This window comes from Sceloporus occidentalis, unplaced genomic scaffold, assembly GCF_023333645.1.
Source record: "Sceloporus occidentalis isolate IW3139 unplaced genomic scaffold, rSceOcc1.0.p SCAF_19, whole genome shotgun sequence".
Classification (NCBI taxonomy): domain Eukaryota; kingdom Metazoa; phylum Chordata; class Lepidosauria; order Squamata; family Phrynosomatidae; genus Sceloporus; species Sceloporus occidentalis.
Genome location: NW_028316999.1, coordinates 13,467,501 through 13,607,500, shown reverse-complemented (window position 1 = coordinate 13,607,500; position 140,000 = coordinate 13,467,501). Strand labels below are relative to the sequence as shown.

The window sequence follows — 140,000 nt, the reverse complement described above, 5'->3', positions numbered from 1 at the left end:
ACCTGTTGCATAAGGTCAGCTAGATGCAAGACATGGTTTGACAGCAATACACAATAAAAAATAAACACTGGCATCAATACCTTGAAGAAATCAGTTTTTTCGGCCATGTATTTCAAGTTTCCTTCGGTAAGTGGAGGCCTGATGACGACAGACACTCTCCCTTGGTTTGGGCTTAAAGGCTGAGACGACTCCAAACTGCTAGAGTTTTCCCCAGCGACCAAAGCAACAGACTGAGTCAGGCCCACTAAGTCCATAACCAGAGATATAGCCACGTTCTGAATGCTGAAGTCTGCTGCCGCACCGCAGGCATTCATGAGAGTCTGAAGCCACACGGGTGGCTGCACCTGTTCACAATCTGGGGAGAGAGGATGCGAAACAATACAACACATATTTAATATTTTAATGACGTTCATCTTTGCCAAAAATAACACAAGCACGCTGCACTATTTCAAATAAAACCAATTCATATTAAAGCACATAAAAGTGCATAATTGTAGCACCTTTTAACACAACCTGTTTTTTTTATATATGTTTCTCATTGGAAAAACATAAGCATTCAGCTTTAAAAGGACAGAATTATGTCTGTGCGTTAGGAGTTAAGGTGGTAAAAAGAGTTGCGCAATATAATACAGAACGAGTATCCAGAAATGAAGCAAAAAGTATGTTTTTTGGTGAATTTCTCTTAATCATAGTTCATACTCTACCTGTATCAGCCTTGTTGTTGTGAATTTCTGATGGTTGGCCGCCCTCAGCAATGTAAACAGGGAAGCTGGAACATTCAAGGAATAGCTGACATGCAGCAATAAAGGCAGGCCGGTAGTCTTTTGGTACAGAGAGCTTACGGTCTTTCTTCTCCTTAGGGTTATTTGCTGAAGATGTTTCCCACTTGTTGTTGTCTGTTTGACACCCGCCAAGGTCTTCTGGGTGTTCATCTGAAAAGGTCTGGGACATAGAGATTCTGGGAACAATATACAGAGTGATAAGTCTTGTCAAGAACTGCTGGAAATACTCCAGGCAGCACTGCATTGTTGTTTTTTGTGTTCCTTTAATGCTCCGAGTAGCTGCTCCTTGAGAGTTTATGGAGGAAGGCTGAATAATAGTTTCTTCGGACCCCACAGTAGATGCCGTCTCGGTTTCGGATGAAGTGCTACCCAAGGGCAGACCAGCTGCAACCTGAGCCTCGTCTATGTCGTCCGATCGGTCTGCCTGATACTGCACAAACTCTGTGAACCCACTCTCTGAAGATCGGCTGCTGGGTGGATTCTCTCCATCTTCAAAAACATCACCAGGTGTTTCGAGAGTAACTGGGGAAAGCTAATGACAAGATTGGGAAAACAATGTTAAAATATTGTGAATATTTTAACAGCAAAAAAATAAATAAATAAATATATAAATAAATACAAAAAGCCTTTCTTTTTGGAAAACTGGTCCAGCAGTTTGAACACTCACTTTGTACCAATTCCAATGGAATATATACATATGTATTTCATATCAACTATTTTGATATATACACATACACAAAGCCAGACATCTGACGTGGAAACAAGGCCAAGCAACTCAACTATTCATAAAAAAACCAGGAACTGTGGTGTAGAAAATGGCAGCAGGTGCTCTGGACTGATGAGTCAACATTTGAAATATGTGGCTGTAGAAGAAGGCAGTTTGTTTGTCGAAGGGCTGGGTAGAGGTACAATAATGTACAACAAAAGCATGGTGGAGGTTCCTTGCAAGTTTGGGGCTGAATTTCTGCAAATTCACGACAACTCCAAACATGCAGCCAAAGTCTTAATGACCCTTAATGACCAGTGATGTGCCTAGGCAGGTCACGCAAAAACAGTCAGTTAACGACCAATGACGTGCCTGGCATGTCATTAAACAAGCTTACAAAACGATCTAAGACTACTTTCTTTGCTTAAATGGTATTGCTGTACTGCGTAGATGCCAAGGCATTCAGCAACACCGAGATCAGCAGCAGGGGCCCCAAGTGGCCCCCAGGCATCAATGTCCGCCATACACGGTATGGCGATGGATGGCAGATTTAAAAGAGCTGAGGAGGCTATCATCGAGTTTGTCTAGGATTACATAAGGAGAGAGAGAACAATCCCGAGGCTGCCTAAACCCACAGAAGAACTGCGGTTAGGTCTCCAACATATTTGGCTGAGTACCTTAAAAAACTGTGTGCAAGTGTACCTAGAAGATGCTGTTTTGAAGGCAAAGAGTGGTCAGGCAGGCTAAGTAATATATATATATATATCACACACACACACACACACACACCTACATAGACAGACAGACTGACCGACAGAGGCTGTTGAATTTGTACATATGTAACATTACCTTCCTCTCATCCTTTTCTTTACCAAAGCTATTCTGAGAACATGGAAACTGGACAGTATTGTCAGAGGCAGCAGACAGAAGTGGAGGCTGAACCTTGCTTAGGATCTTTGAACAAAGCCTCAGAGAATCAGCCAGTTCCTTCAGGTCCAAAGACTGAAGATGGCTTGTTAATGCCGAGATCATCCGGAGAAGCAACTGAGGCAGATGCTCTGTCTGTATTTCAATATACGTCTCCTGCGAAAACAAGATAAGCAATATCAATAATCCTATCAAAATGACTATTACATTTTTCATGCAGCTTATGTACCTCAATGAACCTCAAGAGAAAATAAGGACAATATATTGTACAGAACCATAGACATTCCCAATATTGTTTAATATTAAACAGCTTAAATAGATTTTTAATATCTTAATGCCATCACCAACTATCTTTAGCTTTTTATGTTAATACAGTAACACAAATTATATTTAAATATATTGCCTTGTGCCGGAGGAATAATTTCTTGCGATACTGATCCTTCTTTTCCTGTTCCGATAGCCAAAGAAATATATGTCCCAAAACATTGTTGGAAATGGAGAATTATCATTAGGGGTTTGAGATTGCTTAAGGGTATTTGTTTTGGATGTTATCTTGCTCTGTGTAAGTGACCAAAATACAGAATTTCTCTAGCAAGTAGAGCTATAGCATCACTATTTTTCTTCTTCCAGAGAAGTATTTAAACTGGGAGCACTTTTTTATAGAATATGCTATACATTTTGCCATATAGAATGCCATGATAGATGTGCCTTGGAGGGGGCAATGTAAGTGTGGATATGCCAAAACTCTCTTCCCTTTTTTAATACAGTCTTGGGTTTATGAAAGGCTACCTTATTGCTGTCACCAGAAGCACCCTATGGGTTGTGACACCATGCGTTACATAACAGGTGTGAGATGAATATGTGTTTGAATAAAATTTAAACAAGCCATAATACAGTACCTGACAAATCACTCTCATACTTCTAGTAGGCTTTGGAAAAGGAGAGAAGAATACAGGAGACAGAGTGATGAACAGAGAAAAAGGATAGAACAATTATTGATTTAAAAACACACCAAAAAAAGACGCATGATAAAATGAGGCCTCAGTGCTGCAAATATACGCTTTAATACTGAAATATACAGAGCATGCACACACAAAGCGGTAAAAGGGGTTCATCTTGAAATAACACATTTAAACTCCCTATAATAGGTTCATTTGTTATGCATGTAGTCTATTAAAACAGTTATACTTCCTATTATACGTAAAGTATTTATGACCTCATTTGCTGTCATTTCCTGGCCTCACACTAAACAGACACATGTAATCCTAGGCATCCATACTGACGTTACAAATTACAGAAATAAACATTGGCCTTGGGTATATACATAAATGTGTGTGTGTAATGCATCTGTAATACACTTAAATAGTTAAATGGACCCTTACCAGAGACACAATGTCCAATAAGAAATCCACTAACAAGCAGAAATTGATAAGGGGTAACTCTGGCGCCTTACTGCCATCACATGCGGGAGAACGGAGCTTGGCATTTAGTGTCCTCCTAAGGGGTTGAGGAAAAAAAAACAACCACGTGACAAACCTAACTTGCAAAATAACATATATTACCAAATACACATTTTTGCATCCATTTTACTTTACTTCTGAAACACAATGTACAAAAAAAATAAGACTTGACCAGAGCTGTCTTATTACCACATTAAGCAAAGTCATGTTTCTGCTGACTGGACCATTCCATTGATGTCCACGTTTGAAAGGGCATCAGAGCCACATTTCATGCATAAGTCCTAATGGGACATCGTTACAAGGGCAATAACCATAGCAACCAATGAGTGATCAGCTACAACATATACTCTTTAAGTACTTAAGTCTATCTATATATAACTCCATGTGTCAGTAATGTATGTACAAGGCTGTATAATGTGTGTTCGGACATATCGTTGGCATAGTGTTTGCTCACATGTCTTTCGGGATCTTGGACCACTGACCACCCTCTCTAGAAAGCATAAGAAGTCGTGCTCCGTTATTAATTCAAATCTCTCCAGGAACGTCTGACTGAGTCAGCTCATGCCGACACAGGCTTCCCCACATTGCTGAATTCACCGAAGCAGAGTGAATTATTTTAATATGTTTTAAAATAATACATCACATTTTATTGCATGAACATGCGTCAAGTGTAGCACTACACTCTGCATCACCACAAATTTTTGCTGTAGATTTACACGTTGGCACGAAGGAAAGAATGCCCGTTAATTAAAAAAAAAAATAAAAAAAAAAAAAATATATATATATATATATATACACACACACACACACACACACACACACACACATATACGGTATATAAAATTATACAATCAGTACAACAAGGTTACTGGCCTCAATGACCAAGCAATCAAATACTTCAGCATTTTGCTGGCATCTTTGGCTAACAAGAAATTCCCTCTCTTATTTAGACCCAAACTATGCATATTGTTTGGCTTTTTTTTATTTTTATTTATTTTTTAAAGAAAAGCAGGATCATATAAAATCGAGGACAATGAGAGGCAATGGGAAAAAGGTTTCCCCGTTACAAATTGTACACATCTTCTTTTATCTATCGTTGGGCACAATATTATATTATATTTTATGTATATGTATGTATGTATATTATATATATATATATATATATATATATATATATATATATAGGTGCACCTCACATTTTCAGATTTGGTGTGTTTAATATGGCTTAGCCCCTTTGTAAGCATCCTTCAACCCTTAAAAGGATCCTGAACAGTTTCAGAAGTACTTGGCAGGTCCAAAATGTTATCAATACCTCTCTCCCTCAAGCAGACGATAACGATATTACAAACAAATGTACCGATGTCAATTTGCTCCTGCCTACTCAAAGAGTACAGTTCACGTATTACTGCTGTGAGCGCAATATGTCTTTTGATCTTGAAATTTAAAAGCCAATAATAATAATAAAAAAACAAGCTGATTTTACCTACCTACAGCATTCTTCAAACCAGCGGGCAATGTAGTCCCACATATAGTAGGGCTCAAATGAATTAAACAAGAGGTTGGCTGTTTTAATGAGCTCTGCTGTCCTTTTGTTTTCTCTCAGTTTACTATAAAAACCCAAAAATATAAAAGTTAGCATTATTAGCGTTTACTTAAAGCACACACCTACATAAAACACAACAAAGGGAAAGGCAGTGACAGACAACTAGCAGATTTTCCTAAACTATCATTCTCACAACACTCTCCTACTTGAAAGGTTGTGCGTCATGCCTTTTATTTATTTTTTTTATTCAAAAAATACTATAATTTGGTAATTAAAGGGACAGCATATATAAAGTCACATATGTTACCTATGGACTCATATGCACACAGCTCTCTATAAAATAGTTTTACTCCACATAACATATTTTAAAGGATGGCAGGGGCTCACCTGCTCAGCTGCGCAGGATCCTTGCTGAACGGGGTTTGCGTCTGAAGATCAAGTTCTGCTTTGCACTGAGTATATAATGTTCTGAACACTTCAATCAATACATCTTCCAAAATGGCAGGGCCTACATCCAAACACAGGGACACACTGATAAACACGAAATATATAACTCTTCATCGTACTGAAAAGGTATCCAGACCATAGAAAAGGGTTTCCCGCATTCTCTGTTCGAGCAACAATGGCAAGTCATAATGAAACGGTCGGTAAGCATCTTACAGCTCACCGGCAATATGTGAGCTATGGCTCCCCAAGCCTAAGTCTTGAACTGACTAAGCACTGTGGGAACAGTAATTAGCTTGTGTTACAGCATATTTAGGAACACTTCCTGTACATGCTCTGTAGCACTCTTATAGAGACAGTTGCAGCATGCATCTAGCATTTAAGCTATTAGCTGCTGCTACTCCCATTGATTTCAATGGCAGCTGAGGTTCAATTGACTTTAATGAGAGTGCTAAAGAGCATAAGCAGGAATCAACTAAACCCATTAACAACTAGCAATATTTATGTTTTTCCTATCCTATAGGACAGAGTCTTCTGTCCTATTTTATGTTTAGTGTAGCTACATAAACTATATAGCTTTTTTTAGCACAAGCAAGACGTTGACTGAAGCCATATTGATACATATAACGCTTCCCCTAAGTAGTGTAATTGTTTGCTGTTTTTTTTTTAACATTTAACTTTTTATACCGTGTGTCTAAACACCTTGCCAGGTCATTACTGCCAGATTTGGACATACAAATACTTTCAGCACAATGGCTGAGAGCCAGCGATGTTTGCTTTTTCTTACAAAGGGAAAATAGTGGAAGTCACTCCCTGCGATCCTGGATGCAACTGGCATGGCAGCATTGGGTTTAAACCGAGACATTAACAAGTCACTGATCTTATAAATTTTGGTACTCCATTGGTAGCAAAAGGAACACACGTGGAAGGCCCAATTGAGGATTCTTGGTGTCTAATATGCCACTTGGTGGTGAGGAGGGAGCAGGTCACAGTCCATGACCGCCGCATCACAGTGCGTCTGTTACTGAGCAAAACTAATAAAACACACATACCTAGTTCAGGCTTGTCTAGCAGACTTATAAGAATACGAAATGGCTTCAAATCTTGTATCAGGGCACCGTCTCTGTTAGGTTCCTTCCCTTGTAAAATTCCGACCATAGCCTGCAGCAGGAAAAGCGTATATTGAATAATCTCCGTTAAACAGCCTACAGACACTTTCTGGGATCTCTTTCCAAGATGTCTCAAAAGACCTAAAGCCATAATACATACCTGCACTAAAAGCTCTTTAGAGAATGTATTAAAGTAATAAGTGGCGTGTTCGTCAGGATTGCTTTGTCTTGTGCTCCTTGGTCCTACAACAGCCCCATTGTTATCAAAGCCTTAGGGAAACAAATTACATATGAGAGTTATAAAAATACAAGTGCACCTTCTTGTTTAGTCATTTTTGGTAATGATTGCAAGAACAAAAACAAGGATAACTCACCACATGTATAGTTCCCATAATGACAGCAAGAAAGAAATCATTTCACAGTTTAACAAACTACTTGTAATTGTTTTATGGGTAGAGAATGCACGGTGAGTATATACTACACACATCTTTTTTTAAGTACATTTAATACAGATATCACAAATAAACATACACATTCCCCAGCAACAAATATATATAATTGTGTGGAAAAAAAAGTACACTCTCTTTGAATTCCATGGTTTTACATATTTTACATATTAGGTCCGAATATGTTTTTAGACATAAGGAACAGATGACTGTTGTGATGTCCTAATAATTAGGACATCACAACAGTCATCTGTTCCTTATGTCTAAAAACTAGATAAAATACAACCTCAGATGAGCAACATATGACATATTACACCATGTCATGGTTTATTTAACAAAAATAAAGCCAAAATGAAGAAGCCATGTGTGGAAAAACTAAGTATACCTTATAATTCAATAGCTTGCTGCTAAAGGTTTTTCTACAATAACTTGAAGTAATAATTTTCTGTATTACTTTATCAGTCTCTCTCATTGTTGTGGGGGAATTTTGGCCCATTCTTCTTTACAATGTTGTTTGAGATTTGTGGGCATCTGTTCATGCACAGCTCTTTTAATGTCCCACCACAGCACTTCAATCAGGTGGTGGTCTGGACTTTGACTGGACCATTGCAACACATTGATTCTTTTATTTTTCAGCCATTCTGCTGTAGATTTTCTGGTGTGCTTCAGATCACTGTCCTGTTGCATTACACAATTTCGGTCAAGCTTTAGCTGTCAGACAGATGGCCTCACATTTGACTCCCAGGTCATGTGGCTGCAAAACAAGCCCAAATCATCACTCCTAAACCACCCTGCTTGACAGTTGGTATGTTGTGTTTGGTTTTCGACAAAGATTGCACTGTGCATTACAGCGAAACATCTCCACTTCGGGCTTGTCTGTCCAAAGGATATTGTTCCAGAAGTCCTGTGGTTTTTTCAGATGCAACTTTGCAAACCTAAGTCATACTGCCATGTTTTTTACAGAAAGAAGGGGCTTTCTCCTGGCAACCCTTCCAAAAAAACCATACTCGTTCAGTCTTTTTCTAGTTGTACTAACATTTAAAATGCTAACTAAGGCCTACAGAGACGGAGATTTTTTGCAATTTCTCCGAGCATTGCATAGTGTGACCTTGGCATTAATTTGCTTGGTGTCTGATAACCCTTCCCAAACTGGGCAGCAACAATTGCTTTTCTAAGATCATTGCTGATGTCTTTACTCCTTGGCATTGTGTTGACACACACCTGAGTGCTCTAGATGAGCAAACTGCTAAAACACAGGCTTTTATAGAGGTGGTCACACTTTCTGATGATCAATTAATGAAGGGAATTGTATGAGCAGCATCTTAATTCCTATAGAAGCAGTAAGGGTTTACTTTGTTTTTCACAGACTGCTTCTCCATTGAGGCTTTATTTTTTTTTAAATAAATCATGAGACAGTGTAATATGTCATGTATTGTTGTTCATCTGAGGTTGTATTTACCTAATTTGTAGACCTGCTAAGGATGTTTATTATGTCCTGATATGTAAAACCATAGAATTTAAAGAGGGTGTACTTTTTTTTACACAACTGTAACTTGTCCCATCAATGGGAGGAGGAGTCAGCACAATATCGAAGATAAAGGATGTTTTAAAGTAAGTTTAGAATTTTGAGTCAAGTTTGTCAATCTAACTATTCAACGTATCATAATAATGACCTGTCAGATCTTGGCTGGAGATACATCTCTCCATTTTTACACTTGGACTTCTACCATTTCCCAAGATATGAGTTTGGGAGATATCAAATTCCTCATGATAATTAGTATGGCTGCTAATATCTTGAATTTCATATCAGGACATTTTTAGGTGAAGGAGAGTTATCTCTGGGCACAGAGGAAGCACAAGGTTACATAAATCATTAATACATTTAAAACACTCTTTCCAAAAAGTATTTGTTAAGTCGTATTGTTCCATTGTGCCTACCACATCTCCAACAGAAGTTGGGTTCTCCTGGGAACATTTTGGATAAGCCTGGCTTGGTGATCTGTTCCATTCTTGTCTAGGAATTCTAATAGACACATATTGTTCCCATTTTGTAATCACTGGAAGCTCTATACCGTGCTTATTACATTTTTTATCATTTATTTACGGTTCAGAGGAGGGCTGGTAACAATCAGCTCTGGGGCAGGTTGACAAGTTTATATGTGCCTTGGGGAGAATGGGCAATGTGACCACCCAAGTCCATATGCTTATCTATGTATATCAGACAAAGGACTTGGGGTCAACATATGTTAGCACCAACGAGAAAACAGTATTTAGCTGTGCTCACTACATGCAACACTATTCATTTTTCTTTATTTCTAAAAATAATCCGCTAGGAAAAAGTTGGAACTTAAATGCTAGCAGTTATCACCCATCCACAGGACTAACTCAATCAGAATGTAACCCAAACTCCTATTGGACTGTAAGCCTGTATGTCTGTAAATCTTATTGCCAATTGTTACATTTTCACTCTCCCATTATTGTAATGGCACTATATAACTAAAGTGTACTATAGTGTAAATTTCTGAACAGGTAAACATCCAATGCACATGACATAGCTGTCATCATCAGCATTAAAGGGATCATCAGCTTACCTAAATCAGCTGCTTAAAAAGGCAATAAGCTTACTTGGCTTAGTAACATTATTTTAGGCTGGGTTGGTATTTGGCATGAATGCATGCTACTACCATATGAAAAAAAACAACTTTTTAATGTCCATTCAAGTAGTATCACATACTGTTGTGAAGGGCTATATCTTGTCAGGTTCCTCGAATCAGCAAGTAGTCTAACAATTGTAGTGTTTAACACCGAATAATGTGGTAATTGTGATCTTGTGACTGTGAGACTCTGTGCCTCCAGCAACATAACACCAAGATACCTATTCCAGGGAACCTACCGAGAAGCCAAGCATAAAGCCTACGATTCAACGACATGTCTCTGCGCAGTACCACACGGAGCGCTGCCGACAGGATGCGGACCATGTCGGGACGAGTCGCCTGTTGACGCAAATGGGATAAACATGTCAAAGGTCAGGTGTCATATTTTATCACCTCTGCCATAACTTGGTATTTACAAGGGGCTTATGCAATATGAAGAATAAAAAAAAACAGTGCAGTGAAGAGCTAAAACAATATTGTCATTGTTTAATTATACGTGCACTACAAGGCTTTCAGTACACATGAGACAACAATGCCAATATTACTTAACCGTATTAAATCTTGAATAGAAACACAGGAAAACCGGGCTATACGCAGTTTACTGGAGAATGTTAAACCTTTTAGTCATATTTTCCACCCAAGTTGCTATGGGACCCATTATGCTATGAGCATTTTGGGCACATATCATGCAGTCAATGGCTTTTACAGAGGGGGTTTATCCAGCACCCTTCTGTTGACGTGGTGTAGGTGCATGAGCAATGAGTGAAGATATCAGGTTTAGTTTTCTTTAAGAGTCAATTGCTGACAGCATTAGAGCTCCATTAGAGCTGCTATAAGTTGGATGGTGGAGACAACTATGTGGATCAAGAAATATAGAATTTGACAGCAGATCTTTGGCCCATTTTTCGTGATGTAACTACAAAAACCTTAAATCAATGGCTGGCCTTTACTTAGATTAATGACAGCCATATGCCTATCCTATACATCATTGCCCAAAAAGGCACAGTAATTTAATTATTAAGTGATTAGCTTTAAAATTACTACTATCACTCTAACTGTGATTGTGTTTATTCACAGTGGTCTTCCCAACATTTACCAAGAAAGGAGCCTGCATGGCTTGGATTATATTTTCAGTATTATCTTTGAAATAACACGATGAAGTGTATTACTCTGCCAGGACGCCTTAAGCTTTTATACATTTCACAGCGTATATATTCACACTTACTTTCACCAAGTTCCTCTGAGAACCAGAATATTTCTATTGCCAATTTAAATTCTGTTTTATGAACCACCATCCACATACAGATATTTCTATGCTAAATTGTATTCTGCGGAGGCAAATCTATATTCACACAATAATTCCAAGAAGGGCTGTTCATCTAAAATGTTAATATTACGCCTTTATTTTAAGTTGCTCCATTAAATCATATCTTGAAGTACAGCAAATAATATAGATATATCTCTCTCTCTCTCTCTATATATATATATATATGTTTAAAAAAGGCTTTTTACCTGACTCATGTGAAATGGGAAACAGAACAGGATAAGGTCTAGCGTGCTCCTCTGGACCAGCACGCTTGAATCCTGCACCGATGTGCTCACAGCTTCCACCTGTAATATAACAACACTGATTTGTTGGCACGTGTTAGGACACCAAAATACACCTTACTAGTCTACTTCATATATTGCTGACTTTAATAGCATTTAAGACTTAAAATATAATATGAAGGGACAGTTCACAATGTCTCTCTCAACTCTCACCGATTGTCTTGTGTGCGTAGAACATATACAACATACTATTTCCTGGCGGGCATCTGCTATTTGTTTTTTTAATTAAATATTTGTAACTTTTTATAATTGGTAGCAAAATTGTTAATTGTTAAAAATTGTTAGCTGATGCAAACAATGATGCTTATGTAAAAATATATGTTTATATGTAAAACAGAAAAACAAGTTGAAACTCGGCAGGATTTTAAAGTATAACATACAAAAAATAAACGAGAATAGAATACGTGAAAAATGAAAAGGGTATCTTTTCAGATAAGCAGGATGATCTTTTCCAAAGATGTGTTTCTGTCTAAAGCAAACACCAGCTCTGTAGTGTGTATGATCTCGGAGTTAAAAACAATATTAGCATAAGCTCTGCTCCAAGACCTCCCTCAATACCCCTTGCACAATGATTGGAAATGGCTACCTTTTAAGAAAGTGTGTTTTATTTTGTACTGGGAAATTTCTCAGGAGGTTTCTCTATGGCTTTTAGTGCTATGACTCAAGCTCGCCAAAGATGCCAAGAGTATCAGGCACGACACAGCTTTCTTGCAGTAGTACCAATAGCTGGGAACAAGCTGATTCCCGTTTCTTTATTGCATGTGTTCAGAGTGATGGGCATGTTACCATTAATTCAATGTCACTCCCAATGATATACAGCTGGTCCTCCATCGAAAGCTTCCTGTTTAGATGTGCGAGCACGTATGTGATCCCAGGTAATCTCACAGCCGGGCTGGTGAGGAGGCTTCCCCAGAGGGCACTGTAGAAGGCAGACTGGTCTACTGCTGAAGCCACCTTCTCCAAGAGAGTGTTAGTTCTGTAGTGGACATGGCAAACAGTAAGAAAAACAATCAACTGGGTTTATTAGAAGGCATATGGAATGACACAATTTCAACAAATTAATTTAAAAAGAAATAGCTAGTAAAAAGGAAAAGGCTTTTATGATTATATATTAGATATGCATATATGCAACTGATTTGGGCATAGCAGCCAATGTAAATACTATCATTTAATCATGTGTAGTACAAACACATTTTTCTGCAGGATTTCCAAAGCTTTTTGCTTTGCCAGGTTCATTTTGAACTAATCTGCATTCCATCAAATGCCCCAGCTAAAACGGTAACCCGGTCACTGTTTAAAACATAGCATGTAGAATATCTAAACAAAATGAATAATTTTACTAGGGGTATGTAATTCACAGTTGATGCCACAGATCATGCAAGGAGGTCCGATAAATGAAGGCAATCCTCACTGACCTGTCATAATATTCGGAGCCCTCCTCCAAGCCAGGGAGAATGCCGGTCAGTAGTCCTTGCAGGCCTGGTTTTAAAGTCTTACCTAGAGGTAGGTAGTATGTCTCATACAGACTAAGTAATGCTGGTTTGACAGACATTGCAGCATTGGTAAGAAGAGGAAAGAGGCCAGAGCTGCAAAAAAATACCAAACAATACCAAACGATAAAATCCTGCCCAACAATTACCTGAAGGATAGCGATGGGATACAGATCAGCAATTGACAAAAATCATATAATTTTGCAGTCCCATTTTTGTGAATTTTTATTTTTTATTGATTTTATAGGGTCAGATTATTGACCCCGACACCTCCTCAGCAAGAAATATTAAAGTATATTGTATTATAATATGTATTCTAAAAAACAAAAAATTGGTGTAATTCCTAAACCACTAACCTAATTTGGATTCAAATAGCCCCAAATTAAAGCTACACTTCAAGCTTGATTGCTAAAGTTGAAATACATTGTGGTGGCATACAGAGCCTAAACGCTGAAAATTGTGTCACTGTCCAAATACTTATGGACCGACTGTATCTCCTGCACAGCGTATAGCAGTGCAGAATTCTCCTATGCATTTGCAAAGGGGCAACCACAAAATTTAAATTGACCACAAAGCTATTATAGGCATTAAAGTGTATATGATGGTAGGCATTAAAGTGTATATGATGGCTGGATTGTCCATTTAATTATCTAGAATATCTGCTCATATACTTCACTTGCAGTTGCTTTCTGCCTCTGTATAACATTACCAAAGGGTCTCCATAGTATGTGGCCTCAATCCATTTTTCCCTAGTAGTTGGGGTCAGGATTGAGTCCATCAGGGCTGTGTCCAGAGTCTCTCCTAAATACTGTCTGTGGGACACATGAAGGCTGGGGTACCTTGTTTGATGCTAGCTGATGTAATACAAAATTCCCTTAAGTCTATATTGATAAAACATGGCATAAATATGTTGCATCAATACAGAGTTAAAGGAAGCGTATATTTTCACAAATAGATGAACAGGTTTAGGTTTACCATTAACAGAAATTTACAGATAAGAACTAAACATGCAAGTCTTTGAAAGGGGCTAAAGGTTAATTACCTGTACAGAAAGAGGTCTTTGGCCAAGCGCTTTGGTCCAATGATTTTGAAGATGATTTCGTACGTTTCCAGTGCTTTCCTGTGAACTCCCCCTGGTAATGCCGGGTGGAGGCATTGTGCCAACCTTTTACCGATCGTTAACTTCTTAGGAACAACTTGATACTTTGCATTGTTTTGTAATACCTGTGAAATATATGGACACAGTCAGAACCCAAATGGAATATTTATTGAACGCTTACTCGCAGGGTGAAATATACAAACACTGACAAACGATAATGCAGTTTCAAGAATCAGCAGCTGGAGGCCTCCATCTGATGCTGTAAGACTCCAGCCACCATAATAAAATGGCGACTTGGATACATCTCTCCTTTATACCTTGTTCAGTTTCCCCAGTGCAGATATTAGATCAGCCCATTCACTGGAATACTCAAAGTTCTTCAACGCCTTATCAACAGCTGCCACATAGTTCCTATATTTGGAGTCACTCAATAGCTCCAGTTCCTCTGTGTTCATTCTCCCACCACGTCCCGCTAGAGACCAGCTCTACGCTAACCACAGACCATCACCTACAAGAAAAAATACAGGTTATTATTATGATACAGTTCTGATACCAACCGCAAACAAAACTATGCCAAATAGCTTGGCTCGTTCACTAAGGGCACCTTTTTGAAATATGACATTGTTGAAGATTAAAGTGCATCAGTCACAACTTTCCTTATGACATCATTAGTATGTCATATCATAGTAAAATAAAAATAACAGAAGGTAGTGAAATATTAAGTAATGTTTAACATATATTACTACTTGTCGGTTGTGTTCCCCTCCCCCTCCAAAGTGTCGATAATCAACATATTTTCAGGACAGAAAACGTTTCTTTAATTAGTGCTCCCTATGATATATCAACTGATTTCCCAAAATGTATTGGTATCACAATTGTAAGATTTTAGTTCCAAATGTGAAGTACATTTTAAATGTATACCTGGATACCTGGCTGCATAGACTCTTTTGTCCAACATTAGAATGTGTAATCATGTGACCTGACATGGCGGTAACTGGTGGTTAATACATTATTGGACGCATGATCGGCATCTAACTTGACAGCGCATTTGTAAAGGACTACATAATGAAAAAATTGGGGCACGCTGTGAATGGCACCCACGTTCTCAGATTAGCTGTATATTCAAGAACAAATCTATGTGACGATGTTAGTGTGACTGCCAGGAAGTTAACAAAAAGTTATTTTTAGCACAGATATAAAAAGTCTACACACCCCTGTTAAAATGCCAGGTGCTTGTGATGTTCAAGAATGAGACAAAGATAAGTCATGTCAGAACTTTTTCCACCTTTTATGTGACCTATAACGTGAACAATTCAATTGCAAATCTAACTGAAATCTTTGCACACTTATGCAACCAGGTTATTTTTTCCCCCTCAAAGATTTCAGTTAGTTTTGGAATTAAATTGTTCACGTTATAGGGGTGTGTAGACTTTTTATATCCACTGTATATATGGGTACTTTTGACAGGGGAGCAACAGTACAAACCCAGCTTTAGGAAGTAAAATAAGATAAGAAACATTGCCCCAACCCCCCCCCCCCCCATTTTATTATCAGACGTGAATCATGCGGATGAGTAAAATCCAGAAAGGGAGCGGCTAAACTTATCAGACCAGAAAGGTTGCGTAATTACCAGAGCAGCTGGTTACTGGTTTAGTTTTTCTAGGACATCATTTTGGTGACACACTTTACGCCTCCCAAATGTTGTTCCGAACGCGGCCAAAATGAAATAAAAATTTTGTCCCAAACTATTTAGATTATATACTGTATGTGTGTGTGTATATATATATATATATATATATATATATATATATATATATATATATATATATATATATATATATTAGTTCTGATCATGTTATTAAAGATACTTAAAAATCATGCCTAAAGGTACAATTCAAATGTATAATATAAATGAATGCCCCAATGCACAGATTTTTCTAGATTACTGTATAAAGATATTTGCAAGAAAGACATCTATATGAATTTGATAGAAATAGATATACAAACACTCACGGCCATGATGTTCAATTCAAACTCATCCATATTCTATCACGTAAGTAAATATAAGGGATTTTTTTTGTTTATAATCTCTATATAAACAATAATCAACAAACACAAATCTGTGTTTGCGTAAGATAGCGAGCCTGGGTCTGATGCCTCGGATCTGTTTTAAAGATGCTATTGCACCTACTCTGCTTCAAATGAAAAGTAGCCTCAGAACCACCATTCCCACCACCGTTTCCAGCTCAGCCCCTGTCTAGCAACCATTATAACGACAAAGTGTGGCTCAATCAGGATTTATTAAATATATGATTGAACCTTTAGAGGAAAAAAGAAATTGTCAGATCTTCTATGGTTTTTTGGTTGTCAGGATAGCAGGCTCAATGGACAAACTGCACCTAACATGGTCCATCACGACTACAATCCATGGCCCATCACGACAAGCAACACGATCATGCTCAAGGGTAAGGCACGGGCACCATTATGTAGAACTTAGCAGCTAAGGAGACATTTTAAATATCAGACACCTAAAATATTTCAGATAACTATGTTTTTTTTAACCAATCAATGGCACCTTCACTGAAACTTTTTGTCAATATAAAACTGTTAAGAAGGACCAAAGTAACCTTTAAAGGTCTAAGAACATTTACTCAAAAACATTCTTAGTGTTACAAAATCAGAAAACAACCAGAGGAAACGAAAATATTGAATATATGACTAGGCGGGGTCTCTAGGGATGATGTAAAATGTTCTTGCAATGGCTTAATCATAGAACATTCCAAACATTAAATGTCTTCATACGATGTCCTTAAAGAACACTCTTGGGCTACCATAATTCCCACAACTAAATACAAATGGCATCAGGCTGTTTCAGTCAAACAGAAGGCATCATAAATTCAAAGGTCAGCCCACCCTGAGGGTGTTAGAAAAGAGGACCATGACAATTAATAAAGAAATCAAAAGTGAAATGCATATAAGGAAAGGTTTCATTGAGCCTTGGCATTTAAAATGAATGATTTCAAATTCCCATCTTTATTCATAAAAACAACTGAAGTCACCATGCTCTGCACCAACATACCGGTATGTTAAAATGTGATGTATTACTGTTCTCTCGGTCAGTGCTCAAGAGATAACCTATACAGGATTGCATCATTAAATGGGCTCTTGTACAGAAAACCTGAGAAAATGCCCCAGAACAGTACCATAGTATAAACTCTCTCTCATCCTGACCTTCTCATTCCTATTTTTTTTAATATAAATACTTATTTTTGTGTATATCCACATGCTGGCCTCGGGGCTGTGCGAGTTACCAGATTATTGAGCTGTACTCTTCAAAAAATAAACACTTCTGTCGCTTTGAAGCCTAAATGACAACTGCAACAATTTTCCATTGTCTGTAAATTGCCTTAATTCCGACACTATTTGCATATAATTCCATATGTATTTATGTAAAGGAGAGGACTGGGTACGGCGAAGGTCACGGTCAGTTAAAGAAGATCAGTCGGTAAGTGCTAAGAAATAAAATAAACCCGTGAAACTACATATTACTCAGGGGGCGACAAATTTGGTTGAGATTTAGTCAAAAAATTCTAAGACCCGTTTTTTGTTTTTTAAATTAAACTACGGTAATTAACAAACATACTAACATACTTACACACACTCACTTGGTAACATATTCACCTATACATACACAGTAAGATACTAACATGCGCACACATATACTAACACACCCAGTAACATACATACTTACACACACTCATTCACATGCACACACAGTAGCATTTTCACACACATTCAGTAGCATAACAACATATTTTACCCATACAGTAACACACTTATATACTGTTGGTTGCGGGCAGCTCTTGTGTTCCTTTGAGGCAGGAAATGACATCATATCCCTGCACTCAGACTCAGCAAGCTGGTACTGAGTGAGCAAATCCTAGGGGCCAGAAAGTGGTTTCTTGTCGCCATGGCGACCTGGCGTTTGTGGCGCCCTGTATTAAGTCTCACTCTAATGGAAGTGTCTGTATTTGACTCTCAGGGTGCAGAGAGAAGATGTACCCACCAAGAAAAAAAAAACGTTGGTGTTTATTCACTAAAGGGAGAGTTGTGGTATCAGCTCCTTGACTCCACCATACATTAAATAGAAACATCACAAAATGTGCTTCTGCTGCGTTAAATCACCCACTGAATTATGCATTATACAGGGCCACCTCAGCACTCCTTGATGGAGGAATTTACCACTATTGGTCCTACATAAGGAATAGTGAATTGAGGGAGTTGAAACCACATATATTCCACAAGCTCTCCTGATGGCTCTTCCTTTAGCAAATAGACCTAATAAATATCGACATATCGTATTACCTCTTCTGACCCAAGTTAGCAACACATAAAATAGTGTTGCTCCATCACAGATGTCATAGGTCTTGAATCATACCCAATGCTTTTGTTCGGACGTCCTACCCTCATAATTCAAAGGGCCACAGGATGTAAATCCAGATCTTACAATTAAGTCTTCTCTACAAACAAGATCCTTCGGCACTCCTCGTGAAAACTGTTCCCTTAGCATTAGCTGATCAGCCCAGGAACCGCTCACTGTCTGATCATGTGTGTTATCTAATGCAATACAACATACAGAACTATACTGGTGTTATCTTGGTTAATATACATACTTTAAATACTATAGTTATCTTTATATGAACTCCAGAACCTTAATGTGGACACTGGAGGTCCGAAGGCCTTTCAGTCACGGACTTCCATTTCAGTCTCCCAACAGAAACGAACATGAGAATAAGCATCTAGATGTTTACAAAGCCACCATCTCAATTCCCTCCAGAACTGCTCATCCTGCCTGCATACTCCATCCAGTCGCAACACTCAAATCTATACGGGAGCACAGAGAGGTTGGCTGTACTCATGTGAAGGGTTACTCAGGATCAGGGAAGAGCGAGAGTGCATACAATATCCTGCGACAGGGGCTTGTGATCAAGTGATCAATTTGGTATTTCTTCCCCAAAGTGTTTTGGGTTTTTTTTCTTGTTTTTTTCCTAGAACTTGCAAACAATCTAAATGACTACTATGTTACTGATACCTGTGGCATGTGTTTCAAAACTCGCAATATATCATCATTTTATAGTAAGCTTGTTAGGACTGGAATGAGTAATCTACAGAGACAAGCTCTAAATTAACAAAATACATACAGTGATCTATATGACAAGCAGCATAGACATACAACATACACGCGTTCTTTAATACACATAACAGATAAGCACTGGATTCCTCCACACGCCATCACACATGCTTCTGAAACCATTCTATGCATCAGGAGCTCATATGTTTGTTTTGAAGCTTGGTCCAGCACAGTGATGCATCCCAGTAGCAGTCTAATTATTACTTCCTTGCCGTAAAGCATGCAATCATTTTACAGCCATCTGAGAATTCACTTTGTGAATAATGGCCAATTAATGTATAGATTCATATTTCATCCACCTCTCTACACTGACTGCCAAATAAACACCCCATTACCACACAATACCCTGAGCTGTGGGTTATATATACATATATATATATATATATATATAGCCCATTTTATATATATAGGACACATTTTGCCGCAGCATCTTGGCTTTTGACTCCCACTACCTTCCATTCTCCCCGCAGATCTGCCGTCCCCTCTCCTACTGACCAGAATTAAATCTTAACAGGGCCTCTTCCTCCAGAGCTGGAAGGGGAACGAAGTAAGAGATGCCTATAGCAATAATGTCATTTGTATGTGACAGCGATATACCTTGATGTCAGAGACCCTAGTAATGTCGGTGCTGTTTCCTCACCTGTTCAGAGTGGTGCCTCTCGGTACCCGGCTGACAGCTCCCGGCATGCAAAGTGAAGGTACAGAGGAGGAGGGGCCGCGCCGGCGTCCGTGACGTCACTAGAGCGCGCCAGGAAGACGGAAGCTCAGAGCGTGCGGTGGAGCTCATGTTTTGTGCTGGCGGATACCGAACATCTAAGTTATCATAGAAAGAAAACGAGCGAATGCTGTGTGTGAAAATAAAGGTTCTGCCTGCGGTCTCATGAGAGACACGGCCTGTAAACCATAACGTCTACTGTGTGTGACTATTGTGTATACGGCGAGCGCTGTGTGCGCGAAATGAACCCCGGAACTGTGTACCTCCGGCTTGTGTGGCTTGCCGTGATATCGGTTTGTGTTGCAGGGTAACGTTTGCTTGAAATAAGCAGTTTTAGTGCAAAGGGTTAAAAGTGCCAACACTCTACTAGATACCAAGATTTAACATTCAACTTTGCCCCGTAATTCATATTATTTTGTGTATTTACCCACTTGCGCTTCCCAAAGGATGATTTCACAATGTCCTACTTCATTTTAAACATTTATTTCCATATGATTAGGCAGTGTGCATGGAAAGGGCTTGTGGAAATGTATGTGTTGTTTTTTTGCCAATATCTTATATTATTACACATATTCAAACTAACCTTTCAGCTAAAAAAAAAAAAGATATAATCCAGTAGCCCCAAGGAAAATGACAGTCTGCTCTTCGTGCTAAAGGAGCATTCTACGTTTCGAATGGCGCTGCGGCCTCATTGGTAAATACTTTGTGTATAGATATATGTACACAAATATATATACACACACGCAAATTCAGAAAACCTTACACACATTTTCCAAATGAACTGTAACGTACCCGTGTGTGTGCACTGTATGACCAAAAGTACGTGGTCATCTGACCATCACACCTATTTGAGCTTGTTGGATATTCCAAAACCCACGAGTGTTAATATGAAAGCTGGTCCCCTCATGGTGGCTATAACAGCCTCTGCTCTTCCACAAGATTTTGGAATGTGTCTGAGAATCTGTGAGGTCAGGCTTTGATGTTAGATGAGAAAGCCCGGCTCACAATCTCCATTCCAGTTCATCCCAAAGGTGTTCAATGGGGTTGAGGTCAGGGGGTTCAGTGTGGGCCACTGGAGTTCCCCCTCACCAAGCTTCTGGTCTTTATGGAAGCATACAGTTGTCTGAAATGCCTTTGTATGCTGCAGCAATAACATTACCTTACACTGGAACTAAACAGCCCCACACCATTATCCCTCCTCCATCAAGCTTTACAGTAGCTGCTATGCATTCTGATCAGTGGAAATCACAAAGACCTAAACGAGTTGCAGGTAGCGGACACTAACACTTACATGGTTTACACTAATGGGACCTCAATTATTGCCCTTTTTGCTAACGCCTTCAATAAAAAAAAAATCTTTTCTATTTTTAGCCTGCACAGTCTGTGACAAAAATGCACTTTAGTAGTAATTGAGTACATAAATCATCTGCTAAAAATACATTCCTAAAGTTCTCAGCTTACATAGAGGGTCTAACTGCACTGAGGAGTAGGGTTTGGGTGAGGTGGCGCTGAGTGGGGGCAGAGGAGTAGTCCGCACAGGCGCCAGAACACTTAAGGCCGGGGGGGTGTGTGTGTGTGTGTGTGTGTGTGAGAGAGAGTGAGAGAGCCTGTGAGCCTAAGCTTAGCAGCCTCTGGGAAGGGGAAGACCTCTTCTTTTCCCAAGAGGAGAGTAAGTTGCTTGTCGGAACGTTGCAGTAACCACGGTTGACAACAGATCGGTTCCTTGGGTCGCCGGCAGGTGTCGCTGCAAGAGAAGTCGCTGGTAGAAGCCTGTCTGGGATGTTGGAGCGCTGTCCGTGACTGGCGCTGCTTCCTGCCGGAGACCGAAGCACCACGCACCGGGAGCATTATTTAAAAGCTAACCGCTAGGAGCATTAACCTTACAAGCATGGGGCCCACGCTGCGTCTGGAGATCAGGAAAACCATGCAGAATGCTGTTCTGATATTGGGGTAAATGGCGCCTCCTGTAATGAATGCACTCTATTTCTTTTGGGACTTCCTAGCGTGTATAGGAATGAAGCTGGTGACACCTACACGTTGTGCCCACGGGGGCATAGGTGCCAACGATCACGAGAGGGGTGAGGGTGGGTCCCAAAAATACTATCGCATTTCAAGTTACAATAAGACAACAGAGCCATAGCGAAGGCGTGAGGGGGTTCCGGACCATGCTGGACAGCTCACCGGAAGATGGAGTTAACCAGCATGTCATGTGTTAAAATATAAAATTAACCCATTGAGTGCCGGGGGAGCGAGCCATAATGTGCTAGATGCACAGCCTTAGAATGGATATTTTACTACAATCAACTCAGTAGATCATTACTAAAAGGTTCCATGCCAGATTGCCTCCTAATCTTTCATGTGTTTCCATTGTAATGCATTACATGATGTGGGCCACCATATATATATATATTTTTTTTTTTACCCCTTACCAATTATGTTACTAGGAGGCATTGGTCCTGGTTTAATATAACTGGATGAGCTGGTGTTCACAGGAGAAACTAACTGGGAAGAGTGCTTCATAGTAAACTGTTGAAATGGTCAAACCACCAGTTTAGCGAATACACCCCTCACGTGCAAACAATATTCCCTACTTCATAGTCTGCGTGCAGGACACTCGGGGACCTCTTCCCAATGAATGGCTGGGTGTGCAAGGGATGCAGGTTGCAAAAATACAATCTGTCTCAGGGTTATTTAAAATTACTCACATTTAAACTAACTGATCATAAAGTTCTTTACCTAGATAAACATGAGATGTGTATTTGTTCTTGGCCCCTAATGAAATGTTAGTGTGTGTGTGTGTGTATATGCACACTACTGTTCAAAAGCTTGGGGTCATTACAAATGTCCTTTATATTTGAAAGAAAAGCTATTTTTGTCCATTAATGTAACATCAAGTGAATCAGAAATACAGTGTAGACATTGTTAATGTTGTAAATGGCTATTTCAGCTGGAAACTGATGATTTTCAATGGAACATCTTCATAGGCATACAGAGGCCCTTTGGCACATTGTGTTAGTTAATCCAAGTTTAAGTTTCAAAGGCTAATTTATCATTAGAAAACCACTTTGCAATTATGTTGCAAATACAAATGTCATAGTTTTTTTCTTGAAACTATTATTATTTATTGTTTTATATAGCGCCATCAAATTCCATTGTGCTGTACAATGGGTAGACAGGACATAACAAATTGACTTACAGAGACAGGTGAGGAGGGCCCTGCTCAGACGAGTTTACAATCTACAATCTTGTGTGTGTGTCATGTGAAAAAAAGTTTTCTATGGTTTTACATATCAAGACATAACAGTAATCTGTTCCTTAGTAGGTCTGAACATTAGGTAAATAAAACAACAACAACACGTGATGTATTATACCGCAGTTTATTCAACAAAAATAAAGCCAAAATGGAAAAGCCATGTGTGAAAAACTAAGTACACCTTATGAATCAATAGCTTGTAGAACCACCTTTAGCAGCAATAACTTGAAGTAATTATTTTCTGTATGACTATATCAGTCTCACAACGTTGCTTCAGTTCATTGAGGTTTGCAGGCACTTGTTAATGCACAACTCTCTTAAGGTCTGCCCTAGTATTTCAGTCGGGTTGAGGTCTGGACCATTGCAACACATTGCTGTAGATTTGCTGGTGTGCTTGGGATCATTGTCCTGTTGTATGGCACAGTTGTGGCCAAATTTTAGCTGTTGGACAGATGGCCTCACATTTGACCCTAGAATAATTTGGTATACTGAGTAGTTTATGGTCAACTAAATGACTGCAAGATTCCCAGGTCCTGTGGCTGCAAAACAACCCCAAATCATCACCCCTCCACCACCCTGCTTGACAGTTGGTATGAGGTGTTTGTGTTGACATGCTGTGTTGATAATGTGGCACTGTGCGTTATGGCCAAACATCTCCACTTTGGTCTTGTATGTTGGAAGGACATTGTTCCTGAAATTTTGTGGTTTGTTCAGACGCGACATTGCAAACATAAGCCGGGCTGCCGTGTTTTTTTTTCGAGAGAAGAGTTCTTCTGGCAACCCTTCCAAACAAACCATACTTGTTTCCTTCTTGGCATTGTATTAACATGCACCTAAATGCTCCAGACCAGAAACTGCTTCGTTTTTTTATAGAGGTGGTCACACTTCGTGATGATCAATTAATCAAGGGCATTTTATTGGCTGCACCTGTCTAATACTTGGCTATTCCTATTGAAGCAGAAGGGGGAATGTTTTTCACAAATAGTTTCTCCATTTTGGCTTTATTTTTGCTGAATAAATCATGACATGGTGTAATATGTCATGTGTTGTTGTTGTTCATTTGAGGTTGTAGTTACCTAATTTTTTGACCTGCTAAGGAACAGATGATTGTTATTACTTCTTGATATATAAAACTGTAGAATTCAAGAAGTGTACTTTCTTTTTCACACGACTGTGTCTATATATACAGTATCTCACAAAAGTGAGTACCCCCCTCACATTTTTGTAAATATTTTATTATATCTTTTCACATCACAACACTGAATAAATGACCCTCTGCTACAATGTAAAGTAGTGAGTGTGCAGCCTGTATAGGTTTAGACATTAATGGCTGTGTGTTGAGTTATTTTTAAGGGAACAGCAAATTTACACTGTTATACAGGATGTACACTCACTACTTTACATTGTAGCAGAGGGTCATTTCTTCAGCATTGTCACATGAAAAGATATAATACAATATTTACAAAAATGTGAGGGGTGTACTCTTGTGAGATACTATATATATATATATATATATATATATATATATACATACATACACAGCAAGGGTGCTATTCTTGTAGATATGTCATTATAATATTGAATTTGTCTTTTAGCGGCTTTGAAGACAAAGACTTTCCTGTTGATGTTTCAGTGTGCCCATCATCTTTACAAATAGAGACTCCTGATGGCTGTGAGACACTCAGTCTTCCTCCAGAGATTAGGCTGGTCCCTTCCTCCTGCCGATACTTACAGAATGTTGCAGGTGAAGGACTTCATATTCGGCTGCAAGTACACGCTTCCTGGGATACAGGTAACAGCGGCTATCATGAATGTTGTGTAGGATCATGATATAGATGTGATTTATGTTTGCATATAGAATACAGCTATTTCCTCATTGCTGTGAAAATGTATTTGACTCTTCCTGTTTTCTTCTATTTTTGCATATTTGTCACACATAAGTATTTTAGGTCATCAAACTAACTTTAATATAAAACAAGATAACCCAAGTAAACATAAAATGCAGTGTTTAAATTATTTCATATATATAATAGGAAAAAGCTATCCAACCCTATGTGAAGAAGAAAAAGCTGGCTCCTAACATTTTTAGCTGGCTCCTAGATCCATACCAAAGTTATCCACCCCTGCATTATGTTTAGCCTATTACACATTCAAGCTTGCAACTAAAAATAAGGCAAAATCCTTATTGAACCCAAAAAGCTTTCCAGTTTGTCGTTGGATTAGTAATACAGATAAATGGCATTTATATCAATCTTTATACCTTTTCCCAGGGGCGTACCTAGAGTATTTGGCACCTGGGGCGGATCCTGTATGTGGCACCCCCCCCACACACACACTTTAAAACTGCATAGCTTCTACCGTTATATACCGGCGCAGACACTGAAGGTGGTACAGCATAACACTTACTGTTATCATTATATACTGAGGCAGACATTGACGGTGGTACAGCATAACACTTATCACTATATACTGAGGCAGAAATTGACGGTGGTACAGCATAACACCTATCACTATATACTGAGGTAGACATTGACGGTTGTACAGCATAACACCTACCACTATATACTGAGGCAGACATTGACAATAGTGCAGCATAACTCCTATCACTATATACTAAGCCAAACATTGATGTGGTGTAGGCCTACCACTTCATTAGTAGTAGGGATGCACCGAAACGAATTCTGGACTGAAACCGAAAATGCAGCATTTACCTGGCCGAAACCGAATATGACCCCCCCACACACCATAAAAAAAAAAAATTAAAACAATGAAATAACAATATATATATATATATATATATATGATTAACAGCAATCACATTCTTATCATGCCCAGGCATACCCAGATTCCAGGATGTACTCGCAGACTTGGCATGATAGGAGTATGATTGTCCTACCTACCCCTTCTCACTCCCTTCTCCCTATCTACCCCCTATCCCCCTGTCTCGCTCCCTTCTCCCTATCTACCCCCTCCTAACTATCTACCCTCTCCCCCTTTGAAGTTCACTTACCTTTCAGGAGTCCTGCGGTGGGGGTGCAAGGCCTCTGTCTCCCAGCTTTGCCACTGTATGGAACAGTATAGAGTGATGGGAGTTATGATGTACTAGAGCATAATTATATAATGAAAAATACATTGGAAATGGTACAGCATAACACCCATCACTCTCGCACACTTACCAATCCGCACACATACCAATCTGCACACACACACCAATCCAGACACACACCAATCCACTCTCACTCACTGAATGCTTTCCTACCTTTCCTCTTTTCTCCTTACAGCTTCTTTTCCTCCTCTTCGCTCCTCTTCTTCAGTTCTTCTGTCTGTTGCGGCGCGGATCGCAAGGGAGCGGTATCGGAGGTCTTTAACCGACCTCCGGCTCCCTTGAGTGATTTTAAGCCGGGTTCAAGGGTTGAACCCGGCTTAAAATCACTCAAGGGAGCCGGAGGTCTGTTAAAGACCTCCGATACCGCTCCCTTGCGAGCCTGCTCCTCCAGCGGCGGATATTACTGTCCGTCTCTGGAGGGGTGCCGGGTGCCGGCAAGTTGGCACCCCCCTGATGAGCGGCACCCGGTGCGGACCGCCCCCGCTAGGTACGCTACTGCCTTTTCCCATTCCTTTGTGATAAGACACTCACCCCTGCGTATATTGCATTTCATAGTACTATGTGTCTAGGTAGTAAATTTTTTATTTTTTTATTCAAAGAGTATAAAACAATATATGAGTAAGAGAACATATAATATTTATATGGGGTTGGTCCCCCCTTTGCAGCTATATCTCAAGATTGTAAGCTTGCGAGGAGGGCTCTCTCCACCTAATGTATCGGTTTGTCTTAGTCTGTCAACTCTCGTCTTGTCATACCCCTTGAATATATGTATTGTATTAAGCGTTGCGTAAATTGTTGGCATTATATAAATAAAAGATAATAATAATAACAGCTTCCACTCTTATGGGAAGGCTTTCCACAAGATTTTGGAGTGTTTCTGTGGGAATATTTGTTTATTCATCCAGTAGAGCGTTTGTGAGGTCAGTTACTAATGTTGATTGAGAAGGCCTGGCTTGCACTCTGTTCCGGGTCACGCCAAAGGTGTTTGATGGGGTTGAGGTCAGGGCTCTGTGTGGGCAAGTCAAATTCTTCCACGCCATACTCATCCAACCTTGTCTTTATGGACCTTGCTTTGTGCACCATTCTCCTGTTGTCCCCAAAATCACTTCCAGCACCAGTCAGCATGCACACCTTGGAACCCTGCTTTGTGTACCCAATAAGTCAGGGGCATCCAACGTGCGGACTAGCCGGTCCTGCTCACTCACGCGGTGGTCTGCCGGTCCATGGGCCGGCAAACCACATTCAAAGCGTCTGCCCGGCTGGGAAGTTCAAAGCAGCCGTTGTGCAGCTTTGAGCACGTGACGTTCGAGGGGGCCGGCCCACAGAAGATGTTCCTCGCGGCAACAACAGGGTCATCACACCGGAGCAGAGCAGGAAAAAGTAAAAAAAACTAAAATGTAAGTATTACCAATGTACATGAGAAAAGTGTAGTTTCTGCTTGCTTTTGCTACTGTGGCTGCTTGTGCATGATAGGAGTGTCATTGCTATATTAAATATATATGATTACTAACAGCAATAACACTCCTATCATGCACAGGCAGCCAGTACATGCTGGATCCTGGGCATCATAGAAGTGTGATTGCTGTTAGCAATCACACTCCTATCATGTCAAGTCAGCCAGTTCATACTGGAATCTGGGTATGCCTGGGCATGATAGGAGTGTGATTGCTGTTAGTTATCATATATTTAACATAGCAATGAGACTCCTATCATGCACGAGCAGTCAATAAATGTTGAAACCTGGTTAGCTGCCCCCTTGTGTATTGATGCTGCCAGCACAGATAAAATGCTGCCCTTCAGCATGGTGTCTGCACATCACTTACAGCCTCCTGTGCCATTCCCCCCTTACACATCCATGTTATGACACACATATTAATTAATTTACTTATTCACAAACATTCATTCACTCATTTATATACTTATTTATTCCCTCATTCACAGATACTCATTCATTCCCTTAATCATACATACTTGTTCATACACTCTTCCCCACCCCCTTGCAGGGGCCTCCGCTTCCCTCTGCGTTGCTCGCACTGACAGGTAAGCAGCAATTGCCGCCCAGCCCTCCTCCTGGATTTTGTATTTTGGCATTTTGTCGATATGTTTCGGCCACCGATATTTTGGTAAATACCTAATAATTAACACGTACAGTACAGTAATTGTATTGTTCTTACCCATATTGAATACATTGTTCACAGTGTGAACCCTTAGGCTAATGACGTAAACAAAATCTAATTGGAGTCAGGAGTTAGCAAATCTATAGCCAAATCAATGAAACTGGATTTAAGTTGTCTTTTAGGGTTATTTTGACACTCAAATATTTAGTTTGCTTTTTTCAAGAAGCATCTGCTTGTGTGAACCATGCTTTGCAAAAAATAAATCTCAGAAAACCTACCATAAAGGTGGAAAGAGTTACAAAAGTAATTTCAAAGAGTTTAGATACACTACTGCTCAAACGTTTGGGGTCACTTAGCTGGGACATTTCTAGCTGTGCTAACATAATTGCAAAATTATTTTCTAATGATCAATTAGACTTTTAAACTTGGATTAGTGAACACAATGTGCCACTGGAACAGAGTGATGGTTGCTGATAACAGGCTTCTGCACACCTATGAAGATATTCTGTTAAAAATCAGCTGGAGATGCGCTGGGGGTGGGTGCGAGGTGCTCGCCTTCAGCTAGCTACAGTAATGGCTTGCGTAATATTTCCAGGTGTTCTGGTGCCAAAGTGGAGGAGACTACAACGATTTCAGCAAAAATAATGCATATTAAAATACTTACCACATACTTTATTAGACGCTCATCGTTGGTTGAGACTGTCCCTTTATGTCTGTATGACTTTGTCCTCTACTGTTTATATAAGTAGCCTGTAAATGTATGTATATTTAGAACGATTTCTAGTGAGTTTTGCTGCAATAGATATTAATATGGTTAGTATAGAAGACATTAGCAATCCTTTATATAAGCCCTCATCTTTTTTGTGTGTGCGATCAGTCAATTTCACATAGAATTGAACACTGTTCTTCTCCTATTTATCTCACAAGGCTCCATAGACATCCAAATGTATGACTCTGGCTATGATAAGGTGCCCAGGGAAGAACAGTGCGCTCCAGCCATCAATAATAATATCTTTAATTAGTTGCCTACTTCATGTGGTTCTTTCACACATTATTAATAGCAGTACAAGGGCATTGAAAGATCAGTCACATAGCTCATTCTTGCACTTTCCTAATGGTGCTTTTTGAATTAATGTTAGGAAAGCAGAGTGTTAAATATTTTCCTAAAACATTGCATGACCTTTAGTGAGTTAACTAAGCACTCCTATGTGTATTATAGACAGAAGCTAGGTATTGCTGTTCCCACAACAAATATTTAGTGCCGTTGCGAGATTAATATTAAAAGAATAACCTGTTTTGCAAATAAGTGGCTCCTATATGCCACTACATGCTTTTCTAATGGAGATCATACAAAACTATAACATTTGTATAAGGTTCACGCTTTACCACTTCTCAGTTCTTGAGTCCATTTTGTATTATCCCACCATCCAACAGCTGCTTATTTTTGGACCAGTTGCTTTCAACATATCGCAAGATAGCGCTGTGGTCCACATTTATAAAGAAATACCTTGTAACACCAAAGTCTTCAATGTGAGCCATCACTATGGAAACCATTGGCTAACTTCTTCTGACTGGCTGACGTAACCGCACAGTTGCCATTTATAGATGGTCAATTGCTTCAGCAAATATTCTAAATAGCGGCTTCAACCATTCGACCCATCTAGTCTGCCAAATTTTTCCTGATGTAAAGACTCAGACCTTATTCGTTCCTTTGTTATGTCTTAGATTCAAGATTTATTATAGGTATACGTATGTACCGTATTTCTCCATGTACAAGACGCACCTTAACTTAGCTGTGCTGGAATCTGGGCATGATAGGAGTGTTATTGCTGTTAGCAATCATGTATATTTAATATATCACACTCCTATCATGCACAAGCAGCCAACACATGCACATCACTTTCAGCCTCCCTGTGCCATGCCCCCCTACTTACACATCCATGCTATCACACACACGTATTCATTCATTCCCTCATTCACGCAGACTCATATACCCTCCCCCACTCTTACCTGAACTGCAGATCTTCTGGTGCCGCTCGCAGACTTTGTTTCCCTCTGCGTTGCTCGAACTTTGAGTAAACTTCTCTTGACCCGCCCAGGGGAGCAGGAACGGAGCGGAGTCATGTGATGTACATTCACGTGACTCCACTGGATTCCTGTGTCTCCTCCACAGAACAAGAGACGCTGCTGAGCAACACAGAGGTAAGCAAAAAAAATAAAAATCTACAACCACTGTATAAGACTGTTTTGACACCCCAAATTTTTCAAAGAAAGGTGTGTCTTATACATGGGGAAATACGGTATATGTTTGCTTTAGACTACAGTATTTAGTATATAGTATCTTTATTTAAAAGTCAGTAAATATATTAAGTTTGCGTTTTGGTGACATTTGTCATGTGAACTGAAACCTGTGAGTCGGACATGTTCTGTTAAAATGTTACTTTTCCTCATTATGTAACGCTGTCTGCATCAGTTATTTTTATACTGCGCGTTACATAAAGATTAGTTTAGAAATGCTCTCTGCGCAGTGGGAATGGATAATCCTTTTTCGTCATTAAAGGAAATTATACCCCAAAATAGTAGGAATAATTAACTTGTTTATTTGGGACTATGATAATAGCAGTCAGCCGGTCTTTAATGTAATTAAGACAACAGTTCCGAGGAATCCTTTGTTCCAGATTTAATTTGTACCTTGAAGGTTGCAAATGGATTACCTACTAGCTATATATATATATATATATATATATATATATATATATATATATATATATATATATATATATATATAGCACCAACAAACATGTATGGGTCGGGCTATAGTTAAGTACTAGAGATATGCTGAAAACGTGTGGAATCAGGGAACACCTTAAATATTTGTAGGCAAGAAAGAGGGCTGTATGGAACATTAAAATAAAAAAATAAAAATGCTTTAAAATAAGAAAACACTCACTGCTTTACTTCTTCCCATTAATGTATCATACGTCTGTGATGGAAACTACCAGTGTCGGCCAAAGACATCCTAATGCGCGTGAACTACTTACCACCAGCCAAGTCCATCACTGGTACGGTGGATACTGTGAATGGGGTCTCTGATTGTACCCCCTTGTGCAGAAATCACTCCCACTTTTATCAGTTGGCCAGTACAGTTAACTTTTATAGGTGGTCTTCGTGTGAGGAGACTAAATTAGTCACTTCTAACTTTTATTTTTTTAACTCAAATGTCGTTTTCGAGAGATCAGTACTTCTCATTATCTTTTAGTCTGAAATAGTTTTGTATTTTAATGTTAAGTAGTTTCTGGTAAGGACTTGTTAGTTGTGTCCCTACTTCCAGAAAATATTTCTAGGCCTGGTTGATGTTTCTTTGTAAAATGAATCTGAAAGTTCCATGTGATATATTCAGAAACCCGAGGAAAATACAGACAATTTATACCCTGTGTTATAATGGAATATAAAAGTAAGACAACGTGTGCTAAAGAACTTGTGTGATAATATCACAGGCAGTTGTGCAAAAAAGTGATAGTGTGTGTACATGTGTGCATTGAAATATTGTATTGTCTGTTGCAATTGGTACAGTTATTGTAGAATGGGTCACCTAGGCATTTTGTTTTAATGTACTGAATTAATATTTTGTAGCAAAAACCAGGCTAACATTTATGTTGTGTACTCATATGAGATCAGTAGAGGGCAGTGTTTTCCTGTTAATATTCCCATGTGCTCCTGTAGTCTTTAACGCTTCTTAATGTGTCCCGTTTCAACCGCACAAGGAAAATCAATCATTTTACCAACCTGCAGTTCTGCTAATGGGCATCACCGAGAGAAAGGTGCTATTGAACAAGTGCATCAGACAATATCTTAGCTGAAAATAATATAAATCCCTTTTGGCCCTTTTTCTACTTGAAAAGAACGTTCGAACACTGCTTAAAAGTTTTTTGGCTCTGTTCCGGCTCACCCCTCAGGAAGAGGGCCGGCAATATGTGACAGAATTAGAACAGGACAAGTGTTCATACATTCCAAAATCCAAACACGTACAGTTCCCTGCATCCTTCCCCAAATTCCGCTGCTCTTGTCCTTTTTTTTTTAATACAGTTTCATTAAGTCGGAGCCTGCCTCCGTAATTTAGAACTCGGTAGCCTCAGCATCTTCAGTGATTAGCAGCATTTATTTGTTTCTCAGCCCTGGAACATCTTAAATGTTATCCTCGTACCAAGTTCCTAATACACTGGTACTTTTTATCTTATCTAAAAATGACATCTCTACATTGACATGAAGCTAATTGGTGCGTGGGGGATCTACTGTTATGTATCAATTTATTTATAGATATGTGTATGTAGAGGAGGAGTGGAAGAGGACTCCAGTGGCAACCTCTGAAGCTCTGGCTGCCCAAGAGGGTTAAGGCAGTGGTGGTAAATAATGGTGGCCACACAAAATATTGACACTTTGGGCCCAATTTGGACATTTCCACTTAGGGGTGTACTCACTTTTGTTGCCAAGGTTTAGACATTAATGGCTGTGTGTTGAGTTAATTTGAGGGGACAGCAAATTTACAGTTCTATAGAACAAACACAACTATTCTCTATATTGATTTTGCTAATGTTTGTTTTACAGAAACTTCTCCATCCCTGAAAGAAATCCTGGGGATTCAGAGGAGTTATACATTTGAGTGCCAGGCATGTGGCGAGCCCATAATTCGAGACCAGTAAGACTTTCAAAAGCTTGTTTTATTTCTTGCAATACATGTAATTTCTGCAACATGTTTTTCTGATAAAAATGTACAACAGTTATATATGGCAAATGAGTTATTTACCATGATGCCTTCTGTGGCTAGGGCCACAGATGTCATATCTGCTCAACACCTACTGAAAAGAAGTCTGTATGACCTGAGCTAAGTTATCCCGTAGCAACCTTGTTAGTGCCAGTACAGAGCAACATTGAGCCCAATAGTGCTGGGGGTAACCAACACACTTAACACTGAAAGGGATTACTTTTAATTGTCCAACAGTATTACCGGAATTCTCCTTGATATTTAGCATTGGTACATTTTATATCATCTGTTATCTTTTTGCGCTAGAAATATATCTCTCAATTGTGGCATTGTTGTGGCGCCATACTTTTTTAAAAGTCTTGACAGATGGTGTTGCGTGTCGATGAGTATGGAGCGGTACGGAAAATGGGTTTTCCGGGATTGCACAGCTGGTATGGTCCAGAGGAGAACATTTTGCAGACCTGTTTGTCATTGTCAGTACTGCTTCTTCAGTTGATAATTTACATGTAATCCAGTTTACAAAACTGGTTCAAGATGCGTTGATTTATGGCCAGCATGGGAGTAATTGAATCATCCCTCCATTGCTGTAACAGTCTGCCTTCCTTTATAACACCAGAGGCATTGTTTTGATTTAGGGGCTGTTTCAAGTAACTGTCCCATACTGACAGATGATGTGCATGGCTAATGTGGCGATGAGAACACTCTGTTACCATTGCATTAAGTCAAACCCATAGAGAAATGAGAGACAAAACAGTTGCATGAATAACAAAGGTAAAATATTACGCTGTGCGCAGGAAAAATACTTATTGTATGTAGGGGCTTCATTAAGTTTTTGACGTAACCGAATAACCATTTAATTACAATTTTAGTGTGTTCAATGAAAAGCACTTTTTATCATTACATTTTTTCTTAATAACATCCTTAAATATTCATGCATACTTTTCAGATTACCTGCTGCTTTCTTTTTCTGACCAGTCCTATCTGCTGAGAGCAGACAGGTTGGTCTTAATGTTGACTACTAAAATCCTTTTGGCAAGCTGGCCTGGCCTTAATCATCTCCTCAAGATAGCATCTATTTCCTCTTACCAACATCTCTTTCATTTTTTAAATTTTTTAAAATACCTCTCCACCCAGGAAATTCCTTTTACCTCTGGTTTCTCTTCAATTTTTCATATGCTGTAGTGGAACTGTTTACAGGAACATCTGCTGACCCATGCTTGAGCAGAATGTCGGGACCATAGAGAGATATCTTTCATTGGTGCTGGGCTTGTGTGTCTGCAGAAGAATGATGTGTAAGTTGGGAACAAAAATAGAACACCTAGAATTTGTACTACATTAGCTGAGAACTTTTATTACAAAGAGCTAAAAATAGAAATTGGTACATGAACGCTTGGATAAATCCCACTAGCTATATTGGCTCAATTATAGCTAGTGCAGTATCAACTATTTCAATGCATCCAGCAAAGTACAACCCCTACAATATGTAGAGCAATAATTCTTTTTTTTCCCAGATCCCCAGAGAGTTCTTTGCAATGAGGTGCCATGTTGAACTTCCAGTGACCAGTATGAGAGAGTGTGAGAGCGATAACACCACATTTAACACACCTGCTCCCCATTCACACCTGAGACTTGGTAACACTAACGAGTCACATGACACCGGGGAGGGGAGATGGCTAATTGGGCCCAATTTGGACATTTCCACTTGGGGTGTACTGACTTTTGTTGCCAAGGTTTAGACATTAATGGCTGTGTGTTGAGTTATTTTTAATGGAACAGCAAATTACCACTGTTATACAGGCTGTACACTCACTACTTTACATTGTAGCAGAGGGTCATTTCTTCAGCGTTGTCACATGAAAAGATATAATAAAATATTTACAAAAATGTGAGGGGTGTACTCGCTTTTGTGAGATACTGTATATAGTAGTTAGCAATATTGACTTGAGAATTATTTCTGAAAAGGCCCTGGGCTTTACCAATCAGTAATAACAATCTCCATGATGTTTTATCGACTTGTGCAAATGCATGCAGATTGAACAATATCTTCAAGGAACGTTTTTAAGGCATGAATAAACTGGTAAATATATACAGTAGGCGATGGATTGAGCTCATAAGGGTTAAGGTTATGTAGCCACACTCTCAGGGCCGGAGAATCTCAGGTTTTTTTTTGTTTTTGGTTTTTTTTTACATCAGTTTCAAGGTGAAGGGACACATTTCCAGGGTCACAGAGTCTGAAGCTGACTCACGTATGCGCTGATTTAATGATACCTGATCACCAGTTCTTCATACTGGTATAGGATAGTGGGAAACCCAGCTTGAATGCATAGGTGTTTTCATTCAGACTTCCATACCTTATGGTCAGTATTGATTTAGTGGTACATTCCAGCCATCATATAACCTTTAGTGTAATGGTTGACAAATTTGGTTTTTGACCCCATGTGCGCGTAAAAAGCACTTTCCTGCCACTGATTGGCTGCTTGAACCAGCTAAAATGAATAAAGGTAGAACTAATGTATGCATGTATATATGCATATTTTATATATATATGACACTATTTATCACATTCTTAAGGCCTATGGATGATTGACGCAGATGAATCATTGGATCACTGGGCTGAGGAGCCATAGTGTTCTGGCCATGTCAATTTACATTTTGACAAGTGCCATTTTACATTGTGGTTTATTAAGAGCTCAGCGAGAAAGACTTGTGTATATCATTAGCAGGCAGCCGAGAAATGTCCATCTTTGTAGATCCTGTCAGACAAGTTGAGGAATAGCAGTCAGCTCATACAATGTGTGAAGAGTACATTGACTTGTGTGTCTGGCTTGCCTCACTTCTCATGATACTAATTCAATGCATTTGGGCTAACTTTGCTTGCACTGTTTATTATTTGTGTTTTTTGTTCCATTTTATTGATCCCCGTTGCAGTTTGTGCAACCTATTTATGATCTGTTTCTTTTATGTAGATGCCTGGCAGGATGTAAGCTATCTAAATTTATTTGTATGGTAAGGTCTTGTTGTCACAATGATATTTGTCCAGGTGCTTAATGTATTGTGGCGTCTGTGTGTTTGCATAAATAATATCTATTGACTTACTCTGTATAGTACAATCCATTTGCTTTTCTACTGGTGTATCCGCTTCAGTCACTGGTTCACTGAGAAACCTTTGTAATGATTATCAGTCTAGGTCCCGCCAGTAGGTGTTGCGTTTCACGTCGGGAAATACCTGTTTCAGGTCTTGTATTGTGAAGCCATATAATGCACGTTTATTCCCTGACAACAAAACAGCTTCTTGCGGTGAAGAATAATGCCCCACTAAACATTGTACAATGACCTTCAAAAGTACCTTACTATGTTTACATCTCTGCATGATATGCAAGGTTTTTATGTGTTATTTGGAATAGCTTAATACAAACTTTATTTTCTCATAAATTTCGCACGAGGAAGTGCTTAATCATAAGCAGCCTGTGTCTAGCCTGTGTCTCCATTCTGTGCCTGTCTATGTACCCCTCGTTTTGATCTTATGCTCTATGGACTTGAAAACATTTTGATACATTTTACAATGGATGCATCCTCTCTATTCCTTGGTGTCAGCTGGCGACCTGTGATCCTTTGTTAAAAACAAACAGCAGAATAAAAAACTTTGAGAAAAATGCATGTCTTGTTTTTATTTCCCAACCTGCCCCCCCCAGGCCAGTTATGGACATTTGAGCCCAGGCTAGCCACACTGCCTCCCCTGTATGCCTTATACTCCCAGATATGCCCTTCCACCCTCCCCATATATGCCTTATATACCCTAAATGCCTTGTAGCCCCCCTGATATGCTATTCTGCCCTCCCCAGATATGCCTTATACCCCCAGATATGCCATAGTGCCCTCTGATATGCCTTATACCCCAGATATGCCCCTCTGCCCCCCAAATATACCACTGTGCCCCCCTGATATGCCTTATAACCCTCTATATGCCAATCTGCCCCCCTGGTATGCCTTATAACCCCCTATATACCACTATGCCCTTGATATGGCCCCCCCAGACTTACCCCCCAGGCTCCAGACTCCTTGGTGTCTAGTGGGGGCAGCCGGTGAATGTCTGTGCGATGCGTGTAGACAACCTCTGCTGCTGGCCTGCACTTTCGCAGGAGCTTCTATGACTAAGCACCGGAAGGTCATGTGACGCTGGTGCTCCATCATAGAAGTGCCGGCAGTAGCAAAGGATGTCTGGACGCATCGCACAGACGTACACCGGCTGCCAAAGAGAATGATCCGGGTTCCCTGCAGCGCTGCGGGGGATCCTCCTCTCTTGCAGCCAGTGAACAATGCTCAAGGCGCGCAGACAACTTCCGCCGCTGCTGGCCGATACTTCTGCCGGGGCTTCAATGGTGGAGCACCGGAAGGTCACGTCACGCTGGGGCTCCATCATAGAAGCCCCGCCGGGTGTCGGAGAGAATGATCCGGGCCCCCTGCGGGGGATCCGGATCTTAGTGTTATTATCCAACCTCTATTTGACGTCGGGTTATAAGACGGGGGGTATTTTTCAGAGCATTTCCTCTGAAAATACCCTCATCTTATATCCGATCAAATCGATTCAACTAATCGTTAATGCAGGGGCGTCCAACATGCGACCCGGGGGCCAAATGCGGCCCGCGAGACCTTGAGGTGCGGCCTGCGTAAGATCGGCAGCCAGTGCAGTACCAGAGAACGCAGAGGGAGGCCGCGCCCCCTGTTGAAGTCTGTGAGCAGCATCGAGGAGCTGCAGTGCAGGTAAGGGGGTGGGTGTTTGAATGAGTATGCGTGATTGAGGGAATGAATCTGTGAGTGAATGAGTGTGTGTGATAGCATGGATGTGTTAGTGCTGGAACCTAGGCATGATGGGACTGTGATTGCTGTTAGCAATCACACTCCTATCATGCCAAGTCAGCCAGTACATGCTGAAGCCTATCTAGCTGCCCCCCTTGTGTATTGATGCTGCCAGCAGTATGGGGTCTGCACATCACTTACAGCCACCCTGTACCAGCATGTACTGGCTGACTTGGCATGCAACAGCAATCACAGCAAGCACAGTCCCATCATGCCTAGGTACCAGCATTTACTGGTTACCTGGGTATGATAGGAGTGTGATTGCTGTTAGCAATCACACTCCTATCATGCCAAGTCATACTGCTAATTTTTTTTGTCCAATTGTGGTGTCTTACCTACTTTTATTAAAAATGTGAGGTTTTTTTTATTATTTTTAAAGGTGGGGGTTTGTTTCGGTTTTGGCTAAGTGAACCGTGAATGTTTTGGTCTAGAATTTTCATTTTGGTGGATCCCTAGAATAAATAGAACTATTTTATTTTTAATTATCCTGAATCCTGAATTTGTAGTCACAAAACGTTCTAGGCCCAGAAATCAGTGAGAGGAAAAGTAAAGGTTTTGTGTTATTTACTTTATTTTAATCTGCATATTTTATCAAAGGCCATATTTTCTCACAGAGAAAAATGAGTGCGGCCCTCGCACGTATACAATTCTGATGAAGTGGCCCACTGCAGAAAAAACTTGGACGCCCCTGCGTTAATGAAATTCATTGGCAACGATTTTCATTATCGATTATCAATTTTATCGATTAGTTGTTGCAGCCCTACTATACACTAACTATCTTTTACCCATACACGTCTCCCTCCTGATTTGCCATCAACTAAATAGTGTCCTCCACCACCCCTAAATATAATTTCTATCTTCACAGTAATAGGCTTTATTATTCCCCATCACAACTGAAACATTTCAATGATGACACTGTTCCTTAACCATTCGAGTGACTATTTAAACTCTCTATGTCAACAGATTTAACAGACTTAAGTCACCCAATTGCTAATGGGAAGGTGATTACACTTCAAGTGTGCTGGTAATAGGGTGTTTGTAGTACTTACCAAATAAATTGGTAGAACTCTATTGTAATACTGTGTCACTAATGTGTATGGCACGACGCAATGTTGGAATCATCATCCAATTCTCTCTAAATGCCCCTTTCCAGAATGATTTGATAAGAAAACAGTTTACCAAATGCGGAGGTGTAAAGTTTTCCTTTGTCCTTGTACTCAATTAGCAGATTCATTCAGTCATTGTTAATACAGAGTCTCTTGTAGACAGTTTATTAAGGTATGATACAGAACTGTCTCATGGAGCTCAAAGCATTTTTGTTAAATGAAGAGAGATGTGCTGGTCAAAGGGGTCTTTTGACATAGTAGTGGGCTAAGCAATATATGGCCGTATATTGGCTGGAATCCCCAATATTTACTCCTTAGTTGTTTTTTTAATGGTATTCACTGGATATGCACTGAATTCTTTTTTTTTTGTGTACTTATTGGTAATTTTTATTGTAGCAGCAACTCAGGAATCTGAATGGGTATTCTTTTTAGGTTTGGACGCTTCCCTGTTTTGTATATATTTACGATGACCATACAAAAAATGTTTGCTAACTTTCTCTGGAACTAGAATAGAATAGTGGGTGCCGAGGTGGCTGTTTGTACTCCAGAATATAGATCATTCAGTATATGGAAATACATTTTAATTTCATAGATATTCCCCCAAATAAAAAAGCAGCACAACAGGAAATACAAATCATCAGAACACGTGCACCAATTAAATGTGTTTTCAGTAGTGAACAATGTGAGCTGGATATTTCATCCAACTTTCCTACAAGGGGATGGCTGGCAAGGGCACAGTTGTATTTTGGCCTGCTCCGATTTAAACAAATTTGGCCACTATCTAAAGCTTTATTTGTGTTTTATTTGCAAAATTACATTTATCTACCAGGCTGCCTACAGTAACAAGGACTTAAGCCAGCATATAAATCCTGACTGGATCATTTTGTCCACCCAACTGGCTTTCTATGCATTCCCTTTCTGTACATGTGCTCTAGACAGGACTGGTTTATACACATTGAACCTGTTGTTATTATATTATTATATTATTATAACTGGGCATCCAGGGCTAAATGCTTGCCAGCCTTCCCTGGTGAGTACTCGTCACAACTGCCAACTCCACTGCCCCCAACTTTTAGTGAATTTAACCATATTTATGATATTTATTAGTAAACGTATACCAAATCTAGGTACTGGTTTCTTGAGAAGTGTGGCATGAATTCCATTTGCTGGATGCCATTGAAATGGGCCGGGAGAACACTAATGATGAGTGTCATTGTGTTTGTTGGCTATGCCTTTGTAGCATTTACTATACAGGTTGGAACAACTTAAAACTAAAAAAGGCAATCCTTTATATTTTATTATAAAAAAAAATCAAGTTGATTAAAGCAAATACAGAATTATGTATTTGTTTGTACATAATGATAATGTAACGTGTATGTATTTCTTTAAAAATAATTTCTTTTTTGAGTTGATTTTATATTCTGTTTTGGTTTTTTTTTCTCCCTTAACAAAATCTACTACCAGGCAGTTCCTTAGAGTCCTCCCATTACCAAGTGAAAACTGGAGCTCCCTGGTTGAAGAATGGTGCTGCCATCCCGATCCCTTTGCCAATCGAAGTTGTCTGCCCAAGGTTAACGACTGCTTTCTAGGAGAGACTTTCTTTTTGGTGAACAGAGCAAATCTTCTAGACCACCCTGGAGAAACTAATGAGAAGTCATCTGTTCCTCATTCTGCTGATGGTAATGTCTCGGTAAGTTATTAGTACTAATGACACCATCTAATTGGTGCATTTATATTGCCCTGGTATAACTTTATTATCTCAAATGAGGTTTGCTTCAGATACAAAGAAATCTCTCTGTAAGTGTTTCCTAGGCATGGCATAAAATGTGAAATTGGTTGTTGAGGCTCTAAGCATGTTGTTAATTATCCTTACTAAATATTAGATCCAAACTGCTAATTTCAGCTAATTATATCTTACCCCAGAAATCAGAATAGTGTGTTCTGCATTTTTATTGCACTGTACTCTGCATTCTGCTTCTATATTTTAATATATGTATATATATTATAATATAATATATTGTAACTTTATTTTGATATTCCTGCCATTGCGGCCTATTTACACTATGGACGACTATGTTCATATAGTATTGTTAGAGCAGTGCGCTCAGGAATGGAACCCCATAGCAGTGTTGGCTGACAACCAGGGACTAGATGGCAGTATAGACCACCAGAGCAGGATATTTGTCCGCATGGTCAAGACAAACCGACTCAGGATACCAGAGAGCAGCTAGGTCAGGATACTGAAGAGGAAACAAGGTCAAGATAAGCCTGGTCAAAAAGTGGAGAATGGCACACAACACTACTGGAGTAAATCTCAGAAGTAGGGCATCATCAAGGAAGTGCATTAATATAAAGTTAATATAGGATGCAGGGTGCAGACTGATGATGTCACAAACATTATTTAGAGGAGAAAGCAGAAGGTGCAGTCACATGGTTTCTGGATCTTAAGTAAGTGCTGACAAGTATGCAGTACCTGGCTCTAAACAGGATATGACATCATATAATGGCATTCTGCAGCAAGAATGGTGGCGGTGGAGGGGCATTGCTCTGGGTAAGGCATAGGGTAGCATCCAATTAAATACGTCATTGGATGCCCAGGTGCATTGTGTTAAATGTATAGCTGATAAGTTAGCCCCCAAAAAGTCACACATTGTCAATTTTTCAATAAAAGGCACACTTCAATGGGACACATCAGATTGCACATGATGACTGAGCGCCCCCTTAAAATTAACGGTTAACCCTCCTACAAATCCATGGAGGCATTCATAAGAATCCCACTGTGCACCGCACCCTCAGTTCACAGGCTTGTAGGAGATGCATTCAGCTGAACATCTATTTAACAAAGCTCAGCAGTGCTATACTCACAGCCAGCTAGCTCCAGCACTGGCAGGCACAAGCATTCCAGGGGTCTAAGAAGACCCTCCTTCGCACATGCATAGATAGGGATCCTATTGATTTTAATTAGAGCACTTTCTAGCAAGTGATTAGATTATGGCGGACTGCGGTTTATTTTAAAAGTAAGTGCCTTCCCCCTCCTTTCTTTCAAGTAAAGAATGCCTAGTAAGGTAATTCATTAAGTATTCTTTCGGGTTGTACGTGGCATTGGATTGTCCCTTTTTAAATGACGAGCCCATTTGAATGAAACTATCATAGCCCTTACTTTTCATTTGTTTTTTTGTAACTTTACAGTTAATGAAGCAGCATATTTTGTGTGTGGTGTATACATTTTATCATTTTATGCGCTACATAACTTCTAATATACACCACATAGTAATAAAACAATATAATTTCATTTAGTTGTTAAATTAACATTTCCCTCTTAATATTCTATTGGTATGTTTGATGTACATTGTGGCCTGTTCTATGGATGAGTTTCTTACTGTACTTTGACTTATTAAAATTATATATGGCTGTACTGTATACCTTATACAATGTGTGTTATTTTTATTTATTGTTTCTTTAAAACATGCTGTATGTAGGTGTAAAAATAGTAGGGAGAAATTGAAATGTGACAGTTCCCCTTAACATGAAGAATCATACCAGGCTTAGCTTGAACGTTTGTTATTGAATCACCAGCTGGGGCATTATACAATAAATTATGTAAAACATTTAGGGGTCTGTTCATTAAAGGCCAAGTAATTTATCACATGTCATCTTTGGAAACCATATAGTGAATCCACCAAGGTTTTGTACCAGTGTATGGCTGGAGCGTGCTTAAAATGCTGAAGGTCCAAAATCTTCCAACCCCACTTTAAGGAATTATCCTTTATCTGATATTACATAAGCGCTTTGTTAGAATTTCCCTTTTAAACCTGAAAAGGATGCGTTTTTTATTATTTTTTTATGGTAGAGTTTGTCAAAGTTTAGCTAATGTTGGCTAACCAGCGATTAAATAGGCTTGTGCAAATGGACTATAGAAATTTTTTGTTTTGTTTTTGGTCCGTTTGTTTTCGAACAACAAATTTAGTTTCCTGCTCTTTTGGATCACACAAAATTTGGAGGGCTTTTTCCATTCAGAAACAAAATTGTCGTCCTCATGCTCTCTTACTCACGATCTCTCATGCTCTTTTTCGCACCTTCTCTGATGAGCACTTCCATGGTCCTGTCTCCTTTCCTGCAGCTTCTTCTCTTGCCACTTGTCTTCTGTCTTGTCCACTTCTCCCCGTGACTTCGGTCTATGTCCTCTTCCCGTGACTTCTGTCTTTGTCCACTTCTCCCCATGCCTTCAGCCTTTGTCCGCTTGTCCCCGTGTCTTCTGTCTTTATCTGCCTTTTGGTGAACCTGGCCTCAAGGGGAATTTCTGCAAAAGGACAGACCCTTTCCTCCGATCGGGGAGAGGGTGTCCCCGGATGTCTGCCTTTTTGTGGATGTGCACTGGGAGGCCAGAATATTGCAGACAGGTTCACAAAGAAAGAAAAGCGTTTCTGCACCTCTTTCTCCATAAATTTAACTGCATTTTTCTGGTCTTTCGACGCACTTCTGCAAAAGGGTGGAGCCTTCCGGTCACCTGTCTTCCTATTGGAGAGGGAAGAAAGTATAATAAAGAACACAATTTAAAAACAAACAAAAAGTGACGTTACTAATGGTAATTGGTACAAGTGGACACTGTCTCCATGGCCACCTACAACACTCCCTACATAGCGGGTCAGGCCTCCACTCCAGCTGAACTCCATACCTCCTCGTTATTACTAAAGAGCTGCTGTAATGCAAATACGGGTATGTTTAAAAAAAAAACTCCCTTTGCAGCAAAACTATATATTTCTATAGAGGAATACAGTGTATTGTAACAACAACATAATTCTGTATACAGTATGTATTAAATAATGATACATAAGAATGGTAGTCAGTTAATAAATCATTATATCAACATAAAACATATATTCTCTCAACAATCTATTCAGTTATAAACACTAGATGGAATTCAATTCCCCCAGAGAAATAAATACCAATAATTCTTCAAATACGTGATGTTTATAGATATAATAGTTAAATATACAAAAGTTCATAATTTCTTCAATACCCAATGCACATATTCTAATATTAAAATACATAAATATAGAAAAGAAATGGTAGTTAGTTGCTTACATTATATAATATCCTATATTAATATCAATTCTGAAATGTGTTTTTTTTTACCTTTCATACTCTATATGAAAGGTATGAAAGTTTTGATTAAGAGAAAAAAAAAAGGTTTAAATTTAAACAAAGGCACCCCTGTGTACACTTTAATCCAAGATGATATGATATCAAAGTAATTGTTTAATTCTTTTGGGACCAGGGTGTTCATTGTAAGAATCCCAAATGTTTCTCTTTTGCCAAGTATTAGTTGTCTTTTACCTTCCCTTGTACCTAAACTGATTTGCTCTATAGCCATCACTTAATGATTGGAATCATTCCTTGCATGGTAATCTTTAAAATGTTTGGATACAGTATGTTTCTTATAACATCTTCTTTTTATGGTATACCTATACTCATGTAGTCTTTTTTGACCTACCATACCATTTGACCTCGAGGGCAATCCAATATGTAAATTCCAGGTTTGGCGATACATGAAAGTATCTTTGGATGGTTTACTTCTTCTGGGTAGCCACTTTATTTAGGGCAAATAGTACAGTACCCACAGTTTCCTCATTTATACCAATCCTTTTGGGGCTTTAAAAAAAATCTCCAAGTTTTTTTTAAATATGTTCTTTTAATCTATAGGTGCTAATATACTTTTAATTTTTTGGTTATTTCTACATATTACCCTACTTTTTTTCCTGCTAAAATATTATTCTAAAATGGGATCGCATTTGAAGATGTGCAATAGTTTATTTAGAATTATATTTTATATATTGTTGTATTAGTAATAAAGATGACTTCATACAGAGTATTCTTTTCTTTGACTTCATAATCCCATCCTTTATAATCTACAAAAATCATTTGTTTTATTGATTTAATTTTTTTTATTATTATTTATTTTATTCTTACTTCCATTATATTACTTCCAGTAATGTGTTCCATACTATTTCCTAATATCTGCCACTATTGTGTCTACGTTCTCTTTCTTGTATCCTTTTTCTATTAAGCTTTTCTCTATTATAGCTCCTTGATAATCGAAAACCTCCAGAGAAGAACGTTTTTTTCCTCATTCTTATAATTTCTCTATTTGGAATACTTTTTAACCGCTTGTGGTGGTGATAACTTCTAGATTTCAGATATGTGTTTTTATCCACATATTTAAAATAGTTTTTTTTCTTTCTCATTGACTTATATTGTTAAAACTACTCTTGTTAGCCCCATGTGAAAATATCAATTTAGTTTGTCGAAAAAATCACATAAGAGTTTTCAGTTTAGGGCTGCAACTAACGATTCGAACATAATCGATTAGTTGGCCGATTATTTTTTCGATTCATCGGATACAAAAGTAAATGTACATTTTTAATTTATTTAAAATAATTTAATAAACAGGATGTTAAAATCAAACAGCAGAATGAAAAAAACTTTGAGAAAAATGCATTTCTTTTAATTTCCCAACCTGCCCCCCCACAGTTATGCAAATTTAAGCACAGTAGGGGGGCATAGTGGTATATAATGGGTATAAGGCATATCAGAGGGCACTATGTCAAATAGGGGGGGCAGAGTGGCATATCTGGTGGTATAAGGCATATCGGGGGGGCACAGTGGCATAGGTTAGGAAGGGAAAGAGATGTAAGAGGCCTGCAGATGATGCTTCAAGACAAAGCAAACAGAGCCAAATGAAGGAAAAGGAAACCGAGATAGGTAGCAGCAGGCTTTGTGGTAGGCGTTTCACTTGCCCTTCTGTCCTGTGAAGCTGATATGAAGTGCAAAAGTACTCAGTACAGAGTATAAGAATGGTTTTGATCTGCCATCAAATGCTATATTTATAATGTAACCTTTAGAAAAAGGAATGTGTATATTCCACCTTTGTACCCTGTAACTTACAAGAACCATTAAAGCCCTATGCATGTGGGCTATTCCTGTAATCTGGAGATGCTACTGATTGCATTTTGCGAGTTGCATGTAATCTGTGCAAACAATCCTAAGTAATGTTGAAGGGTGGTTAAAAAAGTGCAGAAAATAATGTTATGGCTGACTTTGGCAGAGTTTGGTGTGCATAATAAGTGTCTGAATACTCCTAGTGAAATACACTGGGTTTGTCTATTCTCCAAAATACTTTTATGGTGGTATTTTGAGCTGCTGGGCTGTTAAGAGTCCCAAATGAGACATTGGTTTCAGAATTAAAAGTGACAAATTCAGACAATTTACATTTGCAATTTTGTACCCAGGTACCATTTAAAAGCCAACATATGTACAAATCCAGACACTTCTATTAATATATTTTGTGTTATGTTGGTCAGCTAGTTTGGTTGTAGCTAGGAAAATATTAGAAATAAGTGTTTATACTTTCCCCATTTTTTAAATGTATTATTCATGCTAAATTTTGGACTAAACATTTAAAAGTGGTATTAGTAGAAAGCCCTTTTTTTTTTTTCCTGCTTCCTGAAAATCCGCATATGCTTTTTGCAGTGTCTACAATCACGCAATGGTGATTATTTATAGTCCTATCCATTTTTATTTTTGTATATGTATATGTATGTGTATATGTATGTATATATATATATATATATATATATATTTAGGGTTTTTTCATCTTAAAGCATTCAAACATGTAAAATAGAACAAAAAAGCAAAGCAACTGTACTGATCACATATGGCAGATACCAAACATGAATGAGCCACTTGGGATATGCTAATTAGACTTAACAGTGGTTTCATTTGCAACTTCTGTCTTTTTAAATTGATCTCTTGTCGTATGCGGTAGCTTATGAGGCAAAGCATGAAACTTACAAAGTGCCCAGCGAGCACTGTTTAAATGCAAGATAGCAGATGTAAAGTGAAAGTGTAAGAGTGCGACTATACAATCACTCTAAATTGGTAAAACTAGATTTCCGGGCCAGACTATTCTATCTCATGGAAGACCAATAATCCTGCAAACACACAGTTCTTCATCATCTCAAAAAAATAAAATGTAAAGCAGAAAAGAAATGTCACAGTAGGTACCATACCTAAAAACTGCCTCTCATGTAATGATGTTACATGATGTTTCCCTGAAAAACAAGTACTCTTTTTTTTTTTTTTTTTTTTTTTTTTTTCTCTTCGTTCATAGCGTACAGGCAGTCTTTTTAGGCATCAAAAAGAACATGGACATGTCTACTTAAAAGAAGAAAATTAATACAGTGAAAGGAAGGAAATAATAGAATATGTACAGTTTGAGATACATTTTCATATATAAATGAATTGAAAACTCTTCCATTAGGCTGTATGTCAGATAATTTGCCCATGGGGCTCGTGGAACTTCTGTTCCCACAGTTACATGGCGAGGTTGGCTAAGAGTTTTCACGAGAAGACATATGTCTCAGAGCGTCGGCATTTGTAAATGAACAAAATAAAGTTCAATCTGCCCTCCAAAAAGGATGTGTACAATTATATATTCTTTTCTTTTGTCTAAGGTGTAATGTGACATTTACATGGCATTTTTCTACCTTGCAGAAATCAACTGAAAATACCAAAGTCTTTTGCAAGCGTTGCAAAGTAATACTGGGAGAGACATTGTCATCGGGTATGTATTATAGGAGCGACGGGAAAGCTGACCTCCAGCTAAAAATATTAGTTTTCCCACTAAGCTTTTTCTTTGTTCAGCAAATTCTTGCATAGTTAATTAGAATTGTGTGCGTACATAAACCACAGTTCTCACGTCACTCATTTTGTCTGTCTTTCTGTTTTGCCTCTAGTGGAAATCGCATACCTTTTTCTAAGTGGCATTTCTCTTTAAATGATCAATTGGGCTTAAGACTCGAAGCCACTTTACTTCCTGCTCTTATGGTCAATTGTGTGTTTAACTGCTAAGCATATGACCATCCTGAACCCGAGACAAGACCACGGACTGATTAACCCCTTCAGTCCCAGGGGGTTTTGGTAAGGTCCCAGAGCTATTTTGCCATTTTTACTATATGTGGGTTTCATTAAGATTCCCTTATTGGTTATTTTTTCTAAATGATTGGGCATTCCTTATGTAACGGTTTACCAGCACACGGGCTGGCAGCCATTACAGACAATCGGTCAGCAGATTCCATCTGGCGGCAGGGAGATGTCACTGCAAGAAAGTCAAGACTTAACTATACATCCTAAAGGGCTTTATTGGATGCTTTTTTAGAACGTACCGGTCCATCCATAGGGTACTGAAGGGGTTACTTGGTGGGCCAAATGGTTCTTCTCTGCCTTCAAATTCTATGTTTATAATCCATGTAACTCAGATTATATTCCAACAGTGTCTTGTTTTCCAGTATATTAATGTTACTGTTCCACCTAGGGAGCCTCTTAAAATATCCCCAGAAGAGTGCTGAATCTGCCATTTTATGTTTCTCCTATACTCTCCCTGTTTCTTAAAAACTGTTTAAAAAGTTTATTGAAATACTACAGTTGCTTATAAAGTGTCTAGTCATTCCTCTAAAGCCTTCCCTTATGTGTTACATCACAACAGCCACTCTCACCTGCCATTTCATGCTCATGCATGTACTGGCCACATTAGAGTGTTATCGAGTATGCTATTTGTGTGATAGGTTTGATTAGAGTAATAGGTGTGATGAGAGTGAGGTCCCATTAAACTTGAAGACCTTAACCCCTTGATGACAATTGACGGTCTGGGCACGTCACCGGAAAACAAACGGTTAACGACAATTGACGTGCCGGGACCGTCATGATTCTAAACGGGTGCAGAAAGCGATCTACGTTCGCTTTCTGCATCTAAATGGTGTTGCTGTAATGCCTCGACCTCGTGGCATTCAGCAACACCACGATCGGCACTAGGGCCATGTCTGGCCCCTCCCCGGGGCGTCAACATGTATGGCGGCGGATGCCCGTTTTAAAAGCGTTTAGGAGGCGATCAACTTAAATGGTGTCGCTGGAATGCCTCGATCAGGAGGCATTCAGCGACACGAAACACTTACCCCAGGATGGGCTGTGACCGCTCCGGAGAGCGGTCACAGCCGCAGCTGCACGCAATCTTCACCATCCGCAAGATGGCGGTGGCCCGGGAAAAAAAAATAATAAAGATGAAAAAGTTCGCTAGAAGGTCTCCAGACCCTCTAGAGAACTCTGGCTCCACTTGCAGGTTGAATACAGGTACTGCATTCAACCATGCAAGTCAATGGAGCCCAGCTTTCTAATCACAGTGTGATTAGTAAAAATAAATTAAAAAATAAAATAAAATTAATAATAATTAGAAAAAAATTGTTTAAAAAACAGTAAAATGTAAAAATAATTTCCCACTGATGTCACTATCAGGAGAACCTTCAAGTCGAAAAAAATAAAAAAAATTTTTTTTAAAAAAGGCAAAAAAAATTAAAATATATAATATAAAAAATATATTGGTGTGAGCAAGTCCTAAAATTAGCACATTAGCTCGCATGGAAAGAGTTAAAACCAATTCTCGCATGAAAAGAGTTAAAATACTGGCATATTAAGTGCCCATGGGGTGTCTACTTTTAAAAAATGTATGATCTGATGGGGTAAATTGAATTTGCCGGGTTCAACAATGTCCCAATTAACACGGGGGGGGGGGGGAAGGATGGCCACACATCTAATTTCCAATGCACACGTACCAAATGTGGCCTTTTAGTTCCCCCAAAAAATGACAAACCCATGCAGGTGGGATATCACTGTACTCAAGAGATGATGCTGAACACATATTGGGGTGTTGTGTGACAGCAGCATATACCAGGAGCTGTAAATTCATACATAAAGTAGGTGTGTGGGGGAAAAATACACACAAACAAATACTACTGCAAACTGTTACTTACCTGCCCCTGGCTCCCACGTTGCCGCCACGGAGGAGAGGGAGACCCCCCTCCAACACATGACCACCGGAGCCGCCACGGAGGAGAGGGAGACCCCCCTCCAACGCACGACCCCCGGAGCCGCCACGCATGAGAGGGAGACCCCCCTCCAATGCACGGACACCGGAGCCGCCACGGAGGAGAGGGAGACCCCCCTCCAACGCACAGACACCGGAGCCGCCACGGAGGAGAGGGAGACCCCCCTCCAACGCACGGCTACCACCGCTGCAGCCTCCTCGCAGGAGAGGGAGGCCGCCCTCCAACGCGGTGCCGCTTCCGCCGTCATCTGCAGGATTGCCACGCAGGAGAGGCAGACCTCCTGGAACACGGCGTCCGGTTTCGGTACTCGCCCTCTAGTGGTGAACTCCCAAACTGCAGGCATTTATGAGGGGAGATTGCGCCACACTCATCATGGTGGCGATTCCCGGACATTGGAGGTGACGTCATGAGGTTTGGCGGGAGATTTGAACTTCCTCTGCGGTTCCTATTTAAACCTCCTCAGTTCTGTCTGACTTTGCCTTCTGTTGGTTGTCTATGCCTTGTGCTAGTACCCAGATAGCGTTTTCTGATTCCGTATTCCTGTGTATGATCCCGGCTTGTCTGACTTCGTTGATTTCCTGATTCCTGACCTCGGCTACGTTTACGTTTATCCTGTTTTCCTGCATCCTGACCTCGGCTCCGTTATATGACCATCCTGCTCTCCGGAAACCTGACCTTGGCTTGTTTGACCTGTTCTGTCCTGGAGTCCTACCTGACCACGGTGTCTCCTAACTACTTGTACGTGACACAAACTTTGAAAAAATGCTGGTGGTAAAATGTGTGCATGCAAAGAGTTAAAATACCAGCATTTAAAATACCTTGGGGTGTCTAGTTTTCAAAAATATATGGTTTTATTGGGCACACTGAAATGGCCCGGCTCAAAGATGTACCAAATAGGGCATGGGCAGTGGATCCCCAAATGCCAAAGTTCAACATTGAAAATGCGCATGCCCCAAATGTGGCCCTTTTTCCCCCCAAACAGCCAGGCAAAATCATTCATGTGACGTATCGCTGTACTCGGGAGATGTTGCTGAACACATATTGGGGTGTTTTATGACAGTGACATATACCAGAACCTGTTTATTCATACCTAAAGTAAAATGTGTGTGAAAAAACAAATGCAAAAAAATGACTACCACAAAGTTTGACAAAGACTGGTGGTAGATATGGTTAATGGAAAGAGTTAAAATACTAGCATTTGAAATACCCTGGGGTGTCTAGTTTTCAAAAATATATGATTTGATGGGGTAAATTGCATTGGCCAGCTTCAAAGATACCCGAAATGGCACATGGGGGGAAGAATTACCAGATTTGGAAAAATTGGCTTTGAAATAGCAAAACGCTACCTGTACTTATAATGTGCAGAAAAAAGCAAAAAACATAAACACATTGGGTATTTATAAACTCAGGACAAATAGTAGAATCTATTTAGCAGGTGTTTTCATTACCTTTTATAGATGAGTAAAAGATTTTTCAACTAAAAGTTAGAAAAAGTAATTTTTTTCTAAATTTACTTTTTTAATAGTAAATAATATGATACAATCAAATGCCGTCAATGCCATCTAAAGAAAGCCCTTCTTGTCCTGAAAAAAACAATATATAACTTGTGTGGGTTCAGTAAACGGGAAAGAAGAAAATGACAGTTAAACATGAGCAGCGCAGAAATGTTAAAACAGCCATTGTCACAAAGGGTACAAAAAGTAAAATCAGCCTTTGTCACGAAGGGGTTAAAGGCAATGCCCTTATGTAGTGTCAGTGATGGGCAGGCTGAGCAGTGAAGACAGACAAGCTTAAGAGACTCAGATGAAATGTTTTCAACTAGAAAATACAGCAAAACTGTATAATAAACTTATTATACAACTTATACAACACTGTAGGGAAGTTGGGGGGGGGGTCTATGTGGAATAGCACCTTTAAATCCTCCATATAGCGTTTGCACATTCTGGCCATATCATATTTACATTATGTGGTGCACTGCCTTTATAAACATATACTTCAATATGTCTTTATTGACTCTTTTCTAGAACATGTGAGATAGACCTCGTCACGTAGAGTGCCAAGTCTTGGTTTGTTTTCACACTTGCCAAAATTTTTGGTTTTAGCACAAGTAGGTTTCAGTGGAATGAGGTCAGTTCCCAAACAAAGTATAGGGCCATGTCAAAAGCAGACCTGCTCAGGTGGTTGGAACTTGTACAAGGTCTCCTAGGTTTTAAGTGCTATAGAGAGAAAAGGTAGACTGATGCTAGTTTACTCTTATTTGTACACGAAAAGAGCACTGTGGGATCAAAATATTAATGCCTGGTCCATTAGTAGCTAGAGAAGAACACTTTGGGATATATTTTGTCTAGTTGCACATAATTGCATAAGCATTGTCTTTGTAGGGGCAAGTCCCCATATGATGACCTTTTAGGATGCATGAGGAAAATGATTGTAACTCTTTAGTATATATTTCAGATGAGTGATATACATCGGCAAAGGGCTGCATCACAGCATAATCACTGCTGAAGCTTCTGTATCAAGATTTTCCCCGTCATAATGGTCTAGTATAAGTCAAAACAGCTTTGTTCATTCGACAAATACTCTTTTTGTCACTACAGTACAGTGATCTTAGAGAGGCTGACTTTATAGATTTCCATTATAAACGCCCAAATAAATCCTGCTTAGCCTTCATTGTATTAAGTAAAGTATTATAACTTTATTTACACATAATGGATGAAATCAATGCAAATTACAAAGGGTAATTCTTTGGCGCCAGGTTTCGACTGCCAAATTGGCTTCCCTGTTAACAATTTTCAGCAAAGAAATAACACAGGCAAACATGTTATGATGGTTAAGCGACTGCAATCCAGTGATTTGAATTTAGTAAAGCGTATACATTGGTATAATTGTGTAAATACAGATTTTTTAAATATTTTTATAAAGCTATTTTAGTTACTTTGCGCATAATCTTTTTACGTGTTTTTGCAGATTACTGCGTATGTGCTTATTTCATAATTTTCATAGCCTTCTGAACCTTATTCGCGTTTAGTATAAAAAATGCTTTTATTTTATGGGTTTTGTCATTTTTATAGCTCCTAGACTTCCACCAATTTATTACTGCACTATAGATTTAAGATTCGGTTTTGAGTCTTATGCATACAGACACTTAAAGTCAAACTGATTAATGTGATCACCAGCGTAGATTGTACTGTTGGAAAAGGTGAGAGCTACCAGAACTGCTTCTTGAAATAAAACAACAAAACGATCAGTGAAGGAAGAGAAGCAACAGGCATGTTAAAAGGCGAGATGAAAGTGGGATGACATCTGCAAGAGTACTTTATTTCAAACATCGTGGCATAGTGCATATCGTGAATGGTCTGGGAGACAAACAGAATGAACGGCTGATCGTATATATTTTCCTTGGTACCTACTGATTTCCTTAATGTCTCTGCTTCTGCTAAGCTGTTGTACTGTCTGTTTGCTTGTGTAAACGGACTAGATTTAGAATCATATAACACCTAATCACTGAAATAATAGTTTGTGGTTCAGTTTGCAAACTTTTTCTATTGTATTTTTTTTTTTTACAATTAAGATCATGATACGCCTCTGTACCCGTTTGTTGATGATACGCCTCTATATACTGCTTGTTAATGTTACTGGCGGTTTTGCTTATTGAATCTGAATCTACGGAATCTTCTAGTGCTCTTTAAATGTAATGTGAATTCAGAGGTGTCTTTCACTATGTACAGGTTGTACGCTTCTCGAAAAAGGTGGGTTTTCAGAGAGCTTTTGAAAGTTGCGGACGGAGGGGCAAAGTCTTGATGGGACTGGGAAGGAACTTCCACAGGAGGGATGCAGCGCGGGTGAAATCCTGAATATGGGAGTGGGGAGAGGCAATGAGAGAAGAAGAGAACCACAAGTCATGAGAGGAATGAAGAGGGCGGTTAGGGGGTATATTTGTACAGGTGGGTAGAGCTATAGAGGGTGTAGAATTGTTAAGGGCTCTGTAGGTCAGGTTCAGTTTAAATCTGATTCTGAAGGGTATGGGGAGCCAATGGAGTGATGAGGAACGGTGACAGAGAAAAATTAATCCAGTTGATGTGTTGAGGATAGATTGGAGCGGTGAAAGGCGGGAGAGGTGGAGACCAGCGAGTAGGGAGTTGCAATAGTCCAGACGGGATATCACAAGGGAGTGGATTAATATTGTTGTTGTTTCTTGTGTGAGGAATGGCCAAATTCAGGAGGTGTTTTTCAGGGGAAGGCAGCCGGATTTGGTGAGGGACTGGATGTAAAGGATGAAGGAGAGAGCAGAGTCAAATGTGACACCAAGGCAGCAAACTTGGTCTGTTGGTTGGATAGTGGAGTTGTCAAGAGTAAGAGATATGTCAGGAATTTTTGACAGAGCGGATGGTGGGATTATAATAAACTCAGTCTTGGGATCCCATCCATGATGCAGTTCTTGAAAGACAGTCGTTGAGGCGAGTTAGAAGATTTAAACTTATTTTAAGTGAGTAATGTTGTGTACCTATTTGATGTCTTTAAGGGTTTTGGATTTAATACTAATATATATTGCTCACATGTGCAAAGCTTGTTCTGCACTAAACAACCATATTACTTGGCCAGGGTGGAAATGGGACAAAGGTATTTTCGTATTTCACCGACTGGTGTGATCGAGGTAAAGGAATCTCATGACACCAGTTCTAGTTTTGTTCTCCATACATGTTTAGCTATGCTCACTGCAACCTCCTCTGTCATATACTTATCCTTCATGTCCTGTTTTCGCTTTCCTACATACATCATATTCTACTTTCCTCTGCGGACCCTTCCTTTTAGAGTACATTTTTTTTTTTGTTTGCCTTCAATGTTGCTGTATCATTACAGACTGCACTTTACAATTGTTATTTGAAATATGATGACCATTGTTTTCTCTTTGTAGATGCTGTGAAGTATTTTATGACAGAAGTCATGGTCCGACCATCTTGTGAGAAATTTAAAACTATGTCAAGGTAAGTCCCAAACAATACAAGGAATATTAACCAAATCCTGAATGAGTCTAAAGCAAATCTGTTAATAAATCAGCCGTGTTTCCATGGGGCATCAGAAACATAAAAGGTCAAACACAGAGCAGGTCATTACACTCCAAATAGGCAGTAACCAAATGTTAATCAAATTGTTAAGACGCATGAATGGTTGTGTTCCTGAGCTGATGAGTTTTTGAATTACCCTGAACAGCATGTTACGTATTTCTTGATCGCTTAATTAAATAAAAAAAATTAAAAAACATAATATGTATGAGATCCAGCCACTAATACTGCAGAAAGAGGAAAAGTGAATAATTTATGGTTTGGTAATTCCTTTTTTGTGGCATGTTGCCCAGTTATGAATAATCTCAGTGATATGGTACTATTTGCTTGCAAATGAATTTTTGAGATGAGTTTTGTGTATCTTGGCAGAATCATGGTATAGCCATATGGGCCATAACTTAGATTCACTTTTGGAATTTCTTTTTTTTTTTAATGATACTAAACGATGTCAGGTTTGAGGGCTACCTTAAAATGTATTGTTTTAATAGGAACATATTTATATTGCTCTTCCCTTACCCTTACCTTGTTTGTTAGTCTACTTTAGTTCTATGAAATCTGCTGGAAGCCTTTTAATAAAAAGTGATAATAATAATAACAGCAATAAAATACCTTAAGAATTGGTTTTCTTTCACAAACCCATTTATTCTTCTATGGATTAAATGTCTAATACAGGGTAAATTAGTTGGCATATGTGGGTCTTCTGATCTTCTCATGAATAAGGAATGCACGTCCGCATTTATCTATAAATAATCCCTGCAATCTTTCATTTCCACTTCATCTTTATAATTGAGGCAGACTTTTGAAAGTTACTACAAATATTTGTGGCATTTTAGGGATCAGGGCTAGGTTTTAACCATTGGATTCACATGTGTTTCCTTTTACTTCTATTTCTCTTTATGAGGGTTACGTATGCATACATAACTCCCATCCTCACTGAAATGTGGAGTGTGCCAGTGCTCAGAGGCTACTCATAACCACTGGTTTGTGAGCCACCTGTTGGGCTACCTTGATATAGAGAGTAGTGATTCTAGTGTTCCCCATTTATTTTAAATGTCAGAGAACAGTGATTGACAGGTGAGTTACAGTGAATGATTCTATCTTATTAACCTTAATTATGCAGGGCTGACAGTAGTCAGTTTCTCCTTCAAGAAGGTTAGAGCTGGTCCTGCAGAATGCTTAGTTAATGCAGCAAGTTTAAATTCTTCTTTTACCAAAACTTACTGTTAATTTTATAAAGATCATTTTTTTATATATCACATCACTCGTTACTACTAACTGACCTTTTTTATTGTCACAGACTGGCAGGTAACAATTTACCTGATTGTTATATCATTATCATTAATAAAGCAAACTTGAGTTAAAAAAGGTACCCGTTCCATTGTGAACATGTTAGTATTTTACAATGTAAGTTAGTAGTTAGATCGCTAAGCTTATTAATGTAGGACAGATCTTGCATCCACCGCTGTGTAAGTATATTAACGTCTTTTCTTTTTGCTGACACTGAATTATTGTGTTCCAGAAATGTGAATTCCCTGTGTTTTTAAAATCAGATGGTGATATAGCACACCGGTCTTGTCATTATCTGTTAACAATCCCTAGCCGGAGAGGCTTCTATTAGTTACAGTAGGGGTTCTGACAGCACATCTACGAAAATGGATAATGCTGACGTTTTGCTTTCTCTTAATGACCATTTACTATTAGTTGCTTGTCTTTCCAATGATCGTTATTACGGACACATGCTGTGAAGACCGATCTCTGTTTTCACAGGACCCGCTTTGTAGAAAGCACTGTTGTCCAACTTCTGATGGAATTATCTGCTTCTAAGAGCACTTTCAGGTACTGCATCCAAGGACAAGATGGCAAACTCTTTCTTCTGGTAAGAAAAAAGTATTGCATGGTTGAAATAGTGTTTAGAAAAATGAACTTGACCTTCATATGGTTTGTGGCCTTGAGTTCTACTACTGAAGACAGAACAAGTGAACAAATGAAGCTCGAAATCTGGTTTAAACAGAATTCCTAAAATGCGCTCGAGAGTTTGGGGCAGTTTACTAGATCTGTGTTTCCTAAACAGCATAATTGAAGATAATTCCACGCAAATACAAAAGTTTTAGCTTTTAGAAAAGCTGCTATTTAAGTGGAGTCCAGGAGAAATGGGATTATTTAAAAATTGAATTATTTAAACTAGGAGAAAATTGTATTAGGCTGATCAGTAAGAGCAAAAAATTAAAGATACCACTGTGGTACTCTGCAGAAGTGGCCAGAATAGTAAAAAACTAAAAGTTTGCATTTAGTAAATACAAGAAACCCAAATTGAGGAAGATAGACGGATTTATAAGCTGCCAAATCACACGCAGAAGAGAGAATTGGCACATCGGTAAAAAAGAGAGAGAGAGAAAATGTTTTTTAGCTATATAAATGAGAAAAGGAAAGTAAAACAAGGAGTGGTAAATTTAAAAACAAAAGAAGGCAGGTATATAGAAGAGGACAAAGGTCTAGCTGACTGCCTCAATGAATATTTCTGTTCAGAGGAGGAAGTTCTATATTAGCTGTCTAAGGTAAAGACAAATAAATCGATGGGATCAAGTTATTGAAAGAGCTTGGTCGTGTACTAGCAAAACAGTTAACGGATTTAACGAATCATTGTTAACGGGAGTAGTCCCAGTAGATTGGAAATTAGGGAATGTTGGGTCCATTCATACAAAAAAGGCAGTAGGGAGAAGTCGGCCAACTACAGGCCAGTTAGTCTTACATCTGTAGTGGGGAAATTAATGGAAACTATGTTAAAAGATAGGATTGTTGAACATCTAAAGTCACATGGGTTTCAAGATCAAAAACAACATGGGTGTATTTCAGGAAGATCATGCCAAACTAATGATTTTATTGATTGGGTGACTAAAGTAATTGATCAGTGTGGTGCAGTAGACATTTAGTATCTGGATTTCAGTAAGGCCTTTGACACTGTCCCACATAGAAGACTTATCAATAAACTGCAATCTCTGGGTTTAGATCCCAATGTTGTTGAATGGATCAGGCAGTGGCTGAGTGACAGACAACAGTGGGTTGTAGTCAATGGCGTATATTCAGAACAAGGTCTTGTAACCAGTGGGATACCTCAGGGATCTGTAATTATTTCTGAGGATTTAAAGGTAGGCAGACAATGCAGTAGAGCAGCAGGTAACGCTAGCAGAATGCTTGGTTGTATAGCGAGAGGTATTAGCAGTAGAAAGAGGGAAGTGCTCATGCCGTTGTACAGATCACTGGTGAGACCTCACTTGGAGTATTGTGTACAGTACTGGAGACCGGATCTCCAGAAGGATATAGAAATGTTGGAGAAAGTGCAGAGAAGGGCTACTAAAATGGTTTATGGATTACAGGATAAACCTTACCAGGACAGGTTAAAGGATCTTAATATATATATATATATATATATATATATATATATATATATATATATATATATATATATATATATCATATGGAAGAAAGACGTGACAGGGGGATATGACAGAAACATTTAACACCTTTATCATGTTGACTCCCTTTATTTAGAAGAGTAAAGACTACCATGACAAGAGAACATAGACATAGACTTAATCTAAAGGGTCAAAGGTTTGAAAGAAACATAAGAAAATATTACTTTACTGAAAGGGTAGTGGATGTATGGAATAGCCTTCAAGCAGAAGTAGTAGATATTAATACAGGAAGCATGGGATAGGCATAAGGCTAAGCTAGATATAAGATAAGGCCAGTGACTAAGGAACCTATTCAGAGGTTGGGCAGACTAGATGGGCCAAATGGTTCTTTTCTGCCATCACTGTCTGTGTTTCTAATTATTAGGATGAATATTAAATCTGTACACCCCGGTTACCTAGTTATAGTTTGCAGCTGTGAAGATGTCTCCAGATTATGGCCATTAAGGCCTGTCATGATGGAATACATTGGTCTTTAAAAGGATAGATGTAAACCGTTAATGTTAAATGTTAATACATTTAAGCTGTATGTATGGATGCCTAAAGCTTGGACCCACTTAAGTAAATCATAAAAAAAACTTTTTGGAGATTTGCTGCTCCAGGAGAATGAACAGTTCACTTGCAAATGTGAATGTCAACAGATTACCAAAAAATGTAAAGGCATCCCATCGCTTGCAGTTTCCTCTTTTAGGTGGAAAAGAACAGGGATGGCTCTGTCATGCACAGTTAATGCTGAGAGATTACATATGTCATCTTACCAGTTTAACTATACATTTCACAAGGCCAGGCCAGCCCTTCCACCAAGAAAAGCTTGTTGGGGTTTTCCTTCATAATAAATGCATAAATGTTAAAAACTCCTGCAAGGTTCTATGTTAATTAACACACCTCTGTTAGATAATGTCTTAATTGGCATAGACAGACAGCTCTGTAGTATACTTACAATTGTGACATTATGGTGGAACCCTATAATGTTTTGTTTCCCTTAAAGATTTAAAGGGTTAAAAACGTTTTTATCTTTTCTTTTCTGTGCCAATAATGAAATGTGACCAATAAGTGATATATCTTTATCTTTTCAACATGTAGAGTCATGTGCTCTGTTACTTGGCTGATATTATCGGTTTTATCCTGTTATCACAACCCGGACAATAGCACTCTTACAAACAGAAGTTATTGTACCCACTGCACAACTACTCAGTCCCTCAATGCCCAACTTTTGAAAGCGGTAACTGAATTTGCCAGAACCGCTTAACATCAGTGCATTACACATCTTAGTGCGTGTTCAAGGAGGGGTCTTGCAAATTATATATTCTTCTTTTTTTCCTCCCCAAATGCATTACTTTACATTTTTCTGTGTTAACTCTGTATTTGTGCCTTGATCAGAGTCACTCTTGTTGCAAGTCACTTTTATTGAACATGCCAAAAATATCTATGACATCGCTATTTCTGTGAGGCACTTTATTAACATAATAGGTCACAATTCCAATCAAAGAATTTAAAGTATTTTTCTTTTTTCAGAGCAGTGCATGTCATTAAGGCTTTAGAATCAATCAACCTTTTTCTTCTCTTTTTCTGTGTAGCTTTGGCTTTTGAATGTTGACACATTGCTGGTGGAATCGGGGACAAGAACAGGCGGCGTAAACTGCCTTTTCTCTGAAGATACCTGCATTCCCTCTTCAAGTTCACTAGACGTCAGTAATGTTGTAAGGGTGCTATATTCTTCCCCCACAGAAAGTAACCACAACGAGTAAGTATTTCCTATATTCAGCTTGGGTACTATTCATACTGTTCGATACAATTTTTTGGGGTTATAAATTAACTTTTAATCTGCTAATAATAAATATTTAAAAAAGCAAAATGAAGATGGTGTAAAAAAAAAAAAAAAATACCTGATGGCCAAATCAGTGACTGTTCAAAACTCTGACACACCAAATTTTAACCGAAGGAAGTCCCAAATTCAGAATGCCTATCATAATTGACACCACTTCGGTGGCAGCGTTTAGGATTGACTGATGTTTTATTCGAATAATTAAAGATTTTAAGCCAGTAGCAGATCTCGGTCCTTTACAAGTTAGTATGGAAAACAGCAGAAAACATACAAGTAGACAGGTCTTTCAAACAGGAGGAGAATGTGTCCATTCAATACAGTATATTACAGCCCTGAGCCCTGATTTTACAGTATGATTGCCAATGGGTAAATTACAGACACAATCTGTAAGAGGGACAAGTGCAAATCTATTTTATTCTGTATCAACCAAGTGCTGGAGTCAAGAGATAAGCTGAAATTCTTTTTTGAAATATTGTTTTCTTGGCCATCCTCCTTTAAATAAACCTTATCTGTATGTTATTTTCCGATTTTCAACACACTTTTGTGATATTAGGTGTTGTTCTCTAGCTACATTAATGCATAGCAATATGTCAAATCCAAATTACTCGCTGATTTAAACGGAAGAGGAGGAAAGTAAATCCTGCGTTTTGTTGTAATTGTCTGGGGGTTTTTTTTGCTTTGCTTTTCATAAAATTTCCATTTGAATCATTCTGCACTCAATTCTATTTCTGCTATTGGTTTTCGAGGGCTCGATGGCAATCACTGCGACAAAAAAAAACAACCCAGTCCTGTAAAATCGTGCATGGTTTTAAGTGGGTTTATTTTCGTTTCAGAAACTTTAATTTGACAACCCTCACAATGATTTATTACAATAGGCTACTTAAAACTGCTCAGTATAATGAGCAACGTGAATTTCAATATTTCCTTAAGGCTAAACGAGTCAGCGGGAGCTCAGATTGCAAGGTAGACACTTTTATTTGCGCGCCAATAGAAGAGGAAATTTGTATGAGTCTGGTATAACGAGGCCAATAGGGATTTGGGATTATTTATTTAAACCCTTATGAAACACAAATTTTTGCTCCCCCTCCGTGTTTAGCAGTGCAAAGAAGAGATTATCATAATGCCGGCTGTGTCTGTAGTAAATAAGAATCAACTGACTCAAAAGATAAAGGAATGCCCGTGTTTATAAAGTGGCCTTCATCCAGCTAATTATTTGCAAGGAGTGCAATTTGGCATCCTCAGGATTTTGAGGATAGTACTTCTAATGAGAGTTTTCCATTATTATCTTAACAATTATAGATAAAATAAGTGGAGTTGCTTCCAGGCAGAGCTTCTGGCCGATGAAAAGTATTATCCTTCCTATATAAATCCCTCATGGGTAAAGTGTATTGGATTCTACGTAGGCTCCCCTTTCATAAACAACCTGAAAAGCTGCACATTTTACCTTCGTAATATATATGCTTAAATAATTATGTATTTATAGTGTTTTTAAAGTGTTTTTAATATATTATAAATATATATTATATTTATAATATATTTTACTATTGTTCAAAGGTTTGGGGCACTGTGGGGTATATTTTGTTGTAGATTAATCAGAGAATTGCAAATAATGCAATATATGACTCAGTGTAACCTTTATAAAAAAAAAATAAAAAATAGCTATTTGTTTGCATGTGTAACTAATTGACTAATCACCGAACTCCATTGTTACCTGTCTTATTACTTTACTACAACGATTGGGATTATTGTACATTTTCACTGGAAATAGTAACCAAATCCGAGGTTTCCGTAATCAATGTTAACGGGTTTTTAATTTCAACACCGCAATCTTTAGCACTGTGTTTCATAGTTGCGGTCAGACAGGAGGTATTATTCAGGTAATTAGATACAGCACTCTGATGGTCTACAGAGACATTTTTGAATTACATTAAAGGTTTACTTATTGCTGGATACTGTTATTTTTTTCTGTCTGCTAGAGAGGGTTGCTGCCTGGTGAGAGGAGAAGTGAATCCATCAATACAAACAAAATGATGCTTCAAACTCTTTTACTGTCCTAAGCATGCATACCTGGTGCTTTTATTTTTTTTGTGTGGTTTTCTATTTTTTGGGTAGACCTTTTTCATTCCCCACGACAAGATGCTCATACTCGTTAAGCAAGGAATGATATGCAGGTTTAACTCAGTGCAAAGAGTTAAGACGATCATTTGCCTGTCAACACCCCTGGCATCCAAGGGGTTTTATTTCCAATTATTAATCATGCTTGACTTTATTTCCAAAGGTGATCCATACGATATATATATATATATATATATATATATATAACATTGTTTATACATAAACAGACCCAAAATGTGCCTTACAAGAGGTATTCTAAAAAGAAGGTTGTAAACTAATTGATTACAGTATTAGTATTATTTAGTAGCATTGGAATTCCAATAATCAGCTACATTGGTGATAAGAACTTTTTTTTTGGTAACTTTAGCTTGTATGTTATAGATTCCGTTTCTGTTTATATGACTATTTTGACAATTTTGTCTTAGTCATGTAGTAAACATAAAATGACAGATGACAGATTCCTTTCTAAAGCACTTTCCAATGAAATCTTTACCAAAATTCTCGACAATGCAGGAGAATTGCAGTAGTACAATCATTTTGCATTCCCTTGTATATCTAAAGCACTGCAAATAATGTTTGTTATTATTAATAACTGCAAGTTCTGATGGTCCTTGGTAATTCTCAAATCTGAAGTGCTACAGAAACAAATCCAAAGTAACAGTTACCTTTACAAAAGCTGGGATCAAATGCCAGTGATGTGAATATGTGATTTTATTTTTAATTCATGATGGATTACTTAGCTTTTCCGCTAGCACTGGGGAGTATATTGTTTTTGATGACCTGTGAAATGACCCATAGTTTATATAGCATCGCAGATTCAATTTAACTTAACCAGAAATCGTACACCATGAACTACTGCCAATACGGAGATACTTTGAGACAGAGTTACAGCAGTCAGCCATCATCCGCTGTCAACAGTACTGATCATACACCTTTATTGTCTTGTCATAGAGGAGCTGCTGTCATTTGCCATTACGCTTTGTCATGCCTCATAAGCCACATAGGTTACCTCTTTTGTGGCTCATATCCTCTGTTTCTGTAACTATTGTTAGTCCTGCTCGTCTTGTTTTCAATTGTATTTCTTATATATATACACATTTCTAAGAAATATCTAAGTTCACCATGTATGCTTATAGCTGGTGTGTTGTATCTTGATCTGGAATTGTTTACTAGCTATTTACGAGGATAGGAACTGTCATTAAAATGGTGCTGACGCCATAAAAAATGAGAATTATACCACAAAGTTGCATAAAATATGTTCCTACTTGGATCATTCATAATTAAAACAATTTGCTTTCTAGGAAAAAAGTGTACTTTACATTAAGTATGAAAATTTTATAACCTACAGTTGTTCACTCTCCCTGCTATCACTTTGTAATCATAACTTAAACCTTTTGTACTGTTAGGGTAGCTGGAAATTTTGAACATTCCATATTAAGCAGGTATTCTAGAATAACATATTTATGCCAACTTGTGCTGTAAATGGCACATATGATCCAAACTTAATAGCCCACACACAATGGAAAGCAAGAGTGACACAGATCAAAGGTCTTCCAGTTCCGCCACCATCATTAGGGACAACAAAGAATTGATCTGGCACTCCTGTACTGTGACAGCCAAGCTTTATTACACCATCATGTAAGTATATGAAGTTGATAAAGGCTCTATGTCATTGAAATCTGGCCATTTCTTCGACGGTGTAATGCAGCTCAGTTGTCATATTACTGTAATGTTGGAAAATGTCTATTTCTTCTAGCATTTTAAATATTACACATTATAAGGATGCAAAAAACCAGAATGTTGCAGAATCTTGTAATACCTTTTTTATTGGACTAACAGTATTTAAAATAATAGACGAGCTTTCGGGAGTCCTCCCTTTATCAAGTCAAAAGCATTTCATACGGCTACCCCAAACTACAGTACATTATAAGGATAAGCAATTTCCTTAAAGCTACTTTGTTCATCACCCTTTCTAACAAACCCCATTCCATACCTTTCTTAATTTTCCAATTTTTTCCCTCTTTTATAGTTTCGTAGTAATACAATTCTTTAACGATAAGATATTTCATCATCCCTTTTTTTTCATTTCTTGCATTAGAGAAATTCCATACATTAGAATTTAGATGTATTGTTTCATATGTGTTGACCTATAGAGGCCCTACCTTTAGAGTGATAAGAGATAATCCTCATGCCGGAAGGCATCTATGGCCCTCCAACAGTTCTTGACAGACTGGAGATCATGTATGTTGCATGTGCAGGCCAACAAAATTGATTTCTAAAACTGATTATAACTCTTATAAGTTTGGGAAGATCTCCAAAGGTTGTTTGAGCTCCAGCGCATCTTTTCTTAACTGTGGAATTAAGGAAAGGGAACTTACATAGAGCTATATTACCTTGATGTCTTAAGAAGTTTGGAACAAATGTTAGCTCAACACCTGCAGCAGTTTTTGATGGATGGTGTTAATAACCACAGAATAAGAGACACTCAACCTTTTGTGCCAGAAAATGACTGTTCATCGCTTGCCATTGCAATAATAAAACATAAAAGTAAGCTCTTTTCAAATACCACCCACTCAACTGTTACGCAAATAATTTTGTTCAGCTTTTAATAGCGAGGCATATTGGTTCGCTGCTGGGAGTTGCTCACATTATATCCTGCTGCGGAATTACACCAATAACTTTTCCTTGGCATTCCAAGATGGTAATGATGAGCTACAATAGATTTCTGGGTCTGTTTTCTAGCAGTTAAGCGCCAGATAATTCCTGTAGGAAAATAATTAAGGTAGGAAATTAGTACAGGTGAAGTACAGAGAAAACTAGAAATGCATTGCAAATGCACACACTGGCAAAATTAGAACCTCTGAGGTCATATATAAATACGATATATAGGAACACAATAGAAAGAAGTGAGGAGTGGCAAGGTCAAAAGCAAGATACATTAGATACAGGACTTGTTTCATTTAGAATTCACATTATACCCTCAAACATTTAAGAAGACACTGTGATATATTAGGTATGTTACATTATGTGAAATGTAATCAGTCATGCAAAAACACACCATAACAGTCATTCTAACAAGACCACTTGCGCTTGGTTGATGACGATCGTGGAAACAGGTTTTGCTCTAAGAGTCTTGAAAAGCTATAGTATGTGAGCTGTCACTGGTTACATGAAAGATCGGAATTAGCGGGCCAGAACACTTTACCGTTAGCATAGCTCAGTTATTTAAACACAGTATTTTTGTTTCATGTTAATCACAAAATCACTTTAAAAATATGTATTAGTTAGATGTTTCCATTGTTTTTTTGCCCATGCTTGAAATTAAGTTTGTTCATCACGGTGGTACTTGAATTTACAAAAAAACAAATTCATTAAATCCCCACAAGAAACAAAGAATACTTTTCCATAAAACATCTCAATAAATGTAAAAGTTTAAAATGTGCACGCAGCCTATAATTTTGTTATTGAAGTAACTGTGCTATTAAAGTCCTCCACTCGTTTCTCCTACTGTTAGTTGTTTCACACTTCTGGTGATAGCTGGGGATCTGTAATAGATCCAATAAAAGGAATCTGAAATAACATTTTATTTCTTTGAGTAAGTCAGCCAATGACTGCAAGATATTGATTAGATGAGGGTAACTCGGATGCATATTGTAGCCTTTAAACATTATGTATGTATGTTGCCTTTGCTTGTTATAAAGCATTCAAAAGAATACTTAAGGAATTGGACTGTATCTATAAACCAAGCCAAAATCACTCTTAAGGTTTTCCCCCATGTAAGATTACATATAACCTAATAAAGTACTTAACCTTTCCAATGTCACATTGACAAAATGTTATCCTTAGAAAGAAGTATGTCCAGAAGTTTGATTATCTTTAAAGAGGAAATTAATTGCCCCTTTTGAACTTTCCAGTTTTTCCGTTTCTGTGTATAACATATATCAACAAAATATATTTGCCTTTCCGCCACTGGAGAACCCATCCTAAAAATATAATCACTCTGTGATCGTGTCTACATAATATTCATTTTTCTTTAACCCTTCATAATGCATAGTATTATTAGGACGATGACATCTTCAGTACACCCTGTCATGTCCATTTCTTCTGTGGTAGAAATGAAAATCCAATTTGTGCACTGAGATTGGAGGTTTTGTTTCGGTTTTCCGGTGTCTGCTGAATATTTCATTAGTACAAGCTTTGAGCGGAGCAGAGGAAAGACACGGTTTTATTTTTAGCTTGTGAAGTGGGATGTATTTTTCCAAATCAATAGGAGGCTTTCTGACGAAATTTCATTAAAATAAATTATTTATGTACAGGTTTTATCCAACAAGTTCTGGTGTGTTACTTACATCACCCAGCCAATCCAGCTCCATTATCAGATTGTATTGTTTTGTCACTACTTAAAGCTGTTCAAACAGCCTTTCGTGCTGAGATTTTCCCCTTTTTCATTGCAAACACCTCTGCTGATTATGTCTATAGCTGTCACTGATCTATTTTGAAAGCTGTAAAATGTAACTGTTCCAGATATTAACCAAATTTGCTGATGCACAGACTACATGGCCAACATTATGTGGAAACCCCTTCTAATTAGTGTACCTTTTGCTGACACGTATAAAATCAACCACATGGGCATATCATCTATACAGACAAACATGGGCAGTAGTTTGACCCATGCTGCTGAGCTCAGAGACATGAGATTATCATAGAATGCCACCTTACACGTATTTTCAGAATTTCTGCTTTGCTAGAGCTGCTTGGTCAGAAGTGCTGTTTTAGAGAAGAGGAAACTTCTAGCCCAGCTGTGACGCGTGGTAGGCCGCACATGCTCGCAGAACAGAGCTACTGAGCGAAGCACGTAACGCATAAAATGACCCTGTCGTTGGTTGGAACACTTATGAACAAGTTCCAAATTGCTTCTCAAAGCAACATCACCACAAAAATTGGATCAGAAGCTTCATGAAATGGATTTCATGATTTCATGCGTGATGCCAAGTGTCCATTGGACTGAAACAACTTGATTGTGCTTCACCTCAAACACTTTTGGGATTAACTGGAAGGCGGAGAGGCAGGCTTACTATGTTTTATTAGCATGTTTAATGGTGTGGGGTTTTTTTTGTTTTTTAGTACATATTATACTATTCTGGGCTTTATGCCTTAAAATGTTATAGCTTGCATAGTTTTAGTACTGTATGTTCAAAGCCATCATTCTTTTTACCAGAAGTTAGTATGCTAAGAAAATATATTTTATGTCACTACTGGGGGTCACCTGATTTTATTAAATATTTTTCCTTCTAGGCTTGTGGATAAATGGATGAACCAAACTGGAGCTCACACACTAATATTTCCTTCCAAGACATGCTTGGAATTTCTGCTGCTTCTGTCTCTCAACAATGCAGCCTTGCCACGATCCCTGCGATCCATGAATAATTGGCAGGTAAGACGGGCAACACGATCTAGTAAACATTGTGTATAAAGTAGTAGTTATTATGTACATTTGAAAAGACGGTTATTTGTCCTGTAGAATTAATGGCAGAATGAACAGCTGCTTTATTTTGTTATTTCCGTTCTACTTCTTACCTTGTTTGTTTTCTATTAAATGGAGAATCTATTTTATGATGGGCTTGTTGACATTTAAAGAACTAAAGAACCAGGGGGCTCTGTTACTTGAAAGAGTTATCACCCAACATTCCAACTCGCCCCTTTCCATTAAAATCTGGTTCCAGTGCATTCTGCTATGCTGCCCCTGCACTGTGGAACTCTCTGCCACATTCAGCCACAGAGGCCCCATCTTTAGAGACTTTAAAAATTAAAAAAACAAAAACTTAATACTCATATTTTCTCCCAAGCATTCAGCTAATTATCCTTTACTCTTCCACTTGTACTGTTAATGTCCAATTATGTAACTACATTAAGTTAATATATATGTTTACCCCTTAAAGCACTTTGAGTCCCAGTGTGAGGAAAGCCAGATGTTGTTTTATCTTTTTCCATTTCTCTCCCATTACATTTGGGTCATCAAACTAGCCTAATCTTATTAGGCAAATTGCTGATTTTACCAAATAACAATACTTGTATTTTATTTTGTCATTACTTTATACTTGGAAATGAAAGAAAGGGATAAAACATACAATGGGTGTTTCTTGAAATACTGTGACTTATGGTGGAAGTTAGTAAATGTAAGTAAGGGTTAGGGGAGAGAGTCACTGCTGTTAATTGATATATATTTTTTAATAATAAAAAGTATTTTTTCCTAGTTCATTTTGATGGCTATGACCCTATTTCATTTTATTTGAAAGGAAGTGCAAATTCAGATTGACACAGGATCAGTATTTACCTCATCATTAATGATATTCTGAACTATATTAAGTTTGTTTAGACATAATACACTGGCTTGATTAGTTATGCATTAACCCCTTCGCGACCTTTGCCGGTTCAGGACCGTCATAACAAGAAGGTCACTAAATGACCTTTGACGGTCCTGAACCGTCAAAAAATTAAATAAGCTTAGAAAGTGATCAAGGATCACTTTCTTCGCTTAAACGGCCTTGCTGCAATGCCTCGATGTCGAGGCATTCAGCAAGGCCGAGATCGGCATCGGGGGCCATGTCTGGCCCCTCCCCGGGGCGTCAACAGCCGCCATACATTGTATGGCGGCGGACGCCCGTTTTAAAAGCGTTTAAATGGTGTCGCTGGAATGCCTCGATCAGGAGGCATCCAGCGACACCAAACACTTACCTCTGGGTGGGCTGTGACCGCTCCGGAGAGCGGTCACAGCCGCCGCTGCCGGTGATCTTCGCCATCAAGCAAGATGGCGGCGGCCCGGGAAATAAAACAATAAAGACGAAAAAGTTCGCTAGAGGGTCTCCAGACCCTCTAGAGAACTGGCTCCACTTGCTGGTTGAATACAGGTACTGCATTCAACCATGCAAGTCAATGGAGCCCAGCTTTCTAATCACTGTGTGATTAGTAAAATATTCAAAAAAATAAAAATAAATAAAAAATGGAAAAAAAAATTTTAAAAAAATGTGCTAACATTTAAAAATAATTATGCAGTGATGTCACTAGATGAACCATCCAGTACCAGCAAAATGTGTAAAAAAAAATATAAAAAAAGTATTAAAAAAATAAAATAAAATTAAAAAATAAAGTTTATTATTTTGAGCAAGTGCTAAAATTTCTCAAAAATCTCAACAAAGAGTTAAAATAAAAGCACTTCAAATACCCAAGGGGTGTCTAATATATAAAAAAAATGGCTGATGGGGTAAATTGGAGTGGCCTAGCTCAAAGATAGGGCATAGGTACAGACTGACCAAAATGGAGAAAAAAAGCGCACTTCCCAAATGTGGCATTTTAAATCTGAAACAACCCGACAAACCCATGCATGTCGGGTATCACTGCACTCAGGAGATGTTCCTGAACACACATTGGCGTGTTGTTTGACAGTGGCATATACCAGGACCTGTATATCTATAACTAAAGTACAATTTGTGTGAAAAAAAAATAAAAAAAATTACTATTACAAAGTTTGACAAAGTGTAGTTCTATAATTGGTGCATGGAAAGGGTTAAAATAACAGCATTTGGAATACCCTGGGGTGTCTAGTTTTCAAAAATATATGGTTTGAATGGGTTAAATTGAGTTAACCGGCTTCAAAGATATTCCAAAGAGGAGAGGGAGGCACAATGACCAAATGACCACCTGAATTACGCATGCCCCAAAAGTAGCCTTTTACCAGCCAAACAATCTGACAAACCCATGCATGTGGGGTATCGCTGTACTCAGGAGATGTTGCTGAACACATATTGGGGTGTTGTTTGACAGTGACATATACCAGCACCTGTATATCTATAACTAAAGTACAATTTGTGTGGAAAAAAAAAATAAAAAAAATTACTATTACAAAGTTTGACAAAGTGTAGTTGTATAATTGGTGCATGGAAAGGGTTAAAATAACAGCATTTGGAATACCCTGGGGTGTCTAGTTTTCAAAAATATATGGTTTGAATGGGTTAAATTGAGTTAACCGGCTTCAAAGATGTTCCAAAGAGGAGATGGAGGCAGACTGACCAGATTTGTTAAAAAAGATTTGGAAATCATAAAACGCTGCTTGTACTTATTGCCCTATAACTTACAAAAAACAGCAAAAAAACATAAAAACATTGGGTATTTCTAAACTCAGGACAAGTAGTAGAGTCTATTTAGCTAGTTTTTTTACTTGCTTTTTTAGGTGAGTAAAAGATTTTTCAAATAAAAGTCATAAAATGTGTTTTTTTTTTCAATTTTGCACCATGTTTTTTTTATTTTTTTTATAGTAAATAAGATGATACGATCAAAATAATGGTATCTGAAGAAAGCCCATCTTGTCCTGAAATAAACAATATATAACTTATGTGGGTACACTAAATGGGTGAGGAGAAAATTACAGCTGAACACAAGCACCACAAAAGTGTCAAAACAGCCTCGGTCCCACAGGGTACAAAACGAAAAATGAGCCCGGTCCTTAAGGGGTTAAATATAAATACTGCGTACATTTGAGTTATTTAGGTAAGGGGAAAATGTATTCACATGTGTATGGGCAGCAGAGTCATGCTCCATGACACTCTGCTACATACCATGTAAGCCTGGGCAGCCATTGGCACTGCATGCACCAGGACCCATTTTACTTCCCAGTCTTTTCCAAATTGAACATGTGGGGGTTTTAGGTAAAGTCCGTCTTGTACTTTAGCTAGCTTGCTACTGAGCATAAGTTCGCCCTCTCCTTTTGACAGTGTGTACTTGCACTTTGCACACCTTGGATGCAGGCCTGGCCCCTGGGTTTTTAGAACGCTAAACCCCATCTCAGACACTCGTTTCCTGCTGATATAGGAGAAAGCCATATGACATGCCATGGGAATCCTCAAATTGCTTGTTTGTGCTTCTTCAAAAGAGCTTAGACAAAAAATCTGGAAACCCATGACATCCACATAAGAGACCTTGCTGATGCAGTATAACTACCCTTGTGTCTTGTTACTGTGCCATGGTGTATGACTTTTGACATTAAACGGTCTTCAGCAACCTTACCTTGTAAGTGGGTTTGGGTGTCCCTCACTCAGTTTTATTCCTCCTACACAGCTGTTTCAATTTCAGTTAATGATTATGTTTCAACCTACATCTTAAATTAATAATCATTATCACCTGTTTGGTATAATTGTTTAATCATATGCCTAACTATATGCCTAAAAAAAAATCTCTGACTTTAGATCCGGTGATCCTAAAAATACATAGCCTCAGGAAAAGTTGATTCTGCATTTTAGTTGACCAACAAAATACTATATGTTTAATTTATCTTAGTTCTGAAAATAATGCTTTTTGACATTTTAATGCAACAAAACTGGGCTTTTCAGAATATTTTGTGTATGTTACATGCAAATATTACATTATAAGTGTTCACTTTTAGTTTGAATGCATTTGTTTAGCCTTTGAGCTAGGCTAACACACTAACTGTATCCGTGTGATCACTGTTAATAGCAGCATCTAATCAATATTTAACTCACTATGCAATATTAATAAGGTTACAGACAAAGTTAATATCCAAAGTTCTTTTTTTGTTTTAATCTTATATTTTTTACTGTTTATGTATTTGCATACAGGGTAGTAAACTAAAAGTGCAATTACAGTTCTCATGACTACTACAAATAATTGATTAGGTTAATGAGAATTCCAGGTAGTATAAAGTGGCAACAATGGCAAAAAGAGTAAGAGTGTACGTGACACCGAAAGAGATCTCACATTTGAACAGGTGATATACTTGGTCCACCATATGACCAAGAGGAAAGGTGTGTGGGCATCAGCATTCGTGTAGACACTAAGGGAGTAGTTCTGCGGCTAAAGCTTGTGTGTCTGTGAGTTCTTTGAGGTGTTTGTCAGCACTTTAAATGTTCGTTCCTCCTATGGTTTTACTGTCCTTTATTCTGTGTCCCAACAGCACCAGCATATGATTCATTGTTACCATTTAGGTCTGGAGTCAAATCAATATGATCAGGTTAATGAAGTTTCATTATTATATCTGTTACTAACTCAAGTTTTGATTTGTCTAACTTACAAAGTTTTGTCTGCATATATTCAAGATGTTGCATTCAGTGCTCTTTCACAGATAAATCATAATCTGCTATAACTTTTATTAAACCATAGGTATTGACAAATACATTAAGGGACGGTATAACCATAGGGTTAACACACATTTACGACAAACACTTCAAAGTACTCCCATACGGCACCCTTCTTCTTAGCTACACAAATACTCCCTTGTGTCTACATGAATGTTGATCCACACACTTTTTCTGCAGGTCATATGGACGGCCAAGTATATCCCATGTTTCAAATGTGAGATCACTTGGGAGCCATTGCAACATATTCCCATGCATTATCACTGAGCTGTTCATCCATGATGGCTCTGCTCAAGATGTGCCCTGACACCATCCTTGCTTTATAGCCAACAGCACAAAATCATTTAGTGTAGGAAATACTTTAGACTGACATGTAATCTGTGTGATATTTTGTTAACCTCGCTTCACTGTGCCTTCCTTGCTAGCTCACAGGGTTTCTGCAGTTATTGAATTCTCATAATGATATATGGTTCGGTTTAGCTGCAGAATATTAGAGCCTTTCCGTTTGATTGCTGCTGTTATTACGAAAATGTCAAGGTTTCTGTTTCAATGTTGGCTGTTGACTGGTGAGGTCACAGGGCTGTGTCATGCTTTTTTGAGTTTAATATATTAGGATAAAGCATATATGTTTTGAGCGTTTTAGAGTCACAGCAATATGTTAGTTTTATTTAATAGATGGATTTATTAATTGTAGAGTAAAATGAGTCAGTCAAGCTCCATTAATGTTTTAACAGTATATATACAGTATAAATATAATATAATGCCATGCAAAAGTTTTAGGCAGGTGGGAAAAATGCTGTAAAGTAAGAATGCTTTCAAAAATAGGCATAGTAATAGATCATTTGTTATCATTTAACAAAATGCAAAGTGAGTGAACAGAAGAAAAAATGTAAATGAAGTCAATATGTGGTGTGATCAGCCTTGCACACACTATTTTTAGGTACTCAGCAGGTAGGCTTTTCCAACCCTCTTGGAAATCTAACCATAGTTCTTCTGTGGATTTAGGCTACCTCAGTTGCTTCTCTCTCTCTTCATGTCATCCCAGTCACTAATGTGTGATGTCCCCATAAGTTGCTGTCCCCAGGAATGTTGAGATCAGGGCTCTGTGGTGTGGCACAGGGCACTGTTGGACATCTTCCCATTGTGAAGGGAAGTAAGCATGGTGTATCTTTCATCTGCTGCAATAGATTTCCTGCTCTGACCACTGTGTCTATGGTCCTCAACATTGCTTGTTTCTTTGTGCTTCTTCATAAGAGCTATGATAGAACATCTGGAAACCCCTGTCTGCCTTAAAATGTCTGAGAGAGACCTTGCTGATGCAGTATAACTACCCTGTGTCTTGTTGCTGCTAAGTCTTGCCGTGGTGTATTACTTGACATTCTTCAGCAACATTACCCTGTTAGTGAGTTTTGCTGGTCCTCACCCAGTTTTATGCCTCCTACACAGCTGTTTCTCCATTAGTTAATTATTGTTTCAATTTGGACATTTCCACTGAGGGCTGTACTCACTTTTGTTGCCTAGGTTTAGACATTAATGGCTGTGTGTTGAGTTATTTTTAAGGGAACAACAAATGTACCCAGTTATACAGGCTGTACACTCACTACTTTACATTGTAGCAGAGTGTCATTTCTTCAGTGTTTGTCACATGAAAAGATATAATACAATATTTACAAAAATGTGAGGGGTGTACTGACTTTTGTGAGATACTGTGTCAGGGCACTCGGTGCCGGATCAAGTAGGAGTCTCAATGCAGGGGCAGGTTCAGAACATGGCTGTAAGCCAGCTGATGTGTCCAGTTCAGGGCTGTGCGCTACTTTAGCTTTAGATTTTCTCTTAGGCGCCATCTTTAGGTATTTGGAGAGAGCAGGAGAAAAACAGGCAGGAAACTTGAAGCCCTCAGGCAGGGCAGGCGGCTAGGAAGCCCTCAGGCAGGGCAGGCGGCTAGGAAGCCCTCAGGCAGGGCACAAGGCTTGGAAGCCCTCAGGCAGGGCACAAGGCTTGGAAGCAGCTGGACAGGTAGGTATGTCTGGAACACGCCGGGGTCTGGTACACAAAACTGGATCGTTGACGTAGCCAAGAGTCATACACAGGAGACAGATCAAATGCAGCAAAGCAGTAGCTCAGTATACAGGGCCAGGAACACAATGCTCTAGCAATGAGGCTAGGCTGATGCCTGGTTTATATTAAGCCTTAATTGACCAAACGAGGGGCAGGTGTTTCAAGAGCATTAGGGAACAGCATGGTCCAAGGAGAGGCAGAAGGACACTGCAGTCCAAGATCCACCTGGTGGAGTAGTGGATAGGTGATAAACCCAGAATCCACAGGGTTGCAGGTTTGAATCCCGGTGGTGCCTGACATACTGTGTATTAAAGTGTATATTTTTAAAGCATTCTTACCTTACAGCATTGTTTCACACATGCCTAAAACTTTTGCACAGTAGTGTGTCTGTGTGTGTATGTGTGTGTGTGTATATATATATATATATATATATATATATATATATATATATATATATAATATAAATATGCAAATACTCACTGGCTATAGATGGTTGTGCTTTAAAATCCCAGTAGCTTAGCAGTTTCTGAAATACTCCCATCTGGCACCAACAAACAAGCCACGTTCTAAGTCACTGAAAACTCCTTTCTTCCCCATTCTGATTTTCAGTTTGAACTTCAGCAAGTTGTCTTGACCACGTCCGCATGTCTTAATGCATTGAGTTGATGTTGTGTGATTGGCTGATTAGCTATTTGTGTTAACAAGCAATTGAACAGGTGTACCTAATAAAGTGGCCAGTGAGTGTATGTACATTTCAGTCTTCATATGAATGTTTATATGATATATTGAATTAATAACAATTTCTGGCAGGGTGCCCACCATTGTATAATAGTTATTTACCCTCTCACTATATTACACTATAAGTAATATGGTCTATTTGATGAATTCTCAGATGTTTTGTAATAGTCCTTAAATAGTGTGAATGGCCTCAATTGCCCTTTATTTAGATATATGTATCCATTCTTGCTGTTGGAAATAGTATTCCTTCCTCGTTCTGTATTTACGTAGTTAGGACCAGAACAAATGAAAATGGCATGCAGTGCTTGAATTGCTTTTGTTTTCTGGGATTCACTATTTTAAATACATTTTTTATATTTTTATTGGTGACTGTATTTTGTAGTGTAGTTTCAATTTGAAGAGCCCAAAAATTCTCAACAAGTACTTTTTTCCTTTTCCTTTTCCTTTCATCACTTTACGTTGTAATTTTTGACATCCATCAAGTAATTTGTTCTAGAATAATTGTTTTTCTGTGTTTCTCTGTTTGTAAAACTCTGCATGTATTTGCTTTTCTTCTGGTCTGATCTGCCAGATTAACAATGTTTCTCATAATTTCTTTCTGCTCTTGACCCAAAGATGTAATTTTTACATTTTTTTTTATTGCTCCCTTCCGTGCAATCCATGTTCCTAATGTATTCTTGAATACATTGCATTCTAAAGACTGTAGAGTTTGGTTATCTAAAGAATATTTATAGCTCTGTACTCATGTGTGACTTCCCCATAAATTGCTGTGCCCAGGAATTATAACTTCGGGGACTTCACTCGCCCAACCCGATGACAGTGGTGTTTAGTTTTATATTTATCATAGACAGCATTGGCTGTGTGCAGACGCACACCCCAGGGGCTGTACACACGCCAGGAGCAGTATTTGAAAACCCCATCTGGAAAATGAATTACAGGTGGTTTAAATTTTTATTTCGGGGGTAATATTTTCTCTTTTGTATTACAATTTTTACATACCAGTGCTGTTTTATTGTAAAGTATTTTTTTCCATTTTACTTACTAATATGTACACATGTATTGTGTGATAACAAGATGTGTCATGATATGTACAATGAGTGTTTTCTTCTGGCACGTAACTATGCACTGATCTAATTCTGTGTGCTAGGAGCATAACCTACCACCAGCACTACCCAAGTATATATTCTTCACAGTTTGACAAAAAACAAACAAGATCACCAGCCTTGTAAGGTCGTAATGTGGCCTGGGCAGAAGAGTCAAGATCAGAAAAACAGACACTTCAGCTGTCATATGCGCTTACATGTATATTATAGCTGTGCGTCCCGATTAAATTGTTATTTGGCTTGCAGGTGGTGTGTTCAGCTGAACACATCTCCTGCTTGGCAAAATGCCTTTGCACCTCAGTGCTGACTCACACAAGGTCGGGTATTGTAATGAGACTCTAAAGGTAGGGTGTTTGCCTGTGTGTGCTGTGAATTGTGGGAGTATATGAGTTTTGTAGCTTGTGTGTGTGAGTGATGTGAGTTGTTCTTGTGTGGGTTTGTGCTGTGAGGCGCCTGTGGGTGATATAAGTCATGGGAGTGTCAGCGAATGTTTTTGTGTTAGATACTCACAGCACTATCACAGAGTGTTGTGACTTTGTATCTGTGAACACTGTGTGGACCTGTAAGTGCTGTGCATTGTGTTCATGTGTTAATGCCCATTTGTGTAGTGAGCACTATAGCTGAGCAACGCCAGTTGTTTGGAGTCCCTAGCTATGAGGTTTATAGATTTATATGTGTCTTTCAAGTTGAAAATGTATTTTATGTATTTATGCATCATATAGCTAAACTTAGCTGTAAATTAGATTTTTTATGGAGTACCAAGTGCATTTACAAATGTGCCGCCCCTGATAGGTGTCTGTAAATTGACACAGTTACTATAAAAAGTGCAGTGTCGATTTGTCTGATCTTAGTGGCTCAGTAGCTCCTATTTGTTAATGTTTATTGGTTTTTTCTAAATATCATCTCAGAAAAAGGAAGTAAATGATTGAGGGGTGAATTTATTGCTTGATAAAAATTAATATCCTGGAACCTTTTTTCCCATTTACCCATAGCTCAGTGTCACAGTAGTTTTGAAGTATTTAAGTTTTATGCTTGTACAGAGGTTGATAGGTAAGACATAAAGCATTGTCTCTATTTAGTGGGAAATCTCTATCCACTCACTTTTCAATTAAAGGACAAAGCTGTAAAGTAGTTAGAAATTGGAGTATTTTCTAACATATTAATAGTACAAAGGTAAATGTATTCCATTTGTAATGATGGGGATGTAGTTGAATTTGACACTAGGAAAAACATGAAAATAAAATCAAATATAAACTTTCAAGGAAATAAATAAGGTGGAGAGGAGGAGACAAACCTCTTATGCCAGCAGTGGTGGAACTACCGAGGTCGCAGGGGTCGCGACTGCGACAGGGCCCTGGAGTCAGAGGGGCCAAGGGGTGCCGAGCGGTCGTTTTCAGCAACCGCTCTGCGCCCTTCTGTCTGTGCCGCCACCTGCCTCAGCGCTGCCCCGACTGTAGTGGTGGGAGCGTGAGGCGCCTGTCTCGGGTGCCGGCGCTTCATGCTGAGCGCCGGAATATGAAGTCATATGCCGGCGCTCAGCAGTGAAGCCGTGCGCACCGCGACAGAGCAGCGAGAAGAGGCCTCGCGCCCCCACGACAGGACTGCACGGTAAGTGACCTACAAAGGGGGGTAGGGAAAGGGTAAGTAGTGAGAGGGGGGGTAGGGAGAGGGTAGATAGTGAGAAGGGGGTAGGGAGACAGTAGATAATGAGAAGGGGGGTAGGGAGAGGGTAGATAATGAGAAGGGGGGGTAGGGAGAGGGTAGATAGTGAGAAGGGGGAGAGGGTAGATAGTTAGAAGGGGGGTAGGCAAAGGGTAGATAGTGAGAAGGGTGGGTAGGGAGAGGGTCGATAGTGTGAGAAGGTGGTAGGTTGGGGTGGGGGCCTTAACAGATTCTCGCACCGGGTCCTGAGGCTTCTAGTAACGCCCATGTATGCCAGGAAGTCATGGTCCTAACTGGGAGCATCCCTAGTCTGCTTCGCTGTAGACGTCTCTCTCCTGTTCCATACAGGTGCCAAAGTACACAGATCAAGGACAAATGAACCTTGGAATGTGCCTGCAAATGGGTTACATGAGAATGGAATATGGTTAGGAATGTGTAGGGTTGAATGCCACTCCCTTCCCCATTTAGACTTTAAATGCTACCTTAGGGCCCCAGTAATCAGCTGTGATGCTTATAGCGAAGGAAATGTCTCTTGATGGCTTCTAAAAAGAAAATCAAGTTCACCCCTACAATTGCCACCCATTCTATATAGTCATGGAATCCAACAATAGTATTTATAAGATTTAATAGATGTTTCTCAGTTTGTAGAGTCAATGGTCCGTTCAGGAAGATTCAATTTGGTAGTTGACCTGCTCAGGCCAACTCAACTTAAGCACCCACTCAATTGTAAGCTCATTCCTTACCTGTTGTTTCTCTAAGTCAAAGTGTTATGTTTTTATGTCCTGTTTGATAGTGCTATATAAAACAAAATAATAGTATTGTCTATTCAATACAATTAACTCTACTGCTAACCTGTCTACAATTAAAGTTTACTTATTAAGTCAAATTGGCTGCTAAAAAGCAGCAGGTTGTTATGAAAAGCATATTTGCTGTTCTATTTACCATTTGGAATCTGAGTTCAGCTGAGCTCTTAGTTGAATTAAACAAGTGATTTGACTAAACTGCGACCCACATCCTCATCACACTTAATAGGGAGGGGGGCTTGTACATGAGAAGATCTAAACATACAGATTGTAGAGAAGTAGCTCATTAAAGGAGCAATCAATAAAGGTGAATCAGGAATTTATAACCCGTGAGTTACTGCATCATTAAACAAAATGCGAAAATAAAAGGTGCAACTTAAGTGAAATGTGTCTACACACACATAATTATGCATTCTTTAAGGACGCCTCGAGGTGTTAGATACGTGCCTGTGAATCTGGGACCAGGTCCTAACAAGTAAGAACATGACACTTGACTGCTGACACAAACAATCACTTGATAACAGTTGACTGCACAGCAGTCTGACACGACTCAAAAGGTGGCTTGCAATATGCAACTCAACAAGACATGACTCAGTTTGAGAGCCTCTATATCTCAAACTTTGTAACTCCGCTGACATCTGGAACCTGAGTGAGCTGACAAGTACAGAAATATTGACAGCGGTACTTTCAAGTATAGGTTGAATTACTCCATTCAGCAAGATTTGCTAAATATTGGGAACTAGATGTTCATTCCAGGGCAGTTCTAAGGCCCTAATATAAAATATTTTTTCTGTCCTCGTTTTCAATAACCCTTATGCATAAACCTCACCCACTGTGTATAATCAATTTTGTTTTAAGATTAAATACATAACCATGAAACAACCTGTTTCAAACTTCTGTAGGACTATTTATAATTATATAATCACTTGGGGCAAAGGTTACACTACATTACATTGACACCCTGGGGGATATTTCATTTCTATTTCCAAAACAGTGGTGACTTGTTATGAATTGTGTAAAATGTTAAATCATAATTAATAAATACATGGTATAGAAACTTTGATGTGTATTGGTGCCAAGATCCGATGTGTTCAAAGAACCGAATTTGATATTTTGGTTTGTGACCCATGCATTTGATTTGTTGCCACTGCTAGATTGAGGACAGCCAGTACTACTACTACTTGCTAATTTTACAACAGATGTGTACATTGTGCCTTTTAAGTATTCACCAAAACAAATAACATATACTCCTCTTTAGGAGACATACAAACACTAGTTTCTTCCTATCTTGAAACAAAGAAATTAAAGCAGAGTCTACCAAAACAGTTGCAGGGGCTGTTATTATGTGCCAATAGGCACATAAGCACCTAGTGAGGCCCTGCTAGAATTCTTTGTAACTTTTCTTTTGGTTTAATTATTTTCCATGTGTACCAGTTGACACATGCTAATGCTTAGGGCCTACAAGTTCCAAACAGACTTGCAGATAGGTGATGCAAACTGTTTCATTTGTTCAGGTAAAAAGAAAGTCATGCTTTGTTTGGTATTATTGCCATTGAACCAAATCCATTAATATAAGCACATTTTAGCGCTTAAAGCAAAGTTCACGAATGCAGTCTATTCTGTCAACGTAGAAACGTTCATTTAATTTGCATTTTTTCAAGCTGTGCACTCCATGAACAAGCATTTGTTGTAGCTTCTAGCCAACGGAGACATAAAGCAACGCATAAGTATTTATCTTCCCAGGTTCGCACAAGGGGAGTGGACGTGTATGCTAAATAACAATTTTGCGAAAAGTCTTTAAGATCCTGTTCTTTTACTGAACTTCTGTTTTTTAAGCATTTTCATGAACCCTGCAGTGTTTTACAGCAGCAACACCATACTCAGTGCCCAAAGGCATGCGTTGCAATGATAACCCCCATGCATGTTGTTTGCCACATCGAGATTTCCATCTGTATTATGCAAATACCTCAGTTTAAAACTTTTTAGCTATACATTCAAGTCAGCATGTAGTCTTGTGGGGATCTATGTTTGGACGACTGACCATTCATCCAAAATCTTTAGCTAAATTACAGTAATCCCGAACATAAATGTGCAACGCAGAATATAGAGCGTTCTCCATCCAAGTGTTTTTTGCATGTACCAATATGGTTTACTTTATTAAGAAACTTTGCTAACTTCTTGACATTTTAATAAGATAAAATGAATGTGTATCACTTGTGCTGAGCATGCATAAGCTATTCCTAACTAAAAAGGAGACAGCTAATAGATAGTGGTGGATGAACACTGTTAATTTTTGGTTCCTTTCCCAGCTATCATTTCAAACTTGTTTTGTGAAAAGTTTCATTTGCCAAATTAGTTGAAACGGAATTCTTTTCCACATTGTGCGAGAGTATTCTGGAATTATGTAGTGAATTATGACACGGAAAACATCCCAACTTCAGAATATTAATAAACCATCCCTCAGCCCCTAAAGCCACAGTTAGGTTATTCATTTGATTAAATTCTGTGAGCAGTTATATCCCACACTGCATTTGTCATGGCAACAAATGGTTAATGTGGCAAACCTTCTACTCCTCTAGTCTAGAACTACTCATTACAGGGAAGGTAAAGGACCTGAAAAAGGTCTCCACGTACATTCTTTATGGTCCCTTACATTATATTAATCAAGAAACATGAATTCATGGTGAAATTCATAGAAGAAAAGAATTGTAATTGCATTTCATTCTAAAATTTGTATGAGAAAAAACACGTCGTTAATCAGATTTTGTACTGGTTCAACATTTTATAGTGTGTTATCCGGATATTAACTTTGTATATCTCGCTCTCCTCAATAATGACTTAATCCCTTGCTTTTAATATCATGCGTATGTCACTGCATCTCCAGAGAGAATTCCTTAGTGTTTCTACAGTTTCCATTTCAGATACATGGGACTAGGTACCACTTTCAGATCTCCGTGAAAAACTTTTAATACTTTGTACAATACCAAATACAATCCTGTTATGCCCACTTGAAGAATTTTCCTTTTTAGAAAAACTTTTTTCATCGTTTTCCCCTCTTTCTGGCCCATTGCAATTAAGTTGGCACGTCTGTTTGGATGCTGCATAGTTGATGTCATGTAGGTATGCGTTACAGACATCTAGGCTCAGATATGTAGATTTTGTAAAGTTTAACGTTATTCAAAAGTTAGATTCAATTAAATAAATTAACGAGCAGAGTAGATATTTTTATGGCACTTTTTTACTTTAGGCTTTAAAGGACAAATCGTAACTAGGTTGATAAGCGACAACACAGTAGCCCTGAAGATACTCACTATTTTACGGTAGATTGTTACATGATAGTATATAGGTTATTCTAAACATTCTGGGAATAATAGTGGTCTCAGAAGCTTCCTTTAATCCAGTTTAGTTTGTGGAAGCACTATTGCTCTTATAAGCTGTGTATTAATATTGATTTAAACTTGCTAGTAAAGTAAACTCAGTATCTCGGGCTGATTTTGTGGGCTTTGGGTGAGCACATTAAAGCCCGAGCCAAATAGCTGGAAACTAAAGTAAGTTTAGTCTTGGCAGCAGTACTCACGTACATTACACGAAAGAGTAAAGCTTTCAGTACGCAAGAAAATTGCGCGTGCCCTATTTTCTAGTTATTGTTCTGTCATGCCACGTGTTTTCTCAACAATATTGACATTAACATATTATAAGCTTCTGTCTGATAGCCCATTTCCTACAGCCTGTAGCTATATAATCGCTGTTTCGCAGATAGGATTATTTCCATTTGATGTTGCTGACTATAACACTTTTTCCAGCTCCCCTCCACCTCTTCATATTTGTTCTTGCTTTGCGGAAGGTATTTTTTATGCATCGCATTAAACAGGCTCTAAGCTGCCTCCGCTGTTTGCCGCTTCATAGTAATTTTGCAGGGCTTGGAATAACGAAAATAGAGGGTCATTAATGTAACCTTCTCTTTATCTGTAAACATTTGCTCTTAGCATATCTTCAGTTACTGTCCACTCTTAAAGAGGCAGTCGTTCCCTATTGCTAACTGCATCGGTATATCTCTAACTGAGAATCAACCATAAGAAATAATGTTTTTTCTCTTATTTACCAGCTGCGTTCTGATGATATTGACTCTGCAAGTTAAATCTCTGACATAATCTTTTTGTAAATACTTAATTTTAAACCGCAAAGCACTGACAGAATGTACATCAATTCATCTAGGCTATATCATCGGAAGAATCGCATTGTGAGATACACAAGTTCTCGCCATATCTTAAGCAGTGAGATGAATGGATTAATATTTTATTAAGAACTAAAAAAGTTGGCATGACAGTTTAAATCACAACCTGACCACCTCCGCTGGTTTCTAAAGGGGCTGTTCTATATAATCTGCAGAATTGAACCCATTTGTAACTTAATGCCACATTTGTAACCCAATTTTTAGTACTGTTGAATGTCTAAACCAAGTTTAAATTGGTTGTTTTGCCTAATTTCTTTTTTTTCAAGGGAAATGTGTGATTGTTATATGACACAAAAGCAGGCACCGATGGTTACCCATGACAAACGTCTTAAAAGTTTCTGTGTTGTTTTTTATGTGGAGTGCTATTCCACAAAACATCTCTAATTCAGTTTTAGTCTTGCTTTTGTGTCGCATGACAAACTGCTCCTGGCATAAATTACAAATGGTGCAAATGCTACATGATTGAACTGTCATTTCCGGGAAGCATTTGCTCACTAACAATACGAGGAATGATTTGTTCTAACGCTGAGTTTAGTTCTAAGACATGTAATTTAGCAAACTAGGTAGCGCGTAACTTTTAATCCATAAGCGAAAACACAAATCTGATCTGCCAAATGTTATTTTATTCACATGCATTAAAGGAATAAGTGCATTTTAAGATGAAACAAAGGGAAAACCATACACATGTTGTCTTTGTTTTTACAATGGTGATTGTTACACACACAAAGGAGCAACTGATAAATAAATGGCTTAGTATTTAAATGTGGGAATGATTATCGGGTGCTTAATAGTTTTTCGGAAATCCCTGCAAAATTCAGAGTTAATGGAGCTTTTGTTCTACATATAGTTATCAGGTTTCGGTTTTTGCATCCATATCACATATCTATATTATTGAACTTTGCTGTCACATAACATATTTGCTGTATTTTATTCTCTGAATGTGTTAATACATGTACTTAATTTACTTATATACAGTGTGTGTGTGTGTGTGTATATATATATATATATATATATTTATAAAAAAAATATTTTGACCCCATTTCCGTACAACAAATTATATTGCTATTCCTCTGTGACATTATGGGTACAGTACACATTTCATTGGCTCCTGGGGAGTTCAATATTAGTGGTATGAGTAATATATCTCTTTAGACTGCTGATGCATCAATTCTGCAAGTGCTTTCTATTTGTGAGTTGTCTAAATATAGCTGGACATGAGGGAAAAACATTTCTGTAAAGGTGAATTGGAATACAGCGAGCTTTATGAAATAAAAGCTATAGCAATAGCTTAGCCTGAAACAACACAGGCCGTATGATACAGTTCTATTTATTAATGCTCATTTCAGTAACCTCAGTTTAAGCCAAAAACACAATTCAGTAGGGAACTTTGTATGTACCTTTGAGTGAAAATATACACAAGTCAGATACAATACAACATTGGAAGGTCAGTACAACTATTAGTGTTTTAGCGATTCCTTAAAACATAAAATGTACCAAGTCTCATTCTGCCTCGCCAGCATAAAATGCATATCAAAGTACTTTACTATACATGTTTGACCTGTAGGAAGGGGCTGCAGCGCACAACACTTCTGTGCGGTCTGGTTTCCACACTCCTATTTAAATTGATAGGGGGCACTTTGTGCAAATGTCCTTTTTAGACGCCCTGTAGTTCTTAAATAAAGAAGCAGAGGCAACGTTTCAACACAAAAGTCTTTCTCAAGCTTTTCTTAAGCTCGAGAAAGACCTGTGTCGAAACATTGCCTGTGAAATAAACTCACCTTACCATTTGAGTGCTGAGCCTCTGCTTCTTTATTTTGGATTTATTGAAGGACTTGGTGGTACCCTGTCTCGTGCTGTATTCCAACCTTTGTTTCTGTGTGAACCCTGTAGTTCTTGTGAGAGCCTGGCCCAACACATCTCCTGCAAGCCAAAATGCTGAGGGTGAAGAAATACTAAATCCCCCGATTAATTTCCAACAGGACACAAATGATAATTTAAACAAGAAACTCAGAAGCTATAATGTGAGTTAAAGTGCATATGATGAGTGGAGCATCCCTTTACCTTAGCATCAGTATATCAGAACAAGATCCCCTAGTTTAACTTCTAATTTGTTAAGATGAAGAATTGCTTCCACTTTGCAGCTAGTCACCAGGATCTGCATTACACCCTCTTAAAGGGACACTCCAGCCATCATATGTGCTTTAATGCAAATGATAGATGTGTTGCCCCTTTACATTTTTGCGTGATCCCTTTTACTAATCGATGGGGGTATTCTGCAGAATCCCTCCAAATGCATTTGCCCCTTTTCCACCCAATTAGCTAAATGCCCCCGCAGGAGATGAATTTGGCCGAATGCCATTCCCTGCACACACCTCCAGACAGATCCAGCGCTGTGTGTGTGCTGAACTCTGTATGCTGGGGTAAAGTCTTCCCATTAATCTCATAGCAAGACATTTTGGACAATGATGCTTCCAACTTTGTGGGAACAGTGTGGGGAAGGTTTTTTTTATAATGGTCAGGTGTCCCAATACTTTTGTCCGCGTAGTGTAGGTGCATTTGACGGAGACCCATACTCGGACTGAGTAGCTCCGCCGTACAGATCTTCGTGGCTGCTAAAAGCGTAATTGCTCAAGGGATTAACCCTTCATATTCCCCCAATCACTAGCCGAGAGTGACGTGGTGGGGCAAAGGGCGTCAGTAGCAACGCTGTTACAATTGACGGCGGGCATCAACGAGGTTCCTAGCCACCGCACAGCTCCATGAATTTGCAGCTAGGTTCCGGACAAGCGCATTGAGCGTTTCCTGGCTTGTAGAGCCCCCATAGTCGGCCAATGATTACTTAGACATAAGAAGGGACTGGGCAGGCAGGTAAGGAGCCTCCTCCGAAATGCAACAGTGCCCCCCTCCCCAACTCAAACATACCCCCACGAGTCCTCGGCCCTAATGAGTTAATGTGACAGTGCGCATTCCATTTTATTTCTAAAGTGGCAACAGATTATGTAGCACTATTGCAATAATAGAAATTCTAAATTCTAATTTTTAAATAGACAATATGAACGATTAGCAATGACACAAACACACTTTAGGACGTGCTGAAGAGGGGACAGGGTCTCTTGCTAGAATACAATGTATTAGTCTTCGCATGTATTTTATTCTGTAAATGAATGCATGGCACGCTCATGCAAAAATAGGAAATATACCAAGCAGCAACATTTATCCTGCAACCGTCCTCTGGGCTCAATTTTGCAATCGCCATTCTTATGGCTGAGCACTGGGAAATACTCATGCAAAGGACTGCAAGAGCACAAACAATAGTATTCATAGGACACAATAAACACCTTGCTGTATGTCTAGAATTTGCAAAAGAGCACCTGGATCTTCCACGGGGCTACTGGCATAATATTTGGATAAAACCAAACTTGAGTTTGTATGCCATATAGTGCTTAGCCCACCACTGCGTCAAATTATGATCATATTTAATGTACTGGCCAATATCTATACAAAAATCTGGTTTTAGAAATTGTGCTATGCCAGTTGTATCTGAATGGAGAAATATGCTATTTCATAAAGTTTCTGCATAAAACAACTTATTTTTTAATATAAAATCAGTAATTTATTTTCTTCCTTTCTGGCAAAACAAGTTTTTGATTTTTAGCCAGGAGCCACATAATGCTTATATGTTTCCATGTTGTTTTTTTACTTCTATATAAATGCTGTTTTTTCTGCTAAATCAACAAAAGCTTAGCAGGTTTCTCTAAATGTATTTGTGAAGAAGTACATTTTGTTTCTAGGTTGTAGGTGTTGTTGACTTTCAAGCAGTGCTGCATTTATATATGTATTTTTTTGTGTTAATGTAACGTCTTTCTTGGGGTGTTTTGTATTTTGAAACACAGATATTTTAGACCTATTATAGTGACACAAAAAGTGTAACATAACCCTACTGCAATATTTCCTATGATTGGTCAGGTGGTTTGGGTCTCCATGTAGTGGTGCAAGTAGGCAAGGAACTGCTCTAGACGTGACCCAGGACTGTGCCACCAGCAACCCTTAGCAACCTAGCTGACAATGTTCATGGTTCCTCACACCCAGTAGCGTACCAGGGCATGGGGGCAGTCCACCCCGGGTGCCACTCATCGGGGAGGTGCCACCAGGCCAGCATCGGATGCGCACACCTCCAGAGCTGGACTATACTGTCCAGCACTAGAGCAGCAGGCTCCCTTGCGATGCGCGCCAGCCACTGATGCTGCGCTTCAGGATTTGATGTCATATCCCAGTGCACAACACTAAAGCCATGCCCACTGTACCAGAAGGACACGAAATAAGACAAGCCAAGAGGGAGTACTAAGAGGAGGAGGAGGAGGAAAAGAGTGAGAAAGCATTAGTAAGTGTGTGAGAGTGATGGACATAATGCTGTACCACTGTCAGTGCCTGGTTTAGTATATAATAAAAGAAGTGGTCAGGAGCACCAAAAAATTAACAGATGCATGAGCCGGGCTTCACCAGGACCCTTAATAACAGATTAACAGGTGAAGGCTCAGCACTTCAAGTTGTGAGTTGTGTTTTATTGTCCACACACCAACAGTGGCAACATTTCTACCCCTAGAGGTCTTTATCAGTCTAGTTGATGGTGGTATAGCATATCTTCTATATATCTTCTAAATACCACCACCAGTGTCTGTCTCAGGGTGACCACATTGGCCATGTTTTCCAGGGCATGTATGCGTTTTTCATATTGATGACTAGCACAACAAGTACTACCCTGCCGTATGCGTGACGTAAAGACTCATGGAAGGGAACCAATTATACAGTTATACCAATTATGCATCATCCATGCTTCAGGGCAGCATCCATACTGCAGGGCAGCACTTTGTCTGTCTGTTCTATTTGTAAAAATGATGTGTGTCCTGGAAAACATGGCTGGTGTGGTCACCCTAGTCTCAGTATATAATGATAAGTTATCCTGTACCACTGTCAATGGCCGGCTCAGTGTATTGTGATTATAGTAATGCGGTACCACCATCAATGTCTGGCTCAGTGTACAGTGATAGTAGTTGCTGTTCCACTGTAATGTCTGGCTCAGTATATGGTGATATGATTTATACTGTACCACCGTCAATGTCTGCCTCAGTATATAATATTAGCAGTTATACAGTTTTAAAGTGGGGGAGGGGTGCCACATACAGGATCCGCCAAATACTCTAGGTACGCCCCTGCTCACACCGTACCTCCTGGGAGCCACAGTGTGATTTCCCAGTCCTCCAGAAGGATCTGTGGTGCATAGTACAAAACACCATGGAGGCTCCTTAGTGTGAATGGGCCAGTTACTAGGGACATAGGGCAATCTACCGCTGATAATGCATCACAGAGATGCATTTTTTATATCAGCATATTGAGTTATTGATCATTGATTGAGTCATTAATTGTACTGTGGTGGTCAAAATGTACTTGAAAAAAACTTGCAATTACATTTACAGACACCCTCCACAATATCTCTTCTACTGCATTCTTCTGAGACAGAGTGCCAACACATGACATGTTGTGGTGCTCACCACAGAGGGTGTGTAGCTCGAGGACAGGACCTCCTTAATGTAGCTCCTGGGGTGTGGTGGTGGGGTGCTGCCATGTTTCTTCCTGGATTTTATCATGCTGAGGAATGCATAAAGCATTAGTCTGACAGACTTTTTTAGCTCATCACCTTTTATGCCCCATTGCATTGCACTTATGCCATACCCTCCAGAATTAAATATATATGCTCTTTTCTTTAGTCAAGTCACCTTTATTTATAATAGAGCAGCGAGATATAATCACCACAGTACATCAATATACATACAGGTATGTAACAAAGAAATTCCAGCGTACAGTATGTCCGAATGTTGAGAGGGATGTACAAGAAGAGGAGACATACCGTAGTATAACATATCCATAGTTACAAATTGACATATGATGTTGCTCGAACAAAAGTGACAAAGTGAGCTAAACAATCAGAAATAACAGTGGCATTGTAGAACAAACAGTACCCCGTATCCATAAAATAATGGGCGAAGAGAAAGACTCCCATGGAGTTGTATGAGTCAAATTAACATTTACAGGTACCACTGTAACGCCGTACAACATAGCGAAGAAGTGGGGGTACCAATCATATTCTGAATACAGTAAACAAGGGGAAAAATACAAAGGGAGAAAGGGAAGAAAAAATGGGGTCTCCCTCACCTGGCAGGCGACACGAAACGAAAAGAAACAAAGTGGCATGATTGATGCTGACGAGGCAACATGTAAAAAGGACGATAGAGGCCGGAACTGGATAAGGTGAGTCTGGGTAGAGAAGGACCACTCAGGCTCGGAGGCAGCATGTGCGTGAAGGCCGGGCATTGGAGTCAACAGGGGGATGGGGGTGGAAACCGAAAAATGGCTGTGAACCTAGGGGAGGAGAGAAATTGGTGCCACGGTAACCATTTAAGATCATTCTTATAACCTCGACCATTGGCGGTCGCAATTAAATCTTCCATAGTACATATGTTCATAACCTGTTTCAGCCAAGCTTTGAGAGTTGGAGGTTTGTCAGAGCGCCAGAATCTAGGGATAACGGTCCTAGCCGCATTGAGGAAATGAAAGGTGAGTGTACGTTTATATGTTCCAAAGGACATGGAGGTGTGATGTAGCAGGATCAGTTGAGGTGTAAGACGGATCCCCGGATCTATGACCTCCCCAATGACCTCCGCTATCTTCCCCCAAAAAGGACGGATTAGTGTGCAGTCCCACCAGATGTGGAGGTATGTGCCTCGATCTAAACCACATCTCCAGCACAGGGGGGATATTTGGGGGAAGAAGTGATGCAAATCTACAGGAAGCCTGTACCATCTAGACAAGAGTTTGAAAGCAGTTTCCTGCGTTTTACTTGAGATGGAACCCTTGTGTGCCATAAGAACCATGGAGTCCCAGTCTTCCGACGAGAAAGACATGCCCAAATCGTGTTCCCAAAGCTTGTAATAATAAGGCTTATCAGGAAGGCGCGTGTTCTTTTCTTTAAATGCTCTCTTAACCACTTTATTTGTTCTCCCCACGAATTGCATCTCTGTCCCACTCATGTATTTCCAGGGACTTATTCCCTGGGATTCTGTACCCTATTTTGTAAGAGTCCTATTTACTTTAAATTTGAACTGCTAATAAAACCAATCTATCAAGTCATCCCTACAAAAAATTCCCCCCCTTCTTAAGTTGTATTCACCTTAACCTTCTAAAGGACTGTAAACTCATAAGAAGTTAGGCCCACTTCTTCTGTAATAGAAAGCCATAATGTGTTATTGTCTGTTTCTCAACTTTAATGTAATTTTGAAACATTTTTACTGTCTCTTTATATATATATATATATATATATATATATATATATATATATATATATATATATAGTAAAATTAAGGCAAAAGTAACACAGAAATGACAGAAAATAAATGTTGGTTGCTACCTATAATTAGCAAGAATTCTCAAGAATAGAGCAGTGTTGAGTTCAAATAGGTTTCAAGACAGTATTCCAGTAATGAGTAGTGGGATCCTCTATGCTCCTTTGCTGGAAAACTACCCTAGGGACAAAGTTACACTTATGTCAGAGATCTGACGGTATTACACTAACAAGCTTCACTGAAGCTCAATATTGTTTAAAAAAAAAACTGCGGACAAAACCACAAAAGATGCAGAGGTCAGCAAACTGAGATAATATATACAAAGTCTTGAGGAAAGAGTAAGTATTCATTAACTGTCAGAGTGCTATGTCCTGTTTACCCATTGTACAGCGCTGTGAAATATGATGGCGCGATATGAAACAAATAATAATATATTTTTACAGTAGATCTGATCAGTGTTTCTATATCTGAAGCAGGCTTGTGAGTGTTTTGACAGCCTATGTGAAGCACACGGGTAGACTGTGGATTGTTTGTATGCCCTGTTGCCACAGCTGTGTATACTGTGTATAAACATTTCCATCACACTATGTGAGTTATTAAGATGTTCTTATTGATTAACACTTCAAGCCAAGTCACCTGGTTTCAACTTTTAAATCCCCATCCTTGTTTTCCAACGTTCCTTCTGTCCTGATGGCTTTGAAATTGAATGGTGGTCTGTTCAAAATCACATTAAACATATACAGTTTGCCTCTGTATCACTAAGCTTGTTTTACTTGTTCCATGCCAGGTATTTAGAACCCTGTTTCTACACCTTTTTCTCTTATGATTTTTAACGTAAGTGACACTGGCCATCATATTACCCCCCACACGCACACGTGTATTTACACTATTTCCCTGTCCCCTGTGCTATAGTGCACATTAGAGAATACTTATTGGATACTTATTGCTAGCACACTCCAGCGACGGTTCATGCTGGTTTGTGAGTCATTCTCTTTGACTAATTATATCTAAAGTGTGGCCCAATGTGTTCATTAGGTCATTTTCATGTATTTTATTCAAATGATGTTGTTTGTAGCAGGTATGTAATATATACTTAGGTTTTTTTAAACAAATGAGAAGAAAGTAAGGCGGCCAGTGGTCCAACTTGTGATTCATCTGTCCTATTAACAATTAAGCACTATCGATACATGCATAAAATGTGCCTGTTATATTATCAATCGTGCTATTGATAAGTTCCAAGCTTTTCGATTTCAATGTCCGGATCTGACGTCCATCGGATGGATGTATTATGTGAAGTTCATAGAACGGACCTTTGTTGTAGCTCCCACGTGGCCACCTCTAGATGGGTCTTAGTGTAAGAAGTGGCCACTCTTCTGGTCGCACACACTCTACTCCAGTCCTGCCCTTTAACACAGGTCTCCCAATTTTGACATCTAAAATGTGTCTACGTCTAATGTTTTAACATTGCTTCTGTTAATGAGTAGAGATTATTTACAACAGGTCGGACTTTGCAACTTTTAATCACTTATAGTGATTAAAGTGCAAGATGGTAATTTCAATCGTTACGTGGCAGCAAAATGCTCTTCTCTTATATACAGCACAGAAAATACGAGGCTACTTTATTTTTTACACGAAAATTGAAAGAAGATTAATCATTAATTCAGGTGTAAGAATTACAATTGAGGTAATCTGGAAGGTGACTTCCCCTTTAATATACCATGAGAAACTGTACAGAAGATATAATGAACACAGAAATCAGCCAACAAACTCAGACCTTTGGGGCTTGCCAATTATGAGCCAATTTGTTGTCGTTCTATTGTAAAAACAACAACAATAATAATAACAAGTACATTAAAGGTAGCCTGAACTTCATAAAAAATAAGCCAGACTATCGCTGATATAAGCCATGTCTTTTCTAATACCATGTCAAATTGAGAGCAAGAAATAGTAGTAAAATCAATAAATGAGTGAGGCACATCAAACATCCATAATGTAGCATTGCTTACCAAAAAATGTCTATTTCTAAGATCTATCAGAGATATAATTAAACAAAAATAGCATAATCACTTTAATAGCATGCCAGAGCTAGCAGGGCTTTTCACCCTTACTGTTACTGTTATTTCTATATGTAGACAGCTCCGGCAAATTACATGCTTTGCTTACAAAAAATAATTAACTGATGTTGTTGCTGCCATCCATGGGCTGCCAATTCCAAGTAGCCATAGCAGAAGAATGCCCCTATTGAAATCAGTGGGAGCATTTTCTGTGCAGACCCGCAAATGTAGCATTCAATGAGCCAGTGCCGAAGATGACTGGAGGTAATTATATCGCATGCGGGGAAATGTGCTCCTTAGCTGGAGGATGGGCAAATGCATATGGAGTGAACGCGTACTGGGTCTTAGACCCCATAACGCAGTGTTCAATGAGCTAGTGCTGAAGCTGACTGAAGGTAAAGTATATCGGTACAGATTGATGGTCTCCCTAGCCGGAGGATGGTCAAATGCATATAAGTAATACACGGTCCAGGGAATCGTATTAATGGGGACCACAGACAAACCTAAGGGAGCTCTCAAACAAAGCAAGGTTTTGTTTCCACAAGCCTGAAATCTCACCAAGTGCGCCTATATACAGCTGAAGAAGAGTTTTCTTGAAACGCGTCCTGTGAGCCTGGCCAGGCACAATTAACTTTTTGGTAAGGAGCCCCTTTCTAGAGCAGTATTATAGTTCATTTCTGAGTTTTTAACTCCCATATTTTACTTCCTCTATTATATCAACTTATTTTGAGATATATCTGTTTTAGCTTAAAAGTGTGTTTTATTTCTTTCATTCTTTCTTCTGAACAGTTAATGTGGCAATTGTTGTATCCTGGATTTTAGAAAATGAATTAGACATTCTTACTGATAAAGCACCTAAGATGTGTATTGTACCATAGTAAGTGCTTGCTGCTGACTTAACAGAAAATCCTCCCTGTGTCCTTGCTCAACATTTTGTGAGATTTGATATGTTGAATTTGTTGTTCACAGAAGGAGAGATATTGGACCGTAAAGTTAATTTTCTATTTTTTTTCAATTTTTATTAAACAAAAAACATTGTTTTCTCCATGCTGCGTCCCAAAAATTGCAAATTAGAAAAGATGAATGACTCAGTAAGTGCAGTGCTTACCGCGGCTTTCAGTAATTATATAACAAGGCCTCTTGAGAGCGCTTGCCAGGTGTTACTTTTGCTTCTACTTTTCCTTTTTATGTGGTTACAAAATTATGCTCTGTCAAAGTGTTAAAACAGTGCACCTTAGTACAATAGTGGTATATTTGCTTTTATTTATATATATATATATATATATATATATATATATATATATATATATATATATACACAGTATCTCACAAAAGTGAGTACACCCCTCACATTTTTGTAAATATTGTATTATATCTGTTCATGTGACAGCACTGAAGAAATGACCCTCTGCTACAATGTAAAGTAGTGAGTGTACAGCCTGTATAGCATTTCTACTTAGAGGTGTACTCACTTTTGTTGCCAAGGTGTTAGACATTAATGGCTGTGTGTTGAGTTATTTTGAGGGAACAGCAAATTGACACTGTTATACAGGCTGTACTCTCACTACTTTACATTGTAGCAGAGTGTCATTTCTTCAGATCAGAAGTCACCTAGTTGCAGAAACAGTGTTGTAATTCTCCTGATTATATTTATTTGTCATTTAGGAAGGAAGAAAAAAATATGTTTCTGGAGCGGGGATACTTTCTCAGTTGCTGGCCTGGTGCTCTATCGCTACCCATATGGCTATATTGACGCGTTGGAGCTGGGCTTGGGAGAAGAGTCTGGAAACTTAAAACTCTGCCCGTTTGGCCTGTTAATGAGCTGCCCTGCCCAGAGCATTTTGTGCAATACCAGTTAACTTTGATGACAGATGGGCTGTTCCAGCAATGAGGCCATAGCTTTGTTCTGGTGGCTTTACTTAAGTTGTAGTGCAATAGGCAGCTTTGTACGGGCAAGCGTAAATACCCTTTATAACCGTTCTCTGCTATTAATAATAGTATCGGTACCTTTGTTAGTAACCACAGCTGACCTGCATATACCGAAAACCGAAAGGCTTTGACAAGTGGTACTGTAAATCTCTGCACTTTAGTGTGGCTAGTGAGTATAAAAAACACACTCAAATTTTAAATTTCACTTAATCTGTTAAAGAAAATTAAACTTTGTAACCTATTCCATTGTAATTGGGGAACAAAACCTATAAATTTTGCTTTTTTTTCCCCCCACACTTAATCCAATATTAACAAGGTACTCCAGGGATATTGAATGTCTTTGTACAACAAGGTTCTTGTCACAGTAGTATCTCTGGAGAGCTTGTTAAATGTGGACAGCTTTTTTGCTTTAAAACCACTTAATACAGTAGAACTGGTCTAAGGCACTATAGACCTTTATATGAATGGATATATTCCATAATCCGCTTATGCATTCCAAATTTAGTACAAATTACAATTTAAATCTCAGACATATGTCGCTTTTAGTATTTGTGCTATTAAATAAAATGTTAAAAAAAAGTAATCAATTAATCTCTAATAAAATCAGAAATGAAGGTCTAATGCTAAACTACATACCACATTTTTATCAATAATATTAATAATAAATATTGATATTAATATGTGAACCAAAAAGCAGTAGTGCGTAAATTCAAAGGACAGCATACATGTGTCCAATGATAATGATCAGACCTGGAAAAAAGGTGTACCATAAAATCATTAGCAATGACCTTGGGGGTCTTCTCTCTCTCCTCTTTTGGCGGATATCTGCTTTATGCATGCTACATTGATTGAAGGATCGCTCAATAAATAATTTATCTCTGCAGACGTGGAATTTCTCCATGTGGTTTCTTTGGCAAGGAGTTCAACCTACCTCCTATGTGTGAATACATCTTTATCTTATAGATGTTGATGTGGATCCTTTTAGGATTGGGATATTTTCCTTGAGGGTAACTTGTCAGCTATAGTTTAGCATGTTTCCCTTCGCTGCATTTTATTTAACCCTAATATATGATACTATCATTCTTAATATGCCAACACTCTATATTGATCTGTCATAATTTGTATCTCCGTTTGAGAGGGTCATGTAACAATGACAGGGATGGGATACCAAAATGACATTTTTGTGGGTATTATATGAGTGTTTCATGTTATTACTTATAATAGGTCTTCTCGGTCAGTGATCTTTTTTTTAGGTCATCTAAGACTCCTGATCTTTGTATACATTCTTGATCTTGAATAATTATTCATGTTCCTTCACAAGCAATCATTATTACATTTAATGTAATCCTACTAACAATTGTTTGTTATAAATAAGAAGGTGTTGGGTTTTTATGGAGATCTCACCAATAAGATGACATATGTAATATGGTGGAACAGATGTTTGGTTAATATATTGCTGGGCAGTGGACTTGCTTTAAGTCACCACCACTTTTTGGTTACAAATGAATGTAGTTATTTTAATAAAAGATACGTTTTATTTGTGTACAAAATGGAGAAAATCAACTTTTGACTGTTGTCTTAATATAACTGGAGCTTGACCCTGCTCATCTGGAGGTGACAACTTAGCTGCTAAAAATGTCTCTTCCCTTTCTGTCTTTGAATGCTTATAAGGACCATGCATATAAGGCTTACCCCATCACTGCTTATGCTTTGTCAGTTGGTGGTTGCTTCCAGAGAATGATGTAACATAACATAGATCCCTGCAAGTCCAAAAGGTATTCGAGTCCTTGCTAACCCCCTAGATTTAAAGGGCCAACTTATTCCCCCCTACAGCTGACACTAAAGACACCTGCTGCTAATAACTTTATTAGCAGCTATGCAGAAGGTATATGCTATCATATAAACGGCATTGTGATATGTAGAAGACATATGTTACAGGGTCACCGTACCCAAGGCTGGGTACCCCTGTTTGAGGGCTGAGGAATCACCAGTCAGTCCCTCATACGGATAGCACTCAGCTATCCACGGATCATCCAGACCACCATCCGTAGTAAACCAAGAAGAACTCTCTTTATTACAAACACACGGAATTTATATACAATCTCAATGCAATGTGTACCGAACCCAACCCCCAATCCCATCAGCCACATCCCGTCACAAATCCCATCGGTATACAGGGGATGTATCAGGTGAGGGGATTACAGAATACAATGGGTTCCCCCACCTGTGTTATCCCCCCTGTAGTGCGGGTGCCGTCTGGGCAGACAGGGCTGTGCTGGCTGATTAAGAGCCCCAGCCAGATTATAGGATCGTCTCTTTGAAGGCTGGGGCTGAATCCACATCAGTCTCTGGGCCGGTTACACAATAAACACAATATAAAACATTACCGGGTTACGGTATACGGAACCGGACACAAAAGTGCTCCGTGACCCGGCTAAACTTCATATGACACATGAGCCAGCTAGCCTGGCCCTGTCACAACATATACTTGGAGAGCACTTTTCATTTTGACATATCTTCCAGTTGTTGCGTTCTCCAGCGTTGTTGAACCAGGTTTCTGTAGAACAACTCTGTGTCTGAGCGTCATATAAGCCATAGCAATGCTTTCTTGGTATTAGGAACCGTTTGAGTTCCAGAAAGCTGTGATAGATATCCAAGAAGTGATGTACTCTTAGAGTTGTAGTGAAGGAAACTCTTACAAATCTACATATCCATAATAAATGTTTAACAAGCAATAACACTGCAGCTAATGCTATGAGAAGAAATAGCACATTGTGTACATAATCTTTTTGAGATTTAACAGATGAATTTAATATTGTGTTTTTCCATTGTGTACATATATCAATGTGCCATAATGCCCTTCCAAATTTCTAAATACCCTACACCTCTGTCCCTTGTTATCCCAATGTTCTGCTCTGCTGTAATTTATCTTCCTTTCTCTGTCTGGAGTACTGTGCCCTCCTCCCATTCCTCCGATCTTAACCCTCATTTTGTTTCTTGTTGCTTTGACTTTTTAAAGTAGAATGGTGCTTTTTCAATTGAATAATTTTGTAAACGTAGTTCTGTAGAGGGATTATTCTCTGCAATACCAAAACCTTGTACAACAGCCGTACAGATGTACTTGGTCTATTGCATTAAACAGAAGGTGATTTTGGAGTTGCTGGTGCATTACAGAAACAAATGAAAATCGGTCTTCCAGAGAGAATTTTTTAAATATTTTTACTCACAGATATTGATAATTGATCCAATGTATGATGCATTTCTTATAATTCCTCCTTTACATTTCAAAAAGAATTGACCAACTGGAGTTTCGTTAACTCTCTGTGTCTCATCCGATAGTAAATTTGAATTAGAATAGGATCGCTAACATATGTACCTGATCCCTCTTCTTAAGCATTCTTGTGGTTTGTCGTACATATTGAACCTTACACATGCCACATGTCAACAAATAAACCGCATATGTAAAATTACAATTTCTTTGATGGTGTATTACTTATCTAACGCTGAATACATCTCCAACTCCCAAAAATAACATTACTCTCGGATGAGACAAAGGTAAGGAAACTCCAGTTGGTCAGCATTTTTTCAACTGTAATAGAGGGGATTATAAAACATGTATCATACAAAGTATACATAGAGTTAACATTTCAGAGAGGCTGGTAATCTCGCTGACAGGTTAAATTATTTGGAAGCCAAATTGATATTTTTTGTTTTGTATAATTATCTATTTTTAGATAACATTTGTTTAGAGGGATTCTAAAGATACTCCGATTGAAATACTGTATTTGCTTGATTAAAAGATGACCCTGATTATAAGACGACCCCCCCCCCCAAAATGTGAATATTAATTTAGGAAAAAAAGAAAAACCCTGAATATAAGACCACCCTATAGGAAAAATGTTTTGCTAGTAAATATTAATTCACATGTAAACGTTTTTCATATTTAATAAAAACTATGATCGAGAAAAATTATATTTTGTTTTTAATTTACTTTTATTTGCCAACCTGCCCTGAGTTATGCACATCTGTCCCCCAGATATGCCTTATACCCCCATATATGCTACTCTGCCACCAGATATGCCTTTTAACCCCTATTTTGCCACTCTGCCCACCCCCGCAGAAATGTATTTTAACCCCCTATATGCCATTCTGCCTACAGGAATGCCTTATATCCCCCCATATGCCACTCTGGGGGAAAAAACTCATCTTTTAATCGAGCAAATAGATATTATAGTTTTCTATGAATTTTTATTTCTGATTTCCCTCTTACCTTGTAAGTATACAAGGTATACCCAAGTATTCTCTTACAATATATCCTTTTTGTAATACCCCTGTAAAACAAAAATGTAATACTAACATTTTTGCTTGTAAGGTTGACTTTGTAATGGGTTCAATCTTGCTGGGTTTTTTTCTACCTGGATATTCGTTAATACTGTACATCAGTGCATTGTAAGCTCCCGAATTAGCCTTGTATTATTTTGGAGTTAAATATATATATATATATATATATATAATATATGTATGTATTCCCTTTACTAGTTGCATGTAGAGCCGCCTTTATTTTTTGTATCATATAGTGTATATTGGCTTCTGTATATTTGTTCTAGATTGTATGGATTACTGAAGGGTAACATTTAAATTGCACCATTCTCTACCTTTGTATGACAGCTATTGAGATCAGTTATTAATGCAACATTTGCTTACGGGATTTTTATAGATAGCGCACAACAACAACAGGGATCTAAGCGCTCATTTAAAATATAAAAAAAAACGACAAGCCTTTTCTATTTTCATGACCAACAACATTTAAAATGGCTAAAGAAGGACATTCTTGTTTTAGGCATTTTGCTTTGAGGCATGACCAGGGGTTAATGTGCCTTATTGATTGCTTTTGTAACTGGAAAAAGCATTTAGAAGAAGAATGATTCATTTATGTTACACAGTTTAATTGATAAGCCAGTTTTCTGCAGTTTTTTTTTATACAAAATGCAATAATTTTTAGGGCTGTAGAACACCATTACACAGTCATACAGGAGAGGCATAAGGGACAGAGGTATCTGGGCACCAAAAGAGACTGTGCCTATTAAACAGTGATACATGGGCTGTATGCATTTTATTCCCCATTAATATATTTTGCTGGTTAAATTAGTATCCATTCTAGTGTAATATATTCCTTTAAAATGTTTACACAGACTCAATAGTTTAGGTAACAAAGCAAGGTTTTGGACCATTGAATACTATTCAAAAAACACCTGAGCCATAAATACTAGAGATTCCATCACACTATATGGCAATATTTGGCTTAGCCTGCCGCTACACCAAATTACCCCAGGTTTGGCGAGTCCTATCCAATTTTTTCATGGCTATATTGCTTACCAAGTGGGACTGCTTTGCATTTTAACCCAAACCTCTCAAGCAAGTTAAAGCCAATAGTGTTCAGTTAAAGGGACAGTCTCAACCAAAAAAAAAAACAATGCATATAAAAGCACTTTCTGACTACTTCTATATGTTCGTTAAAAATAAAAAAAACACATTTCTTTGGGAGAACATGCAGCTCCTTCCCTGTGGTTCAATGATTCTCACCACTGATTGGCTCAATGGGAGCTCTTTTCGAACATGGGCATGCTGGATCTGGCTGGTGGTAAGTATGACATGTATCCGCCATACACATCCCCTGCACAGAAAATATGCAGTAAGGCTTATGGGAAGATTCTACAGAAACTCCTGGTTAGCATGTATTAAAAAATATATTTTTTATAAATCCTTATACATCAGCATCGTACTTTGAGAATTGTTTATAGGAGAATTACATACAGCCAGAGCCTTTTAGCCCTGTATTATATTGAGGTGTTTATAGTAGTATTGCCATCCCTGGTTTTCTGCTTACATATGTGTTTTTTTCCCTCAATGCTCTTTGAGATTTAATTTAAAAAAAAAAAAGAAATATTGAACCTCCAGGCTATAGGAGTAAATAAGCTAGACCTTCTACTGGCCGAAAAAATATGATTACAACAACTCAGGCAATTCTATTTTTGGTTACGGTGAACTTGTCAGTCTTTCTGTCGGCTCGTCATATATAGATGCTAAATTGCAGGCTCAATGTTTGTATTTCTAATATGCTTGGTATATGGCTATAGTAGAACTGTTTATTTCCTTGCTTATGGCTTTTGAGATTTTGAATTATTGATGGTTGTATTGTGACTCTGAAAAAAGAAAACAATAAAACAGCAGTTAACCATATGCTATTTTCCACCAACATGTAATATAGCTTAACATGTGACAGTACTACTGTATAATATTATTTTTAGTAACCATGATTATGGAGAAGATCTCCGGATAAGATAAATGTCCTCAGCCTACCCTTTGAGCCCCTGATACCATTTAGTATCTACCGTAATTTGGGGTGCGCCTAAACTGTCATTGTTACCTTGGCACATTCACGGTAATTCATCTGCTGTTCTGTGTTTCTCAGTGCTGATCATCATCTTCTATAGTAGTTGGAGGACTTTTTTGGCTTACTTGCCACATCTCTAAATGACCCTAATAAAATATTTAGCCATTGCACTATCATGGACATTTCTATTATTACTGTTATGGCGTGCTCCAAAATTGATGTGGATGCTATTTATACTGTACTTATAGCCAGGGGCGTAACTAGAAACCACAGGTAGTCTGTGCCATCATTGGCCCCAAACAACTTGTCTGTGCCTTCTTCACTCCCCCCCACGCTTTTAACATACAACATATGTAAACACAGTGGAGGCTCCTCCATAGGAGCACATGCGCACGTGAACCCCCAAGCGCGACAGGAAAAAAGAATGAGCAAAATTTTGCAAAATTAAAATGGATATTTGATGAATTTTTGCAAAATCCATAATACATTAGGGGGCTCTGTGCAAGTTCTTGTTGTTCTGGGCCCATCTCTACGTGTAAGTGTCCAGGAACATCCATGCTCACACACACAATACACACACACACATATATATATGTGTACAAACACAAATGCATGTATCCCGGCCCCGCTTACCTGTCACAGCTGCAGCTTCCTCTCCGGGGAACAGCCTTGGTTTCACTGTGAAACGTGACGTAACGTCACCCCGATAAGCTCCTGTCTCCCCATGCTGGTTCAAAATAGTTTAGAAAGGGCCCTTTCTAAACATTTTTGAATCGGTACGAGGAGACAGGAGCAAGGGTTGCAGGGGTCGCACCAGTCCCCTTAGAGTTACGCCTGTAGTTACGCCAGTGCTTATAGCACTTACTTCCCTGGTTTACAAAGGAACGTGATCATTGAGGACCTGTTCTCTTTAGGTTGATGTTATTCTTCTACAATTCTGGTGATTCTTCTAGGTACTCTACAATATTCCTGCTCTCGCTGAGCTCATGGCATCTCTTCTTACCACTTAATCTTGTTCTACACGCCTTGTTTTTTTTGTATACTTTACAAAGGGTGGTCTGTAGTTGAAGCTTATTCTTTTTATTGGAGAAATATTGAAAAAAGATGTAAAGTTACAAATGGTTTTTGGACCCGGGATGTCTTTTGTTCAGATAGAAATGAAGAGAAGACATATGTGGTCCTTAAAACCTACTTTGCATTGTCTTCTACGCTGGCTCAATAAAAGGCATCAATTTTGTAATACAGCTATATGCATTTTTTTTTTAATACGGCACATATGTATGAAAAGCTACCTGAAGCAGTTATGCAGCCTGGAACTGAAATAAATGTAATATTTATTTTAACAGACGTGTAGCTGCTCACTATGTGACCAGTCACGCAGATCTTCTAACATGTCAGGCTTTTAAAGGTACTCTTAATTAAGTCCCCTGTGTTTAAAGCATGAGTCTCAACTGTGACATACCAATAGGCAAAGCATACTATGGTATCATCAATATAACCAGATGTGGGCTGTGAAGGACCCAGAAAATCTACTTATTCATCATGGGACTTTTATAGGGATTAAGCAAGTACATGAGTGTATATTAAAGAAAAATGCAGACATGTAAACATATTCTTTCCCCCAAAAGGAAGTGTAGGAGAATTCCTGACCTCTACATGCCTATTTCTACATAATCTTTTTTTTTTTTATTAAGAAGTAACTGAGGCTGGAATTCTGAGCTTGTACAGCCTTCTAGTGTACTGTGCTGCCACAATCCCTTCTATATGTTTGCTTGTTCTCACTCTCCTGCCTGCCTCATTTTATTTGTGTGCATGTTTGGCACACAATCATGTTGCTGTGTGACAGTGTCTCCGTATCTCTTATACTGTTTCTTAGCAGTGTTCACAATGGGTTTCTCCACATTACTGTCTGTTTTGTATATTGTCAATTTTCAAATTCTTATTAGTTTTCACTCTTCATAATTCAATAGCGCTACAGCGTTTGGCATTCTAAAAAAAAAAATGGAATGTAATTGGTCTCTGTTATTATCCAAACAAAATGTTATTTAATAGAATAAAAGGCAAGGCATTATGTATTTGGTTTTTGCTTACAGCGTTATATATATATATAATTTATGTTTTGATTTTTTTTGTTTTGTTTTACAGGTAGCATATTTGAAGATATGAAGAATTCCAGTGAAAACAAGCACAATTGTGATGGACCCTGGAGAAAGATTACGCTCATAAACTCCACATATCCCAAATGTCCATCCTTCTTCCGCTATTTACAATGTTCTATTCTGTGGAACGAGAGGAAGAAAATCAACATGACAAAGACAAAGGGTTCTATGGAAATATTTTATTTATATAAATTTCCTTGTTCTCTATCACAGAGATGATGGACTTGTGGACTGTATAAGACATGTGGGACAATAACTTTCAAAATGTTAATGGGACAACACAGGATATAATCTGTAGCTTCTGTGTGGCCAGAACCACACAGAAAGTAGTTTCATTTTATGTCCTAATGTCATATAAATTAATCAGAACCTCTGTGGAATTGATTGCATGAGTTAGATCAAGCAAGGTTTTTTAAGCAGCCTGTTGTGTAGAAATGTAAAAATAACTCAATCTGAATCATTTTCTGCTGAGGATCATGGGAGTTTTAACAGGCCAAGAGCATTTGTAGTCCTTCTATTTTTGTAATCTTTGACAAATTTCCTCTTCTTCTTCAGTACTGTTCTATGCTTTTCACTTTTCATAAAATATAGGATTTTCAAAACACCAAATCGACGTTCATGGACATATATATCAGTAACAAGTAATTAAAACACTAAATTGGTAATTTGAGCTACAATGTAAATAGCTTCCTACATTGTTATGTTAAATAAGTGATTGGTGCTGTATCTGTGCAGCGATATGGAGAAAGTTTCCATACAGAAATGTTTGATGCCTTGAGAGGACAATTATTGAACGCTCATAGGAGACACTTTTATGTACTAGTTGTTTTTTTTTTTATTTTCATTAAATTTCATAAATAATCTTTTATTGCTTGTTTCTAATTATTCCAAATTGAGCACAGTTGATGCCATATAGACCAATATTAAGTGATGGTGATGTATTATCCTACACTATATTAATTCATTATTAAAACATTGGACCAGGGTTTGTGGTAAACCATAGAGAGTTGTTATTGCAGGTTAATCTCTAAAATCGTAATGGCATGAATGCCACCTGAGGTTCAGCCTGTCTCAGACAGTGAACTCAGGATCAGCAAATCACAGAGCATCCTTAACACAACAAGCTTCTTCAATGGCAACACTCTGTAGGAGTTCCTGGAAAAAAGTCAATTCAAAATAGAGTGGTAGGAGAAGAACCTCTTTTCCACAGAACACATGTAAGTGAAGTCTCATCTGCTATGATACACTGTGGGCATTGTGTGTATCTCACAACCCCTGGAATGCACTAATGTTCTTAGGGGAAATAGCATTCATGCAATGCCCTTGCGTCTGTCGGTCAACCTGCTTGTCACTGGTTTGCTGCATGAAATGCTGAGGGCAGAAGGAGCTGCAGTGTTTCCAGAAGGTACATATAAATGGAATGTAAATGTAATATCATGTTTGGTGAAGCTGTTGGGCATTGCCAATTGATCACATGGTATAAAACCTGAATAATTAAAATAAATTCCAAAGGGCACAGATTTAATCCATAACGGCATGACTCTACCTCCAAGTAACAAGTGGTTTTCACACATAATTTTTGCCATGGCTTGACATTTTGAGTGCATTTCACATTCACATTGAGGCGAAAACGTTTGGAAATCCAGAAGCTATCATTTACTAGTACTTATGACATTCTCGTTATAAATAAGATAAAATATCCTTTACATAATATATATAAAAATAAGTATTTTCCATGACACAAAACAAGTATGAAAATATACAATAAGTACTAAATTACTGAACCACTTGTACAGGACAGAAATGGATAAAAGCCTGTGGGTGGTTTTGCAATGTGGTTTATAACATCAAGTACTGACTAAAGTCTAAACTATGGACGTCACTGGATATTTATGATATTGACTACATATTGGGAAAGAAAAAAGATGAAATACGTTGCCTGGGAGTGAATTTATGTTTTAATTTCTAATATATCAGCGATTGCCAGTTTTTGCTATGCTGACTGGCCAGGTCTGAACCATAGGCATGTTCTTGTGCTTCAAAGAAAGCTCATTTCTTAGCTATCACTATAAGTCAAACTGTAATTTATTTAGGGTACCATTGATTATGCTTCATAGCCATGCTTGCTGCTCTGTCTGATTGATTTCCTTGTCTTTTATCCAGCAAAATAAAAGTGGCCTTGCATGATTATAAAAAAAAAAAAGATCTCAACTAATGAAATACATGTCTTGTAGTCCCATTCATGGTGGAAGAGGAATTCTAATGTGTATGGTATGTTGACTAAATATAAAAAGGATGGGAAAGACTCATGTTGACAAATCATTTGTTTTCATACGATTGTTACAGGTGGAGGTACAAACTGACATTACAGCATGCTATATATAGAAATACTTACTACCTCCGTACTATAATACTTGTATGTTTCAGATGTGTGGATAGCCTACTCATGTCTCCAACTGCTTATCCTGCCACAGCAGTAAGAATTATGCTCAGTGCATTATCACTATGTTATTAAAAAGTATCATTTTGTCTTTTAAATGATTGATCATCTATGAAGTACAGCTTTGGAAATCTTACCATATCACACATTAAAATGGTTTTAACAGGGAATTGGCTTCTTGGCATGGCTTAAAGGTCAGTGAGACACTTCTAAGCTCAGTTAATTTATCTTTGAAGTTGACAGGCTGAACTCACATGTATGTAAAACCAAGTGTAACAGAGTGGCTGTTGGGTTCATCCAGCCAGACGTTAAAACTCTTTGCACATTGTGGTTAGATGACACCATGTCGTTTTGATAGAAATTAGTGTGGTTGCCGTTAGTGCTATTGTGCTGTCATAAAGAAAAATACTGTGTTAGTGTTGTAAATTAATTTAACCTACTTAACACAGAAATTGTTATAAATAACAGTTGTGTGGTATTTATTAATAAGGTTATTACAATTGTCAAGATTGATTGTTTTGATATTGTTTATTTTAAATGAAACAAATTATTGATGGGGAAGCATTAGCCTTAATAGTGTGGGTTAACCTTTGCATTTAATTAATCAATGTGTTGTCTTAATTGATATTGACTATTTCTATAACAGGGAAGATAAATATACCAAAACCGATAAAGAATGTATTTTATGGATCCCTTCTCGTATGCATGATGAAATAAGTGAAAAATTGGTATGGATACAATACTGTTTTAACAGGAGGAATATCAACCCCCAAAAAAGAAAATAAAAAGTAATCCAAGATAAAACACAAACACCATTCAACTGAAACTACTGTTTACTCTTTTCCTTCATTCCACTGCAAATAAAGTGATTATACTGAGGAAATGCAATAGATACTTGAAATACATGTCTTGTAGTCCCAAACTGCAAATACAACACACCTATAAATTAATAGCTTGACATCTCATTTTCTGGAAAAAGAATGATTGTGTATGAAGTGGGCGGTATGTTTTCCTACTCGTCATTTCCACAAAATTAAATATGAAATAAGTCCCCAGAGTAACACGAAACTAAAGGTACAATTTGCATATGTACGTATAAGGAATATCTATGACGAATCCAGAGGTCTGCGATCTCGTTATTACTTTCACCGTCATTATCCCCAGTGTTGTCATCTTTAACAATAGTAAGAAATGCTGCAGTACAAAATGTTGGCTGTTGATGGGCTTGTTTTTTGTTTGTCGAAAGGATTATGGCTTCATCTGTTCCCTTTCTCCTATCGGCAGGTACCAAACTATAGGTTAGGTTTTTTCATTATGGCTCAATTGTAAAATCAAGTGGTTTATTGCAGTAGACAAAGAGCTGAAGAGAGCCTTAGGACAAAAGGTTCATATGACACCAAATCTGTGGGCGAGTGGCCAGAGCACAGACTACATGCCTGTTGCTGCCCATTGTGTATCCTTAACACCACTGTGCAGATGTGCCCTGCCATCCTTACTACCACCACCCATAACAATGCTTTGATGCATCATGCCACATTATGCTGTATGACGGACTGTATGACCATGCTTCACACAAAACCATACTAAGAAATCCTGGATACATAACGCCAAAGAAAAGACTCTTTCAGCATCAGCTGCTCCAGGAGTATGCATAGCACAGAATGATACAGGGAACACCCACCACAGGTGGCTGTTTTGAAGAAAGTATGTGTGACAACAAGCTATTATATTGCAACCAACCCATAAACCTCTGCAGGTGGCAAACGCTCTGTGTAGAATGTGTGTACGTTCCAGCAAATAATTCATAATAAGTATTCATAAAGTCATGCACCCCCTTCTTGAGATTGGAGTAAAGGGGAAAACCATGTCATTTGCTAATTACAAGTTATATTGTGGGGTGGTTTTAATGTTGAAAGGGTTGTGATCACTCTGTAGATTGAAAGTAATACTTTATGTATTGCTAAACAGAAAATTTATAGTTTGTGTTTTTTTTGTTAATTTTCCCTGCTGCTGTTACCTCCTATTTTCAGTTTTAGCTGTATATATATTTTCATGTTAGTTCTAGGAAATAGAAATTCGTTTTGTCGTTTTCCAATGCATCTTCTGATGCTATTCTGTAGATGCCTACTTGAAAAAAGCTAATGTATTCATGATGTCATGCATGAACGCCCATCAATGCATGTATCCCTTTCCAACAAGTAATTCAATGTTTACAAGTTATGGTAGCATATCCACTTTGGCCAGGATGGAAATTAAACTCCTTTTCCTGTGTATGCTCTCATTTCTGAATGCACTGCTTGGATGCACTCTGTAGAAATATAAAAGACACCAAACACAACATTAAATCATTAATCCCTTCACAAAGAAACATGACAAATGACATGCAGTACTGTTTACCCAACTGCATCGTGCAAGATAGAAAAAAACTGTCTATTAAAGACTACAGATGGTATGTATTACAGTGTTTTACATCATGATGCCAACATATTGTCTTACATAGTGAACATACTGAATTTGTTCTCATAGTATAACTGTGTGTAATCATCACAACAGTGTCCTTTAGTTTAAAGTGTCAGTAAAGTGTTGGTTTGCTCTTACAAGCCTTATTTACGTCTCACTCTACCTACCTTCTACCTTCTCTGCCGACCATTTCCATTTCTGCCAACTTCGTAATCTTCTATCTTCTCCCTTCTCTATTCTATTTTTAATCTTCAATCCTTAATCTTCTTTCTTCGTTCACATCTCCGAGGACATAACCTGGCAACTTGCCTGCAAAATGCCTGCACTGCATTGACGTCTTCAACAATCCTCCAATCTGGGGAAAGGATGTCAGGGGAACTGAGGGCAATATGGTGGCGCTGCAGTGACTTCATCTCCCGTTCCTCCAATCGAAGGAGAGGACGTCACCGAAAGCGCCACCATTTTATCCTCATGTGAACTGAGGCCAATATGGGGACACTTGCACTGACGTCCTCCCCCCGATTGAAGGATCAGGAGAGCACTTCACTGTGACCACCGCCATATTGCCGTCAACTGGCGCATTGGACCCGATATGCCGGCATTACCAGGTTACATCTGCAGGTGAAGAAAGAAGATTAAGAATTGAAGATTAAAGAGACAGAAGAGAAGGGAGAAGATAGAAGAAGATGCAGAAGTGGTCGGCAGAGGACGTAGGGAAACATTTACAGAGAGTGAGTGAGAGTGAATGAGACCCTCCCCAAGTCGAAAGTCTCTCATGATCACTTGGTCAGAGGCTAATCGGCAGCCTCCAAAATAATAAAATCAGCACAGTATACAGAGAAGGCAGCCTGCTATCATGTCAGCAAAAGTAAAAAAGAAAAATGCCAGCAGGTTGCCAGCTGATCTATGGTTAAATCAACTGACTGGCACACAAAGAAAACTGTCTAAACCCACAGCCCCACACCTGGACAATCAGCCAGGCTGATGAGAGTAATGGGAGTTGTAGTCCACAAATGCTGGTGATACATCAGAAGAGCAAAAGGCTGTCACACTTGGCAAATGTATCTTTTTTTCTAAACTGTGTCTCTCATTATATTATGTCATGTAACTTTATTTTAGATGTGCCAACCATGTCCTAATCTGTGTATTCTCCCGCAGTGAGTGTGTTGGGCAGTATGTAGCTTCCAAAAACTGTACAATAACGTGTGTGGTATTTCCATAATGTTGAGGGCCTAACTTTGGCAAAGATTGGTGACCAAATGGCTGCATGATAAAAGCCTAAATGCCCTCAGTGAAATACCTCAGGTTGTCTATCTTCTATATATACTTTGTGGGTAAATTACTTGTTTTTTGTTCATGATTGCAAACCAGAATATGAACTTTAAAAATAATCAATACTTTGAAACAGCAATGTATACCTTCTAATATTTGCCCTATGATTGCCACATATTATAGAATAGGGAATTCTATGCATATTGGGTATTTCAAAACTCCAAAGACACTTTTTGGGGTATTTTAGTCAACCAAACTACTTTAGTGACACTTATTAAAGGAAAGTAATTCTCATAAAAAAAGCTCCATGTTTTTGGGTGCATTATACCTTCTGCAGAAAGGGTTAAGATTATGGTGTTAGGATGAGTATGTTGTTGATATATGGTGTTCCAGTGAGTGGGTGTTAGAATGAGTACACTGCACCCAGCCAGGGCTGACCCTTATTGCTGCCTAGGACCTTGGAGAGACAGGGACATCTCAATACTCCCAAGCCATGGCTGCCCATGTTACAAGTGGCACCACTTTGATATGAGGAGGGAAGCCACGGGCAGGCAATTATGTTGAAAAGCAGATGTGTAACGGTATATAGTGCTAAGGGAATATTTATTCTTTTATTTGACTAGCTTAATTTTTAAATGCAAAATATGAATACAATGTATATTACATAATATGTACTATTACATATACAAAAAAAAATAATCATGGAAAATAATAGCACATGTCACGGTTAATGCCGGGCTTTGGGTCCAGATCTTTATGGAACCTAGCAGTGCCCCTGTGTATATACATACAAATATATTTATTTAGTTCTAATATAATTTTGTTTTTAAGACAGGGGCAAAAAAGCTTGGTGTGCCTAGATACATCTGAGCTATAAATCCACCATTTTAATGAAAACGGATTAAGAGAAGAAAGCACAAACTATTATGGAGATATGCGTGACTACTGAGGTAGAATCCTTGGTTAGCAGATGGTTAGGAGAAACTTTTTTGACAGCTGATGAAGACACAGCTTTAGAAGTGTCCCGTAGTAAGGGAGTAGCGATATGAGATAGACATGCAATCATAGCCTTATCTCTCATAGTTAATGTGAAATTGCGAGAATCAGATTCAGTTTTCTAACCCATGGCTTTTTTTACAGAGACCTTTTCCCATCCTTCTCTGAGCCATCAAAACAATAAAGGTAGTTTGGTAGTTTACCTTTGGCTAATCAGGGCAGTGACATATACAATGGTTCCTTTCGTAGTTGCTAAAATGTGCGGTGGCTGATTAGCCAGGTGGCAGTTTAACAGACATTGATTTGTGTAAATGCAATAAGAGCAGAGGTGCTTAGTGTTGTCTCCATTTTTGAGGTGCCTTACATGATTTACCGAATGTTGTTTCTGCCAAAAAAAAGGGCAAAAGATAAATTTATAGTTCAAGTAAACACAATGAAACAGATGGTGCTGATGGAAGCACTTTGGTTAAATTGTTTTTGTTTTTTCTCTCTAGTTTTGTAGTACATTTTTTAGAAAGTTTCAAATCATAAGTGAAGTTGTCCTGACAAAATTACAAATTGCACACTGAGACCCACGCGTAGATTGGCTATTATAAACCCTTATCTTAAATGAAATAGAAGCTATCAGTACTATCCAGCACACACAGCTGTGACAAATCTAAAACCAGTGTTTTTTCTTCTCACTGACTGGCCAAGTACACAGATAAGCTTGGCAGGACAATAAAAGGGCTTGTTTCAAACTCTAATGAAAGTCAACCCGATTTTGATACTCCTTTTCATAGACTTTCCTCATGTGGCACAAAGTGGTTGCTGTTACATCTTAAAAATAACAAATGTGATACTCATTTTCTTTATCATTACATTACATATTAAAGATACAAAATATGATATTCCAATTATAAGCATACTTAGGCCAACAAACTAAATGTAAACAATATTGAATAATGCCTTTTTTTGTTATGCTATAGAGTTGGCAATGTTTAGCATGGGATATACATATCTGCATGTAATATACATGCATACATATGCTTATTATTTAATACATATTTTATTAATGAAAATGGTTGGAATAAGAGGAAATATTCCCCAAACCCTATATCTTTACTCAACTGCTTTTCACCTTAAATTTGTGTAGCTTCCTTTGGTGCTACTTGTATAATAGGCAGAATGCAGGAGTACCTAGGTTAAGGAATATCTTAATCAAATCAATCTTTGGTGTAACCACCCTTTGCCTTCGAAACAGCATCAAGTAAGAAATCCGGCAGGTAGGATGCCCCGAACATCTTAGAGAACCACAATTCGTCTGTGGATTTAGGCAGCCTCGGTTGCTTCTTTCTCTCTTTATGTGATCCCAGACAGTCTCGATGATCTTGAGATCAGAGCTCTGTGGGGTCAATACCATTAATTCCAGGACTTATTGTTCTTCTTTATGCTGAAGATAGTTCTTAATGACTTTGGCTGTGTGTTTTGGTGCCGTTGTCATGCTGCAGAATGAATTTGGGGCCTCCCTGATGGTGTTGCATGATGGATAAGTATCTGACTGTACTTCTCAGCATTGTTTTGACTCATCAGTCCAGAGCACCTGCTGCCATTTTGCTGCACCCCAGTTCCTGTGTTTTTTCATAAATATTTGAGTTGCTTGGCATTTTTTCCATGCTGGAATTATTTTTTTTGCCGCAAGTTTTCAATGAGGACCACTTCCAAACAGACTTCTTCAGATAGTAGATGGGTGTACAGTAGATGTCAATGCTGATCTGGTGGTATTGCTGGACATCTTCTGATTGCAAAGTGACGTAAGCATGATGTGCATTTCATCTGCTGCTCCTAGGACGTACAGTGTGTCTTCGGTCCACAACATTGCCCCTTTCTTTGTGCTTCTTCAAAAGACCTTGGGCAGAATATCTGGAAACCTTGTCTGTCTTGAAATTTCTGCCTGAGAGATACCTTGCTGATGCAGTATAACTAACTACTTTGTGTCTTGTTGCTGTGTTCAGTTTTGTCATGTTGTATAACTTTTGACATTAAATTTCAGCAACCTCACCTTGTTAGTGAATTTGGTTGTTCCTCACCCAGTTATATTCCTCCTACACAGCTGTTTCAGTTACTAATTGTTTTTTTCACCTAAATATTTAGTTGATGTTCATTAGCATTTTCTAATGCTAATCCTTTTTTATTCCCAGGGCCGGCCTTAGGGGTGTGCGACCTGTGCGGCCGCAGAGGGCATCATGGCAGCAGGGGCGCCTGCCCGGGACTTTAAACATTGTTGTTTTTTTGTGTGTTTTTTTTTACTTTAACATTCTCAATGTTAAATAAAGTTAAAAACAAACACAAAAAAACCCCATATGTTTTAATTTAAGTCCCTGGCAGGGGCGCCGAGCGGTCACTTGTGAAGTTTTCAGCAACCGTTTGGCGCCCCTCACTCTCCGTGACTCTGTTGCGGTGCCGGCGTTTCATTCTGAGTGCCATAATATGACATCATATTCCGGCGCTCAGCTGTGAAGCACGCACCACGGCAGAGCGGGAAGACAGACGCCTCCGCTCCCACCGCAGGACTTTGGCAACAAGTAAGAATAATGAGAAATAGGGAGTAGGGGTAGATAGTGAGAAGGGGCCGACGGGGGGGCAGTGAGAAGGGGCAGAGGGGATAGATAGTGAAAAGTGGGAAAGGGGGTACATAGTGAGAAAGGGGGGAAGGCAGTGAGGAGGGGGTACATAGTGATAAGGGGGTACATAGAAGGGGGTACATAGTGAGAAGGGGCAGATAAAAAGGGGAGGGGTAGAGGGGGTAGTGAATGCAGTTTCTACTTCCTTTTCTGAAAAATGTCATATGCAATATTATGTGCTCATCACAACCAATTTAATGGAAATATCTGCAGATATTACAATTTAAAATATAGGAAATGCTTTCATGCTCCGCTGAGAGTTGACCATAAAATACAGGGAACGGAAAGGGTAAGCAATATAGCCATATAACATTAGATAAGATGTCCTGAAATTGGGGTACTTTGAAGTAAGCGATATATGGCTGTATAGCGGAATACCAAATATTTATACCTTTTTGGGGGGGAAGGGGGGCGCCAGAGCAGTAGTCCGCACAGGGCGCCAGAACACTTAAGGCCGGCTCTGTTTATTCCCCATTGATATTAACATGAAGATGAAGCCTTGGACTGAAAATCTCCACTCGGTAGCATCCCCAGGAGTACGTTTTAAGGGGACAGCAAAAGAACCACAGGCAAAGCTTGGAGGACATCATTTAAAGCTACCCTTTCTTCCCTCAAAACTGCATAAAAGTCAACTAACACATAACCAACTAGCCATCAGATAATACAGTATAGACTAAATCTTTATATTTGTCATGGAAGTTGCCTTTGTACTTGTGCTACTATACTGATATATATAGACGCACAAAGGCATAATGCACAAATATGCATACACACATATACACAGAAATGCTTAATATGCACAATTAAATGCATTCATACAGAGATCCCAACATAAATACATACACACGAACTACCATAAAAAAATCTAAGCTTCTGGCTCCTGTAGCTCTGGGTTCCTGAACTCTGAGACCTTCTTTTTCCTTACTACCCATGCGGCTTCCAGTCTTAATGACTGTAACATATGACTACAAAAAGAGCTGACCCCTCTACAAATGTGGCAAAAAGTGGCCCCCTATCTGGCTTCCCATTAAATACCTTCGATATGCTGTTCCACTTGCTCTGAATTTTAGGGTTTTGTAACTGAATGCATGGTTAGAAACTTGCCTTTCAAGACATTATTCTTTAATCATGTACATTTTTTCTCATTTATAATTTTTGAAGATGTGGGCACTGGTAGTTTGTTAATGTAGAAACTAAAATCACTTTCTACATTGTAATTATGGGAGAGGATCTTAAAAAAATCAAAAGAATGTGTCATAGAAGCCTCCGTGCCATAGGCCCCTGGAGGGGACTGAGTGCCAGCCTCCTTCCTACAGACTATGGGCCCTGGTGCGGAGTGCCAGGTTTCCCAAAGTACCAGAGACTCTAAAGACTGTGGAGCTCAGAAAGATTTGGAGTTCCTGCATTTTGGGAGGGGGGTTTATGTGTGGTTCTTGTTTTTCCTGTTGTATCCCCAGTGTATAACATGCCCCTTTGCCTGGCCGTAATCCTCTGGAACTGTTTCTCGGCTAGGGCCCGAGTAATTGCCTGCAGACTTAAACCCCTCATAACCAGGACACCATTGACTCCACCGGAATGCTATTTTGTGGAGTTGGCCCACGGGTGGTGGGGTGTGGACCAGGGGTGGTTCAGAGAGGGAGCCGCCAGTAGATTCCCAGCCGCTGGGACTTCCAGGAGAGCGGAGATCAGAGGAGCGAGAGGTAACCGGCGCGCTTTGAACTGCTGCTGCTCGAGGTCCCCTTAGCTGATCGCGTCGCTCTTTGGACAGGATATTCTCAGGACCCCAAGATATCCATCGGAACCCGGGATAGCCATCGCTCCTCCGAGATCACCCAGAGAATGCCGGCTTAAGGATATACGGACATTGCGGGGCTTGGTGCCCTGAGTATGGCGCCGTGCTGTCTGGGCAGGGCAGGAATATGTTAATGTGATTTATGTCCCTTGCACTGCCGGACTGTATAAAAGGCTGTGTGTTTTCAAATAAAATGAGTCCCGTTTTCACCTCAACATGAGTGCTGTCTGATGCTTGGGTTGGGCTGTTATGATCCCTTATTGTCCTCTTCAGGACAATAGGCACACTGTGTAGCTTAGCTTCGGTTAGCCACAGTGGTAAAGCAGCCCTGTGGCAGCGACATCCCCCCTTTTCTCAACAATGTTGGTTCTGTCTGGCGGTGATGGGGTTAATTGTTGGTGTCCCGGCAGGAGGAAGCAACGTTTGGCGGAAGTACGCAGTCGGGGTACAGGTCGTTCCCGTCACATCTGGTAGCAGACCCGGCTAGATCCTCAACGTGTCGGCCTGGGGCTGTCCGGGAAAGTTAGGTGGGTGTTAGTTTGTGTCCGCTCCACAGTGGTTAGAGTCTCTTATAATTTGGGCAGCGTGGCACTCTGCACCAGGGCCCATAGTCTGTAGGGAGGAGACTGGCCCTCAGGCCCCTCCAGAAACCCGTGGCACGGAGGCTTCCGTCACAGAATGAAATATCAGCTCTGCTAAGGTTTATTTGGTTAACGTGCTAGAGTAAGCAGTTAATGTTTTGTGTAAGTGGAACAGCACTGTTACTATGTTTGAAGGTCTTTATCATATTTCCTGATATATTTTTCAAGATATACCTTACATGTTCCCTAGTCCTCAAAGCACCAAGCAGAAATCATTGCTTATCCAGATTCTACTTGAGCAATATAACACATTTGATCAGCCAAGTGGAAAAAAGTGTGAAATGATACCAACTGAGAGTTCATTTTCAGTGCCAAAATGTAATAGCTTCTGTTTCTGAGATGGCGGTGGTTGGACTGCAGTTTACCCAACATATTATTAGTGGCACATATTGTCATATATATTTAATATTTACTAAAATTGTGCACTGGGCTTTGGTCGTGCAATGTGAAAACTGCAACAGCTATAAAGAGGACAATTAATTAAAGGGAGGCTTTTAGAATCAGGCTCTTTGCACAGAAACTTGCTGGTGCAGAATACATTTGGCAGACAACATACTGGAAAGGCAATATCAAGTTCTATCCAAAACACATTGTTCAAAACCTCATGCCGACGAGTCCCATAAAGGACAAAACAGCTGTCCAAGAGTGGTGATTTGGATACCACACCTTTTTCCTGAGCTTTGTCTAAAGGCTATAGTACACTGGACATTTGCTCTCAAAGGATCCATGTATAAAGTGGATATAGAGGCGAAAGGTGATCATTGTTAACCTTATTTGCATACACCTACCCAGAATCCCCTGTGGTTGTGACAGTACCATAAAATGTCTGAGGGATAAACAAGCCTTCTGGCTTGTCTGGTGGATGTAGATTACTGTTTAATTATGCCTCTGCTACTCCCTTAATTTTAAATGGAAGGGTTTTCCATCACCTTTACCTCACCATAACTTTTTTGTGTGTACAGTTAACATAGAAATTAGATTCATATGAAATTCAGAGCCTACGGACAGATTGAGCAGACTAGGCATGTTGAAACGATGGGAAACAAAGAGGAAAGCCTCCCTTGTTCTTTTCCCCTCCAATTTACTTAAAATATTCTTTATTATTATATCTAAAACACCTCAAGATTGATGAACCTGTACTGCCATCAGAGGTCTTCGCCACCATTTTAAATCTAACCAGAATTTCTATTCTGAACAATGATTGTGATGCCATTTGAAAGGTGCTCATCAATCTAAGTAATTTAACAGAATAACATGTGAATTGTCTGTCTCTTTATGCAGTAGTGATTCAGGAAAGGCTATTAACCGGGGGATAATGGCTTCATGGCCCATAAAAATGTGGTTTCATGAGATAAAGCAAGCAATTATAATATTAATTGTCTTCTTTTGTTGCCATAAACTCATAATTCTGCCAAATTAATTATTGCCCTTTATTATTTTAGATTTTTTTTTTTACCAAGCTGTGATGTACAAAGACTATTAAAGCAAACTAATGCCTAAAAATGAAAAAGGTGTCCAGGTTTGTCACACCTGTCAGAAAAACAAAATTTAAGGTAGAATAATCTTGCATTTTATAATCTTTAAAACATTTACAACAGCTGAAGATGATCAGTTATGTGATAAAAGTAACAATCATTTCCCAAAAAATACCGTGTTCTAAAAAGTATAGTTTCTATTATAAACGTTAAAAAAAATAATGGCAGCAATTTTTGAAAGGGTGGTAAACAGGTACAATAATACTGTGTTAGCAAGTAATAAATAATAGGGCTAAAATACACAGCTAATAAGTGATATTTTCTTTCTTTGGAAATATCCAGCAGATCCAAATCGGGACTGTGACGGAAGCCTCCATCACTGGGGCCACTGGAGAAGCCTGACTGCCAGCCTCCTCCCTATTGACTATGGGCCCTGGGTTTGTAAAGGCTTCTGTGACTACCCCCAGCAGTATCCTCTCATCACTGGCTGAGGGGATTATCTCCAGCAGACAGCCAGGATCTGCCACCAGGGAGTGACCACCATTCTTTGATGTTTAATGTTGTATAAATCAGTCTCCCCCCACCTATTGTATTGTTAATCCCGTTACTGCCCCTGTTGTCTCTGAGAGGGAGATTAAGGGGGCGGTTTGTGTCCCAATATCTTGTTTTATGTTAATGTGTGTTTGGCTGGATATATCCAGCTCTGTGTGTCTAAAATAAATCAGTTTGCGTTTGGTTTTACCCTACACTGAGTTTCGGCTAGTGACTGGGGAACCGGGGAAAGTGTGTTGTCCCAGGCTAAGGGAGCACAAGACAGCGGAGGTAGTCGGTCGGACTAGCCAGCTCCGTGACAGGGACTACCTGGTCATACCTCTTGCAACTTAAAGAGTATCATATCTTTAACAACATTGGAAGGTTTCTTGAGTCTTCCAGTCCTTCACAACAGCCTCATCTCATCCATTCTCATCCAGTCAGCCACTGCTTAAAGGGACTCTCTAACCATAATATGCACTTTAATGCATTTTATAGTTGTGTGGTGGATTTAAAATGTCATGTTGTCCATTTTGGAAATGCATGGAGGGATACTGCAGAATCTCACCATTTCCCTCTTTCCACACTCCCTAGCTAAATGCCATTCAGGAGATGCATTCAGTCTGCTCTTGTGTGCCAAATCCTCCCTTTTATTTCAATTGGAGCACTTGCCTACTAGACTGGTGCACATGGACCAAAATTAATTTAGACACATTTTTTGTTTCATTTTTTTCTCCATTATTTTTCTTTTTTTGTAAATATAATTTTTATTAGTTTTCAAGGAACAACAGAAAAACAGGGAAAAAGGGAGAGGGCAAAAAGGACAATAGGGAGGAGGAGTACAGGTGGATAGGACGGACGGGAGGAGGGCACAAGGAGATAAAACTGGGCACAAATACCCGACGCAGCGGGCAAAAGCAATACAAAATCCAATGAAACACCGGCACCTGGACAGCCATGCAGACACAGCGGTCTGTACAGCGTGGGAATATCGGAACATGAGCAAACAAGAAACGGCGGCGCCCAGGTAAATAAAGGCGGTGTGATAAGGCAAATTACACAGGACAAGTAGACCTCCCCACCACCCACCCAGGAGGGAGAAAGGAATCAGGGTAAGAAACCAGAGGGAAGAGCAAGAGGGAAAAAAGGAGACAAACACACAGACAAGACACCAGGAAGAGAGAGAGAGAAAGGGAAAAAAAAAAAAAAAACCCACACACACAGAGACGAGGTCCCACCCGGCACCCAGCAGCTCACAACACAAAAAGGCAGCATCACTCCCGCAGGAGAGATTTAGTAAGAGGGTCCGCCAAAAACGAGAGCCAGTGAAACCACGTCCGGAGATATTGTGCATGTCGGTCCTCGGATTGCAACACCAGCTCTTCAAACACCCTGATTGACTCGACCCGTTCGATCCATTCGCGAAAGGAGGGCGGAGAAGCGTCCTTCCAGTGGAGCGGTATAAGCGACCGTGCAGCAGCTAGTAAATGACGGATCACCGACTTCTTGAAGCCAGCCACGGACTGAGTGGTATGACTGAGCAAATAAAAACTAGGCAGGAACAGTGGAGGGTCGTCGGAAAGGCGTTGAACCGTCTCATGGACACTCGACCAGAACGGAGCAATCTTAGGACAGTCCCACCAGATATGGAGCAGAGTACCAGGAGCAACACCACAGCGCCAGCACTTGTCGGAGGAGTCGGGAAAAGCTTTATGGAGCGCCACAGGCGTCATGTACCAGTGGGTAAGGAGTTTGTAGGAAGTCTCCTGCGCCTTCGTTTGTCTGGAGCACTTGTGCGTCAGAAGAAAGATCTTGTCCCAATCAGACTGGTCCAGCGTAATGCGCAACATCCGTTCCCAGAGACTTTGAAAACGTAATGGCTCGGCTCTCGGGTGCTGAAGAATGAGTTGGTAAAGTAGGGAAACACCATGCGCCGGGAGCTCAGATGTGGTGCACAGTGATTCGAAACGAGTAGGAGCCCTAGCGGGCGAGCCGGATCCCAGGAGGGACGAGAAATAACTGGACAGCTGACAGTACTGAAAGCGTTCCAGGAGGGAAGGCCCCGAGTCGCCGCATATGTCTGCCAGGGAGCGCAGACGATGCCCATCAAGGAACTGAGAGAGCGGGACGTAATCCGACGAGGCCGTCCGCAAGTAAGGGCCCGGCGCCTGTCCCGGGGGAAAATCAGGGTTGTTCCGCAGCGGCAGCAGTGGCGATGGGTATGACGTCAGACTCAAATTAACATGGAGAGAGTGCAGGACTCGTAACGACGCAGATACCAAGGGGTGAGCCCGAGCCAGGTCCCGGGAGTGATGCCGCTGCAGCCACGGGAGGTGACCAACAGGGATGCCCAGGAGCGACGACTCCATAGCTATCCACAATTTGTGCAAGGGACCATGTGCCCACTCCAGGACCCTCAAAAGATGGCAGGCATGATAGTAAGTACGGGGACACGGCAGGCCCATCCCCCCACAGGACCTGGGGAGGACTAACGTAGAGAAGCGATTCCTGGGCCTCCTGTTAGCCCACACAAAGCGAAGGAACATGGTCTTGAGAGAAGCAAAAAAGGACGGGGGCAGCTGAATGGGAATCGTCTGCAACAGGTAAAGAATCCTAGGCATCACATTCATCTTCAGGGCACCAATCCGCCCAAACCAGGACAAATACTGCGGGGACCAGCGGGACAGATCGCGTTGCAGGGCAACCAATAGTGGAGGAAAGTTGCTGGCGTACATACGAGACAAGTCACTTGTGCGCCAGATGCCCAGATACTTCAGTTGACCGGCAGCCCACTTGAAGGGAAAAGTAGACATCAACCAGCTGCCCTCAGACTGTGGCAGAGAAACATTGAGTATCTCCGACTTGGTAGAATTAATCTTAAAGTTCGAGAGCCTCCCATAGAGCCGAAACTCCTCAATGATGTTAGGAAGAGAAACCCTCGGAGCAGTCACGGCAAAAAGCAAGTCATCCGCATAACCAAGCACCTTATGATGCGTACCCCCCAGCAACAGACCCCTGATATCCGGATTCTGCCTAATGGCCTCCAAAAATGGTTCAAGGGACAAGATAAACAGGAGAGGGGAGAGGGGGCAACCCTGTCTAGTGCCATTAGTCATAGGGAAAGGATCCGTCAGGGCCCCATTAACCCTAATTCTAGCCGAGGGGGCAGTATACAGGGAGAGAACCCACCGAAGCATATGAGGACCAAAATTTAAGTGCTGCAAGACAGCGGACAGGAAAGACCAATCCAGCCTGTCGAACGCCTTCTCGGCATCCGTCGACAGGAGCAGGAGAGGGGACCGAAGGTGCCCAGCTGCATGTATGAGGGTCATAGCACGCATCGTATTGTCCCGGGATTCCCGCCCCCTAACAAACCCGGATTGGTCAGGGTGTACCAGGCGTGGAACCAAGGGTTGCAACCTGGTGGCTAAGATCTTGGAAAATAACTTAATATCCGCATTAAGCAGAGAAATGGGCCTATAACTACTACAAAGTTCGGGATCTTTCCCGTCCTTTGGGATCAAAGAGATGTTGGCCATCAGGGTAGAGGGGTGGAAATCGAAGCCATCAACAAGGGCATTAAAGGACTTCACTAACTGAGGGCCCAGGATATCTATCAATTTTTTATAATAAAGTAGTGGGAGGCCATCTGGACCGGGGCATTTACCGGACTTGGAATGTTTCATAGCCGCCACGAGCTCCGGCAGGGAGATGGGGGCCTCCAGCTGATCAGAAACGTCGGAGGTAAGACGCCGTCGCAGGAACTTTTGGAGGTAAGCCTTGATTTGCTCCATTTTGCGGAACTTGGCATCCGGGGAAAGGGCCGGAGACAAGTTGTAAAGTCCCATGTAGTACGACACAAATTCTTTCATAATGTCCTGAGGGAGACGATGAGGCGTGCCCAGAGAGGACTTGATGCGAGGAATATAAGAGAGCGTGCGTCTCTGACGTAGTGCCCTTGCCAGGTACTTTCCAGGCTTATCACCATGTTCGTAAAACAGGGCTTTCATATGCAGAAACGATTTACGGGCACGAGCGTTGAGGATGGAAGAAAGTTCTCTCCGGCATTGCAACAATAACTGGTAGTCCTCAGCTGAAGCGTCGTCCATGTGGAGCCGCTCGAGTTCAGCAATCCTCTCATATAGGGAACGGAGCGCAAGCGAGTTGGCCTTTTTCCGTTCAGCACCCAGAGCAATGAAATGGCCCCGAATCACGCACTTGTGCGTCTCCCAAACAGTCAATGGCGACATCCCAGGGGTCAAATTATCCTTAAAAAAGTCAGTTAAAGTCCCTTTAATTTTGGAGAAGTTCACAGCATCGGACAAAAGCGACTCATTGAGCCTCCACGTCGTAAAAGCAGGGCGAGTCAAGGAGGAAGAGACGGACACCACCAGAGGAGCATGATCCGACAATGTAATTGAGCCATAGCGAGCGCCAGTCAGGCGAGAAAGATGATAATAGGGCAAAAAAATATAATCAATTCGCGTGTATAACTGCCTGGGAGAGGAGTAGAAACTGTAATCCCTGTCAGACGGATGAAGGGCCCTCCAGCAGTCCACCAACTGAAAGTCCCTGAGCAGCAACTTTATCCTATTCAGAACAGACGGAGCAACACTGGAACGGCCCACGGAAACGTCCAACCTGGGGTCCACGGCAACGTTGAAGTCCCCACCCAGGATCAGGACCCCCTCCTGGAAAGGGCGCAAGGAGCGGAGAATCCTGGAAAGGCAGTTATGTTGCAGTCTGTTAGGTAAGTATATATTAGCGAATGTGTAGAGCGCCTCCCCAATAGTGCCTTTGACAAAGATGTAGCGCCCCTCCTGGTCGGAAAGCTGAGCCGTCGGCACAAAAGGTGTGAACTTGTCAAACAATATAGCAGTACCTTTGGCCTTCGCTACAGGGTTATGACTAAAAAAGCCCATCGGGTAGTCGGAAGTGAGCAGGTTAGGAGCCGAATTCGACCGGAAGTGGGTCTCTTGTACAAAGGCCACTGAGACCTTGTTGAACTTTAATTCACGCATAAGAGTAGACCGCTTTTCCGGAATATTAAGGCCCTTCACATTATATGACATAACTATAAGGTCCCGCCGTAGAAGCGAGCGGGAGGGAGCAGAGCGGGACATCACGAAAATAAATTAACAAACAAAAAAAAAAAAAAAAAAAAAAGGGGGGGGGGAGAAGGAAAACAGAGAAGGAAACAAGGGGAAAAGAACACAGACAAAGATACACCAGACACAACACAAATAGGGTAAACCTGACCAGCCTCTAGGGCAACACTTGGACGTCCAGCCAGACAACCCGTAATAGGCGCCGTAGACCACGCCAAGGCAGAGATATGCCCAAGGCAAGGGGTCGGCGGTAGCCACCGAGAAGAACAAAACCACCCTACTAAAACGTAAGCAGGGTGAAACAATAAAAAGAAAACCAAAAACTCTGTGGGAGAGACCGTCGCCCCCCCCCGACAGATACGTGGAACAAGTAGCGTCTGTAGACAGACAGCAGTAGAACCCGAGACCGAAGCAAACGGAAACGCAGATTGTGCGGAAACTAGACCGAGCCCCCCCCAGAGAGAAGGCAGCGACCCCCCTCTGCAAAGAAATATGTGTGAGTTGGCGGGAACGCGGCGGGAGCGCGTGGTGTGAATGCGGTGCGAGTGCCGCAGGTGACAGCGGAAAAAGAAAAAGAAAAACGGACAATAAAGCAAAGCCCGAGGTAATGTGTGGTATATGGGCAACAAGGCCACAGTGGCGGGAGTGTGTGGTGGGAGTGTGGTGAGAGTACCCCAGGCGGCACCGGCAAAAAAAAAAAAAAAAAAAAAAAAGGGGAAAACAAAATAAAATGAGAAGTGTGGGCACCGGACCACAGAGCTCCAGCAGCATAGCCCGTGTCAACGTGCGGCACAGGAAGCGCGCAGCAGCGACAACGACCCTGCCAAAAAGGGCAACAGGGCCACAGCGGTGTGAACTTGTGGTGAGAATGTGGTGCGAGTGCCGCCGTCAGCAGCGGAAAAACAAAGAAGAGAAAGGAAAAGAAATTAAAACAATAAGTGTGTACCCCGAGCCATATAGCTCCAGTAGCATAGCCTACGGCAATGTGTGATACAGAAAGCGCGTAGCGGCGCAAACAACCGCGCAGATGTGTGTATATTTAAAAAAAAAAAAAAAAAAAAAGGGGGGGAGGGGGGATCAACAGCCCCCGAAGGAAGATGCGGTGCATGAGAGCATGTGAGAGGAGACGCACGAGACGGCAGGGCCACAGTGTATAGGGGACAAGGGCCCCAGCGGAGGAAGAGCCAAGGCAAGCCCAATCCGAAAAACATATACCCGAGATAGAATGGGGCGAGAGAGCATGTAACGTAATGCACCCATACATACACATGGCCATAAACAGAATCCCAAATATATAACCTGGGCCCGGCAAATCCGGCAGACGGAGCACCGCAGTCCGAGAGCGGAGCAAAAGTCAACCGAACAGCACGGAACCTGCCAGCGAAGGGAGGAGCAGGCGGAGGAGGTCCACTCGGGCCCAAATCCCCACCCAAACAACCGGAACCCCCCCAAGTCGCCAATGGCCGATAGATGAGACAGGCAGCCCGAACACCTCCAGCAGCGCGGGACGCAGGCCAAGTGATGACGACAGAGTCCCAGGCCCAGCCATCCAGCACCCCCACCCAAACAACAGGAGCCCTCCCTCAAAAAATAAATAAGTAAATAAACAAAAAAAAAAATAAATAAAAAAAAAAAATATTAAGACGAGCCACCGGGGACTCACAACAGACAGTAAACGGTGGCATGAGGGGAGGGCCAGCCAAGAACCGCGGAGGACACCGTGCAGCCGCTACTCCTCACTCTCCCTCACCCGAACAGCTGGACCGGCCCAGTCAGGATGCGCGGAAGCAGGATCAGGCCGTCGAAGACGAGAGGTGTGCGGGGGGCCTCGAGCCCTCTGGCGCAGGGGACCCCCGGTCGGGCCATCCCCAGCATGCAGAGCAGGTAAGGACCAATCGACGATGTCGAGCTCGGGTAGGCGCAATTCCTCCAGAAAGGCAGGCAATTCGTGCGGGAAACGAAGCACTTTGGCGGCGTTATCAACCCGTACCTTGAGGCAAAAGGGGAAACCCCAACTGTAGCGGAGGCCTCGGCGTCGAAGTTCAGCCGTTAAAGGCCGCAGGCAACGGTGCGTCTGGAGTGTGATGTCCGAGAGGTCCGGAAAAAAGGAGATCTCACGGCCTCGGTAACTCCAGGTACCTACTTCCCTGGCCTTGCGCAGGATGTCCTCTTTAAGCTGGAAGGGCACTATCCGGCAAATGATATCCCTCGGAGGAGCAGAAGCGGGGCCCCGCGGTCGCAAAGCCCTATGAGCCCTATCCATCTCTATCGGAGATCCATCAGGCCGATTCAGCAGGCCATTGAAAATGCAGGTGAGTATGGCAAACACGTCTTCAGGCTCCGATGAGGGGGACTCCGGGACACCTCTGATCCGCACGTTGTGCCTACGGCCCCGATTATCTAGGTCCTCTAGGCGTTGCCTGTAATCCGCCAAAAGTCCCGTGTGGTGCGCAGTGACCTGGGTCACCCGAGAAATACGCGTGGTCTGCTGGGCAAGGTCTCGTTCCTGCTGAGCAACCCGCTGGTCAAGGCCCGCCAAATCCGCGCGCAGCGTGGCAACCTCCTCCTTCACAGCCTGTCGCAGCTCCACAATCAGCTGGCCAAAGTCAGCCTTCCACGGAGCAGAGGAAAAAAGCTGCCGGACCGCTTCGCTCTCCACGGGAGTAGCAGGTGGGTCATGCGGGGAGGGCACATCGCGGGCCCGATCTCCTACCTCCACAGAACTCGAGGGAGAGGAGGCCCCAGAGGCCTCAGGATCTTGCGAAGCCAGGTCTCTCGGCGTCTGGAAATAGTCTCTCAGGGACGAGGATGTTCCCCTCCCTCGATCCCCCGGGGTCTTAGGGTCGCGTTCCGCCTTCTTATTCCTACCCATGGCGCAGGATGGTCTCGGATTGTGCAAATAATGTCGGAGGGAAGACGGAGCTCAGCTCTCACACAGCCATCTTCCCTGGCGGTCAGCCACGCCCCCTCCCATTATTTTTCATACAGCAAATTTTGTTTCCTGTCCTTTCAGTCCAGGTGAAGTTCTGAGGGCATTGTTGATTTGGAAACAAAATGAATTGCCACGCATTCTCATTCACACTCGCTATGTCCTCTACCTTTCTCCATCTCCTCTGCAACTCTTGTTCTTGATCTTCTCATTCTTCTTCTCTCAACTCCTTGCCTCTCTCCCAAGCATTATCATGGCCTCTTCCATGTACTTTTGCAACGGGACAGAGTCTCTATGCCCAACACTGTGACAATACACAGAGGCTCCATCATGTTGCGGAACCACTCTGAAGGGGTCAGCGGAGAGATGGGAGAATAACAAGAAAAAGAGAAGACCAAAACGCAGAGACACTGAAGCAGTTGTCAGAGAAGGCAGGGAAACACTGACAGAGAACACGAGAGAGTGTGTGTGAGCATGAATGTTTATGTAAAAGTGTGTGTGAGAGCAAGGATGTGAGATGGTGTATGTGTTAGCATAAGATGTGTGAGAGGGAATGTATGTATTAGAATGAATGTGTACATGTGTGTTATTGACTATGAGTAAGTGTACGTGATCTGTGTAAGTGCAGATGTCTATATATTTTCAGCTATTTCCATCACAATAGGCATTATATTATTCAACGCTTTAAATATAGAGAAAAACTAAGGAAATCGGAAACAAGTGAAAAAAAAAAAAGGAAAAGTTATACACAGGCTGGATTATGAAGAATTACTGTAAGGCAGCAAAGAAAACTAGTGTACAATGTAATGAATTTGACGAGAAGAAAGGAATGAGTGCTGCTCTTCTGTGATATGGCTCAATTCAAGTCGATCAATCATACAAGATCAGATTAAAGTGAAAGCATCAAGAATGGGTTTTGTCAGTTTTGTAAAAGATATTTATCACAGTTAAGAAAGTTAAAGAAATTCTTTCAAAATATACTTGTACTCGTTTTAAGTAAAAGCAAAATATAGAAAAGAAATATCCTGATTTAAGTTCTGTTCCTTCGATGTTTCAGGGAATCCAAATGTTTAACTGATAAATAGTAAGGGCAGAAAGAAAACTAATTAAAGCAAAAGTTTGTTGAATAATCAGGTAATAACTTACCTACTGCCAAACAATGAAGCACTCTGGGCTAGAAAGCAAAATAATTCATGTTACTGTTTCAAATTGATAAATGTAACAGCAGCAAACAACCCAATAGCAAGGTGTATATTAAGTTCAATAAGCCCCTTAAAAGAAATAAAATAAGATCACCAATTCTCAGCTTTGATGGCAGAGCATGGCAGGCAGCGACTATAGCTAAACACAACTCCCTGTCAGGAGAAAAAAAACACCCATAAACCCTTCACTCAGAGATTTTGGGACACAACTAGAGAATTTCCAAATATACTAATGAATGCTCTTGGTGCTTTTTTAAAAACATGCTCTTAGTAACACCCCTCCTACTCTTTCCTCTTGCAAGGCTAGATTTCTATACAACTCTTCCAAATGGGGCGCACATCCACATAGGGGAAAAAGAGATTTTTGACACAAAATAGTGTAACACTGTATGCAAATAAGGCTTAGCAGTATTGCAGGTAAGTAATGCACTCACATTTCCAAGAACATAAATGAGCTCATCATAAAATATTCTTTAATTCTTTGTAGCTAAAAAATATAGAAACACAGCAACAATGGCACAGTATCACTCGGTTGTGTGGATAAGGTAAAGTATTGCACTTACAACAGATGAAATGTACAAAAGCGTGTACAAGGTAATCAGCGTAAAACCAGGCACAGGAAGGCACAATATATCCCTCTCTCTCAACGCGTTTCACCGGACAACCGGCTTCCTCAGGAGATGAAACAGGATTTTTTTTTGTACCTTGCCCGAAGATATAACATATAACCACCTTCCTTATGACTCAACAAATCCAGAGTGGTTCAGTTTTGAAGTGTCCATATGCTTCCTTATAAGCGATAGTCCCCTCCCCTCAATGTGGTCACATGACCAAAATACACCAATAATATGGAATCTCCATCTTTAAATAAAATCACATGACTATAGCAAACAATTCATACATGAGCTCATTTATGTCTTTGGAAATGTGAGTGCATTACCTACCTGCAATACTGCTAAGCCTCATTTGCATACAGAGTTACACTATTTTTTGTCAAAAATCTCTTTTTCCCCTATGTGGATGTGCACCCCATTTGGAAGAGTTGTATAGATTACTAAGCGTTGGAGGAACGCTTATTTGGGTGGTGCTGCCTAATTAGGGAAAGTATTATTTATTCATTTACACCAGTGGTGTGTGTTTGCTTTTCTTGTGTTTAAAGCTAGATTTTTTACTGGATTAACAAATTAAAAATAATTATTTCCCTGTTAACAATTATTACACAATAACAATTATTATACCCCTGTATTTTACAAAAAAAAACATGTAACCCATATTTAAACCCATATTTGATTGTACAATCTCTGTAGGTTTTTCCAATGTTTAATGTTTACAGGGCAATAAATACAAGTAGCGTTTTGCTATTTCAAAACCATTGTTCAAATCTGACAATCCTGTCCGCATGTGCTATTTGGGACATTGTTAGAGCCAGCCAATTCATATATTTTTGAAAACTAGACACCCTGGAGTATTTTAACACTTTCCATGCAATAATCCTACTACCAGCCCTTGTCAAAGTTTGTGGTAGTATTTTATTTTGTGTTTTTTTCACAAAAAATATACTTCAGGTATACATTTACAGATTCTGGTATATGTCACTTCAAAACAACACCCCAATATGTGTTCAGTAACATCTCCAGAGTACAGTGATACTACCCATGCATGGGTTTGTCAGGTTATTTCGGGGGGCCAGAACGTCACATTTGGGAAATGCGCAATTCAGTTTTTCATCTTGGAATTTTGACATCTGGTTCTTCTGCCCCATGTCCTCTTTGGGACATCTCTAAAGCCGGCCAATTCAATTTACCCCCATCAAACCATAGATTTTGTTTAAACTAGACAACACAGAGTATTTCAAATGCTAGTATTATAACTCTTTCCAAGTCAGGATTTTTGGTAAGATACAGTGCTAATTTTACCACTTTTTTGTACTTTTTTTTTACATTTTGGATAATTATTTTTACGTTACCACATTTTACATTTTTTATTTATATTTTTTTCAGTTTTTTAATTTCTATTTTTAATATATTTTACTTATCACATTGTGATTAAAAAGCTGGGCTCTACTGATTTGCATGGTTGAATGCAGTACCTGTTTTCAACTGTGCCCAGAGTTCTCAGTAGAGACCCTCTTGGAAATTTTTTTATTTTTTGATGGGCGCCGGCATCTGGCGAGAAATCTCTCGCAAATCTGGGGTTGATATTCTTACTGGCCTTTGCAGCAGATGACCGGCATTAAACACTGTCTAGTTCAGACTGTATTAGCTTATATAACTTTGTGTCATTTGCAAACATGGATACATGGCATTCAATATCAGTAATATGCAAGATCAGTAATAAAGACATCAAATAACAGTGGGCTTATGACCGATTTCAGTGGACCAACAGTTTCTTTCCTTAGTTGCTTGTTATCAACATTAAAAAATAGGGATTTGTCTTGCTGTCATTAGCTATAAATTTCTCACATTCTACTTCAGCCATTCTAATTGCCCTTTTGTGATTTTGGTTAGTATTTTGCGCTTTAAATCACAGCTGCATGACCCCTTAACATTTCTTCTGTTGTCCATTTTGCAAATGCATGGTAGGAATCTGCAAAATCCCTGCATATGCATTTGCCCCTTTCCAGTCTCCAACTAAATACCAGCATCAGCTTGGAGAACGCTGCATGCAGGGGACTGTTCAGATCCGTGTGCGCATGGGTGGAAAGTGCTGCCATTGATTTCAATGGCAGCACTTTCCTGTCACTGACTGACTCCTTCAAGCAGCAAATCAGTGGCAACAATAGTTGGATCATGGAAAAGTAACACTATTGTTACAGGACAGCCTCTTGTGTGTCAGGTAAGTGCAACATTTATATATATATATATATATATATATATATATATATATATATATATATATATATTCTTTTTGGAAGAATGCATCTTAAAGTACTCATCAAGTAATATGCATTGTTCAATAGACGAGGGGGTCTTTGACATTAGACTGTTAATTAAAAAAATATATATATATATTATCACATTATTTGGGCCATTTCTCAGCCCTGTTCAGGCACATGTTCCTTGTTCCTGGGGTCCCATATAGGCTAATTTGCACATAGAACGCTCTCTCTAGATTAGAGGGAAAGACAATGCAAAAATTGTCAGTGTCCCTAAAAGTTACGAGGCTGTCAAAATGTACGACCCTGCTGAAAATCAACCCTAGCTTTGAGCAAAATTATTTTTATTACAATGCTATGCAGCCATAATTTTAATTACAACATATATCTCCAGTGTGCTCATGCCTATTAAGTATGCACCCTGATATAAATCATACGAACATAATAAGATTAGCAAAATACCCCCCTTTTTTCTTCCCCATAGATTAAGCCTAGAATAATGGTTTCTGGATTTCAACTGTTATTACAAGTTTGAATTAGCTATGTTCCCCAAATCAGTGCTTTTTATGCAGTGTATTTCAACTCCATGCTTTATTTCAGAAATGGTCAATATAATTGTGATATAGAGAATTGACTTCTTAATGCCATTAAAATGGATCTGTAAAAGTTAAGGCATAATCTTAACGGCTTCAATTCTCTCATTATAACATTAGTTGCCTTAAGCACCTTTATTCCCAACTGGTAAAAGAAATATTATCTACAAACTTATATTCAATAATTTCAAACTTTTAGATGCAAGCGGAATGTTTATTTTTTGTTAAATGTGCCTTTAAAGATACACATTACCCCCAATTTGGAAAACATATAAAGCCATCCTTGTACTATTTCAAGTATCTCAACCAACATGTCATGTTTGTAGCATCTGGATTCCCTCCTATTAGCTGTCTCATTGCATGTAGTATAAGTTCAAACCTTCATGCATACACAAGTACAAACAAAATGTCCAAACAAATAGACAAAATGTTCAAATTGTATATGCACAAGTGCTAACTCAACTACACTTGTCTCAATGCAATTTGACAAACACCAAATGTAAGTTGGGTTGCATTGTATAACATAGAATCTTGCATATACATGTACAAATGAGTTGTCACTTAGACTTTATCTTTGAAACTCACCCCCTGAGGAGGAGTTTAGTAGTGCAAAAACACTGTTAAACACAATAGGACTGACCGACTTAACAACCAGTTCAACTACCAGCTTGACACCTGCGATGACCGACAGACTCCTATGGCAGAATCGACCAGCAACTCAGCTTACATGACCATTTCAACTGATGTCTAATAGGTTTGTCACCTTTTCCTCAAAAATTTACCTTACTTACCCCTATAGTTGGGGGTCAGTAAGGGTGGACCCACAACAAAATGGGACCAAAAAAAAGGCGGAGCCACTTAATGTTGCATTACCCTACAAGATTGAACTTTAGGCTCCTCGATACATGTACTGGGTGCCTGGAACTCAGTTCTCGTAAAGTACTGTGGATATGCTGAACCACAGTATTAGTCCAAACAGTGGTGTAAACCATGCTGGTTCACTACTTTTTCTAAGGTCTAAATGGATAACCCCCATTGTGTATTCAGATTAGTATGAACTTAAATTTTAACGAAGTTTGCAAATTTTGCTCAATTCGTACGAATATAATGAAAAGTAGTAAAGAGCTGCACATTTTGTTTGAATTGTATAGGTTTCTTTACTCACTTACATCCTCTCTCACAGTCTCACTCACGTTCTCTCAAACTCACATTCCCATTCGCTCACACTCTCAGTCCCTCTCACGCTCTTTCTAAATCTTTCCCTAGCTTCTCTGCTGACTGCTTCTGCGTCCCTGTCTTTTTCCTCGCAACTCTGCTTCTTCTCTTTCATCTTCCTGTCTTTCTTCTACATCCGCTGCTCCTCATGTCTTCTTTCTTCTTCTGACATGACCTTCTGGTGAACTCCCACAAAAACCTCCAGGCACACCCTCTTCCCCAATAGACTGATGTCCACAGAGAGGCTAGAATAATGCAGATACATTGGTAGAGAAAGACAGGTGCAAAAATGCTTCTCTTTCTCAGTAAATCTGAATTCATTATTATGTCCTCCCAGAGACTCCAAGCACACTCTCTCAAACAATTGGAGGAATCTCCCCTAACTCTCAACTAAGCAGGATCATCCTGTAGACACCAGCCTGGATGTACAACCACCCCCCCAGGATGTGAGGCCCAGGGCCGGCCTTAGGGGTGTGCGACCTGTGCGGTAACAGGGGTGCCTGCCCGGGACTTAAATTAAAACATCGGGTTTTTTTGGTTTTGTTTTTCTTTTTAACTTTATTTATTTTTTTTTTTTTTATTTATTTATTTTTTTTTAAACTTTATTATATCACAAATGTAAACAAACTGACATAAGTAATATACAGAAATGTGACACCGTGACTCATTTCTCTAACCGCACACTGTACATTTATAGTCACTATTCAGCACATATATATATATATATATACATATATACATACACATATATATAAATATACATAGAAGTCATGGCAACACTTAATAGCTAAAAAAGGCCTAAATAATTAAATAGTCTTTAGGCCTCCCAATCACATCAACATACCCACCAATCATACCCGAAAGGAGCTCAAAATTCATAATATTTCAATCTAATACATTTCTGTTACTAATTCTTTTTTATTCTTAACAATTCTGTTTTTATATATTTATGTAGTAGGATATTTATTTAACCAGGGTTTCCAAATCTTCTTAAACTTATGCATTCTCTGTTGTGTTTGAAAAAAGCCTTTTTCCATTAAGTACTGATACTTTATTTGATTAATAACAGATTCAATAGATATTGTAGTTGTTTGTTGCCACTTCCTCGCTATATTTATTTTCATTGCCATAAGGCACTGTATTACTAGGGATCTTTGATTAATTGTTATGTTAGTCATACCTAAATGCAGTAGTGCTTTATCTGGTGTCAAATTAATATAATTTCCAATAATTGTAGATATTAATACAGATAAATCCTTCCACGATTCTACAATCTGTATACAATCCCACCATATATGCCTAAAAGTTCCTTGTTCCTTATTACATCTCCAACATATTGGAGAGTATTTTTGGTGATATTTAGCTAATTTAGTTGGAACCAAGTACCATCGAAACATAATTTTATAATGTGTTTCAATAATATTTAGACAATGGAAAATTTTGTTTATTTCTAATAGACTATTTATCCATTGAATTTTGTCCGGTTGAATATTAAGATCCTGGTGCCACATATACATTGCATTAATACGAATTGGAGACTCCATTTCCTTGATTAGTATATAACATCTCTTTAAGCACCTGGGTATTAATTCAAGAGAGAATAATTCATTGAACTGAGAACATATTTTAGATGTATTACCAAAGTATAGATTTGACCTTATATAATATCCAATTCTTATTACATTATAAAATTCGGTCTCATCAATGTTAAACTCGTCAGAGAGTTGTTGGGGCGATTTTAGGCCCTTTAAGAGTAATATATCTTTTATACGTTTATTTCTAAACCCACTCCAATTTCTAAGACTCAACTGAGGAATATTAACTTGAAGTATTTCTAATGGAGCTAAGGGTGTGATTTTATTTTTCATGCCTATACCACGTTTAAATGCATTCCAGAATTCCATTGTACTCTTGATTGTAATAGGGAGATCTTTTGTCACTTTAATTGATCTATCATAGCGTTGCCATAAAAGGCATTCTAGGTTAGTCATTCCAGTTATTTCTTGTTCTATTTGAAACCATGTTTCATTATGACTATATTTATATTGTAATTTTAAAGTGTGGGTTAACATACTGGCTTGTACATATCTCCCCAGATTTGGGACATTAAAACCGCCATTTCTTTTACTCGCATATAGAATTTTTTTTGAAATTCTAGGTTTTTTCCCCGCCCATATAAATCTTTCTATATTCTGTTGGAATATTTGTATCCAAGGCATCGGAAGCCTAACTGGTATCATCTTAAGTATGTATAGCCATTTAGGGATTATATACGATCTAACAATATTCATTCTCCCTAACCAAGATACAAATAATCCCTTCCAATCCGAAATATGCTTCAGTAATTCATCTCGTAATGTATTATAATTATTCTCAATAATATTACAAATTTTAATTGGAATTATAATTCCTAAATATTCTATTTTATCAACTCCCCAGACAAAATCGTATTCTTCCTCCAATTGAATTCTAATAGGTTCTGAAATATCTACCATCGTAGCTTGAGTCTTGGTTGTATTAAGTTTATAATTAGATAGTCTACTATAAGTTAGGATTTCTCCCATTAATATTTTTAGGGTTTTCACTGGATCATATAAAGAAATCAAGACATCATCTGCATAAAGACTAATTTTATTTTCCATATCACCTATTTTAATTCCCTGTATATCTCTATGATTCCTAATTCTGGTTGCAAGAGATTCAATTGTAAGTATGTATAATAGAGGTGCTAGGGGGCAACCTTGCCTAGTACCATTATAGATATCAAACCATTGCGAAGTAAATCCTTGGCCTATCACTCTTGCAGTAGGTTTTGTATAAAGAGACATAACTGAATCTATAAACCCTTCTCCAAAGCCAAATTTCCACAGAGATTCTTCCATAAAGCACCAATTGACCCTATCAAACGCTTTTTCGGCATCAAGGGCAAGGAAAACTGCTGGAACTTTATTTGATGTTACGTATTCTACTATATCTATAATTTTACGAGTATTATCATTTGATTGTCTTCCTTTTACAAACCCGGTCTGGTCTCTATCTATTAACTGTGGAATTACAGTCTTCAAGCGTTCAGCAAGAATAGCTGAGTATATTTTCGTATCTGTGTTAATTAGAGATATCGGTCTGTAATTGGATATTAATGTATTATCTTTTCCAGGTTTTAAAATAGGGATAATGGATGCTTCTAGCATACCATTTGGAAAACATTTGTTAAACTTTATTTCATTAAAAGTATTAGTTAATTGAGGTACTATTTGTTTTATAAGTTTTTTATAAAATAAGGCTGTAAATCCGTCCGGTCCGGGCGCTTTATTGTTCTTTAATGCCTTTATTGCTCTATACACCTCATATTCTTTAAATTGCGCGTCTAAGAATTCCATTTGATTCTCAAGTATTTTTGGTAGTCTAATAGTTGAAAGATATTCCCTAATAATGTCTTTATCCTGGATCTGATTAGGTATATTATATAAAGATGAGTAAAAAGAGGCAAAAGCCCGGGCAATCTCCTCAGGACTATATACATAATTATTTCCATCTTTAATTTTTAATATTCTAGCTCTTAAGTTACGTTTTTTTAATTGATTTGAGAGCATTTTATCTGCTCTATTCCCTACATAATAAAATTTTTGCTTCATTTTAGTTATATTATAGTTAGCTTTAGAGATGAGCTCTTCTTTAATTTCCTGTTCAATTTTCTTCATATTCATTATAGATACATTATCAGGAGATTCCTTACATTTTCTTTTTAAATTGCTTAGAGAAATATACAGGTCTGATAATTTATTCTTATTTTTAGTTCTTAATTGTGCAGTCTTTTGGATTATTAATCCTCTCATCACACACTTATATGCTCCCCAGACATTTCCTAAGCTCACTTCATCAGTCAGATTTTCTAAAAAATATTGTTCGGACTTCTGTAGCAGATATTCGCATGACTCTTTAGATGTAAAAAATGTATCTGCTAATCTCCATGGTCGGGGACTCGGTCTATATTTCTTATTAATTTCTAGACAAACAGAATCATGGTCCGACCAAACAATATTATTTATAGTAATGTTTTTACAATCTTTTAATGTTTCAGCATTGGTCAATATCATATCTATCCTTGAGAAGCATTTGTGTCTATATGAAAAAAAGGAAAAATCTATATCATTTGGTCTAATAGTCCTCCAAACATCATATAATTGAAATTTTCCTAATATATCTCTTAGCATTCTTGAGAGGGTATCTTGTTTATAATTATTCATATAATTTTTACTTCTCCTATCTATTTCAGGGTCTATTACACAATTAAAATCGCCTAAGCATAGAAAAGTACCTTGTATATATTTTTGTATTGTCTGTAGAGTACCATTAATAAAATGAGTCTGTTTTGAATTAGGTGCATAGATATTAAGTATAGAAAATAACCTATCATCCAATTTACATACAATAAAAGCAAATCTAGCGTCCGTATCCTTATGTGTATAGATAGTCTCAACCTTAATATTGTTAGATACAATTATAGCGACCCCTCTTTTCTTTTTATGAGATAAAGAAGAGAATTCTATCAATGAATATCTTTTATTAGTTAATCTATGTATATCCTTATTAATCAGATGTGTTTCCTGTAAACAGCAGATATCAATATGTTCGTTAATCAGATAATTATATAGAGAATGCCTCTTTTGTGAGGAGTTAAGTCCCTGTACATTTAACGTAATAATCTTCATCAAATCCTTCATAAATAGTAACTACATATCTCTCTTACAAAAGAATTGAGGCTCCACAATCTATATTTCTCCCATTCATACCCATTCATAACACACAGACATTCATTAATAGACTTCAAAGTACTATGTAATAATCGAAGATATATACTTATATTCTCCGATATCATAGTACGTCTATTTAGAAGTGAGGATTCGGCGCGAGCGGAGGTAAAGGGAGGAAGAGGGGGAAAAAAAAAAAAAAAAAATAAAATAATTGTTACGCTGTCCCTATGGTGCTATCTATCAATGTTAATAAGAAATTAATAAAATTATCTCTTAAGTATTCAGTGATAATTCAATATATGTTTTTGTTTAATTATATAGTATATATTTTAACATGTGCATAATTATATTTAATAAATTTTCCTAATGCAATCTAATAATATGACCCAGTGAAGTCAATTCACCAAGTTCCACCCTCTGATCTAAGGACTTAGTGTAAATATATTTTTATCTATATGTGCATTATCCATATGTTACTATCTATATATGTGAAAAAAAAAGAAAAAAGAATTAATGCAATATCCTTATGATACTATCGGTGTTAATAAAAAATTAATAAGGTTATCTTAATCAATAATAATTCATTAAATATTTGTGTTTTTGTGTATATAAATATATGTGTTTTAACAAGTGCCTAATTATATTTAATACATTTTTCTAACATAATCCAATGATATGACCCACTAAGGTCAATTCACCAAGTTCCACCAACAGATCTATAGACTATATAAATATGTGTTAATCTATGTGTGCATTATCTAAATATTACTATCTATATAGGAAAAAAAAAATAAAAAAAAATAAAAAAAACATTCTTCACATCATCATTACTACCCATGCTTGATGCCTATTTTGAGTTATCAGTTAGCCATTGCCTTGCTTCTTCCATAGATGTCAACCTAATTTCCTGATTATCTAATCTTATAATCAATTTAACTGGGAAACCCCATTTATATCTGATATTCCTATCCCTCAAGGTTTTAGTTATCTCTTGAAAACTTCTTCTTTTTTGCCTAGTGGCCATTGAGAGATCCTGAAAGAAAAAAATATGTTTAAATTTTTCTAGTTTTGGGGTATAGACATTTGAAATGTTCAGGATTCTTTGACGCATATAGAATGAGGAAAATCGTATGATAATATCTCTCGGTTTTGAATGTTTATTTTTTGTTAAATGTGCCTTTAAAGATACACATTACCCCCAATTTGGAAAACATATAAAGCCATCCTTGTACTATTTCAAGTATCTCAACCAACATGTCATGTTTGTAGCATCTGGATTCCCTCCTATTAGCTGTCTCATTGCATGTAGTATAAGTTCAAACCTTCATGCATACACAAGTACAAACAAAATGTCCAAACAAATAGACAAAATGTTCAAATTGTATATGCACAAGTGCTAACTCAACTACACTTGTCTCAATGCAATTTGACAAACACCAAATGTAAGTTGGGTTGCATTGTATAACATAGAATCTTGCATATACATGTACAAATGAGTTGTCACTTAGACTTTATCTTTGAAACTCACCCCCTGAGGAGGAGTTTAGTAGTGCAAAAACACTGTTAAACACAATAGGACTGACCGACTTAACAACCAGTTCAACTACCAGCTTGACACCTGCGATGACCGACAGACTCCTATGGCAGAATCGACCAGCAACTCAGCTTACATGACCATTTCAACTGATGTCTAATAGGTTTGTCACCTTTTCCTCAAAAATTTACCTTACTTACCCCTATAGTTGGGGGTCAGTAAGGGTGGACCCACAACAAAATGGGACCAAAAAAAAGGCGGAGCCACTTAATGTTGCATTACCCTACAAGATTGAACTTTAGGCTCCTCGATACATGTACTGGGTGCCTGGAACTCAGTTCTCGTAAAGTACTGTGGATATGCTGAACCACAGTATTAGTCCAAACAGTGGTGTAAACCATGCTGGTTCACTACTTTTTCTAAGGTCTAAATGGATAACCCCCATTGTGTATTCAGATTAGTATGAACTTAAATTTTAACGAAGTTTGCAAATTTTGCTCAATTCGTACGAATATAATGAAAAGTAGTAAAGAGCTGCACATTTTGTTTGAATTGTATAGGTTTCTTTACTCACTTACATCCTCTCTCACAGTCTCACTCACGTTCTCTCAAACTCACATTCCCATTCGCTCACACTCTCAGTCCCTCTCACGCTCTTTCTAAATCTTTCCCTAGCTTCTCTGCTGACTGCTTCTGCGTCCCTGTCTTTTTCCTCGCAACTCTGCTTCTTCTCTTTCATCTTCCTGTCTTTCTTCTACATCCGCTGCTCCTCATGTCTTCTTTCTTCTTCTGACATGACCTTCTGGTGAACTCCCACAAAAACCTCCAGGCACACCCTCTTCCCCAATAGACTGATGTCCACAGAGAGGCTAGAATAATGCAGATACATTGGTAGAGAAAGACAGGTGCAAAAATGCTTCTCTTTCTCAGTAAATCTGAATTCATTATTATGTCCTCCCAGAGACTCCAAGCACACTCTCTCAAACAATTGGAGGAATCTCCCCTAACTCTCAACTAAGCAGGATCATCCTGTAGACACCAGCCTGGATGTACAACCACCCCCCCAGGATGTGAGGCCCAGGGCCGGCCTTAGGGGTGTGCGACCTGTGCGGTAACAGGGGTGCCTGCCCGGGACTTAAATTAAAACATCAGGTTTTTTTGGTTTTGTTTTTCTTTTTAACTTTATTTAACATGGAGGATGTTAAATAAAGTTAAAACAACAAAAAAAAACAATGTTTTAATAAGTCCCGGGCAGGGGTGCTGAGCGGTCCCTTGTGAAGTTTTTAGCAACCGCTCGGCGCCCCTCACTCTCCGTGACTCCGTCGCGGTGCCGGCGTTTCATGCTGAGCCCAGAAATATGATGTCATATTCCGGCGCTCAGCTGTGAAGTGTGCACCGCGGCAGAGCAGGATGACGGATGCCTCCCGCTCCCACGGCAGGGGAGGGGAAGGCAGTGAGAAGGGGCAGAGTGGGGGGGCAGTGAGATGGGGCAGAGGGGGGAAGGCAGAGGGGCAGAGGTGGTAGATAGTGATAAAGGGAGAAAGGGGATAGATAGTGAGAAAGGGGAGTTTTGTGACAAGATTTTTCCTTTCTTTTTTTGGGATGGGGGGGGGGAGTAGTCCGCACAGGGCACCAGAACACCTAAGAAAGCTTTTACAGAACACCTAAGAAAGCTTTTACAGAAAGCTGTTACAGTGTTTTTTTGTTTATGTTTTTACCTCTGTAAAAATTCTGCTACATGTAAATAAACTGTTTTAACAACACTTCTGTTCCAGTGAAATTAATAGACTAGAGGAGCATTCTGGTGGTCTTAAAAAGGCATCCCACAGGTGTGTTCAATCATCATTATTATTTGTATTATATAGTGCCATCATATTCCGCAGCTCTGTACAATGGATAAACAGGACATACCAAGGAGTACAGAACATAAAAAAACTGATTTACACAAACAGGAAAGGAGGGCCCTGTTCTAACGAGCTTACAATCTAGAGGGAGTGATCACAATATATATATATTTCCTGTTTTTTCTGTAATATATATGTTTGTGAGTGTGATATCG

At 39.1% G+C, this 140,000-nt stretch overlaps 2 protein-coding genes across 9 annotated transcripts in view; one reads left to right on the top strand and one right to left on the bottom strand.

The window, feature by feature from the left end:
• LOC149302469 (protein DOP1A-like) overlaps positions 1-14,723 on the bottom strand; it is a 31,452-nt gene extending 16,729 nt beyond the window's left edge. For 4 of the 8 annotated variants that reach the window (XM_089482471.1, XM_089482473.1, XM_089482475.1 and 1 more), the window contains exons 1-15: positions 14,586-14,723; positions 14,212-14,393; positions 13,095-13,265; positions 12,466-12,655; positions 11,584-11,682; positions 10,311-10,410; positions 7,132-7,241; positions 6,915-7,023; positions 5,806-5,926; positions 5,363-5,482; positions 3,798-3,912; positions 3,315-3,344; positions 2,338-2,571; positions 705-1,314; positions 81-355 (exon numbers count right to left, since the gene is read on the bottom strand). In XM_089482471.1, the coding sequence (XP_089338597.1) occupies positions 81-355; positions 705-1,314; positions 2,338-2,571; positions 3,315-3,344; positions 3,798-3,912; positions 5,363-5,482; positions 5,806-5,926; positions 6,915-7,023; positions 7,132-7,241; positions 10,311-10,410; positions 11,584-11,682; positions 12,466-12,655; positions 13,095-13,265; positions 14,212-14,393; positions 14,586-14,723 (2,604 nt within the window). Of the gene's footprint in view, positions 1-80; positions 356-704; positions 1,315-2,337; positions 2,572-3,314; positions 3,345-3,797; positions 3,913-5,362; positions 5,483-5,805; positions 5,927-6,914; positions 7,024-7,131; positions 7,242-10,310; positions 10,411-11,583; positions 11,683-12,465; positions 12,656-13,094; positions 13,266-14,211; positions 14,394-14,585 lie in introns of those variants that run through there. The other 4 variants (XM_089482477.1, XM_089482474.1, XM_089482476.1 and 1 more) reach the window with 3 other exon arrangements.
• Positions 14,724-22,062: 7,339 nt separating this feature from the next.
• On the top strand, positions 22,063-83,432 carry LOC149302468 (E3 ubiquitin-protein ligase E3D-like). The gene is made up of 10 exons (XM_089482555.1): positions 22,063-22,124; positions 25,023-25,219; positions 33,256-33,346; positions 40,840-41,065; positions 47,929-47,998; positions 55,228-55,297; positions 57,143-57,251; positions 60,423-60,589; positions 68,081-68,219; positions 83,400-83,432. The coding sequence occupies exons 1-10, from the start codon at positions 22,063-22,065 to the stop codon at positions 83,430-83,432; spliced, it is 1,164 nt and encodes a 387-aa protein (XP_089338681.1).
• The last annotated feature ends 56,568 nt before the right edge of the window (positions 83,433-140,000 follow it).

Coding starts and splice junctions, on each gene's coding strand:
- LOC149302468 (XM_089482555.1), top strand. CDS start 22,063: ATGGGGCCCACGCTGCGTCTGGAGATCAGGAAAACCATGCAGAATGCT. Junction 41,066..47,928: donor CTGCTGATGGTAATGTCTCG/GTAAGTTATTAG, acceptor TCTACCTTGCAG/AAATCAACTGAAAATACCAA. Junction 57,252..60,422: donor ATGGCAAACTCTTTCTTCTG/GTAAGAAAAAAG, acceptor TTTTCTGTGTAG/CTTTGGCTTTTGAATGTTGA.